The sequence below is a fragment of the Pleurodeles waltl genome, chromosome 12 (assembly GCF_031143425.1).
Source record: "Pleurodeles waltl isolate 20211129_DDA chromosome 12, aPleWal1.hap1.20221129, whole genome shotgun sequence".
NCBI lineage: Eukaryota > Metazoa > Chordata > Amphibia > Caudata > Salamandridae > Pleurodeles > Pleurodeles waltl.
The window spans coordinates 674667804-674780326 of NC_090451.1; the positions used below are offsets into that span (position 1 = coordinate 674667804).

General features: G+C 42.5%; 2 protein-coding genes across 2 annotated transcripts; both read right to left on the minus strand.

The window, feature by feature from the left end:
• Nucleotides 1–12033: 12033 nt before the first annotated feature.
• LOC138267186 (extracellular calcium-sensing receptor-like) lies at nucleotides 12034–69280 on the minus strand. Its single transcript, XM_069216036.1, has 6 exons — nucleotides 69156–69280; nucleotides 52099–52390; nucleotides 41282–42121; nucleotides 40627–40758; nucleotides 17501–17624; nucleotides 12034–12944 (listed from the first exon to the last, which is right to left on the minus strand). Exons 1-6 carry the CDS (start codon nucleotides 69278–69280, stop codon nucleotides 12034–12036), a joined length of 2424 nt encoding a protein of 807 aa, XP_069072137.1.
• An 810-nt stretch (nucleotides 69281–70090) lies between these two features.
• Nucleotides 70091–85520, minus strand: LOC138267187 (vomeronasal type-2 receptor 26-like). Its single transcript, XM_069216037.1, has 4 exons — nucleotides 85446–85520; nucleotides 78356–78583; nucleotides 71412–71535; nucleotides 70091–71255 (listed from the first exon to the last, which is right to left on the minus strand). Exons 1-4 carry the CDS (start codon nucleotides 85518–85520, stop codon nucleotides 70333–70335), a joined length of 1350 nt encoding a protein of 449 aa, XP_069072138.1. The 3' UTR covers nucleotides 70091–70332.
• Nucleotides 85521–112523: the final 27003 nt, after the last annotated feature.

Here is a 112523-nt window from a genome sequence, read left to right on the forward strand (position 1 = left end):
GAGATGTAACACACTGCAATGAGATATCATGCATAGTTTGAGGGAATGCACATGCATACAGGGCTTTTGGCAACATGTATGGGATTATGTGCAACAGACATTACTTACACAACAAAGGTTGACTGCATGAATAATGCTACTACACAACATGACAAAGCTCCCTACTCTCTCCCACTAACTCTCTACCGTGATGGGGTGACACAGAGTTGTATTTTACACTTCTGACACACTGCCACAGCCCTGTCTTTTCAATACTGGGTGAAGGAGATGCATGAGGTTATATCATTTGAGAAGTTAATTTATAAACTGAATGATAGACTGTCACAATTCATGGAGATTTGGAAACACTTCCTTGCATAGCCCTGCAGCCGGGACAGGCAAGCTACCAGTTTCAAAGATCCAAGGCGCCTGATCATCTACCTTCCCCATCAGACCCATACCACACTCAAGCACGTGATGGTATGGGCTTGGGTACTGTAAACTAAATGTATTTCCTAATGACTTTAGCTGTTTTCTCTTGGCGATCCTCAAGGTTCAAAACTATTTCATTTCACTTTCCCTGATTTACATTGTAATTTTATAATTTATCAAGCTATGAGATCATATATCATATAGTGATTGATATGATTATGGTTGCTCACTGAGCATGTTCATGTTTATGTTATTCTTTTTATTGTCTCTTGCTTTTCTTTAACACATTATCCATAGGTTTTTCAATTGTTCTGCTATATTACTCTGCAGCTCCTGCTTGCTGTTTGTTTGTACTCAACTATCAATTTAAATAAATAAATGTGATAAAACATGTAATAAGGTACCCCAGGCCCAAACAATTGAATGAGGTTTCTCTGCCAGGACAAATGAAACTTAAGAACACATGTCCAACTTTTTAAATACAAGCTTCCTGCACCATGAGCCTTTAGCGCCTGCCTAAGGGATGGCATATGTGAATTATAAATTAAGGTTTAGGCCTGGCAATTTGTTTTTGTCAGGTCGAAAGGACATTGTACAGCTTCAGTAGAGGCTGCAGTGGCAGGCATGTGGCATGTTTTAAAGGACTACTTTAGTGGATGTCACCATGAGTGCTGCAGGCTCACTAGTAGTATTTAATTTACAGGCCCTGGGTACATGTAGTACCATTTACTAGGTGCTTACAAGCAAATGACATGTTCCAATTAGGTATAGGCCAATTTCACCATGTTTGAAGGAGAGAGCACAATCCCTTAGCACCGATTAGCAGTGGTAGAGTGCACAGAGTGCTAGGGCCAACAAAAACACATTCAGGAAAACAGTAGGTGTGAAGGGAAAACGAGTTGGGAGAATACCATGCTAAAAATGCCAGGTCTGATAGCCAAAAGTACTAACGTTACTCAAAAGTGTAGGAGTAAATTTACACATGTAGATTTGCTCATGTGTAAGTTTCCCTTTGTGAATACACCTCTCTGTTTTTGACTCATTGAGGAAGAAGAAGTTATAGCCCATCCATTGTTGAGTAAAGCTATAAATGGGGTTCACCCACTTGCTGGCATCATCCTGGCGAGGTAGGTATAGTTAGACCTTTTAACTTTCAGGAAGTGAAGAAGTTCAAAAAAGGCCTCAAAATGTAAAATAAGGCTGAGAAGGTTGTAGAAACGTTACAGAAATCTCCAGGAACAACATAAGAGCTAATGGTCATTAGAATATAATATGGAAGATATTCCTCTGTACATCAACAATGTCATCTCAGTGCCTCCCCCAGGTCTACAGCCAGAGCCTTCAAAGCCCTGTTGTTTCCTCTATTTGATGTATTCTTACCATTTAATGTATTCTGAGAGTTGAAGAATTGCAGCCTTTTCCAGAATTCTTAGGAAAAACTATATATTTGTAATTCATCAGAAACTCACTGGGTCGTCAATGTCTGTAGTAGGCTTTTACAAGCAGTGGGAGTCCAGAGGATCCTTGTAACCCCGCTGCATGTCTCTTTTCTGGAGATACTGATTTGATAAGCTGCACCGTGGTTGGGGCAAAGAGCTCCATGCTTTCCTTTATCTCCTTCAAGGGGCATCAAGGTTAACAAGTTTAATGATGTTGTCCTATGTAACCTCTGTGAAGACAGTTTTACTGGGAAGAGTTTTCCTTTAACTATCCAATATTGCTTATATGCCAATGATTCAACTTTTTAGGCTTTTGGTTATCTTCCAACTGGTCTGTATGCGGTAGTATTCATGTTTTCTCACCTCCCTTTTCATCTCCAGTTATTTTGGGGTACACCAGCCCGTAGCATTAGATCTTTCTATGCTTCGACTGGATTGGATGGGAGAAACTTTAAAACATAACTCATGAAGATTTGAACAAGATCCGACCAAGAAGGTTAATACGATGTGTTGAAGGGTAATCTCTCAAGCTATCAATATTGTGTTTACATAAATTGCAATATTCAAACAAATTGTTGGCATGTCATCATCATCCAATACTTTATTCGGTTCATATAGACCATAAAAGACATCCAATATATACATACTTACAAATTTCTTAAGCATTCAATAAATAACATTATTAATAAAAAATATGAATGCCGAAAGCAGCATAAATATAGGTTAGCACAGCCTGTATTGTCTCTACGTCTCCCAAGTTATGTAAATAAGAGAAGGCAAGATGACTAGTTCTAATGCCTTTAGCTAAAAAAAATAGGACGTAAAAACAATTTTCTTGGCGTATCATAAAGAGTAAAAAAGAGAATAAAGTGCAAGGTGCTTTGAGGTGTTTTTTCATCACAACAGCACAGCAGAAGATTCTTAAACCAAGTTCCGCGGGTAGGAAATGCTACCAAATAGTGTAATATATTCAAACGTAGCCTGGTAAGTAAGAACCTTTTCCGCTCAAGACTGATAGAGACCAAATATAACATTGGATATGGTTGCTGTAACTGCTTCCTCTCCTGATTTCTATCTACAACTGTATTTAACTTTGAATCATGAATTTGATGCCAGTATATTTCCTTCACAAGAGGAAGAAAAAGAGGAGGGAGCGTGAAAGCATGGGGATGTATGATAAATTATACCATAGTATCACATAAAGAAAGAAATCTCATTAACCATTAAAAAAATTGAAAGTTATTATCTTATCATAGTCATTACTCTTAGAACTCAAAGATTGTAGATAAGGAAGAGAAAACATTGTGTAGACATATTAATATTAGAGAGTAAAGTATATTGCACAAGTACAAACATTAATTAGAACAGGCCACTCAGGAAATTCATATGTTCACATGTGGTGCAGACTAGATGTCACATGGGAACTCTTAAGAAAATATATCAGAGACTACACCAATTCCCTTTTGACGGCATGGGAAGTAGGCAATATGTATGCTTTTTCAAGTCTATAGTTATAACAAACTCAATATCACCAGGCTTTCAATGAAACATTTACACCATCCTTCCAAATTGAAGTTATCTGTTGAAAAGCTAATAAAAGATCCATTACTTTACACTAAAAAGAACAGCCTTCCCAATCATCAGAGAGGCTTCCAGAAAGATATTAGTAAACTGAAAAGTGCCTGGATACCCTCATGGGTGTGAAGCAGTGTTCCACAAACCCACCTTGCAAAAGGAATATTAGCTGAAAAAATATATTGTTCCGAACAGCTGCCAAAAGTTGTGTATCTGAGGACATCTAAAGGATGTATGGCTTACATTTCCAATGATAGTTTTGTTTCATGACCTACAATGATTATTTATTATTTAATTCATTCAAAGAAAATAAACTTAGCAACCATCTTGTTGCATGGGTTGCAGCCATTTCAGATTCTGCTTCTTAAAGTTGACATCTCATTTCTCCTTTTTCCCTTCACTGGTAACCTTTGCCGTACTTTAGTACATGAATGTGCTGTATGTGAATCTCTGATAGGCACTGACGGCTTGAAGTCTGAACAGCTAGTTCCAGAGTAACACATTTGAGAACACAATGTCACTTGTTTGCTTTCTTGGTGTGCTCATTAGGAGGCAACTAATTTCAGCCAGACAAAACAAATAAGCTGCCCCGTGTCTCTCTCACGGTGTGATAACATGCTACATAATTATATAAACACCTTCCATGTTATTAGTTGTTGAGAGGAGCACTTCGATGTCATGACTATCAATGAATCTCTACGAGCTGTAACTGAGATGCATCGCTGCTGACTCTGACCTCCATCCTGCCAAGGATGATAATCTATGATTGCTTGCAGACACCTAAAATCAAGATATGAGGTTTAGACCATCTCAACTAATCTGGCAGAGGGTACTCCCACTATGCTCTCTTTAGTATGGTCTTAGATACACATAGGAGTAGACAGACATTAGCATTAGCAACAACTGCCAAGAAGTGTTTTGAAAATGCTTTTCATATCTTTCTTATGTTTACCTAGGGCATGCAAGAGTAACTGATGTAAGGGTTAGATCTGTTTCCATGGATTACTTGAGGATCCGATTGTCATGTTTGAGGTTGTCAACAATATTTTGCCCTGTTCTGTTCGGAAGTTGGACGTGGTACAGCGAGGTAGCTGAGATACAACAACACTTACTGATTGTTTATGTCCACTGAGTCTTTATATTGCGAAGTTTGTGTTGGTCTAATACATACTACTGATATATGTGTAGGCACCGTATAACAATCTGATATAGAGAGAAAAAAACGGTGTGCTCTCAGAAGCACAATGTGATTTATGTATTTTCAAATAAATCTTATTCCATAAGTCAACGGGCCATGATACATTTAAATCCTACTCCCAAAGCAATTCAGTCTGAGCTTTCATTCTAATATCAGTACTACTTCTAAGTAATTTGTAAATTGCAGAAGCTTTTATTCAAGAATAAAGTAACAGTACAAGTCTAGTGTAAGCAAATTTATTGTAAAGATTTGAATGCATTTGTGTCAAATAATATTACTTTTTTCAGATATGCTGTATTTTTGTCTTTTACAAAACACACTACAAGTACCACCATCAGAGTTGGTCACCCCTTACTGTAGTTTACATAGTCGAATGGACGCCAGGTAAGATCCTCCCCTTCCCTACTCCCAAACCCTCTCAATCACAGTGATCATCAAATTCATAGAATATCTAGTTTGTCAGTCAAACACTGTTAGATTGTGTATTTGTTCAGTACTGCTCATTGTAGAGTACTGGGCCCAGGCGAACTTTGCACTATACTGGCATAATTAAACTAATTTTGGAAATTTAGCATTATTCTTGTTAAGTAAAATCCCCAAAATGATGCTATCATGCTACATTACATAATTATGTGCTATTTGTGGTAAAAGTGTACCGTGAATACCCATTTGTGGTAAAAATGTACTGCAAATGCAAGAGAACAATGCAAATGACAGAATGCAAGCGGCTATATTTAGTGGTGCTTTTTTTGTACTATATATTTAGTATGAAATGCATCCTCGCATCCAGAGTGTTTACAAGGACTCATTTCACAATAAAATGCAGCACCAAATGCCAGTTTTGCCCGTCAACAAATTACGTGAATTACAAACAGTATATAGTACATACCATCATTTCTTGTGCAGTTATACATTGTCCAGACTCATGGATGTTAGTGATCTTGGGCATCACTCAGTGAGAGAGCCCTCTTTCAAACAGTACAACTCTGGCATCTCCAATTTCTCCCCTGATCATGCAGATCCCGTGTCAATTTCTCTATGCCACTGCCCATAACTTATTGACCCAGTGCTGACCAGCTGGAACAATTATACATGTTGGTCACTATTATAATCATATTTACTATTAGCCTCCAGTCATTCAATGCCAACACTCGTAATTCTGAAGGTTTCAATTCAGCCTAGCCAAAATGTAAATTGGACTGGCATAATTCTCGTAATTTGGGGGATTTTCCCATTAACCTTGGTACACGAAATTCCCCAAATTACACTATTACATCAAACATGTGATTATGCCCCATTCACTGTAAAAATTTACAGAGATGTGCCATTCGTGCTAAAAATGTAATACAAATGCACGGGAAATACAGAAATAAAGTGGCTGGTATTTGCAGTAATTTAGTTTTTTTTGTACCATTTGTTGCACTAAATGTGTCTCTGCATCACAAGTTGACCCGAGGGCGCATTTCTCACTAAAATATTGCTTTAAATTATGGATTACAAATTTGCATAATTTCTGATAATTTTGCCACAATTTGACCAAAATAACTGAAAGAAAATTACACACATTTTGCACACAACTTGTTTCAAACCTACTATTATCACTGCCAAGTCATGTGGAATTGGGAATCCCATAATGTTCCTAACCTTACTCAAGACCTCTTTCCAGAAAGTTTGTAGTACTGAACAGGACCACCATATATGCATTTCATCCCCCTTTTGACCACACATATTCCAGCATTTCCCACTTGTGTTTTTTAAATAGTTATTTAGTTTTTATTATTGTAACGTGCCACAGAAACATATTCATAGTGACTATTTTGGACACTGATGCATAACTTTGGGATGTCTTTCCATTGTCTTTGCATTTTTTATGAGACCTTTTCTTCATGAAGGTTTATTCCAAAATTCCAAAGGGGTACAGTACATACATTGCAAAGTGCAGATGCAGCAAGTCTCATTTACATGCATCAAATCATTGCCTTGAAGGCTTTCAGCAATAAAACAATGAAGAAGTCGTAGCACAATTGTTTCAAGAACTCTAGCTCCAAATCTGTATACACATAAATTCAAGTGTAGGTTAATTGCTCTGTACACTACTAATAATGCACATTCTGAACAAAATGCATTTGTGCAATGTCACATGTAAGCTTATTATCTGGTTCTAAGGCCCAGTGGTGTAGTACAAACACATGCAGGCTTTCCAACTCGCTAAGATGACACTCGTTTTTAAAGGATTCAAAAGATTTTATTTCCCATCTAGACAAAAAGATCTATCTTTATCCTGCATCTGCCCTAATTCCACTTACAGAATTGATTCTACTCTCCCCTGGTGTAAGTTCTAGATTAAAAAATAGAGGGGTGAAAGAAGGTGAGATGGTTGTGACCTTCTGCTTTAGCGTGTCCTTATCCCAAGCCTCCAAATGTGGACTCAAGAGATCTGACACGTACCCCACTGGGCTGATTAGGTTGGTATCATTTGAAGATCAAGCACCCAGGTCATTCTGTTCAAGGAAGAAAAAACACACCCAAGCCCTTTGTCCACTGTCTGGGAGCAATTCACATCTCACCATAGGGAAGTTATCAGCAGTCATGCGACACTGGACACAGGCAGAAAGGCCCTTTTGGGTTTACACAGGAAAATGCCAACTTTCTAAAAGTGTCATTTCCAACACAGTAATATAAAATCTGACATGACCATTTAGCTAGATTCTAAATTACTATCAAAACGAGCCCTTGAGTTATTTCTCTAGCTGCTACCAATCCAAATTCAGTATTTCATAAATGTAACAATGTAGCTCAGATTTTCCCTGTGAAAGTGACCGGCCTTGCTACAGTGAAAATAGCTTTTGGGTATCATTCACTGTAAGGACATGTTAAACATTAATTTCTACATGTCCTATATTCAAACACATGCACTCTGCCTTCATGGGCAATACGGCCTCTTCAGGGTGCCTTTTATCATTAGAAGGATGGTTTAAGCCTCTCAAATCTTGACAAGTCGAATTTGCAGTTTAAAACTATCACAAGCAGGTCACCCGTGTGCAGCTATGAGGCTGCGCACAACGGTAGTCTCTCAAGCACTGACCGCACAAGTGAGCACATACATCTGCACACATTTTAACATATGACCAGTCTAGTGCACCTCACCGTTTTTAACGTTTTAAGTAGAATAGCACCAAAAAGCATAAAGCATCAGTGATAGTTTTTGGAAGCAGTAGAGCAGGGCTTAGGCGCATTTTAAAGTCAACTGCAAAGGAGCCCTGGTAGGATACACAATGTGGATTGGTCCCGGTGAAAAGTCTGGAAGTCAAACAGTCGGACTTCAGAAAGGGACTGTGTCTCCCACTTTAGAAAGGGACTTTGTACATTTAAAAAAAAATAAAAGTGTTGCCATTTTTTAAAAGACTCAATGCAGGAAGGGACTTTGTTAAGTTTTGAGTAGAAAACTCTTTCCTCAGCAGGCTGCCGCTGTAGTGTAACCATGTTTTAATGTAGTTTTGTGCGCCTTAGCTTAACATATTAGGCCTCTGTGCACTTTGCCCTAGATATGTTTTATTCGACCTCGCACTGTTATTTTACAATAACCAGTTTTATGGTCTTGTTTTTATTTCATTCTATCGCACTGTTTAGCTTAGTTCAGCACTGTGTTCTCAAACAATGCATTCTTGCTCACTCTGTGCTTCAGTCAAGGCTACAGTCTGGTACATTGCCGGTAAACGTGGTAGAGGTTTAGTCTCTAGTGTTCGTAGAAAAACACACATCCTTACGTAGGGACATTTTCTTAGAACATCTGTGTGTTAGTTATAAAAACACTTTCTAGTCTAAGTACACGGAAGAGGGAGATTCCGACCAGGAACCTACACCTAGATGCTGACTGCCCTGTTGCAGATGCTGATCCAGAACACAGGCCTTTGCTCAGGTATGAGGGTTGATGTCCTCCCGGGGAAACCTAAAAGGCAGGCTTAGAGCTTAACATGCTGTGCTCAGACTATAACTTAGAGAGAACCCAATCTAGTTGCACTATGATAGCTTTATTCTTGTGCTTCACTCTCATCGTTACTATTTTAATCCTACTGTGTTGTGTAGTTCTGGTAATTGCAGCTCACGCTTTGCTATCGAAAATGCAGTCATTTTATTAAACCAATCTTTAAAACTTAAACTGCTTTTGTCATTTCTATATGAGATCGTACTGTGTATGAGATAACCGGTTGTGACCTGAGTGACCACGACTTCCCTGGGAAGTATTAAGATGTCATGCGCTCGGCTGCCCAATTGTCTTTTCCTCTTGGGAAAGATGAGGCACTGCTAGTTAGCCGGAGCAAAACCCGGATTTAGAGTGACAAGGGTTCTTCACCGTGGGTCAGACTTAGTCCCCCACACTGCGAACGATCTTGCCGCTCAAAATCCAGTAGTCTCATTAGGATAATGAGAGCCTGCGCGACACCGCTTAGATTGTAGGTGCCGCTGTGGAACCAAAGGCTGGGTACTTGAGGCCAGGTGGTCCTGCTGGAGCTCTTGAGCTTTGGGGATTTCTTGATAAAATGGGACTTAGTTTTTTTTTCTGAGGTGCGAGGAACCTTGAGTGAAACAAAGCTGAGATTCTATACAAAGCCCTAGAACTGTCAGTCGGATACTTTTTCCTGCATGTGCCCCTGGAGCTCTAGAGCTCTGAAGGAAACATGTTGAAAGGTTTTCAAACTTTCTTTTGGTGCCCACACAACCACAAAAGTATAGGTCTAATGACTCCAAGACCTTGGGAGGGCACTCAGAGTCTTTCACAGTGTCAGCAGAGGCCAACAGCAAAGTTCAGTCTAGGTCCAGCTGCCACAAGTCAGCTGGGTACTTTAGGTAAAAGGTCTCTTGCAGTTTGTTGTGTATTGTGTCCCTGTAGCTACACAGGAGGCCCATTATCTCACCCTTGGAGTCTACTTCTTTGTCCTGGATACAAAAGAGAGCAGGGCCAGTCCTTCAGGGCTCCTTTCAGGTCACAGATAGCAGGACCAGTATTTTTCTGATCTTCCCCAGGTCCCATAACTTTTTTGGGGATGGTGCCTTGAGGTACCACATGTATACCTGCTATCCGCTAGTGGCTGGGAGTGACTCCTGGGCACTTCCTTTCCAATGGGGAAAAAAGTTCCCTGGGCAACCTTGCCCATTTGTTTAACAGTTTTGGTTTATTTAGTCTTGTAATTCCAGTGTCCCTCACGCTTAACGTTCAAGATGGTGAAACTCTTCTTCCCCTTGAGCAGAGCTCATGTGCCAACCTGGAGTTGTGGTCAGAGTGAGCAGTCCTCTTCTCTGTGGTAGCTGAAAACGGCTTCTGGAATAGAGTTCCTCCAAGTGGGTTTGGTGCCAGCCTGAAAATGGGGACAAAGGCTTGCGCCTCCATGGGTGTCACCTGACATTGACTTATGATGTGGCAGGCCCCTTTGAAGTAAAATAAGTTATTGGGCCCATCCCAACTGGTATTCCTGTTAGGTGAAGAAAACACCACCCATTCCGAGGCCATTGTCCCTGCTCTGGGAGCAGTTTTCACACCCCTTTCCACCTCAATCAGGCCTCATTCAGGATTCAAGTACAGGAAGTGTAGTGGCTGGAGAACTATTTCAAATTAGCCTCTTACTGCTTAGGCAGAGTACTTCCTAAAAGGTACACTTCCCATATATTTAGTACAAATCCCACTTTACTCGTAGATTACATTTTACTAAATATAAATGTGAGTCTTTGACAAGAGTTTGCAGCTGGTACTGATCAAAAGTTATAGATTAAAGTGTATAACCTTTACTTTGACTATCCTATGCACCAGCTACAGGCCATTTCCTTTTTTTAAATAATTGCTTATAGTATTGTTTAGTACATACAAAATAGTTAACCATATGACATTACCATGTAGCCTGGATTTTGTGCTGTCAGTAGTGATACATAGGTATGTTGACCATAATCTGTAAATCCACAAACCAAAAAATATGTGCAGTGCTTCGTAGACTGTTATTTGCAGAAAATGCCATTTCTAATGTCATACATGTTTTACTCTTAAATGTTATACACTCTACCTAATGGGCAGCAAGGTGCGCTTAGGGGTGACTTATTTAATATTTGAAATCAGGCTTTTCTACCTGTCAAAAGGGTGATTGACAGGTCTGTGCAGCGGTCTTCAAGCTGCAGCTGCCAGGCCCTGAGTACATTTTCTACACAATATACCAGGAACATATAGGCAAGTCAAATATGTCAATTAGGGAGGCACATGCACTTTACTCATGTTTAGCAAGGGCAAAATGCATAGAGTTCTAAGTCCAGCAAAAGTAGGATCCAGTAAAAGGTGAAATATGTGAAAAATCCTGAACCCTAATTGGTATGGGTGTTCGACAAATGTCATGTTGGGTGCTAGCCCATTGGCCAGAACCTTTGCTGAGATTTTACATGAGTTCAATAGGCCTATTTGCCTATAAGAAGCACACATCTGTAAGCTTGCCAGTTTTATGCATCAGAGTTATGATGGCTGACGCCATCAAATGTGTGATTATTTTTGGTAAATAAGTTAAACATCAACTATTCTTAGGTATTAGTTCTGCTTGACATTGTTTATAAAAGATGCTCATAAGACCATCTGGACCTGGGGCTTTATTGGGATATAGGGTTTTTAATGGCATCTACTAATTTTCAGGAGGAGATCAGAGCTTCCATTGCCTCTCAATTTGCTGCTAACAGTTTGAGCAGGTTACGCAGGTCTAACAAAAGGCACTTCATTTTGTTAGGCCCACTGGGTCCTTAAAGACTCCAATGGAATGATGGGTTGGAGTGCTACCCTTAAACATTGCCAGTGGTTAGAAAATGTGTAAACATTCATTCCATCAGATTTTGCTTGTTTGATGTACTGCCCTAAATAGCAAGGGCATGTCCAGACATGGGTCCCGTGCTCACTGTGCCACTGGAACCAAGCTATACCTGACTAATGAGCCCAAATCAGGGCAAAACCAGTTTGGGGTTTCTAGTATTCTGGTTTATTGAGGATCTGGGCTGGCAATTTGGGCTGTACTGTTTCTACTGCAGCATGGTCAAGAATGATTTACATATTCCTCCTGTTACCCTTTGTGTGTTTGATAGGTGAAATTTCGTGCAGGCCTACAAACTACTTTTCCAGGGCATTTTATATTTTGTGATCATTTGCGCTTTGTGCGAATAAAAAATACAAACATATTTTTTTCTTTGCAAGAGTCATTATTAAGCCAAAATGATGCTTGTGATTTTAACATAGTGTATAATTACTCAATAATCAAATAATCATGTGAACAACAGCTGGGTATTGTTTTCTGTTTTGCTGCTTCTGATGGTGAAACATGACAAAGTGTTACTAATGGAGGTGAACCATTGATGAACATATACTTATACTCAGGGTTTGAGGGTGATTCATCAGTTCCTCAATGTTTCTTTTCTCATTAGCTGTTGCCTTGTGTTCAGTTCAGGTTTGGTCATTATGATGTAACATTTTGGGATGAATATACAAACGAATATACCGGCACTAGAGGTGATGATTGCAAAAACCTCCACAGCATCCACATACTTGCCATCAGTGCTCAGATAGCTTGGCACAAAGGTCAACCACACACTGAGGAAGACAAGCATGCTGAATGTGATCCATTTGGCTTCATTGAAGCTGTCGGGCAAATTCCTGACCAGGAAAGCTACCAGGAAACTGGCAAAAGCCAACACCACCATGTATCCCAGCAGGCACCAGAGGACAACCTCAGAGCATTCATTGCACCGTAAAACAATAGTTCCCATCCTTATTGTCATGTTTTTTTCTGGGAATGGTGGACAGAGCAACAACCAGGTGGCAGAGATGAGGACTTGAAGAGATGTGAAAACAGAGACAGTAACCATGGGAACACAGGAGCTGAGCCACTTCCGCATGTTACTGCCAGGCTTTGTAGCATTGAAGGCAATGACTACCAAGATGGTTTTGGACAATATGCATGATATGCACAGGGCAAATACGATGCCAAAGGAAATTTGGCGGAGAAAGCAGGTCATGGTCTGAGGTTCTCCAAAGAAAAGTAAAGAGCAGAGGAAGGTCAGCATAAGGGCTCCCAGGAGAATGTAACTGAGCCCCCTGTTGTTAGCTTTTACTATTGGAGTATGACGGTGTTTGAAAAAGATGCACAAAACAGAAGCTGTGAGGATGGAGGAGGTCATTGCAGTCCCAGCCAACGTAGCCCCCAGCGGCTTCTGAAAAGAAAGGAATTCAATTGTTTTAGGGAAACATGCTGTTCTCTGGCGATTGGGCCATTCCTCACTGGAACACTGCTCGCAAGTTCTTGAATCTGAAACACAAATAAGATGTTTTTGGTATAATTGCATTTGAGAAATTAAATGTGTTCTGAACAGATACGTCAAGTGCCTTTTTAATTTTTGCTGCAGCTTCCTTAGCCTTTAAATGCCTGCCATCACTTTTAGTGGCTATAAAATCAAGGAAAGGATGGTCCACCTAAAAGGTAATGGAGTTGTGAAGCTCAAAGACAACTATCAAAAAAACTATGGCTATGTGAGGGTTCAAATCCAATCCTTAGGAGGAAATGAGACTGAAAGGTCACTTTGAGGTGTAAGAATGGCTGGCGGTAGACAGCTCACTTTTAGAGTTCAGAAACACACAAGACTGTGGACTCACCTTTAACAGTTTGGAGGACATGACAGTGGGGCTTTACCTGTAGTAGCCAGAAAGACAAGAAACCAGAGACGCGCATTTTGTGTTTATGCTTGATTGATGTTTCACATTTAATGGGTATAAAGTCATAAGTCAATAGGATCCACCTTCATGGCAAAGAAGATGTGAGCCTGGCTGCTCACCTCTCATTGCAATACGAGAAGAGGTTCCATTTGATTAATAATACATGAAAGGTGAGCTGGTTCGGCCGCACCAGGCGCTCACCTGGGGAGAGGGCGCTGTATTTAAAATAACTCATTTTTCATAGCACATGCTTCAGAGTTCCTTGCATGTCTAGCAGTTTTCAGGTAACAATGACTGCTGATGAATGTTCCTGCTGGATTGATGGAGATTTATCTACTGGCAGTTTTTTCACATCATAAAGGTTTTGTCACATTAGAAGGTTAATGTGCCTGCTGCAAAGAATGTGTGACATGGAGATCACAGAACTGAGTGTGAGTGAACTATAAGTAGCGCTATAAAAATGAAATGTATGTTATCGAGCGGCTACGGAGATGAGAGGTATTGTTGGAGTGTGACTGTGAGGGAATTTCCGGAGAAGGAGGTTGGGGGCGCCAAAAAACATTGTCGCACCTGGCGCCAACGGCGCTAAAGCCGGCTCTCAAGGTGGTAACGACACACAAAATGTTCTTGGAGGAATCATTGAACACTAATAGATCAGAAGGAATACAGACACTTAGGCCCTTATTAAGAGTCTGGTGGGCGGCGGAGGCCGCCTGCCAAACTCTTGGGGTCGGAAAACTGCCACTCCGGTTTTCTGCCCGCTGGCCCTATTATGAGATTTCCGCTCGGCCAGCGGGCGGAAATGACCCAATGGGGAAACTCACCACAACATTGACGCCGGCCTGTAATGATGCGGTGTATCTGGTGCGACAGCACCCGTCGCGCTTTTCGACTGGGCTGTCCATGGGGGCCCCTGCACTGCCCATGCCATGTGGCACCGCCATGCAAAAGCCGGCGGAGAGGGGAGTCGTAAACCCCAGGGCAGCACTGCTTGCAGCACTGCCCTGGCGGATTAAGACTGCTGGCACCGCCAGGTTGCCGCCAGTTGAAAGCCTGGCGGCAACCTGCCGGTTCCGGCGATCGGACCGTGCCGGCTCCCCCAGGGTCATAATGTGGAGGCCGGACCACTGCTTTGGCGGCGGTCCGACCGCCACCACGAGTCTGGTGCTCACAGGACCACCAGACTCGTAATGAGGGACCTATCAATTTATGTCTAAATAAATCAACATGTAGTGTGTTATTTTTTTTAGAAAGAATTACATGTTTTATATATTCATAAATCTTCTTCAATTAACAAAGCAACAAAAATGATAACACCAGTTTACTAATATTGTTTATATACACAAGTACTAGTAGCCACTCTGGACCCACTTCCTCTACATCGAGGGGACAGTACGAGGGCACCAACCCCCCTGACCCTCCAAAAACAAGAGATTTTTTGTCAGTCCTCTATGATGCAAATAATGCAGCCGAATTCACTCCTAATGGACTCAAGCAGTACATGCAGTTAATTCAGCCATGGGGGGAATATGGTCCTCTGAAGGTGAGGCTCCTATTCCATGGGAAGCTATTACACAACAGTTTCAAGTTTATATTCAGGACAGTGGACACTGGAAGGTTGTTTTTATTAGTTAGGAAGATGAAAGCTTGAGGTTCACCTTTGAAGTTCAAAAAGACCTGAGGCAGGGGGTCAAAAGTAAATATTAGGAAGACATGAGGCTGAACTCTGACCTCCAGGAGGCAGAAAGGGATGAGACTGTGGGCTGCAAGCTCGCCTACAGGGGTCAGAATGAGTGAGGGTGAAGTTGTACATTATAGGTTCAGAAAGACACACGACCTGAGAGATGCGATTGTGTAAATGCACTGATATTCAAACTGCATTCACAATTGTCTATTTTATTCCCCTTTCCTTTCAGCTGATGTAGGCTAGAGGCAGTAGGTCCTTCCGGGTCAGGATTTAAAATAGTAATGTGATGCTTTTCTCCCTGGTACAGTGCTGGGAGAGACTGCAGAGAGAGTGAGATGTGTTTACTGCTGTTTTTCAATCTTCTGTTTACAACAAACACGTGTATTTCATAGACATTTTTAGAGAAGTAGAATGCATTATCTATTATTTGGGTAAACAGTTCTCCAAGGATGTCATTACACGTCATATTTAAGGTAATCAGACGGTGGTCTTGCATTGCCAAATATAATGCTGTTCTGCTTTTCGTCTTTTACATCCCCTAGCTTCAGATTCAAGAACCCGCAGGGGCCACGAAACTGCTTTGATAATAAAATTCTGTGGAAGATGCTGGCAGAGTCGAATTGAAATTGTATTTTCTGAATCACGGAAAAATGTAAGTTGTAAGGTTTGCAATGATTTCTCAAAAGAAAACAGCAGCTTTTTAAAGTATTTTTCTATTTCAGTTCCTAAGGCAGAATCAGGGTTACAAGGTCTAGTAGTGGCGGGAGAACAAGGACTTTTCACTGAAAAATAAATAATTGGACAGCGCTAACATGGCATCACTAAGTTAACAGATATGGCCCGTGGCGCTTAGTGGAAGCACTAGCCTGTAATTGAGTAAATACTCACAAATCAGGGAGAAGGGATTTGATAGTCCCTTTCAGAGATAGCCTCCCATCTTCTAAAGACTGACTCCTCTTCTGTTAAGGGGGCAGAGGGGATGTCAAATACTTGAAAACTCGGTCCGAAGCAAATGGTGTAAGATTCTACTCGAAGACGCATATTCAGATCACTTTTCCAAAATATTCAAAAATGGGAAGAAGAAGTAACATTATTTAAAAAATCAGAATCCTGTAAAAAAAAAAAAAGTGAGTGAATTAAACTTCCTGTCATTCGAGAAGCTAAATGTAAGAAGACCTCTTGTATTCTTCTGTAAGTTTGACAAGGAAATTAAGCCTAATTGCTTCAGATGCTCCACAGACGCCAAGGGAAACTGGTTGCATTTATTATGGCATTGCCTGGACATCATAAAATACTGGGAAGACATTTTCAAGGAGCATAAATTGGATGTGTCCTTTCCCCGCAACCCAATTATTGCATTAGCTGGATATTTTATGAGGGTTTTCCCATTTATGCTAGTGGCAAGATCACTGACTAACTATTATTGGAAAAACACAGCAAGTGCTACCGTTTTCTGAATGATAGTAAAATGGTACGGATTAGGAGGATATATGTGGACCATAGGCACTACTAAGGGATATAAAATATTATGGAGTTAATTCATACAAGAATTTGATCTCCCTTAATTTTATTTTATGTATACAGAATCCATTTATTTATGGATTGTACTTCCAGATATTTTATAAAGGCTGAATATGAATGTGATTCATTGTAATTTATAATCCCCTGATAAATAAAAAAAATACAAATTGACAATAAGTGGTGTGTTTCCTCCTAGGCGGCGGGCAGATAGAAGTGAGTCCATTTCTATGACTCTAGGTCCCTGCACGAGGTGGAGACGAAGCTGCTTTCTAACGCCCTGCGGACCACTATGTTAGTCTTCTTTTCTTTCCATTCATTATCACTTTATCTAAAAGAAGTATAACTGGCTAGAAATTATATTTATTGCACGTTATTTAATTGTTTACTATATCTGGGATTTGTTCAGTACATCACTCTAAATAAGTAAGCCTTGGCTGTTCTACCCTTTGCCCTAGAAAACCATACCCTAAATAGGAGATTCTTGCCTCTTCATTGTACCGTGGAGCAGTATACAGCCACATATATGTATATATATATATATATATATATCTATAGCCGAAGGGCACAAGTTATAGTTACTTGAAATAACTCTAACAGCTGAATTTCCATGGTTTTGTGCATGTAAATTCAGAACTTAGCTAAGCTATACTGTCCCTGAAATCTTTGAATTTTTCAGTAAAAAAATAATTATATATATATATATAAACATATATATATATATATATATATATATATATATATATATATATATTTCCTCCTCGGTATGAAATCAATAAATGTCAAGGGTATTTAAAAAGAGGCTGGCCGCCCCTCCCATCAATGGAAACAGACGAGACATCACTACACCATTATATATATATGTATATATATATATATATAAGTCATCTCAGACCAGCCTCAAATTAGAATGGCCTTCCTAGACAACCATCTCTTTCTGTGCCTACCTGTTTCATTAGAGATCTGCCCTTCTGAACAAGGGACACAGTCAAAGCAGCAAACAGGCCGGTCTGGCTTCACTGCTTTCCAGTAGCCGGGGGTACAGCTCTCACTGCACACAGATTTTGGCACCTAAAGCACAAGGCACAAAAACAAACTTCACAATACTGACCAGATTCCACAAACGGGATGGCCTGTTGAAGTATAATGTTTTACTCTTGATTAATCTGTTTATTACAAGAAATGAGAACATTGTACTGAATTGTCTGTATAATTTGTATACTGAGTAACATACTTAGCTACAAAATATACATTGTACCAGTTTTATTGAGATGTGATCTCCCATTTTGATAACATTTATTAAATTTTCTTTGAGTATGTTTATGTAAACTTAGCTTCACTAGCAGTATGTTGCCAAGTTTGAGTTTCAGTCTCTCCAAAAAAATGGCTTATTGGTGTTCTCTGCAGAAATATTGGACCAGGAAGGGAAGAAAGTTCCAAACACGTCTCCTTAAAAAGATGTATAAGCAATGCTCATGGAGCAGAGTACTTGTAAAGACCATGTGCTTGCAGCTGGCACTTATTAAGCAATAATCACCATGATAGACAGATAGTGTGCAGGTACTAATGCTCCATAAGGTAAATGTTTTTCTGAAATCATTCCACCCAATAGATAATATTAATTACGTTTAATGCCCTACCCTGTAATAATCATGCAACCAACCCACAGGTATCATGGCCAAAACAAGCAGATGTGTATAAGGTCCAAACGAGACCCTTTGTTTTGCTACACATTTGGCTATAGTCTGAGCAAAGAAAGTGCTGTATTTTTCTGTTATTTGAATGTCCTCCTCAGTTTGCACCCCTTACCAGTGCTTAATTTGTGCTTGTTGTTTCCGGTGCAGAGCACCGGCACTTGTTTTTGAGGGCCGGCACTTATTCTTCAGCCTCAAGCATTTGCTGCAAGCAAAAGACACATATGGGAAAGACGGAGGAAGAGAAAACGGAAAAGCGTCACAATGGGAGTAAGCAGAAAGCTGCAAGCGTGAGCTGAAGGGGCAGGGAGTGGCTGTGAATGGATTGAAGAGGCCCGAGATGGCTTCAGGATTACGCTGCCTCAGTATTCCGTGTTCGCACATTTAATTGCAGCAGCCGCATGTTTAAGAGGAGGGCTTTGAGCACCAGCACGTTTTTGTTTACAAATTAAGCACTGCCCTTACACTGACCACCTTCCCCTCCTCTACTCTTTTTTGATGGTCTGGACAGTAGAGGGTCCTTATAGCCCCCTCATCACCCTTTCTCTCTCCATACCCCTAAAAGCCCTCCAGCATCACTCTTCCTTCCTTATTCCTACTCCTGATTCCTCCGTTCTCTCCCTCCTGCCTCATTTCCTTTTCCGTTTGCCTAAATGGGTCGGGGGTGCACCTCTTCCTTTCGTCTCCATTCTCATAAGTCCTTCTTCCTCCCACCTCAATCTTTTCTCACCCCTCGCCTCCCAGCTTTTACCTTGTTGCTCTTCTTTTGTTTCTTTTTATTGCCTTTTCAGGTACCCTTCTCTTTGTGTTCCACACCTATCTCCGCCTTCCCCCTCTTTCCTACTTTTTCCTTCCATCAGCTTTAGCCCTTTCTTGTCTGGGGTTTTGCCAAATAATATTAAAAAGACAGTAATAACACAATAGTTTCTCCATTTAACTGAATCCCTCATTTTTATACAGAAATGTATCTTGTTACAAATTTGCTTGGGATTGCTATGAAATTGTCATATTCCAAAAATCAACTAGGTTTTGTCAAAAAAATACTTTCACAGTTTCGAAGAAACAATAAAATGAAGATTCACTAACCTGAGACTGATTAATGTTCTGAATTTTGTTTTTTCACCAAAACTAGGTACCCCTGTGTAAGTGCTCATAGTGGTTCGCATTTATTTTAATTAATTTAAGTAAGTTTATGCCAGGCTGCATAGGCCTAAAAACATGCTGTAGTGTGAATATTAGTTTCCTGGAGCTTTATTCCGGTAGAATTGTTTTCCCAGTGAGCCAATTTACTTTTTTCCAGGGGGCAAATCTCTTGTTATTTATTGTAGCCCCTTATATGAGTTGAATACCTACATTTTTGTCACATATTTATGTTCTTCATTTACCCGGCTGGGGTTTTAAAATTGTATCATTAATATCAAACACTACATATTAATATTAAAATAACTTTTGGTGGGTCCATAAGTGTTAGGACTGGGTGAATGGGAGATGTGGTAAGATGATGGATTAGTACAAACGTGTCAAATATACAAATCTACAGTGAGGAGCTTACACTAGCAATGGCAGTGGGGTGTGGCTAGTCATCTCTCTGCTTGCAAGGTGTGGCATTCATTGAGAGATGTTTTTAATGAGAAAAGCTCTGGTAATGAGTGCAGAAATCTGGATGACACACTCAGTATACAAATTGTTGAGGGGTAGATTGTGGAGGTACCATTTATAACTGTGCGTACCAAGATTTGTAATTCATAGACGCCTATATTTGTTTGCTGATAGTAATATGATGCTGGGCAGTGTCTGGGAAGATTGTACAAGATGCTCATGGTAAAGCTTAGAACTTTCTCTAGTCTCTAGTGATTTAAAAGATTATTGTGGTTTCTAATCACATTTCCAGTGTTGGTATTGCAACCATGTTTAGAGTGAAATAGAATCTGCAGATGTTATGTCCACGTGAATGGTGAAAAGACCGAGGTAATGGTCATTGGTAACAATCCCTCCCTAAGGGACCAATTTAGTTGGCTGGGTGTATGGGGGAACGCCCCTCCCAAAACAAGGAGGTCAAGAGCTTAGGAGTCCAAGAGAAAGATCTTACTATGGCATCTCAGGCCAGGAAGGTAGCAGGGTCTTTTTTTCGCTTTGTTAAGAGCCCTTAGGAAGATGCTGAGATGACTCCCTGTGGAGACACAGAGAACAGTTATTCAAGGCTTCATTCTGTCCCGGTTGGATTGTGGGAACTCACTCTTCCCGGGTAGCTCAGAGTACAACATCATGAGAATGCAGATAATTCAAAATGCAGCCACTAGAGTGTTGTTACACATCCCTAGATCTCAGTCAGTCCAGTCAGCTCTGACTCCCCTGCATTGGCTACCAGTTTAAAAAGGATTTATTTTAAAAACCTGTGTATAGTTCATAAAAATTCAGTATGCCCCGAAACCACACATCCTTAGACATGTTATTACCCCCTAAGGTGCAACTCGAAATCTAAGGTCTAACAATCAGTCTCTTCCTGCACCCCGAGGATCCATAGAACTAGAAGTGGTGGCAGATCGTTTGCTTTTCTGGCAGCTAAGCTCTGGAATTCCTTCCCCGTTCAAATGATCCATCAACAATTTGCTTAGCTTTGGAAAGCAATTGAAGACTTATCTTTTTACATAAGTAGCTCGTCTGTCTTGCCTATCTTATCATGGTGCCTGTCAGCGCTGGGAAGCCCTTATGGGTAGCTGTGCACTTTATGAACCACTAACATAACATAACATAACATAACATAACATAACATAACATAACTTCATGTGGATGTGAAATAGGTGCTGTTGTACGGACGATGTCACATTTATTTGAGAAGAGTAATCCCACCCAGGTGCACTTAGCTTTCCACTTTTTTTGAAAATCTGTGTGTGAGCATTTGTTCCTTGTTTGTTTGTGTCATGTTACGTGATCTTTACCACGCCATAACATGCATCCAAAACATATATGCATCTTTTCCTCTAGCATTCACTTTCCATTTTCATAGTCCCATTTTTAAATCAAAAAAGTTGTTTTTCTTGTTTGGACTATAGGAAACGAGAATACTGGGGAGTAATTCAACCTTTACTACCACAAAATCATGACATGTCATTAAAGATGACTTCAAACATAACATTCTAAAAAGGCTTTCTGCCTCTCCAGAAGATCTCCGCTCTGCAGAAAACTACTGGATTGAGGCACACTTCAGAGTAGATTGAATATTTTTTATTCAAGGTAGCGGAGCAGCCAACATTGCTGGACTGCATTGAACAAGTTGAGGAAACCCACACAGACTCATATTTATTCTAAATGGCCTCAGCTTTGCACCATGGTTCAGAGCTAAGTGCGCCTAGAAGAGAAAACCCTTCCAGGACAGTGTCTTTAGAAATTCTAATGCATTCCATAAATTAGATGTGCAGCGCAGCGAATACACAATGTGTGAAATGTTTGGAGAAATAACAAAAATTCTCTAAGTTAGAGTCTGCTTTAAGGAGGCATCATTTTTTTATACAAAACCCGATCTTAGTAGTTCAGGCTTTGTGTCAAAAACTATGATTGCTTGCGGAGTTTCGACCTTTTCATACTCATGTGATCAAGTCCCCCTTGATGCAAAGTGGAACAAAGCAGGACAAAACACCATTTGCACTAAGAAAAAATACATTTTGTACTGCAAAGTAAAAACTCTTCCATGACTTTGCTCTACTTTGCGTGACTCTGCACCCTTAATGTAACACAAGCCTTGTCATAAATACATCTTCCCAAACTGTACTTAAATGAAAATCATAGTTTTGTTACTACAATGTAGATGTGAATTGTGTAGATATATTCACTTTTTCTTCCAGGTAAATGTGGCATCAGGGAAAAAGCCAGTCAATCTGAAATACCTCCACCGGAGAGCAATCTCTGTGGAACTGCCATCACAGCTGTGGGTCCTGGAAATGTACTCCCTAAGTTGGAAGTGGGCGTAAAATTCCATTAACTATGTTGTCTGGTATGGTTTGGTAATCATGATTGCAAATGCTGGAGTGAGTGCGAATGGAATACCGATCGCAATAAGTTGTGGTGCATCTGTCTTTAGAGTTACCCTTAGATCACTGTGACATTCTCTTTAGCATGAACAGTGACTGTAAGATGTAGGATAGCTGCAGCCAAATAAAAGTAACAGAAATCCCATCCCTTTCCTCTTCCTTCCTCTGCTTCTTCGTATTCAAGTTCTGACTGAATGGAATCCTGAAGGCATCCCACTAGAGCAGACGCTTGGAGAATATACCTGCCTGGTGTCACATAGGCACCAGATTCCACAGTGCATTTGTTGTGCATGACAAGGCCTGCTCTACTAAGCATCCCTCAGGATGCACTGGCACTGATGGGCAGTGGCCTGATGTTTGACAGTGGTCTGCTGTGAAATGCTTACCTGCCAACCCACACTCGCCCTTACCACTGCCAGCTCTCTCGTTGAGACATTGATGGTGATGGGAGGGTTAGGGAGATGGCTAGTGGGTCAACATACAACACAGACATACTGTTTCCACAAGCAGTGTAGAGAAGGGCAAAAAGGGCATCACTGGCGGCTTTTCAAGTCCTTGGCATTGGGGAAGCTACCATCTAACTTTCCTCTCCATTGAAAGGACAGACATACTTAGTCTATATTTAAAGGGGGCAGGGCTTCTCTCACCACATCTTATAGGAGGAAATAATGACTCCTTAATCTCTTTCTGTTGGAGGGCTGGAGGTTAGGGAGAAGATGTACAGCTAACAGAAGGTGAACCGATGAGTATTCCCATCCTAAGAGTAGCTGATCCACAGGACCAAGAGTAAGCAGGAAAAAGAAAAACTCACTTTCCAAGTTATAAATTGTTTTTCTTCTCATTGCAAGTAACTTACTTTGTTGTATGGACTAATACTAAGGACACTGATTTATTTGTGATTACTCTAAAAATGTCACCTTCATGGCGTAGTGACCTTTTGTACATTAAAACATTAAAGACTCCAAACTATAGGGCCTCAGTTAGAGTTTTGGGGGATGGGACACTCCCTCACATACCAGGTAGATGTCCCATCCACAAAATTACAAGTGTACTAGAGCCTATGGTACTTGTGATATTGTGAATGGATATCCTCCATGTTTTGACAGATTATCCCATTGTCCATACTCTAAGTAAGGCCCAAAGTTCTTGATTGCGGACCTATGCAACCTACCAAAAATCTACAATGAGATGCATCTGATTGTAAAGGTGAATGTTCTAAGACAACTTTCCTTTTTTCTCTCTTTCCATATGTTGACAATACTCTAATGCAAATGATCGAAAATATAGTTACTAAAGTTACATTGGCAAATGCATCTCTGAGTATATTGAATATATAGAAAATTGCTAGCTTATTACCTTTCTTGGGAGTTGTCACAGCTCGTCTAACTCCTCCTTCAGAGGGTACCTCCAAATCTATGGGCTACTTTAGAAAGGGCTCTCCTCTAGGTAACAAGTAACTCTCCCTTTTGTACACATTTAAATCAATACTGCCTTCTCTAGATAAACACACCAACAAGGGAATGTTGATTATCTGGAAAACAGCACAGAATCAGTGGAAGATCGACAACCTAATCTACAAACCCACATATGTCATAATATTGAAATTTTCTTAGTTGGAACCACAGTGTACTGGGTGGATTGGTCCACCAGGGGCAAATTGCCATTGGATCGATCCACTTCATGCTGAAACAAACACGCACATGTTTCCCTGAGCTCTCCACTGTCCAGACAAATAACAAATATGGTGGTGCCAGCAACTGCTGTTCTGTCTACGGACAAAGTGGGGCACCCACCATTTGAACTAGAAGAGTCTCTAAGTTTGTGATACCATATAACCTGGGATACCCCAAAGGATTGGCTTCAGGTCAAGTAAAGAATAAAGAATAAAGATTTCTTATTGACAACCCATTCTCGAAGCCAATTCAGTTAGTCACCAGACACTACTGAAAAAATTGACTACAACAGGAGTTTTCTTGAGAAGAATGGATATCCCTCCTCTTCTCACATAAAAAATATGTTTGGGAGACCCAACTTAAATTTCTGTATTTCAAAATCTTGCACATCTAGTATTGGATACCCCTGAAATAACACAAGGTGCATCACTTTCCTCTCTCATATTGTTGGAGATCCTCTCAAATGAGATTTGACTTGATCCATATCCTGTGTGAATGATTAAATAATATTTGACGGATGTCTAGCAAATGTGATACTACTGATTAGCACTCATCATTGATGGTGTTGCAGGCCTATTGAATCATACCAGCAGGTGAATGTCCAAAGCCCTAGCTGCTGCTAAGGTGGGTGTACTGAGACAATGGTGGTGCTCTCGGCACCCGTATAAGTATGCTGGGGCAATCACCTTAACATTGACTCTCACAAGAGACTCATCTACAGGATAAATGATGAAACGCACCTTTTCAAGTCACATTGGGGAACCTTTCATTTCAACTTAACACGCCAACATAGAAATGATGGAGTAACCTACACAGTTCTACTGTGCTACAGTTGATCAAGTTGTTTTCATTGTATGCTCCTGGTCAAGATGGAGTCCTACCGATGTAAGTCATGGCTGATAGTTTGGAAAAGATGTGTTACTTTATGATGGTCTTGCTGCTTAGATTTGTATTCTCCAGGACTCTGCTGAGTGGTGTTACAATTTACTCAACTTTTACATTGGTGTACAAGATGTGAGTTATGTCCTCGTCATTGCTGCCATAAATTACAGCATTTGGGGCTCCATCCACCATTGTCTCCTCCCCATTTTTCTTCCTCTCTCTTTGGATCCCTCTACATCTCCTTTCATGTTTACTTGCATCTTCCCTCCTGCCTCACCATCACATACATGGGTCTCACCTTTTGATTTATCTAATCTTTATTGACTTTAGGTGACAGTGGCTGCTTGGGAGGCCCCTAATCAATATAGTCCCTCGAAACTGCAGAATGGGTGAACCCTGAGAGGGTATACTTCTAATGGTCTCTCAACCCTAATCCTAAGGAGGAAGCCCACACATTTGACCCCTTGGTAACAACCCTATCTGGTGGCAGCTGATTGACAGATATTGTATGTCTCGGTACACTTGTGTGACCTGCTCTATGCCATCACCATTAAAAGTGAGGTCCAGAGGCTTGGCCTAATGGAGGCACATATGTTTGTATATAATTTTATAATTGTATTAAATATAAAGTTTTCAAACTTCTACCTGATAAACAGGTCCACAAGGGCATAGCTTTTTCAGTGAGATTAGGGCGGTGTGAACCTCAAAGTTTCCAAATAAAAAAGCAGTCGGTTGCAGGGTGGTTGGGTGAGATGACCAAGGTTGGGATTGGACTGTTTCCATGAGGAACAGACTCAGTTCTAAGTTGCATTAAGTGGGTCTCTGTCTAGAATGGCACAGTAGTGAAAAAGATGGGTTGGAATGTTACCTGGAGCGATTGCCACTGGTTGGACTGTGTGCAAGTATTCATCCTATCACATTTTGGTGTTTAATTGTGAGTAGTATGCCTGGAAAGTTAAGAGTGGCACAGTTTTCCAACTCTCCTACTGCCAATGTTTCTGAATTCCAAAGAGTATTAATTTTGACACCATTCAAAGAGTACTTCTACAACTGCAGAATTGCAACTTTTTTGGAAAACTAGTCACCATATATATGTATGATCCCAATCCAAAAAAACATAAATTAGTTTAACCCTCTTAGAGAAATCAGACCCACATACCAAACAAACAATGGATTTGTGGGGTGTCACACACCCTCGCTGAAGGTATGCCTCAGACTGATCCACCTTGGCCTGGTAGCTCTCCTTAGGAACTCATGACTACGGTCAAGTGTCCCTCCCCTGGGATCATTTATTTTAAATGTATTTTTCATACACACACTCTTCTTTGTCTCCGTTACATGAATCCTAGTTGGCAGAATTGTCAAATCAGTGTATGTATTCAGGGTTCCATGTTTGTCGTCCTAGACATTTACAAATCATTTCATAATGTGAGTGACAGTCCCATGTACTAAGCCCAAGTCCCAAATTGAGGAGGGGTCTACAGGCAAATTAATAAGGTGGGCCGAACCAGAACTAAGCCATGGGCGTGGCTTGGCTCCAAAAGTAAGTGCATGAGCCAAACCATGAAAGTACTTGACATGTACATCGTACATCAACCATAATGCAAAAACATGATACAATTTCTTTAAAGTTCAAAAAAGTTATTTTGTTTGCAGAAGTGTTTCACCTAGTACATTAGATTAGATCACTCCATAGATGTGTATTAAAAGTGATAGTTTGTAGAAACATTCATGGCTCTCCCTTCAGCAACAAAGCCATTAGTGAACTAAGAGACAAGTTAGTAGTCATGTAACCCATAAACATGACATAGATTTGTATTAATAATGGAGCAACATTACAGTTTATTACACTAAATATAAAAGGTGCTTGTACAGAACACATCCTGAATTCATGTATTCAAACATGCACTCACGTGGTAATAAAGCAAAAACAAAAGAAGCCTATGTGAACAAAATATTTACCTAGAATCACTCATTCAGGACAAGGAGGGAAACCAGTGTTGATTCAAGGTTATCTGGTTTCACATTTTGAAATTCAGCCACCAGATATGTATCTCTGTTTCTCTTTCTCTCATGTTTATATGTAAGGTCACTGTTTTGTCTTTTATTCTTGGCTCATAACAAGAAAAACCGACACAGAGATAGTACCCGACTCAGAGCCCCTAGGCCTAGACCCTACTGCCAAACTGATTTATTTGGAGGATGTCACACCCTAACCACCCCCTCTGAAGCTAAGCCCCTGGCCCTAAATGTAGCCTGGATTCGTAATATAGATAGAGCAACATTACAGTCTATTAAATCAATTAGAAGAGATGCTTATACAGCGCACACCCTAAACTCATTTTTTTAAACAGGAGGCTCTGTGAAATAAAATATTTGCTTAGGATCACAGATTTTGGACAAGAGGGGAATCCAGTGTTGAGTGATGATTCCAAGTTATCTGGTTATGACATTTTGAAATTGAGTCACCAAATGTTTATCGCTTTTTCTCTCACTCTACTGTTTAAATGAAAGGTCACTGTTTTTGTTTTATCTTTTATTCTTGTCTCACACTGGGAAAAACTGACACAAAGATAGCAGACCCAATTCAGGGCCCCCACACCCAAATACGAAGCCAAAAATGTATTTATTTGGTGGCTGTCAGACCCCAAATACGCCCCTGAAACTACACCCATGGTAGCCTAGCGGAATCTCCCAGCAAAGCATGTAGGGTGTTTGGGTGAAGCTCCTGCAATGTCAGACTCCTCATCACAGAGTGACAGCTGCCCTCAGCCTAATTTCATCAGTCTTTGTATTTGTGGCATGCACTAGACAGTGATTGGGCAATGCCTTTGTTGTGAAAAACTCTGAAATTCATTTTCACTACTGTCAGGTTTACCTTTCGCCATAGGAGAACTTTGGGTTACCTTATTATATTTAATAAGTGATAACTTTTGAATGGAAACAGATAGAAATGTCATGTTTGGTCTCTAATTATTTGTAATTTAAAATCCTCTTTAATGGTAAAGTCAAATTTTAATTCAATATTCTGAAAGTGCCACTTAGGTAAGGTGGCATTTTATTGTCCTACCTATTTGGTACCTTCAGCCTGTATCCTGTGTCACGTAACTAGGTGTAATTGGCAGTTTGCCTTTGTGTGTCCCTCCCAGACAGTGTCACAAAGGGGGCTGGGGGTTGGCAGGGTGGGAGGAGCAGTGCTGTACACAGACCCACTGACAAGATCCAAGGTTCCTCTGGAGCAGAACCTTCCAGATGCCCACCTTCCGGCAGCACCGACTCTGCAATTTTGAATAACCAGAGGTTCGGAGTGGCCAGATGAGGGGAAGGGTTTACGGAGGGTACTGGGGGAAGGAAGATCTGGAAATGAGATGGTATATACTGATGAAAGGATGCTCTTAGGTGTTTTTTTCCTAGTAACAATAACCTGAGACAATTTGTTCTACTTGATAGTTTGCATGCATTATTTACTCTTTACGCTTCCTTGCCTGAGAAAAGAAATCTTACTCATGAGAATGTGTGATCCAAATTATGCAAAGATTTCAGCATTGACAATACTGTAGCCAGGCTTTCACCAAATGTTCAAAAATGTACTTGACAAGGTCCTGTTTCTCTCAGAAGCCTCCCAAGAATAGGGTGCCTCTAGGTATTTATCACAAGCTCAGCAAAATTTAACTTAGAGAAGGATTACTCAATTATCTAGTTTGCTGCAATCAGTCTTGGGAATAATGTGTCACACTCAATTGATAACTAGGAAAGCGTTACAGTGATTCTGAGATTTACACAGAAATCACAAGCCTTAAACACTGTGCACACTGGAGATTCACTACCTGAAGTTCACCGGGTTTTCCTGCACTGCGGCGCTCTCAGATTTGTGCATCCTTAGGAACCTTGTAGCTCTAAACCACGAAGATCACAAGCCTCTGAATATGGAAGCAGCTGCTCTTTTACAGACGTGGAGCTTCTCCAAGATGGTGGCCGTGATTTAGAGCATCTTTGTGAGATCTCACAACCACCATGCTTCCCACAAGATCTCACTTGTAACAAGGGGTGAAAGGACAAAAAAGAATGCTGAGAGCGCAAAGCAAAAGGGAAAATTATATTAACTAACTGCTGCAAGATAAGAAGTTTTAGCACAGTCATCCAAAACAAATATCAGGACCTTTGAAATTTTTGCTAAAACCATTTGGCAGATGGGCTTTTATTCTAATGCCTAGTGGGACAAGTTAAGTGCTTATAATGCAACCTAAGTTTGTAATGAGGAATTGCACCGTTTTATGAATAATATAAAGAAATAAAACAATATGGAATGCTGTTGTAAGCACATTAATGGGCAATGAAATAGTGTGTGATGCTGTTGTAAGCACAGCACAGCATTCCTGGGGCACTGTTGCTGCCAGCACAACATCTGCAGCATCTGAAACTATGGAAGGAATCTCACATGTGTGTAAAGCAACTTAAGGGACGCAAGAAGAGTCATGATTACATGTTATTAGGAATGGAGAATCCAGGCTATCACACCAACATACGCTTTAAAGGAGTTGCCTCAGCACACACACATAGGACTTCACACTAGACATTTGGGACTCCAGACATCCTGGAACTAGGCAGGGAAAGAGGAAATTACAAGAACATCTGCGGGGGAGAACTCGAGAAGTGTCTTCCACTTCAAAGCTGGCATCAGCCATAAAAATAGGACACTCAGGCTGACTCTTCAGTTCTCTCTTGTACCTGCAGAGGACATCCAGAAGGCCTGTCTTGCATTTCAGAGAACTTCCCTGTTGCTTGAGGCCTGCTTTGGAGTTCAGAGCACTACCCTGCTGCTTGAAGCCTGCCTTGAACCCTCAAAGGACTGCTCTGCTGCTAAATGACGGCCTTACTGCTTAAACCCAGGACTACCAGAGTGACTCTAAGTGACTGTTTGCTGACCTTCTGTTCAGAGCTACAGGGACACAAAAAGCTTTTAAAATGCACCTTGACCCAAACATAAGTGAGTCATGACCCTCCAAGTGGTGCAGCCTCAGTCCTGGACCCTTGGAAGTGGTGCTAAACGAGCCCAACCAGTCAAAATCCAAAATGTGGGGCTTAGAAAATTTCTGCCACAAAGTGCCCTGAGTGCAGACTATGGCTTACCTGCTCGCCAATCCACCCAAGGTGCCTAGCCGGTGGGTCTGATTTTGTGGTAGCTCCCACTACATTATTCTCCATAGCAGAAAATCCTATTCAGCGGCTCCCCTCTAGAAGCATATCTGGCCTCCTGGAGCACTCATCAGAAACAGCCTGCAGCTTTGTCCTGCTGGATATTTTCTACTTCTAAAAAAGCGACAAAGTACAAATGTAGAAGTCTTTGCCACAACTTTTTCCACCTGCTCCCTGACAATGTCTCATCCTCAGACATTGACAGCTGCCTTGACCCACTGAACTTTACTTTCTCAGACATTTTTCTTCAAAATTTCTTCTAAGTCCAAAGGTGAGGTGGGACAAGGACCAATCCTCTTCTAGTATCCGAATAGCGCCCCATCACAGTCAACCATACTTTCTGACTTTGCCTCCATCTCACACGACTAGATGTTTGTGGTTCAAGCTTTGATGTTTTAGGCTCTGGATTGCACTAAAAAAAAAACAAATTTGTACCTCTGGTTCTACTGATTGGATTTTTGTTGTTTTGGTGTCTAATAATTTAATAAAATGAAATGTGCTCTTTTTTCTAAATTCATTTGGTATTTTTTTTGTGTTGTGTTTTCACTTTATTCTTGTCTATGTGCTGCAGAAATACTTACCACAGTGCTTCTGAGTTATGTCTGGTTGCTTTTGTTTCAAGTTACAAGAGGGATAAGCACAAGTTATTCTAGTGATTTTTTGTGATACAACCTGACTAGGATTGTGGCTTTTGCTTGAGAAGGGTTCATACCCTCTTCAAAGACAAACCTAATTTCTAAAGAGCACACTATATAGAACCCTGGATCTCCCTCATTGGATTTCAGATACTTAAAAAATAATAGGATGTACTTAACTCGGTAGTGACATTTCTTTTATTTCACCTTTATTCATTTTCACTCTTAAGCTCACACAAACTATTTTACTAAGCTCACACAAACTATTTTACAGTCCATGAGGCTGTGGTTCACAAAATCAAAGCCTTTCAGACCACAAAATGTAATTTTTTAATTTACTAAACCCAATTTGTGATTTAGTAAAATGTTACAGAATCTTACTGATTTGCATTTTGGGTATGGAATAGATACTGAATCAGTATTTGGAAGAGGCGTGTTAAGGGTGCTTCATCCAAAAGCTGATTCCTTGCGAATGTAGTAATGCTTTGTGTCAGGAGATTACCCATTAAATCAAACTTCCACAGGAGCAGATGTCTTTTACCCAACTCCCTCCGACAGATGTGTGCTCAGACTTTAACTAATTATCTGAACCCTGCATCCGCTAGGCGGAAAGGGGAATGGGAATAGAAAAAGAGAGACCGCCTCCAGATCCAGTTCCAACCTGTGTTTCCCACTTGAAGATAGGATATTCAGTGTGTGCTTCTGTAACCTGCACCTGTCTTCTTTTTGGGATTTCTTCAAAGGAAGGACCTGCAGTCGGGTGATAAGAGCATAGATAAGTACATTCCTACTGCACATTCAACTGTTCAGACATTCACATTCACCCAATTCTATCGTTCTCCTAACCTGGATCTTTTGAGAAACTAGCCTCTCTCTAAGAGAACTATGCAAACTTCATATCTTCTTTTCTCCAGGAGTCAGAGGTATCCAAGGTTCTCTGGAGAACAGTTCAAAAGTTCACAAATATACAAACTACTAATGTCTTTTTTACAGGAAACAAAAACTCCTTCTCAAGGTTTAGTTTTATCAATCACAGACTCTAGGAATTAGTCTGAGCACTGAGGTTTGTCTCTAAGACTGACAAGTCTGCAAGGCGAAGAGTTTTTGAATATATATGTACATATATATATATATATATATATATATATATATATATTGGCAAGTCTGGAAATCATACAAAAGGATTCCTTACTGCAGTTGCTTGAAGTTCTGTTAAGCCAAAACGAATTCTCCTCAGAAAGCCGATAGCCAGTTGTTGGAAGAAGGAAGAAATTCAGCTTCTCCAGAAGGGAAAAAGTAGCTGGTGTGCACACCGTAACAAAAAAAAGAATTTATTACTCAGAACAGGAAGAATTCTCTATGAAACGAAGCGCCTCAGGAACACTGCTCATTCTCCTCAGGATGACAGTGAAGTGTGTGGCTACCAGAGAGAAACATCTGAAGGGAGGCTACAGCACAAGACTAAGGTAGAAACACTAGAGCGCTGACCTCACAAAGATTTGCGACCACCATCTTGAGTGGCAGTTAAACCTGAAGAGGCTAGTTCTAAGAACAGCCTCCGCAAGTGCCACCGGGAGTGAGGACGCCGCTGCAACCGACGTGGGTACAAGGAAAAGGGGAATCGCTTTTGCTGAGGGAAGAACTTAACAACGCTGGCAATAGTTTTCCTGACACTTTGCAACTGAAATCCAGTTGCAAAACATTAATCAATCAATCAATCAGGATTTATAAAGCGAGGCAAATCACCCGAGAGGGTCTCAAAGCACTGGGGTTGTTAGCTGCTTCGAGCTGATATGTTAATTCAAACAGCCAGGCCTTGAGTCCTTTCCTGAATTCCTGGGACAATGAGGCAGTCCTGTGGTGCAGGGGAAGATCCTTGCAAGCTTTGGCCACCGGAAACTGAGAAGGAGTGCCCTCCACTGTTGGCCCAGCAGATCCATGGGTGTCTGCCAGGAAGAAGGAGGCAGATTATAGGTTTCTGGTTGGCTGGTGTTCATTTGCTGATGTATGTTGGTCCTTCGTTATTCAGGGCTTTCTATGAGTGGGTCAGCATTTTTAACTCTATTTTCTTCTGGATCGGGATATAGTATAGCTTCTTGAGGTGCAGTGTGATGTGGATCCGTCTGGGGAGGTTGAGGATGAGTCTTGCCACTGAGTTTTGCATTGTCTGTAGTCTCTTCAGGAAGTGTGCGGTGATTCCTATGTACAGTGGGCATAATTACAATCTTTTGGCTCAGGGCAGCAACGCAAACCTTCTTGCTGCACTGCCCTGCTTCAGAAGAAAAGGGCAGGAATGCACCATATCTATAAGATACGGTGCATTCCTGTCCTCTTCCACAGCGCTGGTACACAATTAGCTGCCATGTGCCAATGCAGGCACCCTTACACCATGGCGTCTGCGTTGGAGGTCTGATTGGTTTTGTGCAGGAAGGGACACCTTCCTGTACGAAACTAATCCTTAGAAGTGATTTCCTCTTACTATGTAATTTCCTCTTACTACTGAAGAATGCAGCGCACATGGAAAGAGGGAAAAACAAGGAGAAATAACTGGGGAGGCGTAGGCTTTTGATGCAGTCCCAGGTTTATAGCATGTTGTAAATCTGGGAATGTGTCAAATGCCATGGGTGTTACGTGGGAACACCCATCGTAACATCCATGGCACACCTCTCTATCGCAATGTGAGACAACGTAGCGACTAGCGCTGCGTTGCCTCAATCCATATGTACAAGGCTAGGAAAAGCCATGCAGGCTGGCTTTAGGTGTAGATATGTCTCTGCGGTGTGTGCTGCCGGACCATGATTAAAAGTGACGTTCCGGAAGTGCACGGGGCTTGTAAATAAGCCCTAGTGTGTTCCCATAGTTCAGCATGCTGGTGATGAGGGCCTCTGTCACGGTCTCCCTGTTGTTGACTGGGAGCCACATGAAGATCTTGCAGAGCAAGATCATATCCTCAAAGGAGGTGGTAAGCTACAGGATGCCTTCCCCTTTGTGAATGTTCACAAAAAATCTTTATGACCAGGAAGTGGTTTCACAGTCTGTGAGACCACTGCCTGCTCATAAAAAAGTTTTGTGCATTTTCTTTCTTTAACACACCACCTTTCTGCATTAAAAAAATGGTGGTATGCTGACCTAGCAGGTCCATGACTGCAATTGTAGCCAATCATAGTGGGTCTCAATTTACGACCTACTTCATGCATATTAATGAGACAGGTCAAATTGCGACCTACTACAAATTGGTATTTTGAGAACCAACCTATTAAAATATTAATATATGTAGGTCGGTTCTCAAAATGCCAACAGATTAATTAGATGTTGGTGCACAAATTGCGACCACTTCTAGCACATCAATTTTTGTGCATTCTCTTTAAAGAATCACAAATTGCGAATAGTTATTTTCACAATTTAGGATTCCCTAAATAGAGTGGAAGCTATGCTTATTATTACAACCCTGTTCTCTGCTGGTAGTATGTGATCCTCTGAGGATAAATGTAGAATATGAAGCAAAGAGCATATTTCTCCACATGGGAATCATCTTGCCAAGCTGCCTCTGACTGAATCTCTCAGTGAAGGTAGGAGAGGTCTGTGTCTGAAGATCCTTTCTTCTGATAGAGGTCAGACTCACACTGTGTCCAGCTAGTGGAGGAAATAACACTGCCTGAACTTTACAGCAGCAAACTACTGAAGCACCTAGGACAATGGTTATAATTATCCGTAGTTTGTCTTACTAAGTGATTTTGCCAATAGTTATGGGTTAAGGGGCCCTTGTTCAGTTCATGCACACAAAGAATTTTCCTTGGATCAGCAAAGAATAATAGAATGCAGACACCCTTAAAAAATGGCAAACAAATGACAGCAAATGCGATACTGAGTACAGCGTACAGGAGGAGTACTGTAAATCACAAACTGCAATAGACACTTTCTTAAAAAGCAAAATACAAGAAATGATGTGCTGGAATATAGAATAATATTTTTTACTTATTTATTATTAATTAGGGCAGCTCAATGATAAATACAAGGGCAAAAACAAATATCAGCCATGCATAGTGTAGAATGGATTGTAATATAAACAGGGTAATAGTTTGTAGCAGCTACCTTTCCTTTATTTAGGGCCGGATTTAGAGTTTGGCAGAGGGGTTACTCGTTCACAACGGTGATGGTTATCCCGTTCGCGGAAATATAAATCCCATAGGATATAATGGGATTTATATTTCAGCGGACGGGATATCTGTCACCTCTGTGACTGGTAACCCCTCCGCCAGACTCTAAATCAGGCCGTTAGTTATCATCCGTCAGTAACTAGATTGTCTATATTGAATGTGCCCCCTTTGTATCCAAATGTTCATTTGAAAATTTGTAACATCCTTTTAATGGTGCATGAAATGCCAGAGGGAAATTGGATTGCCAAGAATAATAAAGTTTGATTGCTTAGGTGTCAACCCCCATCATGAAGTTTCTAAAGCAACTGAGTGGTCAACTGTAGCAGAGATCCTGGCCAAGAGTGAGTCCTAATTTGATCTAATTACAATCTGTCTTCCCAACATGTATATAAGGTCTGTGGTCAGTGTACTGAGCAACCCAGCTCCCCTGAGCTGTGCACAAGTCAGCATGGGCAACAGGCATAAATAAATGGGCAAGGGAAGGCTTACAGTTCCAGGCTACACAGTAGCAGTGGGTGGAGTGTGTCTATCAGTGCAGCACAGGGTCTAGGCCAGAAGCGACATACTACACTGGCGAAGAGGACATGGAGCAAGCCGCCCTCACCTTGTGAACCCACTTTGTACAGAGTGCTGGGGAGGCCCTGGTGCTGACTTCACACAGGAGTGGCCGCTGCAGGGAGTAGGCTGTTGTCTTCCCTGCCTGTGTCTGAAGTATCAATGCCCCACCACAGCATCACCTGGTGGCCAACTCATGGCAATTTACTTTAAGAGGCCCCCTACAGTGCCACTTAGTGGCAGAAATATGCCACCACACCTCGAACAGCCCACGGGAAAGACAGTGCAACTCTTCAGATGAACAGGCAACAAGTCAGCCATGCCTGAGTGACCCTACTGCCCTGCACCCTGGATGTAGAGTCCTAACTACAAACACACTGGCTTTGTGGTCACACTGTAGGACTGTGAAAGAGCAGAGTCCTGCCAAGTCCCAGCATGTTTGATGACCATTTTTCCAAAGGATCTGACCCTACTCACCCTAAGGAGGAGCAGCAAACAACCCCGGAACTACGTCAAACCACTTTTTATGGGCACCCTCTGGACCCTTAGCAAGTTGTCTGACTTGCTGACTACTGAACCGAGATGGAAGGCCTGGCTCAGCAGACTCGATAATTGCTTCAGAGCCACAAAAGATACAGTCCCAGTGGCGAAGTGGTCGCTCCTGCTGTACTTCACTGGGGAAGAAATTTACAAACTATTTGAAGACTTGCAAACATTGGAGATGATCATGACTCTGACTCAGCTATTGGGACCTTACTGCACACCTTGACTCCAGCTAAACCCATACTATGAACTTTTCAAATTGTGCAAAGCCAATCACAGAGAGGGCGAGACCATTGATCTCTTCTACACCCTACAGTGTAATTTAACGAGCATACGTACCAATGATGACACGGCAAAGGAAGTGTGAATAAAGATCATCCAAGGGTGCACGTTATCCATAATCAGACACATAATTCTCAGAGAATCTGGCATGAAGCTTGAAAATATGCTGATTGATCCTAGGGTTGTCCCACAACCTGTTGAACAGCAGTGTGGAGCAGATAGAAGTGCTGTTAGCGAAGGTCACGGTCAAGTCGGAAATTAAAATGGTCTTCAGGGTCAAGCTAGGGTTGACGGTTGCCACTCTGAAGAAGAGATTGCCAAAAGGCATGCCATCACCAAAAAAAGACCCTGAGATGTGTGGAACTAAAGCCTGGGATCCCATGGGCAACTAAGTGCTTAGCACTTTGTACGGGTATGCAGAGATGGGGACAGGGAACAACTGATGCGTGAATGTGGGGGATGCAGACCACTGATGCAGCGTATCATGACAACAATTAAATGACCCAAACATTTGGAGATGTTGGTGCCACTGGACAGAGATGTGGATGACGGAGAAATATCTCTTATTTTCAAGAAATGGTTTGTAATCAAGACCACAACTAGTTTGTAAGGCTAGGAATGTAAACACTCTGGTGAAGACCCTCAACTACACCAGCATGTCTGTGAATAAGATGGACTATTTACAATACATGGCATTGTCCCCTACCTGTAGCTGAATTTAACTCACACCAAAATATTTTCATATGGAGGACACAACCCCCTACAACTAGCAGGTGTGTTCAAGGGCACCGTACAACACAGAGAGGCTTCAGTTCAGAGGGACATACTGTTAAGCTGCCACACTGCTGAGGATCTAGGACCTTGATGAAACCAAGTGGAAGACTAATGATGGCATGCCCTGCTAAACCCAGAGGTACTCCCTTTTCCTCCATCCTGGACAAGCTGCCACCTCAAAATAATTGTCAGAACAACCTTAGCCTAATTACCTTTCTCCATGAGCCAGCTGACACCTTTTACTCCCCTGGACACACTGTGGTACAATTTTCTGCCCAAGTTTCTAAGGGATATAGTGATCTACCAGGCTCTCCCGAGCTATACCCACCGCAGCACTCAACCTGGCAGCTTGGCATGGCCAAGGAGAATGAACAAACATGCTGGGGACCACTAGTGGTTCCAGTCTAGACAGTAGCAGTAAAGAATATGAATCTGTCAATGCTGTCCCCAGTCCAGGGTCTGGGTCATCAATGGCATACTACAGCCAGGATTTTACATGTCAGACACTCAGCGGGTGGATAAGAGCTCCATTTATTAATCTTATTCAGGATGATATAAAAATCACACTTATTACTGTAAGGTTGTAATCTGAATTCAGATAGCGAAGTGACTGAGTAGCACATGGACACAGATTGCTTAAACATTACTTGTATTATATAATTTTATAACCACTTTTAGCACTTAGAGGACCACTGTAGCAGTTGGTCAACCACCACACACACGGACACTTGATTAAAAAAATTATGTATTTAGCATCAGCAGAAACCAATAGCAGAGAACAAACATCTGGCAGGGAATCTTGGACTAACTCAAGAAAATTAAGACTTAAATAATTCTCATCGTACAAAACCAAATTCCGAAACAATAATCGAAATTCATTTTATTAATCCTTGAGACTATAGGCCCTTATTTAGAGTGCGGAGTATGGTTTGTACTCCATCAGGGCGATACATTAAAATACTCTGTCCCCTTATCAGAGTACCCGTCCTCCAAATTTGGAGATGCCCACTTGCCCTCATAAAACTTTTAACTCCCAAAACTGCTGTTTGTTCTTGAAAAATCAAACATTAGTTACCCCATATTATGGAGATATTTGCAATGGTGCGGGGGTCTTGAAACATTTTTACTGTGCCTTGCCACCAGGTTTTACCTGGCGGTGACTGATAGAGAAAATTGGCCATTGAACCACTGGCTCTAAATCAAATGGGCTGTCAAACTGCCACAACTCAAATGGACCGTACTCCATTGGGCCATCGGAGAGATGTTTTGGTGATGAGGCCAGAGTAAGCTCAGTCGGAGTCAGGCAGGCGGAGCTAGGATGTGGCGGAGACAGTATTCTGTTGAAGTTACGACTCACAGCCAAACTCTAAATCAGGTCCATAGTTGGTGCAAGATATTTAGATTAGAAAACCTATAGGCATATAGTTTAGGAATTCTTAAGTGCCTTCAAAAAACTCACTAGACATTTGATATTTTTAGATGTTGTGTGGAATTAGAAAATCAATCTGAGTTATGTTTCGAAATATACTTAGCAAACAAGAAGATCGTTGATAGGCTTACAATAATTTGACTAACTCTTTGCTAAAGGGGCCCACCAGCAAAACAGGAAGTTGGAGTGCACCCAACCACACTTTAATATTGTATGCTGTAATAACTGGGTGGCACGTCTTGGTCTTTTATGCTTCCATATGAAAGATCAATTGGTTTTTAAACAAGGTCATGGGGAGGCCATGGAATATGTATGGTAATTTATGTAACAAGATCACTTTGATGAGGCTAGTACATCCTAAGAGGGGAGAAGCAACATCTCCTGTTTATTAAGCAGTCCGTTTGTTTATTTGCCACTAGGTGTACAGCAATTGGGTCTCAAATTTCCATTTGGTGGTTAGCTATACCTCTAGAGAATTCATTTTTGGGCCTGTAATCCATCATACACTGGTAGTTGACAGATGCTCAAAATGTAAGTTTAGCCTTTTTTTAATTTATAACCAGAGACCTTACTGAAAGAAGAAGAAGCGGCTCGGTTGATGGCTTAGCTAGGGTTGTGTTGTGACTAGCACATCATCAGCATAAGGCAGCAGGTTAATTTCAGCTCCAGGAAAGTTTACTGGGGAATATCTTGTCTTTTAGACAAGAGGTGAAAAAGGGTCCATATATAGGACATGAAGTACCAGACAGAGTATATTCTCTCCGGGTGCCACGGGTGATGGTAGATGGTAGTGCTGGGTGGTCGTTGACGGTTAATAATGTTGTGGCCTTGAAGGAACCCATGTTCTAATAACGTCATCATTAGTTTATTTTTGATGATAAAAGACAGGCGTACATTTTATAGCCCAAGTTTAGGAGTGAGATTGAGTGGTTTGAGTTCAGTTGTAGTGGTCGTTTTTAAGGAAACGCATGATTTGAAGAGAGTTCAAAGAGGGATGGATTGATGCACCCAACATGATGTCATCGATTAATTGCAGGAAAAGCAGAGCAATCTCATTGCGGATAGCTTTACGTAGCTAACTCAGATTTATGTCCATGACTACAGCTTTGCCTAACTGGGCGCATTGGTCGGCTTTGGTCGGCTCCTAGGAGTTTCTCTAAAGTGTGCTGGTGCAGTGAGCTTATTTTGTTGAGCAGGGTTTGGGAGCAACACTTCATCCAGAAAATGGCCAAAACAATTTACATTGATACAACCGTCAAATGATGCAATAGTGAGTTGTCTATTAAAATAAGTAAAATCAGCAAGGATCACAGGAGCTGAGGATTAGTGTTTACGCTTATAATTGACAGCTTCTAGGATGGTGTGGTGAGATATGCTATTGTGGATTTGAGCATCAAGAAGTAATCCAGCTTTGAGCCCTTTCTCATACCAGATGCATCTGGAAGATCACATTTTTATGGCCGTGGTTTAGTATGGGGTACTTTATTCTGATTTAGGCTATGAACAAGATCTTCCCAGATTAATTGATGTTCTAAAATTATTGTTTTATTGTAGATAAACTGCGAGTTAAAACATTTACACCGGCCTGGATTTTAGCTAGGCATATCCTGGAATTACTAAGGAAAAAGAGCACATATATTATAAGTCTTAATTATCAATAAAACACAATGTCAAAGAACATGCATTCCTACTGAAAGTATCACTATATTGGTCGAAATTTAGGATGTGATTGTTGCATGGGCCTATGAATTCAATCCTGCTAAATATGAATATGTTGCTCATTAGCAGAGACATAGATAACTCCTGGGTGGACAATATGCCCCAGAACAGGTTTATAAGAAGAGTTGCATGTCAGTGATGGCAATGGGGTCAATTATGTTTTCTATTGATTTATCAGAAAATACACCACTGCTACATCACTGGGGCGATGTCTGCACGCTTATTAGTTCATAGCAGAGTGTTGGCTGTCATCCTTTTCCAGCACTGTGGATGGTACCCAACCTGGATATTGAATGAACTCCCCAGTTCGACAGCTCTAGCCGAGGTCTCCCACTCAAGGACATGCTGTTTAGCCAGCTAAAATAGATCCTCTTAAATGTAGAGGGATAAGACTATCTAGCTTTTCCTTTACTTCCTACCTCTGTTTTGAGCATATTCCAGAATATGATGTTGTGATAAATATGAAATTGCTCCCCCCGGGGTGCCTTTGGATCAAAGGTGCCAACCTTCACACTCTTAGTGGTAATGTTTGGATGTTTTTGCAGGTTGATGATATTGTACAAGTCACTGCTGCCATCAAAGGCGATGTCATCTCCAAACTTGTTCCAGAAGCGTACTTTCTTCATGTAATGGTGGACCTGGTTGAAGGCAAGGGAAGTGAGATTGCAAGCATTAGAATGTGAATTGCTGCTCTACAATCTTTAAATCAATGTAAATAAATCATTTTCATCTCATACCAATATGGACTAAGCCCCTGCAAAAGCACAACTGTCATTTCATAAACAGAAGAAAATGCAGCCGGTACACAAAACTCGCCCAAACAAGAAAACTCTTTGCACATCATCCATTGCACCTTGTGGGCTCCCCTTCCTCAGTATTTCATCTCTCTGCCTTTCTCTTTCTTGTTCTTTCCTTCTCTCTCAGCTGCATTTCTATTTCTATCTCTTCTTCTATCTCCCCCTTGCCTTTTGGTAATGGATTGAAACTTTATACTTTCAAGAACATGACGGTATTATGGATTTCATCTTCATAAATTTCTTCCAATAAGGCACGAGGTTGTGCTTAACAGAAGGTTATCTTTTACACATGATTGGATGAGATAAACAGAGCTATGAGAGCTTTGGCTGTTATAATGCTTTCCCACCCACCACCATTTCTCACCTGCCATGGTGTCATGGTCCACAAATCAGCACATGATTTGTTAATGAAGGGTCCTTGCCCTGGTTTACATAACCTGATGTCTTCAAGTGCATGAGCCACCATGTAAATTGCATTATATACATTATAGTTGATTCTCGAAGTTGGGTTGTCAAATGAAGGGTTCTTAAACATTCTCAGGTCCTCAACACCTGAGCAAAATGCTTCCATCTTTAGATTTCCATCTGACTGGTTCATGCTGGTGTCATGTTGTGGCCATTGGCACCCAAAAGCCTCTTCCCAGAAATAATTAGCAAACATATTGTTTGGCAATGATGAAGGGTGAACTTTAAGAAGAAACTCTTTCAAACCAGGAATCCACCTCTCCTGCATTTCAAACCCAAGGGCACCATTCAGCATGTCTTCTACCTCTTGTGTGTTATGCTTAAGCAAGATGGACCCAATTGAAATGGGGATCCAAACCTTTCCAGTTAGATTCTCTCTTGAAAGTGCAGTTATTACTGGATTTCTATATGGTTCATTAGAGTAGATAATAATGACATTGGCTGAAGACTTCTTGACTACTTCAACAATGGCATTGACTTTAAGAGCTGATGTCACCAATGGGATGCTCTCATGAAAGGCAACACAAACCCCAAGCTTCTGAAACTCTTCCTTCACAATAAATGATCCAATATCACCCAAGTCATTATCTGAAGAAAGCAGGCCCACCCAAGTCCAGCCAAAGTGCACTACTAGCCTAGCAATCCCCATAGCTTGGACATCATCAGAAGGCACAGTACGCAAAAAAGATGGAAACTGCAACTTATCCTTTAGCAGAGGGCTGGATGAAAAGTAACACACCTAGAAAAAAATGAAGAGGTTCAGTTATCATCTGACCAAACATGAGCCTCGATGTAACATTACATGCGCATAAGTACATACACTACCAGTTAATTTTAACACATCTTGTATTCCCTCATGGGGGTTCATGAATCAAAGAAAGCTATTTTGCACATGTCCTTTATTCCATAGCAGTTTGGAAAGACACATAGATAGCAACCAAAATGCAAGGGTTTGTTGCAGGTCCCAATGTAGAATTGGATCCAAGGATAGTCACATATTATCCTGAGACAAAATTATGTGTTAATATGGCATTACTATTAAACTAAAGTCTGTTAATTAAAATGCAGTCATCACTGCTACTCCACAGAGTGCTTTCTGAGATATCTGATTTGGAGACTTTCTGGCATTGTTGACAGCCCCTATAACTGCGACCTCTCTTAAAAGTACTGTATGAAGGACCTCTGATTTTGAACAAATGATGTAATAATCTGCATGGGTACACAGGGGGTTCTGATATAATGTAGAGATCTGACTAGAAGACAGCAAAACTCTCATAAGCAGTGTCACACTCAAGAAATTCATGCTCCTGCCACAATCATTTTCATCTTAGTAAGTAAGTAAGTAAGTAAGATTTTACAGAGCGCGCAAATGCCAAGGGGTCTTAGCACTAACATACTAATGCTGAGTTGAACAAAGGGAAACTACTTAGTGCTGGAGACAAATAGCCATGTCTTCACAGACTTCCTAAAAAAGATGACTGTTCGTTTGAGATCTCAAAGAGAAAGGCATAGAATTCCAAAGCTTACAGACCAAATAGGAGAAGCTTGTTCCATTCCGCTTCACCTGTATAATTTTGGGAATAGGTACTAGCTTGGCAACCGATGATCTTAAAACATGTCTGGGAACTTTCCATAAAAAGGTGTTCTGAAAGTAATAAGGGCCAACTCCATGTAGGACTTTGTGTACCAGATGCAAGGCCTTACATTTTACCCTTTCAGCAACAGGCCACCAGTGAAGATTTTGAATGATTTTTTAAATAGAGCTGAATTTGGGAATTTTTAAAACAGGTGGGCTGTTGCAGTTTGCAAGGACTGTAACTTTGATTGAGGGTGTTTATGAATTCCCAGATAGAGAGTATTGCAATAATCTATCTTGGATAAAACCAAGGCAACTACTACCATTTTTTGAATGTCAAAAGGAATAATTAGAAAACCATTTTGAGTGTTTTTATTAGATAGAAATATAAAGATGACATATAGTTGATCTGTTCAGAAAAACAGAGTTGACAATCAAACACAATCCCAAGGTTTTCCAGTTTCCTTACTGGAGATGGAAGAGCACCTATATTAACTGGCTTCCATGAATCATTTCAAAATAAGATATAATTCCCAAAGAGTACCACCTCAGATTTCTCCAAGCTCAACTTAAGGCAGTTTTCTTGCATCCAAATTGCAATGTTCGCCAAGCAATTACTAAATTCATTGGCAACAGCGTTGATGTCAGCTGCAATTGATACGACAATTTGCTTATCGTCGGCTTAGGATATTACGGAAAAAACATGAGATCAAATAAGTTTTGGCAAGTGGGGTAACGTAGATGATATATAATGTTGGGGATAATGATGATCCCTGAGGTACACCACATGGAAGCGAGAATGAATCAGAGGTGTACCCCCTAGCACCTCAGTCTGGTCTCTGTTTGATAGAAATTAACTAAGGAGGGTCAGATCTGTACCCCTGGTGCCCGCCTTTGCTAGCCTGTTGGTAAGTACTAGATGGTTCACTGTATCAAACATGTTTGAGAGGTCCATCAGGATCAGTGCAGCCCTTCCTCCCTTGTCCATCTGTCTGCAGATCTCCTCAGTAGCAATGAGTAACACTGATTCTGTACAATGCTGTGGCCTGAAGCCATGTTGCATGGATTCCAGAATATTGTTGCCCTCCAAAAAGTCCATCAAGTCTTCATTTATAGCATTTTCCAAGATTTTCACGGGGAATGGTAAATGAGAGATAGGCCGATAGTTTTTAACCTCACTAGAATCCTGGGTAGTTTTTTTTTTAAAAAGACACACCAAAGCCTTTTCCAAATTACTGGAAAAAGTCCTGAGATCAGCACTTTATTTAAATGTTTCACAAGCTGTACCACAATCGTATTAGGAACCAGTTGCCAGATGTATGGCAGACACTGCTCCATGAGAAACCAGATTTAATGGTTTCCATCAGACTTTTTACTCTATCTTCAGTAAATAAGGTAAAATTGTCCTAACTATTTGATATATCATTAAGATTTTCATGCGGTCTCCGAACCGAGGATCAGGAGAGGTCATCTTTGTGATTTGTATTCTGGCCAACAGAGAATGCCTCAAGATCACTATTTACTTTCTTTTGAAAGTTCTCGGCAAGTTGATCTTATTTAGGCATCTTCACCAAGATCACACATCTCCCTGATTTTAAAGATGACATACCTTCACCTGGCACATCCTGTCACCTTTACCCACTCAAAAATGAAATTTTGTTGTGACAGAAAGGTTTTTTGTTCAGTAGACCAGTTGACAAACATACTCTAGATCCTCCTTATTTTGCCTCGGTCCTGAATGATATCTCATTGATATTACAATTTACAGTAATTTTCTTCACAAATCTTTAATGATGATTCATTTTATTTGCTTGGGATATTTAAAACAATTGGTAAACACCAGAGAACATAACAGGCATATTATTTGAAGATAACTTTGAGCTGTGTTTTGGTGGATGTGTTATGCTTTATAATGGGAGGAGGTAATGGAACGCAAAGCAGAAATTCATAAGAGAACTTGTCAGGGAGATCTATCAGTTTTGAAATAGGTGATACTGCTTGAGTAAGTAGGTATTAATGTGCCTTCTAGATTGCTTTAGAAAGGGTCATGGCTGATTTAGAGGAGAATGTGATGCCAATGCATTGATTCATACACCAAGAAGGCTTGTCTCCTTCTCCTCTTATTTTAACAAGACAGGACATAGCACCAAGCCCAGCGCCTTCTCAGTGTCAATCAAGAGTAGAGCCTGTGTCTCAGTGGATTGTTGTTCCAAGGAAAATAATATTGTCCCACTGTTCCATGCTTAGGTAATGCTTCTGTGTCACTCCCCAGCTTCTACAGCGAGGGTGAATGCTGTGTTGTCCACTCACTTTCTGATACATTAGGGAACAAGGCAGGGTATCCCTTCTCCCCTCTCTTGTTTGCTCTAGTGATGGAGGCTTTGGCCGAATGGGAGCGATTTAATACTAAGGTCTGGCGCCTGTGCAGACACCAAGATCATGAGGACCATATGCAGATAATGCCCTGTTGTATGTGCATCACCCCCGCCTTATGCATATATTCAGGATTTATGGGAAGTCTCCATCCTTAAGGTAAAACAGCACAAATCTGTGGTCCTCTCAATAAGTGGCTCCCCAGCTGCTTTGGGTATTGATGCTGGTGGCCCACTGAAGAGTGCTCCTAGCTTTAAATACTTGGAGTTAAGTGTTTCACAGGATCAGATGACCAGCTGGGAGCTTAATATTGTCCCTCTAGTACACCAAGCGAAACCACACCTCAAGGTCTGGGGTAGACTGCTGCTCTAGAAAATGGGCCATGGTGCCCTATTTAAAATGATCATGCTAGTGCAACTTTTATACATTCTCTAAACATACCCACGCTTCCTTCGAGGAGCTTTTTTCATTTCCTTGCAATCCGTAATTATGAACTATACATGGGCAGGGAAGACACCAAGGGCAGGTTTTAATAAACACATATGGGCATCGTATGTTGGGGGGTGATTTTTGCCCATCATAGGCAATACTGTCAAGCTGCCCAACTATTGGGAATAAATTAATGGTTGTTTGCAGCAAGGCAGGGTCTGCAATGTGGCTGAAGGTTGTGGTGGCGGGAGTGTCGCGTCTTCTGTCACAGCTACAGAGTAACCAGGGAGCTGCCATTGACTGCAAGGATTTCTCTTGATCGCTGCCACGTGCACTCAGAGACATGAAATGGCATTGGTGGATCACAAAAGAAATTCTCCTTTGGCACAGCAAATGGCCACTGGAGGTTTCCCGGTTGCATGACTTTTCTGGGTGGGACGCCATGGGGGTAGCCAGGGAGGGGGTGTTAGGTGGCCTCAAGTATCTAAACATTCAGCCAAATGCAGACAGAGCTTGACCTCAACTATACAATTTTTCTGATATCTTCAGTTCAGGCATGAGGCTTCAAAAGACCACTCACAGTATGTACCTAACTTCATTCAACCCTTTGGAGTCTAAAATAGTGCTGGAACTAATGGGGAAAAAGCCAATCTAAACTATGCAGAGCATTAATTGTTAATATGCCTGACCCAACACAGACTTTGAGGGATAGAGGTGAGCTAGATCTGACTCCCCTACATGATGAAGATTGGGCTGAGGCGAAAATGGCTGCTGCACAAAAATAAGAAGCCCTAACGCAGCCTGCACACCATGTGATGATGATGTGGATATCTTTATTCATATGGTATGGGAATGCCGTGTGGTCCATAGGTACTGCTGTAGAATTAATGAAGCATTAGCTCTGGTGATTGGGGTGACCCCGACAGTCGCACCTACAATGGCACCACTAAGGATAATGTTGGGATGGGATGGACATTGGACGGGGATGAGACAGGTTGTACTGGACCTAAGGATTGCTAAAAGGGAACTACTCAATTTGTAGAGTGCAATGGCTGCCCCAACCCCCCGGGATCTGATTGGACTGGGCAGTGGATTTCTGCATCTGGGGAGGGGATGCCCATAAGATTATGCAAAAATATCATACATGTCTCAGTAAATATTCTAAATATTCTAAAACTTTCGATTCTGACCGATTAGTCAGAGTAATTTTGGTAATTCAATATTAGTCTTTAAAGAGGAATTTGCCAATAATTACGCAAGTACACCTGCTCGCATAATTGAGAGTAATTTGGGGGAAAGACCTACCGCAAACACAAATTTAACAAACATGAGTGGCCAATCGTGTTCGCTATTAATGTTCTGCTGCATTTAGCAAAATACATTCTCACGTCCGTTTGATAAGCATGGGTGCAATCTGAGCTACGTAGATAGGGCTGAATGACAGGAGCAAATTTGAGGAAATTGAACCTCAAGAGCACATTTAGCAAGTGCAAGCCGCTGCACATGCTCACTACTCATGTATTATTGCACTTAGCGCTATTTCTTTGGTGCACCAAAATACATTCTTGCATAAATTTTGGCATGAGGGGGTATGTGTACGCTAAGAAATAGCGCTAAACGCAGAATCATTCTCACTTCATAATTAGGCACAATCTTGTAGAATTCTTGGGTAGTTCTGCGTGTTTACACTACACAGAATAAAGCAAGTTACGCCCACCCCTTCTTGAAACCCATGCCTATGTCTAGGGTGGTATGAACTTCTAATCAGTGCTTAATTTGTAAATAAAATCGTGCCGGGGCTCAAAGCCCTCCTCTTAAACACACAGCTGCTGCAATTAAATGTGGGAACATGGAATACTGAGGCAGCGTGATCCTAAAGCCATCTCAAGCCTCTTCAATCCATATAAAGCCACTCCCTGCTCCTTCAGCTCACTCTTGCAGCTTTCTGCTTTCTCCCTTTGTGACGCCTTTTCGTTTTTCCCTTCCTCCGTCTTTCCTATGTGTGTCTTTTGCTCGCAGCAAATGCTTGAGGCAGAAGAATAAGCCCCGGCACTCAAAAATAAGTGCCGGTGCTCAGCACCGGAAACAACAAGCACAAATTAAGCACTACTTCCAAATATCCATTGTCCGAAAGTTTTCTGAGTGGGCGAGAGCATGAGAAGACACGTCTCTTTTGTGCAATATGCAGAGAATGTCAGGATGCATTTTTAAGGGTCTTCAGGGCTAGAGTCTGTAAAGGTTCTGGATTGAATCACCTATTGTGTTCTTTGCCCAGGGGGTCATTTGATTTAGTTTGGATAAAAGTAATCTCTCAGTGTTTAGTTGATTTATTAGCACCATTTTTTTTTACAGAAACACTGATATGTATTTTTGATTATGGTGACTGGAAAGGTGTGATAGATGTCGAATACTGAATTCAAATCTTTGATTAACTATGAATATAGGATGGGCAAGAACTGATGAGAAATTAGGGCAGTTACTTTTTGGTGGGAGCAGAATTGGTGAATAAACTTTTATGTAACATTTGACATTTGGAATTGAAATGAAAAGGACTTTGCATTGACTGAGACTTGCTGGTACATCTTAGGATTTGAACATGTTCTTTAAGCTTGGTGATGGTAGTCTGCTTTTTATGTTGCAGAACGCCTGCTGGAGTGTTAGAGGTTTTAGAGATTTGTTGCGCTTTTTTCAACTTTAAGAACGTTCTTACCTTTGAGAAAATAGTTCATTATAAAATAATAATGTTCTTTGGTTCTAAATGTATTTCTTTTTGTTTTAGTGCAAGTGCTTTTTTTTAAGAAAAGTTAGGTCAGCTTCACTTTATTTGTGGAAGGAAGTGCTGACATCCCTAGGTCCTTGAATTTCGGATGAAGCTGAGTTGGATACCTGTGCCATCTGTGCGTGGCTTATAAGCTGATGGATGTTGATTAGAATGAGGTTGTGGTCTGACCAGTCTACATCTAAAGTCTTAGAACAGTGGTTCTCAACCTGTGGTCCATGGAATCCTGGGGGTCCCCGAAGCCTCCTCACATGGTCCGTGACTGCTTAGAAAATTAAATGATATTAACAGCTTAGGATCCCAGCTTTCGGTAATGACTCAGTGAGGGGGTCTCTGGATTCCAATAATAATTCAGTGGGAAGCCTCCGGGTTCCAGTAATGATAAAGTGGGGGTCCACAGCTGTCAAAAGATTGGGAACGACTACCTTAGGACATTAAATCATTGTCAGATTGGTGATTTACCCTGCTTGGGTAAAAAGTCTGTTTTTTGCGAAAGAGCACCTGTCACATTAGGAGTAATGCTGCCGCACTGTGTGTGCATGGATGTGGGTACGTGTGTCCCAGTGTTCTTTTGTCTAAACAGCCTCTAGTGCAGCATCGGTTTGTTTATTGAATGGTAGTTGCATGGATAAGGTTTTATTTCATTTCTTTGTGTATCAATTGCTATGCTCAATGTCTATGTGCGTGCTATTGTACACATGATTCTGGTGTCATATGTGAGATGGTCTGAGACCAACTGGAAATTATTTCTATCTACAATTTTTTTAAAGAAAGAGGTAAGATTTTTTGGTATTGTTCCCACCGTTTACCTTAAAATCTGTGACATAGGTCCAACAAAGGTAGGACTTCTGTGAGGTGATACATTCGTCAATGATTTTGTTGTTCAGCTCGGTGTGGAAGAGTATTATGTGACACAGACTATATGATTTTGGTATGGAAAGGTATAATTAAACTTTTAGGATTTAAAGTTGCTTAAACAGCAGGGCCTTGTCTGGGATGTTTGTGCGCCTGGATACCTGGAGGAACCACAGTGGATGCTATGGATTTAAACTTGATAGTGACACGGTGATGAGGTCCACCTAAGATGGCCACAAATTTGTCTTCAGTGGGATTGCAGAAAGTGTAAACAATGTAATGTTAAGGTTTATGTTCATGTTTATGTTAATGTAATGCTTTTGTTATGTTTAGTTATGTTAAGTTTAGTCATGTCATGTCATGTTATGTTATGTAATGTCACTTTGTAGAGCCCACAGCACACACGTCACAAGGTTATCCAGGCACTGAACAGCTGGAGTGGTGTGGACTGAGCCATACCTGGGATCAGGTGGTTGCCATGTCTTCAGTCAGTTTCTTGCAAGCTTGTTTGCATTATTATGCATTGAAGAAAACAGAGATCACCTTTGTTGTTGCTGATGCACAGTTTACATGTCAGCTCCTCAAACAGAGGTTTATTTTTCAGGATTTGTTTAATGCCAGTTGTATTCCCCTGAAACAAAACATCAGGACACTGCAACAGCACTTCCAAACCTGCCAGATCAGACTCCCTGCATGTGAACTATCGAGGGAAGGGATGCAGTTGACAACAGGGGAGAGGGGTGCAGCGTTAGGTACTCCCAGTTCCTCTTAAACCTGAACCCAGCCTGAGTCAGCGAGAACCCCCCCTCCGATCTCAATCTGCTGACAACAGTTGTCTCGTTTCAGCATTGCTATTTTTTTTATAATTACACAGAGCCACCAATAAAGGTCAACTGTTTCATTTCCTCTCTGATTAGTTGTTTTGCTTTAAAAAAAAAAGTATTTTGAAATATCTGTTTTCCATCATTTACTAAAAATGTTCCCAAAGTGTCCTAAATTTACATTTTACTCACCACCCTCCTATGTAAACCCTTAGTCTCTCTAACATCTTTTATTCTATTGTAAGAAACCTCGTTGGTGGCTTAAAAGGGGCTGCTTTCAAGCCATTCCAGAAAAATATAGTTCTGCTTGCTGACCTGGGTTTCACACCTTCGGGTTCAGGATGCAGTCCGAGACAAGAGTGTGTAGAGAGGCAGATAACCTGGAAACCGTGGTTCGCCAGTAATAACTGGACTTCAGAACACATTATAACCTCCTAAAACATGGTCCCATTTCTATCACCATTGGCGATAGACTTGCTACTCTTTCTGAATCAACCAGGGACCTTGAGTAGTCTTTCCTCAATATCTCCAGATGTTTCCCAATCAAACATCAGCTTACTACTCTCCTTTGTGATGTGAAAGTCTATATAGCCTGCCCTTCCATTCCAGCAGTAAGGCCTGGGATTCGTGTGACTGGTGAGGCTCTCACAGAAGTCAGTAGGACTGCTAGGCACCCAGACACCAATCCTTCTTCTTCCTGCTCCTATTGACTCATGGCAGAGAAGGAAATCCCCATTTATCTGGAGCTGGTCATAGTCCCAAGACTTCTAGCCATTGCCTTCTCCAAGCGCTAGCAGGAGCAATTATCTCATCGGGTCACTCAGCTTGAGGCACCATAAAATATGCAGAATGCCTTTAATCAATGTTCTTAGAGACTCTGTGCTGTCATAATCAATCTCGGTTAGTCATCATGTGATCACCAGGGTTTTTGCTTGTCATGTGGTGCACACCTCTAGTGAGATAGTTGGAAATTGTACCTCTCGGCAGAGCAGTGACCAGCTCATGAGTGACATATGAGCCCAGCCCTCATGATACTTGAATTCAAATGGAGGGATATGCAAAAATCACTTTACACTTGCACCAAAAGGACACACAGGGCTCTTCAAAGGCTTGGGCTAGCATGTGCAGAGTCGCTTTGAATGAGGAATAATTCTGCACACCAACCAGCGCTTATGTTATGTCATCTTTGGATGTATCGCTGCCTGAAGCTCCCTGGGTCATCTCAGGGTAATGCTTATTCTAGAGGAGATTGTCTGCCTCCTTCCGCAGTCTCCACAGCGCTGTCGTTATGGACACTGTTTCCATAGCATTGTCCTTAAGGTCATGAGTATGCAATGGGACATAATAGCTCAGTGAATAATTCCCCACAGCTACCTTCTTGTCGTTGCCAAACCTTGTTCACCTTTTTCACTGGGGTTCTCCTATCCAGCAACCCTAGCTGACTCCATTTGCTGATGAACGTGAGGGTGGGCAGCCAAGAACTAGTCCTTTATGGTGACGAGGACATATTTTTTCTCTTGTAAGGCTTCCTCCTATTCCACAAGGGCCACCTGAATGTTGTTGCATAATTTACACTGGTTTTTAATAACTTGGCACCAAACTGTTGAAGCCAGAGAGTAGGGTCTTGATACAAGAGTCTGGAGCCACTCAGATAGGATACAGGGTAGCCTGCTTACTTTTATGGACATGCATAAAGTCCCACTGTTGATTTGTCAATTTACGCTTTTCACTTATATGTGTAATTCATTCATCTGACATTAGAAAAAAGAACCATAGAATGTTGTGCTAAATGTTATTTGTTAATGGGCCATCGACAATCAGACCCACTTCACACAATCTTATGGAGATTTACTCAATTACTCAGTCGAGAAATGGTAGCTTACCTGTGGGTATCTGAAGAGCCCCAGGATACGTGCAACGGATATTGACCGAGCCGACGATGAGTCCGCAATAATGGCAGCCAGCGGCTCTTTGTGTTGGCAGCGGTAGTTCACGATGGGTACATCATTTCCTGTCAAGATCATCAAAGTGCCTAGAATAGCGCGCCTCATAGACAGGCATGTGTCGGAAACTAGGAAGCCCAGTGTGATGTTTGGGAGGAAGCTCTGCTCTTGATTGATTTCCTTGATGGCGAAGGCCATTGTTTGAAGCCAAATGTAGTTAGGGATGGAGAACCTGGAATAGTCAAATTATGGGTAAATGAGCTATTGGAACACGTGTTCAGTGCTAGTAGAATATGTTATTGTGTATCAAGTATTTAATTATATACAGCTGTTTAAAAATAAATTATAAAAGGGGATTATTTTTGGCCATTTGGGGTGGAAGTTTTTTTTTTATCCCATCTGCATTGTGCTCTCTAACATAAAATCTCCCACCACAAACTCAACAAATGTTCACAAGCAAGGCACTGAGCCAGGGCTATGCATAGATTCCTAACACAGTGAAGCATTACTAATAGTCGATTGTGCATCAAAATCTCGTAATATCTTTCATCCCACTCCATGATTAGAGACAACCTACCATTAATTTCCTTTTTACTGTATGCCTACCCCTACCCCATTTGATGTAAAGATAATAAAAGTATTACCTCTGACAACCTGGCACTATTGGGCGCTCTGTGAATGTGAACATCTGATTGGTATTGTCTTGGGTGATCGGAAAAGTCCCTCCAATCAAAATATCTCCATCCATAGAGTAGAAAGCTTCATGTTGGCTTGTCAAGTCGCAGCTTTGGGTACTGGCTGAGGACAGAGGGGTGGGCATGGCCAACATCACCAGCAGAGTGGAGAGCTTCATATTCAGCTGTATTTTGATAAAGTGTTTTAAAGGGTAGTTCTCTCTTGGACTCACTAAATAAAAAGGTGACACAGAAACTCTGAAATGAAAGAACAGAAATAATGCTGAGATCACGAAAATATGCTCTACCCAATACTCTACCCAATATTCTAATTCCCATCTTCCTTAAGTTCTCTGCATTCTCTTTCTCTCACTGTATCATGCAATCTCTTGAAATAGAAACAGTCCCTGAATCCAAAGAGGAAAGCTCAGCCATAAGTGAGGTCCATTTATGGTATAGAAGGACTCGAAGAAGTTGAACAGGACGAAGCGGGCAGTAGCACAGGTTAGAGGTAGGAAGTGGGATGAGTACAGACGTGGGTGGCATCAAAATGCAAATGTGGGGACCTTAGCTTAGCTTTCTTTTGGTGGAGTCTGTGAGTGGAGAGAGACACAGTCAGGGTGTTGATGGAGAAGTGCTAGCAAATATGTCTACTGTCCCTTTTTGGTTTCAGTTTGATGGCACCCACCTCACTTTACCCACAATTGCAGTGCTGTATTCGCCACTACGCTGGTTATGCAAATGTGTGGATCCAAATGGGAACACCAGCTTTCTGTTTTCTGGGAGAGAATTAAATCTCACATTTTGGTCTGACCCCATCTCTCCAACATGCATTGGAATAAAGTAAAAAAGAGTCCCTTTGAAATTGTTATGTTTGATGCACCATGCACACTATGCCCTGGCCTGTCTGTGATGTAGGTTAGTGTCTTATGCCTGGGGTGCTGTCTCAGATCTGCCTCCATGGTTCTCTTGCCCTTCCCGTTTTTAGCCATTCGTTCCTGGGCAAATGCTCTTTTTTCAGTCAAAACTCCCACCCTTTAAAAATCTCTGGCTCTCACTCTTTGCTATACCTCAGACCAACTTAAATTGTCACCTTTCCTTTTTCCCCCTTTCCTTAGTTTAGTATCCTCTGCGCACCATCTCCCTCTGACTACAGCCTACACTAAGTCATGTTTGCCTTGATCTGTAATTTTGCATTACTGCAAATGTCCCACACCTCATCTCAATGTTCAGAAATTGTCCTTTTTTGAACCTTTGCAAACTAGCAACTGAGCAATACATCATCTCTGGTAGCTCATCTACTAAACCCACCATCCAGCCTTCCCTCAAACACCCAAGGAAAAACCTTGATGGCCTGGGAACGACTCACCAATGAAGAAACAACCAACTTAATGAGAATCATCAAGTCTAGGGCACCCAAAGACCACTACCCCCACCTTATCTATGACATGGGAGCGGCCCTTATCAGCAAAGTCCTCACCCACAACATGAACACCTCCATCACTTGCACGATGTTTATGAATGCCTGGAAACACACAAGGGTCAAACCGCTGCTAAAGGAACCCTCAGTAGACCCCACACAACTAGCAAACTACTGCCCAGTCCTCCTCCTAACCTATCTGGCCAAATTCATGAACAAACAACTCTCTCGCCACCTCAACTCACAACAGCTCTTAAACACCTTGCAATCAGGTTTCCAGCTGAACCACAGCCTTCAACAAGGTCTCCCACTTCACCCTGATCAGAAGACTACATGAGACAGGCCTACAAGGACTGCACCCAACTGGATGTGCTACTTCGTCACGTGAAGAACACAAACAGTCAACCAGCCACCCTACACATCAAAGGCAAGGAATGTGATATGTGGAGTACCCCAAGGATCATCCCTCAGCCCAACTTTATTCAATATTTACATGGCTCCAGTGGCAGACCTCATCAGACACCGGCTGCAAAAAATACCACTTCACCACATGCATGACCGAACTGCCTCAAACTAAACACTGACAAGACTGAAGTAGTGATCTTCTGAAGGAAAGCGTCTACCTGGGACTCTACCTGGTGGCCAACTAACATCGGACCCTCACCCACCCCCACCACCCACAGCAATAAATCTGGACAACAAGCTCAACATGACAGCCCAGTAAGCACAGTGACCTCCGCCTGCTTTTCCATTCTTAGGATGCTACGAAAGATCTGCAAATGCTATCTGAGGACACCTGGAAAATGGTTATACAGGCCATGATCACCGGTAGACTCGATTACGACAACACACACCATGCAGGAATCCCCAAGGACCTCCTGAACCGGCTCTAGACATTTCAAAACGATGCAGCAAGCCTCGTTCAGTCTACCTTGTTGTACCCACCTCACCCCATACCTCAGAGAAATGCACTGGCTCCCAATCAACAAATGCACCCAATTCAAACTGCTCACACACACATACAAAGCACTACACAACACCAACCCCGCATATTCACAGCCGCATACATGTCTACACAGCTTTCAGGCAGCTTCGCTCAGCCAGACTCGCACTGGCACAGATACCCTGCATCTTCAAAGCCACAGCCAGAGGCTGAGCCTTCTATCTCTCCGTAAATCATGGAATGACCCGCCCGCCACTTCGGAGCCTCCCCATCGCTTCTCAAGTTCTGTAAGAAGCTGAACTAGCTCTTGGATTAACGACACTAGGCGAAAGCTGCCTGTACACCTGTAAAGTGCCTGGATACCCACATGGGTGATCAGCGTGCTATACAAATATGCATAAAATAACATCTGTATTAACTCACCCCATCTCCACTAATGATGGCACTTAACTCCTTCTAATGTAATCCACCACAAAACACTGGGATAGATTCATGGAATGGCCTCTTTGAGAGCACCAGTCTAATGTCAATAGCCAATAATCTGTGGACTTACAACTAGCCTTGACATCCAGAGCAGAGCACTGCCCAGCATAAAGAGCTTCGACACCTCGCCAGGGACAGTGAGCGCTATACGAATGCAATTCCAATACAATGAAATGTGACTCGTCTGCTCTCCATGTCAGTATCTCTGTTCACTTCTATTGAATGAAGTATCCGGACACCCCAAAGCAAAGGTGCGCTTGACAAATTCACCGTTCAATCAATAGATCGATCAATTGTGAGCGTGCCCCGAGCTGCAGTTATAAGGTGTACCGCGACCAAAAGCTGGAGGATGAGAGATTGATAATGAAAACAGTTGCGAGTGAAATCAAACAGTTCCAAAGTACCTGGATCGCAGTCGTGGTTCTGCTATGCAGATGTGTAGGGAGAACATTTTCTTCCCAGGACTTTGGGATCCTGCGTTCCCTGTGGCACAGTCTTTTCACATGAGTACGTCCCAAAAATCCAGTTAGAGGCAGCGCAGATATCAGATGTTACCTCAGTTTCCAACAAATCGAGGTGTTTTTCTTATCTTGAAATGGAGCTCCCCGCATAAACGCCCCCCCAGCACGTCCTCAAAATGTTAATGCACACTGACATTTTTCAGAATTCCGAGGCTGTTGCATTAACTTTCGCTCTGCCTGTCACTTGCATCACATACAATATATGGCCCCCACCTGTACCTTCTTGCCTCTACTAACCAGCACACCCCAGGGTCACGTGGTACACCACATAGGTCCTCTGACACCCACCACTAGACAGAGAGCAGCAGTGAATCTTTGCCCTCCACCCACAAGTGGCTTGTTGTGGTGTGCATTAACGCATCACAATATGACAATATAGCAGCTGGACAGGTGGATGATGACGCAAAGCATCCTGGCAGCCCTCTTACTCTGGTGAGAATGGACATACTATTGTTACCAACTATCTGCAGCCCAAAGCCAAACAATGGACAAATTCTCCTCCCAGCGCACTGTCTATGTTGAGCCCGCAGTGCCATTCCAGGCTACAACGGGCTGAGGAAGTTGGCAGGTTGGGAACTCTAGTAGGCCAGAAGGATGTCACCTCATATAAACTAGAAACAGCAAGGCTCAATGGATCTTTGAAGGGATGCGGACAAAATGGTTAGACAAGTCAAGGCAGTCAACTACCAAGCACTTCGCCTCTCACCCTTGCATGTGTAGGGTGGAAATCTGGCTAGGGCGCCATCCATGACCCAACTAGGGCTCACTCGACTGGTGTTGGTCCATCTTTGGGAGTCTTCGGGGGCATGAGGTGCTACTGAGGGTGAACTCTTTCTTCTTCGGTCTAAGGAGGACATTCTAATGTTTGTTCTTTAAAGATGGGTCAGGGTACCAGCCTTAAATGCTCTTCCATGCTTGCCCCTTTGTCATAATGCCACTCATTCAACAGCATCTCTGCCTTGCGCATGTTGGGCCTCCATGGATTACCTCCATTTATTTGGTACAGATGCACACAGCATCCACAGGCCTGCTGCTACACTGGTGCTGGGTGGAGGCCAATATGCTTCATGCCTCGGTCCTCCTCCATAGCACAGACCACTATGGAGGCCCCCTGCCTCTCATCCTTAGAGAACCCACGATTCATTACATGGGCGTGAGAGTAAAATAAATGTCAATCAGTCAGTCAGGCTATATAAAGTCCAGTGAATCACCCGTGGGGGCCTCAAGGCGCTGGAGCTAGAAGCTAATTACAGTTATACTTTTGTTTGCCTAAAGCTCGCTCCGCCTTCTCTGTACTGTACCACTGCTAGGCGCTGCACCCCACGATAAGAGGAGAGCACATCTACGGTCACACGAGTGACACAAACATACTTCCCACATAGGATCACAACCAATGCAACACTCTGCCAACCACACACTCTCCCACTGTGTTGTGCTCATCACCGGAAAACGTGTGGCACAATGGGGGGGGGGGGGGTGAAGTGCTTTATAAATGCTAGATACAACGCATAACATTCTGAGATGATTTAAGCAACAATTGAAGAGCTCTGCCTGCGTTTTAACACCATGCAATACTGAACCTTTCGCAAAACAGGCACCCAGCCCACCGACCACAAGCACAAGGATGCTGCATGCTGCACAGGCGTTCAGAGGCCCCGGAGAGGCGCAAATCCGAAGGTCGTAGAAGGAACTTCCTGAAGCTCGGCCAGAATAGCTCGGTGGGTTGAGCACGGGGTTGCAGGGGGCTAGGAGTCTTGTACAGATCAGAGGATCGTGCGGCTGCGAGCATATCTCAGCCTTTCATCCTTGGCAGGTCGATGTAAAGTGAACAAAGAAGGGGAATTGTGATAGATTAAATATTAAACCTAACTCCAACAGTCGATTGCGTTTCTGATGTGCGCTGAAACAATCTTCACTATATTTCTATTGACTCTCGACTCCACCTCTCCTTCTTTATTCTCTTTCATAAGTTATTAATTCCACCTCTATTTGGTGCATTCCTGTGGTTCAGGCCTTCTTCTCCGAGCGCCTTGTTTCTATTTTTCTGTTTTCCCTCTCAATATACTTCGCTCTTCTGTATGTTTTCGTCTTTTTGTCTCCCTTCTCTATTGCAGCGCCACTTTTGTTTAGAAAGACGATGATCAGAAAAAAATAACATTTGAAACAGTAACAAGAACGAGAGATATTCGGAAGGAAGCAGAAATTATAGAAAACCAAGAAAGGAAAAGAAAGCAAAAATGTTAGAGAGACATCAAATAATAAAAGGGAACAGAGGAGAAAGAAAACAGGAGCGGTAGAAAATAAACTAAACTAAAAGGACATTGGAGATACCATGCTTGTGAAAAGTAAAATAAGGAATAGTCAAGAGGTATGGTGAAGAAGCGAAACAGGAGGGAGACGGAAAAAATGAGAACAAGAACGAAAAAAAGGAGAGGCAGCGGCACGATCCATTGTAAAAAGAAAGAGCAAATGTGTAGAACAAACTAGAAAATATAGATTAAAACCCACGCAACTGTTTGAGACATAATTTCAACTCATAATGAAAAACCTATTTGAATACCGAGACAAAAGAGAGTTTGGGGCACGAGAAATGAAGAGGAGAAGGGCGGTGGAAGGGTGGGGAGCTGCAAGAACACATTAGTCTAACTTTCTCTTTTTCTGTCTCCGTGGTATTTTTTTTCCTTTTCTCGTCCCTTTCGTTTCCCGTTTTTCCACGTTTTATTTTTTCATTTCTAGTTGTTTTGCTATCCTCCCCTTCCTCCACTCCTACTCTCCAAGAAGCCTTCAATAAATGCACCTGAAGGAGGGCTGTGCGGTGTTCTTCGCCTGCCCCACGCAGTGTGCTGAGCTCCTGAGATGCCTTCACGGTGCGAGCCCGGGATGGAAGAAAGCGCCTCCGCTCTGCCCTCCCTGTGCAGGCAGCATTTGTACTACCTTGGCGGGACCCGCAGCCCCCAGAGACAATTATACACCAATTAGATCAAGCAGCAGATTCCCAAAGCTTCCGGTACTCCAGGGAAGCTCGAGCTCCCACTGGGATGAGACTCATGGCATGCCCCACACATAGGGATACAACTGGACCACGTCCCCAAAATGGCGGCTCATGGAAATAATTAGACAAAGCGCGCGCTGGTTCTACAGATAGGTGGGTCAGGTGTATCAAGACACTAATAGCAAAAATTGATCACAATTTTAGGCCAGTCTTTTTGAGACCAATATCTAATTTTGCGAACTGACCTCTGTACTAAAAGGTCGGTTTGTAAAGTTCTGTTTAGGAGCGGGTGCAGTCCGACCTACCTAAATATTCATCAGGGAACTTGCAAATTGCGAATCATACTGATTGACCACAATCATAGGGATGGTGGCCTGGAAGGGTCATGAGACCACTATCCATGCGCTTCGTTTTGAAAAATGAAAAGTTTTTTTTTCCTTAACTTCAGCCTGATTTCCTTAATTGAGACGGGCTGCTATTTCTTTTTAAAACAAAGTTTTAATTTTCGAAAAGATTCTGTGGGAGTTGCGAATGGCACCCTGGTCAATGGCTTACTCCTTCTGAAACTTGCACCCCAATTCACATAGGGAACACAACAGTGTATATTTCCATTTTTAGAAATATTATCACCAATATTGGAGGTCCCAGCTATATTGCAACTCACTGCCCCTCTTCTGTTTCCAGTGATGTGAACCCCACTATAAACAACTGAATCTTCTTGTCGAAGTGTTCAACTCTTAACACCAATTCTATGCCAATCAAAAAAAAATAAAAAATGGGTTATTGGTCGGGGAGTGTGTTAGCCCTTTTCAAGCAACAATCACAATCACTGTTGGTGTGAACCACAAAAGTCACTAAATTTATCTGTGATTAACTCGGGTAGTTTGGCACAAAAGCAGTCAGTCTTACCTTAGAGGTAATGTGTGAAGTATTTATGTGACACCTCAACAGCAATAAAGGGAAAAGACAACACAAGAAAAATCCCACACCAATTTAGAAAAATAGAGTAAAATTCAATAAATGAGTTGACACCAAAACAACAAACTTCCAATCAGTAGAAGTTGCGACTGGCAACTATCAAAAGTGGCAGGGCAGGGGCGCGGTGAATAAAACAAAAAAAAAAGAAATAATAAAAAAAAAACTTTCCTGAGCCTCACCTCTGCCGTACTCCACCACTATAGCGGAGGAGCCACCTGATCATTAGCACCGGAGTCAGGCAATATCAGAGATTTAGGTAACCACAGCACCCAAAAGCACAAAGCAGTACTCACAGTTATCTGGTTGTGCCTGCCCAGTGAAAAGCCACAATTTCAGGCTGACCACAATTGGGCGCAGGCCGGATAGAGGGACCAGGTTATTACCGCTGAAAACGTTATCTTCTCTAGTTTGCTGTTTTAAAAGGCTACTTTTATGAGTGGCAAAATTAGTGTTGTGTCCCCCTACTAACAATTAATTTACAGGCTCAGGGTACATCTAGTATCATATACTAAGGGCTTACATGTAAATTAAATGTACCAGTCAGGTAAATGGCAATTGTACCATGTTTAGGGAGAGAGTGCAAGCACTTTACCATTGATAAGCAGGGGAAAGGTGCACAGAGTCCTAATGCCAATAGAAATGAGATCAGCAACAGAAGGCAAAAATGAGGGGGGGGATCCTGCAACAATGGCCAGGTCCAACAATTGGGCTTCTGCAAGGTTCAGTGGCATAGTTAATGTCAACATTACTGGAGAATTTCTTGACTACTTTAATGACATCTTATATCATTTTGGGTTAAGAAAGCACTGGGGTGATTTCATGTGAAGCTAGGCAATCTACAGAGTTCAGCAGTTCTCGGTTCACAGCCTGGGAACCAATTTGATCATAATCAGTGTTTGTAGACAGGAGGGCCACCCAGGTCCAGCCGAAGTGCTACACCAGCCGAGCAACTCCCAGTGCGTGGATGTCATCACTGAAACAGTTTGCAAGAAGAACTGGAACTTGTCAATAAGTGCTGGAATGGATGCATAGAAATTAATCTGAAAAAAGTAGGGATGAGTAAAAAGTTTTATGCTGCCCATGCAATTGGTGGAATTTTGGTCACTCAGTGTTCCTCTTTAGTGCAGAATTCTGGCCAAACTCCACCAAATTGCCATGTGATGGAATTTTTCTCCAGCAAGGCTCCAGAAAATGCAAACTAGTGAGCACGAGGAAGATTTGGCATCCTCTAGCATGATTTTCTAATTCGGTCACAAGCTGTTGCGGTCAGAGGGCTGCCATTACAGTAGATTTGCTGCTGCTAGAGCAGCAAAATGAACTTGAATGCTGCAGTTTGTGCTGCATATTTTCTGCCTGTTGGCGGAACTCTGCAAGATCTCACAGAGTTTATATGTAACTGTGAAATCCTGAAGAGTGAAACTCTTCTAGTTCCACCCAACCCTAAAAATAAGCACATTTGCTTTGCTATGTTTGTGTGAGCCATTTCCTAATTTAAGACAAAATAGATGCTGCTCTTCTTGACTAACGAGAAATGACACTGAACAATGTAGCTGATGGGGAAAGGCCAAAGACACTTCTTCATTTTATGTCTCATTGCCATGGGCAGTTTACAGAGGTTACTAAAATGATATGTGGTGGTGATTATCTCCAGTGTGTGAACCGCTGTACAGAAGAGGGGAGGGAAGCCATAACTCTGTTTGTGTGTGCATGCACATGCGTGTCTGTGTGTGAAGCTAAGTAGAGTCAATATATGCTTGCCTATGCATGCTTGCCTTCTCAATGTTTTGGAAGTCAATATTTAGGTCATGACATTTTGTTTAACAATACTTTGTCCATATTGTTCCAGTACTATATCTTAGAAAAATCCAGCAGATACATTCATGTGACATCACTGCAACACTGTCATAGGCAGAGATGTAGCACAAAAAGGACAAACACACTCTGCAAAGCTCTGCAGATAATCCACTATCAAGATGTTGTCTGAGACCCTTCATCTTGTCTAAAAAAACTGCACAAATTGGAGCTACATTGATAATCCAAGAGGCATTTATTATCTCTTAAAGTCCGAGTTTGTTTTGTGGGAAGATAACCTAATTTATACCATATTCATAACTGAGGAGGGAGGGCTGCTGGGGAGTGCAGAGTTAGCGGGATCTAGCATGTCATTAATGGGGAGAGACGAGTTAGGGCTTTGACATCCTCAGTTCACAAACAGTTAACTAGTTCATCTCCTAATTATTAATGGGTTTGGAGCATCTCTCAGTTCTCAGTCATTTGAAGGTTTAAAGCCTGGTTCTTCAGTGTAAAACTGCAGCACCTTTACCTTTTATATTTAAGTATACTTTAGGGAACCTCTGACATGTTTTTGAAAAGGTATTATCCTTCATCCAATGTTTTACTGAATGGTGTGTACAAGAGCATTGCTCACCTCTCTTTAATGATGTGAATGGACTTTTACCAGGACTGTTAATGCACGTTTTCTTCTATATTCTTTCAACCCCTGTTCATTTGCCAAAAAAGTATAGCCATTTTCACTCTCGCAAAATTAATGGTGCACTTCCCAACCATTTCCGACCCAGTGCTGTAACAAAAGAGAATGGGGCCCTTTTAGAAATTGGGTTGTTGGTTGACTGGGGTGTGAGCCCTGGCCCAGCAACAGCCACTATCCCTTCCAGAGTGGACCAAAACAAGTCACTAAATTAACCAGTGCTTCACTTTGGGTACAAAAAGCAGGTTTACCTTAGAGACAATGTGTAAAATATTTATGCAGTACACAAACAGTAACAAAGTAAAAATACAATACAATAAAATCCCAAACCAATTTAGACAAGTAGAGTACATTTTGATACATTATTTGACACTAAGATGACAAAAATCTAATCAGTAGAACCAGAGCTATGAGTTTTTAAAGTTTTTAGTAATAACTAACGACTAAAAGATCAAAGCGCCAACCCCGGATATATATATTCACGAGAGACAGGGTTAAAGTAAAAAAATATGTCTGCCCACGAAGGAGCACGGTTCAGATACAAGAAGTGGATTGTGCCAGGTCAGGTCAGCGCTTACCTTCGGGCATAAAAATATTCTTGAGAAACATTTCTGAGAAGGTAAAGCTCAGTGGGGCAAGGTGGCAAGAGGTGTCCAAGGAGAAGGCGTCATCAGATAGCCTTGGGTCAAAGCGGGGTGTAGATTTCTGTGTTCAGACTTTGCGCCTGATTTAGAGTTAGGTGGATGGGGTTGCTCTGTCACAAACGTGTCTGATATTCCATCTGCCATATTATGTTCCATTATAACTTGTGGAAATTGCAATACGGTGGACGGAATAACTGTCACGTTTGTAACAGAGTAACCCGTCCGCAAATTCTAAATCAGGACCTAAGTCTCTGGAATGGAAGTTGAAAATCTCCAGTAGGACGAGGAAGAGGGATGTAAGCCAAAGACAGTTCCATGAGGCCGGATACAACTTCAGCAAAGGTTTGTTGAAAACTGATTTGCTCCTGTGGAGAAGAATATAGCAGGAGAAGCCACAAAGTCAATCTGACCAGTGATTAATTCAGGCTGCAGTAGAAGGCCTGACGCATGTTTTAAGGTGCCACTTAAATGGATGGCACAACAAGTGCTGCAGGCCCACTAGCAGCAATTAATTTATAGGTCCTGGGTATATGGTATACCCATTACAAGAGACTTATACGTAAATTAAATACCCCAGTCAGGTATAAGCCAATTAAAATGTGCCTGGGGGAGAAAGCAAAAGCACTTTAGCACTGATTAGCATTGGTAAAGTGCACAGAGTCCTAAGGCCAACAAAAGTAAGTGCAGCAAAAATGGAGGGAGTGAGGCAAACGGTTTGGGAGAAGAGCATCCTAAGACTGACAGGTCTAACACCCCCCTGCAGAATGCGCAGAGGACACCCTGAGCCTCCTATATCTCACAGATATTCATTTATTTTGGGCTGAATGAGGGATCATGAAGGGTCGGGGGCTCCCCAGGGCCTCAGGGGCTGCAGGCACCTGTGGTACGCCCCTATTCTGATGCTCACATGCAGGGGAAGCAAGAGGTTGCCATGGTTCCTAGGATTGTAAGTCAGTACAAGGCTGATAGTAATGACCTACAAAACATTTGTATCCACTACACTGCTTACCGCTACATTGTTAAGGTAAGTATATATTTAATATTCTTACCTCCACATGGACTTACCTAGACTTGCCTTGTAAAGTACAAGTTAAGTTGATGTAGCAGTTGCAAAATACTTTTGTCATGTGAAACAGTACGAGCAATTTAGTGACCCTGACACATTTCTAGGATTGTGATATTTACTAGGTGTGTGTAACTTTGCAAATTTCTTCTTCTTTCAAAATTTGTAACAATTTGATGGAAAATTGTAAAAAAAAATCACAAAGTTGTGGAGTTTACCTGTTTGCATGTGTCATTTTATGCTGGAGAATGTAAACTTGCAGCAAACATTTATGAATACATTTGCCACTTTGCTTACAAATATTCTGCAAAATGTGCAGCTGCAGAGAAAAATGATGGATACCATTGAGTCATAGTACTTGTGTATTCAGTGGGTTAAATGTGCTCAAATGCAACCTCCAAAGTTCCAACTGCTAACTAGAGAACTCCTTCTTGGATGAGAGTCAAAAGGAGCTAAACTAATTAAAACTGTAGAAGGACAGGCTCAGCAGAAAAAAAACAGAACAAGCAGAAGCACCCCTTCTCCTTCATCCCAAGACTCATCACAGGCCAGGGCTAGAGCCCACCATCTGCTGTCTTCACCCAGTGGCCAGCAGCCAACATTGGAATGCAGGTAGAATGAGCATGTGCTTCTAGTGCAGGACCTTCCAAAAACCTTTAATTAAAGTTAAAATGTTCATACTATGAGGTGAAAATTGAAGCTAGGAAATTTCCCAAACTTTGTAATTAGCAAAAGGTTTGCAGTTTGCAGAAGTTCACTTATGCCCATATAATATGTGCTTGTCCAAGAATTCCTCCTGTTTTGTTGCTATCATTTGGCTATGGAGACTTCAGAGATCAAGGAGATTAATTTCTATTGCTCTGAGATTCCGAAGCAGTGTTTAACACCACTGGCTCTTCTAGGGAATTTCCCAAACTTTGTAATTTGCAAAATACTTGCATTTTGCAGAAGTTCACTAATGCCCATATAATAAGTGCTTATTCAAAAATTCCTCCTGTTTTGTTGCTGCAATTTGGCTATGGAGGCTACAGAGCACTAGGAGATACATTTTCTATTACCTGAGCTCTGAGACTCTGAGGCAGTGTTCTGCAGCACGGGCTCTTTTCTTGAGTCCCCTTGCTGTTCCCAGAGGGGCCAGCATCTATGGAAGATTGAATCTCACCGAAAAATATGTTTGTTCCCGGGGATCGAGTCTCTTTTTGAGATGTCTTATTGAGGAGCTGAAGTTGTCCCTTGGTTTGCCAAGCCCAGTGTTTGAGGCACCCATCTTGAAATGAGGAAGATTGGCTCTCACCCTATGAATCTCATGGTGTTCTGTGACTTGTACTTGAGACCAAGTAAGATTCCTGAACTTGGACTGCCAATTAAACATGGCTGACGGCATCAGGTAGATGCTTCTATTTTTGTTTTGATGCTACTGTGCTGATTAATGGCTGCATTTTTTTCGATAGAGGGAAATAATTCTGCCAAGCTTGAACAAAATCTTCTTCCTCCAATGTCCCTTCGGTTAATTAGATCACTTTGCTGCTCAGAAGGCAGTGTGCATAATATCTGAGAGTGGAAAAGATGTGGCATTAGAAATGGCATGTTCCCCCTGTGGCTAGGCCAACAACGACATTGTCACTGGTCAGACTAGAAAAGGTACAGAGGGTAAGTATAGATCATATACTTAAATCTATAAGTTTTGAAATGTACCAGCTACAGGCTCCACTCTAAGACTTATTTTTATTTACTGTATCTGACCAGGGCTCCAATGCGGTCAGTCTAAAATTGCACATAGGTCACAATCTACTATTTTCCAAGACTATAATTGGTGGTTTGTGCTTTTTGCAGCTGCTTAAAAAATTATATCTCAATTTAAAAAAAATGTTTTGGGCGTATTTTATTCATAATGTTTCTCTCTATTTTAAAATTGGCACTGGAATTGTATTGTGTTCCTACTATGTATGCATACTTAAAAACTTTACACATTGCATTTAATTCAAGCCTGGCTGCTTTGTCCCACATAACCAGGGATTGAACACAGGTTTATTTAATTTAATTTGTGTGTCATCTACCAGAAGGTGGCCTTATCCTTTGAAGAAGACACGTGTCCACTCCAAATATTGATCCACTTACCTGCACATGCCAATGGGAATTTCAAACCTGTATCTACTGCCCTCTCTTGCAAAATATGCTTTGTTATGAAACTTTCCAATACTGAAACGATTGTAGGAGACCTGGAGCAAAGATGTGATGGAGATTGGAAGAATAGACTCATGTGACAGAAAAGAGACAGAATGGAATAGGACAGTGATAGGAAAGTACAAATGGAGAACATGATGTATTGTAGGAAATACAAAGATGTAAAAAGGACTTTAACCCCTTCGCTGCCTGGCCTTTTCTCCCTCCTGTACCAGGTCTTTTTTGGCTATTTGGGTCAGTTCACGCTTAGGCCCTCATAACGTTTTGTCCACATAAGCTATCCATGGCAAACTTGACTCCTTTTTTTTCCCAACATACTAGGGATTGTAAAGGTACACAGAGTTTGTGGGCTTTCCTTAAGGAGACCAAGAAATTAGCCACAGTAGAGCAAAAATGTGTTTTTTTTTTCTCAGAAAATGGGAAAAAGGGCTGCAGAAGAAAGTGTGTGTTTTTTCCCCTGTAAACGGCATCAACAAAGGGTTTCCAATGCTAAAATCACCATCTTCCCAGCTTTCAAGAACAGGCAGACTTGAATCAGAAAAACACTTTTTTCAACACAATTTTGGCATTTTACTGGGACATACTCCATCTTTACTATTTTTGTGTTTTCAGCCTCCTTCCAGTTAGTGACAAAAAATGGGTGTGAAACCAATGCTAGATCCTGGACAGCTAAACAGTTCTGAAAAGTAGACAAAACTTTGAATTCAGCAAGGGGTCAGTTAGGTAGATCCTGTAAGGTTTTCCTACAGAAAACAACAGCTGAAATAAAAATAAATATAGAAATTGAGCTGAAAAATACAGCCATTTCTGTCCACGCTTTCTTCTGTAACTTTTTCCAGCTATGGAAGACGTTTTAAAGCAATATACTGTTATGTCTGCTGGACTCTCCTGGTTGTGAGGGTATGTAGGGCTGGTAAGTTCATCAAGAACCCCTAGGTACCCAGAGCCAATAAATGAGCTGCAACTTGCAATGGGTTTTAATTATATACTGGGTATACAGCAATTCAGTTGGTAAAATATTAAGAGTGAAAATAGGTTTCAAGGAAACCTTTGCATTTCCAAGATAAGGTATTGAGAAGCAGTGGTTATTTGTACATCTCAGAATTCAGGGGTCCCTATACTAGCATGTGAATTACAGGGCATTTCTCAAATACACTTCTTTATTACACACTACCTTACATTTGAAAGGCAAAAATGTAGATAAAGACAAGGGGCAATAACACTTATTCTTCTATTTTGTGTTACCCCAAGTCTCCCAATAAAAATGGTACCTCACTTGTATGGGTGAGCATAGTGCCCACGACAGGAAACGCCCCCCCAACAAAAACATGGACACGTCACATTTTTTACATTGAAACCTGACAGTTTTTTTGGAAAGTGCAGAGCTGTGGATTGTGGCCTCTATCTCAGTCAGCACCAAGGGAAACCTAGCATATCTGGGAATTTCTGAAAACAAGACACCTAGGAAAACCTCGGGTGGGGTAACTTGTGGCACTCTCACCAGGTTCTCTTACCCAGAATCCTTTGCAAACCTCAAAATGCTGCAAAAAAACCACTTTTTCCTCATATTTCGGTGCTGCAAGTTATAGAATCTGACGGGAGCCACAAACTTCCTTCTTACCAGCATTCCCCCAAGTCTCCCGATAAAAATGGTACCTCACTTGTGTGGGCAGGCCTAGAGCCCGCCACAGGAAACGCCCCAAAACACAATGTGGACACATCAAAATTATCTATTACAAAACTACCTGTTTTTGCAAGGGGGGCACCTGTGTTTTTGGTTCATGGCTCAGCAGGCTTCTAGGGAAACCTAATAAATCCAGAAGTTTCTCAAACCTAGACACCCGAGGTTGTCCAGTGAGGTGTGACTTGCATGGATCCTCCAGTGGTTTCTTACCCAGAACCCACAGCAAACCTCAAATTTAGATAAAAATCACATTTTCCTCACATTTATGTGTGAAATCACCGCACTGGCACAAATTTCCTACTACCCAATGTACCCCTCCGTCTCCCAATAAAAATGATACCTCACTTGTGTAGGTGGCTGTACCAGAAAAGGTCCAAACACATGTCGAAATTGAGAGGGAACCAAAGCTGGTCCTAAAGGGCAGTTTGAAAAAAAGCATTTTTAGGCTAACAAGTGGGGCAGATTTTTAATCGGTATAGATGCGACTATGCTGGAGGGTAGGAATTTTGTGGATTCCTGCGGATTCCGGAAGGTTCCATCACAAAAATGTAGGGAAAATGCATGATTTCAAGCAAAGTTGGAAGTTTGCACATAGTAATCCAGTAATGATTCTGTGTGGTTTCCCAGGCTCCAAGTGGGGTCCTCAGAGGTTAAAAGGTTAAGAACCACAGCCCTACAATGTCACTGGATTGCAGGGTCAGCTTTGTTCCCAGCACAGTGTCCGATGAGCTCATGTGGCAGGCTAGTGTGTGGGCATGTTTTATGATATTTTGGGCCAGTTTTAAGTGTTGATTGATATTAAAACAAACATTTCCTGTAACAAGCTCAAATTCACAGTCTGCCATACCATGCAAAACACTTACACATCGTGTCTTTAAAAGTTAAAAATTGCTCAAATGTGTGAACAGGGGACACATTTTTACCTTTGTAATTCTCTATTGGGATTCCATGCCCGCCTGGCCAGATGCCTGAGACCGACTTTGCCTTCTTCCCTGAGGCTCTCATGACTCTTGCTCTTCTTGAAAGCCTTGTTGTCATCTGGGGACATATTAAGTTTTAGGCATGCATTTGCATTTTCCAGTCTACCCAGTTGCTGTGTGTGTTCTATTTGCTTTCTATTAAATGTCATTTTAAATCAAAGTTCTCTGAGGATATCAAGGGTGGTTAATAGTGTTTTACTAACCTCACAATAACATTTAAAAAAATAACCTAATTAATGTCCACTAAACATACAACATGTCCCCATCCAAGACACCGTGAAACCCCCCACAGCTTCAGCAGATGTGAATGCAGGACCATGCTTTGCTCATCACAACTGCTGTAGTCTTTGTCATTGAAAGTGCTCACTCTCAGTTCAGTGGCCGCCATGTGCCTCTACTCACAGACAAACAGGGCACCAAACAGCAAATGGATCCAGGAAAGCGATGCTGACCTGCCCTCACGCCTTCTGCAACTGACTTCTCAGGTTATGGCTGCACTCGGGCAACATCGCTCCCCCTTGCCCATGTCCTGTAGTGCAGAAGTTGCCCCATCCCCAGTCTTGACCACAGAGGGTAAAACCCTGACCACACGAACAACATGGGTAGCTGTTCTATGAAACTATTGTCGCATCTATGTACTGTTTCATGGAAGGATATGATTTCTATATTATGTGTAAGTAGCAGGAACATAAAGTATTGAATATGAACCTCTTATATAGCTATACATTCAAATTTCATCCAAATTCAGACCATTTTGCTTATTGTGCGCGCCTACAGCTAACCTTGCTACTCTATCTTACAAAGATGGAATCCATTCCTACACTGTGGTAATTACAGATAACACATCACACATTAGCATCAGGGCTTCAACACCAGGTTTATTTTGCTACTTTTATTTGACAAATGCAAACCAGACAGCCAGGTGTGTCATTTTTACAAATCCTGATTTATAAGGCAGAGAGGCTCCAGACAGGCCTATGTCGTGTCATGGTACATGCAACAGTATTTTGCTGGCGTCTACGTAATTACATATCAGAGCTGCTGAGAATTTAAAGACACTTTAATGAGAGAAAAATGAATCAAACCACAATCTAGTCAATTCCTCTCTATGCTTGTGAACTCAAGTGTCCTTCTTAATGTGCCCTGTTGTCTTTCCCATTAAATATTCCTTAGTGTTCATTTCAGGCCTCAACAGGATGATGTAACATTTAGGAATAAAGATGCATGAGACCAAAGCAGAGCTGGAAGTCAGTATGGCAAAGACCTCCATGGCCACCATGTACTTGCCCTTGGTGCTGAGATAGGCTGGAATAAACGAGAGCCAGACACTGAGGAAGGCCAGCATGCTGAAGGTGATAAATTTGGCCTCGTTGAAGCTGTCAGGCAGTTTTCTGGCAAGAAAGGCGACTATGAAACTGTTGGTGGCCAGAAGCCCAAGATATCCCAGCATGCACCAGAAGGCGATCTGAGATCCCTCGTTACATTCAATTATTATCTTTCCAGGCAGAACGTGGATGTTGTTTTCAGAGAAAGGAGGTGAGAGAATTAACCAAGACAAACACAGGAGAACCTGAATAAGAGTACAGACACAGATGACCAGATAGGACAACTTGGGTCCCACCCATCGCTTCAAATCACTGTTGGGTTTGGTAGCGTTGAAGGCGATGACCACCATGATAGTTTTGGATAAGATGCAAGAGACGCAAAGAGCAAAAATGATTCCAAAGGCAGCTTGACGAAGGAGACATTTCTCTGATGTTGGATATCCAATGAAAGCCAATGAACACAGAAAGCAAAGAGAAAGGGAAAGGAGTAAGAGGTAGCTGAGGGAGCGGTTGTTGGCTTTGACGATGGGGGTGTTCCTATACAGAACAAATAGCTGCAGAATACCAACTGGGATCAAAGAGCAGAAAATGCAGATGGCTGTCAAGCAGCTTCCTAAAGGCTCATTATACGATAAGAACTCTATTGTCTTTAGGATGCATTCGTCCTGTCTGGCATTGGGCCACTGATCCCAGGGACATCTGAAGCATTCAGTAGATCCTGCAAGAGATTTATCACACATATACTCATTGTTAAAGTAATAATTTGATATTAATAATATATTCGTGCTCATCGAGCATGTGATACCAGAACGACTCCTAACTATATCTGATGTTTGATTCCGATCACCAATTGTTAGTGGTAATGATAATTTACCTGTCTGATTGGAGATTTCTCCTAGAGGACATGAGATACACAGGAAGCAGCAAACAGGTTCCCCTTCCTTAGCTGCTTTTCTGAATCCAGGCATACAGTTTTTACTGCATACAGAAACAGGGATCTGTTATCGAAAAAACAGTAACTTATTCCACAGCTAGATAACCAACTTTGTCAAAGTCTAGCTAGCATATTTTCTCCTCAAACAATGCCGTGTCTCAGCCCAGTATCAGAAGCTTCATGTTGATCCAAAGATGAGTGCACCTCAATCATGCAACTGCTGTAGCAACAGAGGCAATTGTTTCTGACCAGATATTGTAGCATCCACATGGAGGGACTCAATAATGTTCTCCTCTTAAAGTCCCAACATAGCCTCCCAATCACTAATTCCAATGTTCCAATGTCGTCACTCAGAGTGTGGGATCCCAACTCTTTCATCACCAGCAGTCTACCCAACAGTCACCATGTAAGATTGGAGTGGTGATGGTAAGCCCCATTTGGATCTGACACTGTGAGGCGGTCAGGAGGATGACAGCAAGGTGGTGGTGTACCTTGTACAGCCACACTAGCAACCATCTGTGCTACCCACCATGCGGGTGTGGATGATGCTAGGGATACCCCATGTATCCCACATGCACACCCTGATATTATGAAGGAAAGGATGCTCCCATCACTCTGGAACCCGTGAACCATGGACATCCTTAAATTTACCTTCAGTGGTGCTCATAACAAAACACAGCAAAAGGTGAATCTCTTGGATTCCCTTCAACATTACCAATAATCTGTGCTGTATCAGCAAGAAAATGTCTAGGAATGTATTTTGCTAATTGGGTGTTGGTCTACTTCAGGGAAAAGTATTGTAATTATGATTGTTATGACCCTTGCTTGGCAAGCCTCAGAGCCCACTTGAAATGCATGGTATGCTCAATACTGCATCTATAAATAACAGGGATTCCCCTTTGCTGGGGCATCTGCCAGTGACGGGCTCTGACAGGAGATCAAGCAGGGTCAGCAGGTGGAATAAGGCTATTAGCTCTACAGTCCTCTTGTACACATCAACCCTGCCATTTTACCCTCCAGGGTCTGGTTCCCCTGTAACTGAGAGGGAAAACAATTGACATTTGTGATAGAAGCCTGTTGAGAACATGGAAGTGTTTAAATAATATTTTGTGAGTTTCAATGCCAAAGCAGCACAGAGGGCTACACCCTTCATCCACCTCTTTTTTAACCAATTTCTTAAAGTTTTATATTAGTATCACCTAGGGATATGACAAACGTATGACTGTATTTTACACATCCATGTTGGATGTCTCCACCATGGTCCCTGCACATACAATGCAATGCATTATGTCCAACAGGAGAGATTGATTCAAAACATTAACAATGAAAACATGGTTAACATCATGATAGTTTCAGTTTCGAATATAGGAAATTAAAGACAAAGCAACCACCACCCTCTCGAGTGCCCTCCCTCCGCACTTTCACAGCTTTTTTCTGGGAGACAATTACATATACATACGATATGGCACCCTCCTTCAGTATCCCAGCATGGTACAGCCCCCCACTTTTTCCATTCAAGCTCGGGCAAAGGGAAGGGGAAAGCACTAGGCTGTCGGAGTCTGGTGTCGGTCAGCAACTTGGATACTATCCCTTCTCACCCATGGAGATTCTCTTGAAGCACTTGTAGCTTGTGCAGTAAACTGTCCCATTCTGCAGCAATGGGAACTCAGCACAGTCCTCTGGTCTCCTCTCACCTAAGCTCAACGGATTCAGCCCTACCCTATTTAAATGTGACTGCATTCCAGTGTCCCAACCCAGGCAACGTGTTGACTTTCCAGTGCATGGCAATGGACCTGCTGACTATATGCAATGCTAGGTTATGAAACGACTTGTGGTGCCTCTACCTCCCAGCACTGAAACAGTCCCAAGACTCCACTCGCCATGGTGTTAAGGTCTTTGTGCCCTGTGATGCCAGTCAGTGCGTCCATGACCTTGCACCAAAAATCCGCTGCCGCTGGGCAATTCCAAAACATATGCGCCATATCGGCATCTGGTATCTGACTCCGGGGGCAATTTGATGCAGACCCAAATATTTTGTGTAACCTGGCAGGGGAGAGGAAGGCTCTGTGTAAGATGTTCTGTTGTACGTACTGAAACTTGGCATTTGGGGACAGTTTGAGCGGGTATAGCAATACCCTGTCCCATTCCTTCTGTGTTAAGTCCTGGCCTACATCTCATTCCCAGCACCTATGGGTTGGTAGCAAGGGGTCTTGTGTTGTATGCGCTAGGGCTCGTGTGAGCAAAGTCATAAGCCAGCAGCACCCACCTATAGTATGCAAGGTATGCTCCATTGAGTGGTTTTCCGGCTCCGTGTTAACAGTGTGTGCCTATCTCAGCCAGCAATTGCATAGGCCAAGAAATGGCCCACCGGCAGTCCGTAGTTGGTCTGTAGCTGCTTGCATGGGGTGTGTAAGCCGTTCCGAAACAGAGTGCCCAGGGTACCCACTCCAGCCACTTCCCATGTCGTCAGCCCTTCCCTTCCGACCAGGTCCTTGAAGGGCCTGATGGAACCAATGTGGATCTTGGGGAGTATTGTGACGTAGTCGGTATGAGTTTTTCTGAAGAACAAGGGAAACCCATGAGTATCAAGGGACCAGGGTTATAACTAACTCTAAAGGTTACCGTGTACATGTAACCAAAAGGGCCTGAAATCCTATTCCAGTGCCAATTCCTGGAGGCGGCGCAATATTATAGAAACTCAAGCAGGAATGATCCAGTCATACATTACTGAAAGTAGGCTATGTCAGTCAGGTTGAATAAATGGAGAATATTCAGCCGCAAGGGAATTTAGACCAGTTAGGGGATGAAGCCAATGTAACCAGGAATCAGCAGAAACCCCAAATGTGTGCACTTCTGCATGTCGGAGCGTCAATGTGCCTGGCAAAGTCGCATGAGGAGCAGGCTTTTGCAAAAGCTTTTATAAGCTACACATAACAGATTGTTGACCTCCAGGGGAATCTCTTCATGTGGCAGAAAGCCCTTCTGCAGCGCCCACTGTGTGCGGTCCGTAGACGGCAGCCTCAGTTCATCTGCAAGCCGTCCCATCAGCCAGGGGGCCAGCCATTGTAGCTGTGCTGCTAAATAATAATGTTCGAAGATAGGGGTCCCAAGGCTCCCCTTCTCATCTGGTAGCTGCAACTTGTGCAGAACAACTCGGTCCCTGTCTTTATTCAAGAGGAAGGCCCCAGCTTGGTGTGTGATGCGCAAAATATGCTCTGGGGTATGCTCACTGGGAGGTTGTGGCAGAAATACAGCAGATGTGGGAGCATCCCTATTTTAGACAATTATACTGTATCCTATACAGTGAGTGGGAGTGTGCTTATGACTGCCATTTGTGGAGAGAGGGAGGCAACAGATCTAGTGAGGTTCCATCAATGAGATCTTGTGTGGTATGCAAAATATTGATACCAAATACCGGATGATGTGTGGCTCCCGGTGGAGGAGGTGCGTGACCACCAATAAGTGCTGCAATGGGCAATCCGGAAGAATTGGGAAAAGATAGGACTTTGACCAATTCACTTCCAGGCCTGAGGTGACGCAGAACTCTGTCAGGATGTTTGTGATCTTGGATATGCCATCTTGAATATCACAGACGTTTAATAGTACATTGTCAGTGTATAGGGAGACCTTGTGCGTCACACCCTCTAGAGATATGCCCCACACCTGGCCTTTTTGTCTGAGCCTCTGTGCCTCCATCGCTAAGGCATTAAGGAGCAGGGGCAAATAGCACCCCTGGTGTGTTCCTCTGTTCACCAGGAATGTGGTCAAAATACACTGCCCAATCTTCACCCGAGCAGGGTGCTCCAAGTAGATGAGTCTAATAAGTCTTTGTAGCCTGCCAGTTATACCCATTACCGTTAGTGTCAAGAACATAAACCCCCAGTCAACAGTATTGAAAGCCTTCTCCAAATTCAGTACTATGCATGCCGCCTAAGGCCAATGGGAAGGAGCAAACTCCATCACTTAGTGGAGTCTGCAGACATTAGGAGTAGTGGATCAGCGTGGAGTATGCCATTTTGATCCAGATGTAAAAGGTGGGGAAGGCATTCTATCAGTTGCACTGCAATGATTTTACTTAGTATTTTGTAATGTGTTCCGAGCCTAGACAGTGGGCGATAGGACGTCACCTCCAGTAGGTCCCTGCCAGGCTTAGGGAGGAATAAGAGTAGCGCCTCACGGAGCGTCGACAGGAGCTGACCCTCCATTAGCTCAACTTTTTTAAATTCCAGCAGCTTGAGAACCAAGAGGCCGTCATATGCCTTACAGAACTCGACTGGCAGACCGCCCAACTCTGAAGGTTTACTCGTAGAAGCGCCCCTCATGGCTCCCCGGATTTCTTGCACTGTGATAGGGGCACTGAGCTCCTCCCTGTCAGCTGGATCAATGACAGGCAGTGTAACCTTTCCAAGAAATTCTCAAATGTGGGCTTGGCAGTCTATGGGAAGGGATCATTGAAAGTTGGTAATGGGCCGTGAACACACCATGTATGTCTGACTGGCTGGTAACCAGGCTGGCCAGAGTCTCTCTACTTGTGGCAATGGGGGTGACATGTACAGCACTTCTCAGTAACCAGACTCTTCACCCACTGCATGCATTTTGGCCTGAGAAGTTGTAAAGTCTAGGCATCGCAGTTGCTCAATCAGTATAGCATGGAGCTCCTTCGCTGCTGCTAGTGCCAGTCTCTTAGAGGGAGCTGTACCCGCCACAACTTCCAAGGCCCCTCGGGATGCTCTAATTCAGGTGCCGGTGAAGGTCAGACGTTGCTCCCACAACCAAGTGAATGCAGTGGCCTCAGACCACCACCTTCAATGCTTCCAATTCCATTAATATGGAGGTAGCAGTGCCCCAGATATCTGTCAAGTAATTGATAGAGCTGCATGAGTTGCATCCCTAAATACTAGGACTTCCATCATGGTTGGCTGTAGCCACCATGTAGGGACCGGTGGGCATGGCACCCACCCAATCAAGATGTAATTGGAGCGGGTTATGATATTAGAATATCTTCCTTAAATATCCAGCGTTGTTAGACTGCAGCTGAGTTGCAACTTGACAAAGTATATGATCCTGACGCACGTGGATGTTGTGTGGTGGTGAATAATAGGAGTAATCTCTGGCATCTAGGTTTAGAGCGCCTCAGATACCTAACAGTGATTAATGTGTAAGCCATTGAGAAAGACAAGGGGTGGCAGTAACGGCAAGGGAGGCTGGCATAGGAGGATGCGAGCGATATAGCTGCGGGTTTAAGACACAATTGAATTCTTCCCCAATGATCCAGGGGATATGTGCCCTTTTGTGTAAGGATAATGGAGTAGTGCACCAGAAAGTCCTTTTGTGCTACACTGGGGATGTATATGCTACCCAGCAAGAGGGACCTGCCTCCACTAGCACCTAGCGCCCCACAGGATCTATTTCTGTGGCTATGCACATAAAAGGCACCACTTTTCTAACCCAAATAAGGCCCCCTGAGCAAGCCCAGAATATGTAGAACAATAGCATTGACCACACCATCATTTTTGTAGGCAGGTGTCTTCTTCTCCAGATATGAAGGTTTCCTGGAGAAATGCAATCCAGGCATCTCACCTTGTAATATATTGCTGTACGGCATGCTGTATGCGCACTGTCCCCAAGCCCTGGACATTCGACTTTAAGATGCGTAATCTAGCCATAACGCTCTATACGAGATGGGAGAGGGAACCAGAGGGGTCTCAACAACACCTTTCAAGGGTGCTTGCATGAAGGGTAAGCAACACAATGGACTAGCTGAATTCTCACTGCATGACCTTACAAAGAACTAAAGCAGAACTCCCAGCCCAGGGCGGCTGAACAACCTCCAACTATCCAAACAACAGGGGTTGGTTTGTTTCCTGCAGCCGAGTGCAGCACAGTTATAAAGTGTGTTGGCCACAAACCAGAAGGTAAAACCCAGGGGAGGGCTGTTTGACCCTTTTTGCCTGTGCTAAAGACAAGAGTAAGAGAAACCCAAGAGGGTCCCGCTCAAGTCGGGCACCAGTTCTAGCTTGTACGGATGCTCGTCGGGTATGGGAAAGAAAGGGTGACTGATTCTGCAGTACCCTCTACAAGGAGGCAGACATGCTCTTACTCCCATCATTCGCAGGGCCGGTTGGGCATTCTTGATCACTGCCAGAGAGTCTTCTCTGCAGGCTCCTCAAACCAGATTATGTGCAGTCTGCAGAGTCAAGTCTTGCAGGATTAGTGATATGGTGCTACCCATTGAGGCACCGGAGCCCGCTTCCGAGAGCGTGCCGCTGGAAGCCTGGGGTGGTGGGGAGTGCCACTCTGCCCACATAGTGGTGGCAGCTGACAGAGCCACCATCACCTTTCAATACTCTCCCTCTATATTGTTACATATCTGCAAATATTTCCCACATATTCATCATCTATTTCAGGTTGCCTGTCACATTCTCATAACCATGAAGAGGTCCCCAAGAGTCAGTCTTGGCTTATTAGTCAAAACGCTTTGCATGCTGGGATTTCTCAGCTTATTGATAGATGAATGCAAGAAGAACAGCCAGTAGTTATGGCAATTGCCATTATGAATCTGGAGAGGTTCACATACACTGATATATAGACCTATTCCTGGCCCGCTATTGTAATTTGTCTCCACCACAAGATGCTCCCTAGAGCCTTTGCAGCTTTATGAAAGCAATGGGTTTCCATGCTTGCAATGCTAAAGGCAAAACTACAAGTCCCCAAAAGCAAATGGCTCATGGCTTAAAAAAACAACATAACAACCAGAAGGTGTTAAACATGACTTAGCACTGGCAGCACTTGATATCTGTGATTATTGCACCCCACAGACCAAAGCACCCTTACGAGTTCCTGCCCCCCATAACATTTCCACTGCACGTTAATTAATACTATACCTGAGAGTACCCGGAAGGCCACTGGATGGCGCTAGTGTTGATGATGAGTCTTTGGCCTTGAGGAACAGTCGAGTCGTAGGTTCCTATTCTCGTGCTTTGGAGACCTCCATTCGGAGTCCTGTGCCAGTTCACAACGTCATACTGGGCGGGGACTTCACCGGTCTGGCTGAAAAACAGCGCCGCTCCTGCTCTATTTTTGAATCGCACATTCTTAACATAGTGCAAGAGCTGAAAGAGAGAAGCAAGTAGAGAGCTCTTAAGCCAATGCATTTCCATGATTTATAGTTGCTGTACTACCTAAATACTTGATGGCTTCCCCCAATGAGGAGAAGATGAGCTCTTTGACATTCTCCTACATTACATGAAATCCCAGCTAAATGACTTCTCTGTGACACAGCCAACTGGTGGTAAGGCGAGAGCTGCACAAATAATGATGGACAGCGGTGCAGATGCTGTGAACCCTGACCAGGACAGGAGCCAAGCTGCAAATGGCAGCTCTTTGAATGACTGGGATGGGTCTCAGGTAGGTTCACAAAGACTCATGCCTTAAGGAACAACCTAGCAGCTTTGAAAGCTAATTTGTTTGACTAATTGTGAACCCTTCAGTAATGATGAAAATTCAGCACAATGATTAGTTTAACAAAAGATGTGTTACATTTGAATGTGTCCTAGATAATGTTTTTTGCATCAGTGATAATTGGAAGGGATTAGCTCCCCAGCCAGGATGCAGCCGTGATGCTCTTTTGTAGCCTCTGCCTTTTCAGTTATGAAGGTGAAGAAATTCTCCTCAGGTCTTGTTGTAAGTTGGTAGATTTGACAATATTTTAGATTTAGAGTACAAAGTTCATGTCTCTGCTTGTGTCAAGCCGCAAAGCCTTGTGACTTTGGCCAGATAGTCTTCATTGTTATGCCCTTAAAATAGTCGTATGCATTTTTAATTTTGACCAGTGACACAAACCTGACAACATTAAAAAAAAAGAAGCAGGTGAAAAATCTGATGAAAAAGTAGGTTTTACTAACAAAAAACAACAAACACAATTTTTGTGGGACAATTCTCCTGCATTCATTCTTACAAATTGTTTAGTGTGACACTTTGCCTGCAGAAGTTGATCAGATCTGGCAAACTCATTTGTCTTTAGTACCGTTAATACAAAAGCATTTTCTATTGTCGGATAGCCCATTGCTTGGCGATATATATATATATAAAGATATATATCTATATCTACATATCTCTCTCTCTCTCAATATATATATATATATATATATATACACATAAAAATAACTTGAAAGTTTCAGGGTATTCTGTCAGGCGGGGCTGAGAACAGTAGGGGTCCCAAAATGACTTTTCCTCATGCATTTTCCCGAGGGGATTTTGAACACGACTATAGTCCGAACCACTGGACGGAATTACACCAAATTTGGCATAAAACTAGCTTGTGATCCAGAAAGCACACCTTTTGTGGTTTGGTTCCAAATTTAGTGTGATTTGGTGTAAATCCAGTTTTAGCGATATTAAGGAAAAATAAATATATAGATATCTAGGGAAGCAGAGGGTCAATGGATTCTCTGTGGCGGATTTGCGAATCTGCCTGCTAAAGAAAGGCCATGATTGGCTGGTCACAATCTGAAAGAAAAGTAGCGGCCACCGTTTTGTTTATCTGCACGGTGCGGTGGGTAAAAATAACAGTGAAAAGTGAGATAAGGAGTCGGGATAAAGGTATCCTGACCTCATAGAACAGATGGAGGGGTCCTGGCCTATTCGCAGCTACGCAGATCAGCTGCGTAGCTGAGCGCAACCCGTTTGTAAATCCACGACGGAATCGGGTAGCGGATCCATGAATCCAGAGCCCGAGGAGAAAAAAAAATAGCACACAACCAACCAACCACAGAAATTCACTGAAAAAAACAAAGGCTACAGGGACATTATAGTTAGGAATCAGCATTTATTTAAAATCCCATAGAAATTCACCAAAAAAAGTAAAGGTTACAAGGACATTCAAGTTAGGATCTGAATTTACTTGCACAAAACCATAGAAATTCAGCTGTTATAGTTAGAGTTATGTCAGGTAACTATAAATCAAGCCAAAGGTAACTATAACGGGGGGATGGAGACCCAGCCCCGTGGGACCACCACCGCCCCAAGGTAAATTTCAAATGTTGGAGGGGGGCCAAATAGCCCCCTTGAGGAGCCAATAATGGACCTGGGGACCGCATCCCCAGAGCCGGCTCCTGCTATCCCCCTGGGTGCCCATCCCTGGGACACAGCTGTTTTCTCTGACTTGGCAGGAGCTTTGACAGCTCCAGCCAAGTCAGAGCACACACTCTGGTTCCAGCCAATGAGAGCTGTCACACAACTCTTGCTTAATGAAAGCAGAGGTTTCATCTTTTTCTCTGCTCGCAGGCAAACAGAGGAAACTATTGCTTTTGCAGACAGGGAGCCTCATCTTTAGCAGTGGCGGAGGTTGGTCACAAGGCCTGGCCTTGCAATCAGGCCTTGCAGCCAGGCTGTTATAACCACCCAATCCCACACCACGCATGGCCTTTGGCCATGCACAGCGCAGGTTGGCCACAGGTCCTGTCTCTGTCAGTGGATGTGTGAGTGGGTGCGTGAGTGTCTGAGTGGTTCTACAAGTGGGAGTGGGTGTCTATGAGTGGCTCTGAGTGTGTGCATGAGTGTCCGAGTGGGTATGTGACTGGGTGCCTGAGCCTCTGAGTGCATCTACAAGTGAATGAATTAGTGTATGAATGAGTCTGTGGTTTTTCTTTGTTTGAATTATTTCATGCATAACATGTATATAGGTCACTGCATAGTTTTCATATAGGTTATGTGATTACCTGCTTATGGGTCTCTAATTTATTTATCTATCACAAAATATTAAATATTAACATAGCTATTTTATCTACAAATGTTTCATTATTGAACTATTGAGGAACAAATAGTATAAAAAATACAAAAACATTAGCTTAAAGTACAGCAGCGCTTGAAAGTGCGAGGTTTTAAAATACATCTTCAAATCTCGAAATGTTATCTTCCTTATACAGGGAGTGCAGAATTATTAGGCAAATGAGTATTTTGACCACATCATCCTCTTTATGCATGTTGTCTTACTCCAAGCTGTATAGGCTCGAAAGCCTACTACCAATTAAGCATATTAGGTGATGTGCATCTCTGTAATGAGAAGGGGTGTGGTCTAATGACATCAACACCCTATATCAGGTGTGCATAATTATTAGGCAACTTCCTTTCCTTTGGCAAAATGGGTCAAAAGAAGGACTTGACAGGCTCAGAAAAGTCAAAAATAGTGAGATATCTTGCAGAGGGATGCAGCACTCATAAAATTGCAAAGCTTCTGAAGCGTGATCATCGAACAATCAAGCGTTTCATTCAAAATAGTCAACAGGGTCGCAAGAAGCGTGTGGAAAAACCAAGGCGCAAAATAACTGCCCATGAACTGAGAAAAGTCAAGCGTGCAGCTGCCACGATGCCACTTGCCACCAGTTTGGCCATATTTCAGAGCTGCAACATCACTGGAGTGCCCAAAAGCACAAGGTGTGCAATACTCAGAGACATGGCCAAGGTAAGAAAGGCTGAAAGACGACCACCACTGAACAAGACACACAAGCTGAAACGTCAAGACTGGGCCAAGAAATATCTCAAGACTGATTTTTCTAAGGTTTTATGGACTAATGAAATGAGAGTGAGTCTTGATGGGCCAGATGGATGGGCCCGTGGCTGGATTGGTAAAGGGCAGAGAGCTCCAGTCCGACTCAGACGCCAGCAAGGTGGAGGTGGAGTACTGGTTTGGGCTGGTATCATCAAAGATGAGCTTGTGGGGCCTTTTCGGGTTGAGGATGGAGTCAAGCTCAACTCCCAGTCCTACTGCCAGTTCCTGGAAGACACCTTCTTCAAGCAGTGGTACAGGAAGAAGTCTGCATCCTTCAAGAAAAACATGATTTTCATGTAGGACAATGCTCCATCACACGCGTCCAAGTACTCCACAGCGTGGCTGGCAAGAAAGGGTATAAAAGAAGGAAATCTAATGACATGGCCTCCTTGTTCACCTGATCTGAACCCCATTGAGAACCTGTGGTCCATCATCAAATGTGAGATTTACAAGGAGGGAAAACAGTACACCTCTCTGAACAGTGTCTGGGAGGCTGTGGTTGCTGCTGCACGCAATGTTGATGGTGAACAGATCAAAACACTGACAGAATCCATGGATGGCAGGCTTTTGAGTGTCCTTGCAAAGAAAGGTGGCTATATTGGTCACTGATTTGTTTTTGTTTTGTTTTTATATGTCAGAAATGTATATTTGTGAATGTTGAGATGTTATATTGGTTTCACTGGTAATAATAAATAATTGAAATGGGTATATATTTTTTTTTGTTAAGTTGCCTAATAATTATGCACAGTAATAGTCACCTGCACACACAGATATCCCCCTAACATAGCTAAAACTAAAAACAAATTGAAAACTACTTCCAAAAATATTCAGCTTTGATATTAATGAGTTTTTTGGGTTCATTGAGAACATGGTTGTTGTTCAATAATAAAATTAATCCTCAAAAATACAACTTGCCTAATAATTCTGCACTCCCTGTACATGTATAACCTCTCTATGCACTTATCTATCTATACATATTTATTACTTTACTTCTAGGGTACAAAAAAGTACCTTTGAGACTCTTCAATGCAATACTCTATGTCACACTATATACTTCTCTCAATATACCCTCTATCTCCACTCACTGACTTACCCCAAACCTCATTCTACTACAATGATCTCCCAAACATCCCTTTCTAAATTCTTCCCTCATTCTAATTTATCCCTCCTTTGACTCATCCTAAAGGTAATTTTACTACTATGATCTCTCTAATCCATTTCTAGAGACCCTTCCCTCCCTATCGCCCTTTTCCTCAACCAAAAAACCTCATCTTACTTCTATGATCTCCCAAATCACACTTTCCAGGCTCGTCCCTCTTCTTTCCTACCATTATACTAGCCAAACCAACTAACAGACCTGCATATCCACCACTCAAATTAACTCATATTTCCCTATGCTAATCCATCACTAATCCTCTTTTGGTTCCGGAGTACCATGCAACTCACCAAAAAGCACTCTGATGCCTCGTCAGGGGTAGTAAGAGCCATATAAATACAATTACAGTTACAAAATCATTAGGAGCTGCCATCAGATCCAGGACTATCATATCATGTAACTGCTTAACTGATTAATATCGGGCCTTGTAGTTTCTTGACAAGTAGCTGCTTCTTCACTCACCTGTTTCCAAGATTGGCCAAGAATGTCTGGTTTTTCATTGAACTCTTATTTCTTTCTTTTTGGGTGACCATCTTAGCCGTCCCGCAGTCTGGAGTATTTCATGCATGTGTTAGTAGGCTTGCGAGACATGCGATCTGAGCTCTCTGTTCTACCACTGTGCTAAAAGAAAGTTGGGCGGTAAGCACTAAGCAGGGGTCACTTCATGAAGGTGGAGGTGCAGCTCCCAGCTCAGCTTTGATGATATTTTGCTGGCTGAATTCAAACGAGGTTTCCAAAAAGCTGCTGTGTTTTTTTTCCTGTAGGTAACATGTTCACATCTGGTAGTTTGTGTAAGTGATTAGATACAATACGGCAGAAGGTAAGGTAAGAGAGTTTCCAAAAGTTGAGGTAGTTCGTACAAACCTCCAAAAATCATTTGCCGATATTTTTTTAAAGTTTACTGCAGATTTGAACGCATTTTAAAGCTGCATTTCAAGAAAAACCAATGGCAATTGTTAACGAATTGATAATGAAATATTTGTGCCCGCTATAATTAATTACACCAGTAGGTAGACCGCTAATGAAACTTCTTTCTGAACAAAAAGAAGAGATTATCCTTATTTTTTGGAAATGTCCTAACTGAATCTCTTTATCGATTCAAGAAAACTGTCCAAATAGAAGCTGAAGAACATGAGTCTGGACTGTAGCCTTATGGCCTGTCGTAGCAGGCAATACCGGCCATTAAAGGCCCGCTTCAGCGTATAAGGCCCGAGCCAAAAGTGAGGGCCTTTAACAAGGGAGCAGGACTTTTAGGCTGGTATAGCCCAGCTTCGGAGGGCTGTAAGGCTATTAGAACATTCTGCCACCACAGTGCATATTTGCTTCTGCATAGAACACCCAGTCGCCCGATGCCAGCATCATACTCTTTCAATTTTCTGAATAAAATATCACCAACATCTTTACTCATACAACATGGCTGTCATTGCAAGTGTTGAAGTATTGGTGGGTTGCACGCTTACTTTATTCCGACATCTGTATGTCCTTGTATTTACCAGGCCTTTTTCACCTGGTAAAATTCAGAGGGAGTATCCGACTGCTGATGTTAACCACGTATAGTTTATCGGTATTTAATGAAGCACCGGAAATAGAGTACTGCATCTCATGAAAGTGCTCCAAGGTGGCATACTGGCATTTAAATCTCCTGTTCTACATAGAACAGGAAGTACTGGTGGAGAAAATGAAGCAGGAACAGGGTTTCGCATCACTCCATGTTGGAAGGATAGCATGAGTCCGGTCCTGGACCGAATCTACTGAAATGGACACAAACATTCCGACAGAAGTGCTTGACATCACAGTGATATGGTCACAGGACATACATGTACACATGATAATGAACGATGTATATCACAACTACCATATCTGATTTGTATGTAGTTCTAGCTAAAAGCACAACAGGAGTTTAGTGAATGATGTCATCTGACACTGTTGTTATGATAAGGTAAGGGGGAGGTAAACAAAAATAATCTGAAAAGGGGAAATGAGTAACAAATGGATGATAGGTGTTCTCATTTGAGTGAAGAGATAACACAGGTTTTTCAAGTCATAAACTGTGCTAATACATGGGATTAAGTACGCCCATTACCATTTTATGAGCATATGCCACACAACTGAGAGTTGCATGACCAGGGGAGCTCTTTTACAAGATCATAACTTGATCCTCCTGAGAGCAATCTAATTGTTTGGCATTGCTGAGGACATTTTATCACTGGCAATACATGGCCATGTTCCCTCACCTGCTGTTCTTCCCCCGCCCCGTTTATTCCATTACCACTATCCAGCATGCAGCAGCCAGGCTGGTTTTGAAGCTTTCGGCTCGCGCATCTGCCACGTCATCATTGCGCATGTTGCACTTCCTGCCCATCAGTCGCATTCAATTTAAAGCCCTTACTTTTGCCTACAGGGCCTGTGCCTCAATAAGTCCTGGTTAACCGAGGGAAAGACTTTTGCCCGACCGGCATGGTCCAGTGGACGAAACTTGTTTCTGGTGCCGAGGATCATTAGGGCGAGGAGAGGAGGTTGTTTATTTTCTTATTTGACCTCCAAACTTTGGAATGCTCTTCATGCATATCTCCATTTGGCACCTTCTGAATATGTTTTTTGGAAACTTTTAAATATCCTTTTATTTGATCCATAGTTTCACCCAAGCAGATGGTGCCTGCTGCCCTTGCATCTTGATGCCGCAAGAGCCAGGACACCTTTTCGGAGGTAGCCGTGTGCATTGGATTTGTTTTGGTATTGTATCATAGTGTATGCGGGTACTGTCTGTCTGTTTGACATTCTTCAGTCAGTCCTGGGTTTTTAGACTACAGCACTTTGCATGCTCGGCCAGTTTAGACAACATTTCCAATTTGAGAATCTCCGCTACATGTTTCAGATGCAAGATGCTGGCTGAAAGGCAGGTTTGGCTGAAGGCGTGATATCTTGACATGGTGAGCACGCTTATCAATACTAAAATATCAGTGACACAGAATATAAAATTCAAAACACTGACTGGTAAGTAAGAATAGATTTTCTAGACCTAACTCCACATACGTGTACCTATGCAGCACATTTATCTTCAAGGTAATTAGATGTGGAGCAAGGAATATTAAATCTGCACTCCCCTATGAGCATTTCCCTTTCAATGTTTTGTCCCTCAGTATTCTTCCCTTGATATTCTTGCAAGTGGATATCCTGGGGGATGATATTTAGTGATGTAACCATTTGATATGGGTCCCTTGGCAAAATTGAGGGCCACAGCTCAGCCTGTGTTACGCCTTCTCACTCTTTACGCAAGCAAGGATGAGTGGCTGGTCCAATCCTCTCTATGAGGAGAAAAGGTGCCCATATTGACAGGCAGTTACTGCCATGGAGCCAAGACAGGAAATAGCTGCTTCAGCTTTCCTAAGAATTTGTGAGGGATAATGTGTGCAAACACCAAAGCACAGCATCTGTGCTAGGAAGAAATAGGAGTTTGTATGTTAATTCTTCTCTCCGAAAGGCAATGAGATTGCTGGAGAGGTGCACACCGCCATTGGATTGCTGAGGCAAATGGCGTCTACTTTGTTCTGGGGATCTTACTCATCTGTATGTTATGTAATGTTCTAATTGGGATGTTTGGACATCGAAATAAGGTTGAAGTTGTAATAAGAAAATAAACCACAGGAGATTATGCTGGGATAAAGCACTCTCTACTGCGCATTAGAAAGAGATTGCAAGTCACCATCAATTCCGTCCTCATATGGAGGAAAAAGTTCAAAAGCGTCTATGAAGTCACGAAAACATTACCATACTTACAATATCATTTAAACGTATGGTAGAAGGTATTTTAATCCGTATTTTAATCTAATATTTATCCAATTCTTAGAATTTGGATGATTTTGAATTTCCCAAATTTTTAACACATTTTCTAAATATGCTTTTAATTATGTTTTTATGTGTTTTGTGCTTGTCTTTGTTATAAAGAAATAAAGAGATTTACATGGTCAGATAATTTACATTCCTCAAAGGTTAAATCATTGATCTCTGTGGTGGGTGATACGCTGAAAAAATGTTGAAACTGTAGTGTGGATATAAAACTAATATGTATCTCGTCATCTTTTTTTCAAAATCAGTTTATGCAGTTTCAAGTAAGTTTCATGTCACTTTAAAATGAACATCTGTGGTTCAGAATACTTGGTAACATGGAGGCAGATTCCTGCCTAAACATGGTGTTGTGTATGTCTCCTCCCCTAATTGTTGTTCTGTTTCAGAGACATAGGCCCTCTGAACTCATCCCGCCGGAAGACTGCTAGTCATGACCCCACCAAACCTATTATGCGTTCACTGCAGGGCCTTTACATTGACGCTGGCTCATAATGGAGCTGATGGCAATGTGGCGGTGTGGCGGGTGCACCAGCACCCGTCGCGCATTCCACTACCTGTAATCAGGGCAATGGAATGTGTGACGGGGCTGTGCATGGGGGACCACGAGTTACCCATTCTGCCAGCCTTTCCCTAGCGGTGTAAACCGTCATGAAAAGGCTGGGCTGAGGGGGATTTATAATCCCCAGGGTGGCACTTCTGGAGGATTACAAACGCGGAGACCGCCAGGCTGCTGGCTGGCGATGGCAGCGTTTCGATCGTCGCAGCTCCCCCAAGTTCACAATATGGCGGGCGGACGGCCACGACCGTGGCTGTCCGCCTGCCACCATGAATCTGGCAGTCCCAGGACCACCAGACTCATAATGAGGGCCATAATCTTAAAAGAACAGAAACCATAGTTTTAGTGTTCCTTGTTTAAATACCAGTTGTAACTCTGTTCAATGACCTACCTTTCAGGCTGTTAGCTGGTTGTGGCAGTAAAAATTGCAAATTAACTTCTCTGTTGTAATATGTTATTACAGTTGAGTAACTACAACATACCTTTATTACAAGTGACTAATAACGTCACCACTAAACTGTAACAGAAAATCAGAGACATGTTTTCATACATATATTGAAGGATTACATACTTTATGAACAAATAACCCTCATGCATTGATCGTATATCGGAGACATCATATGCATCTACATTGGAGAAGGTAAGATGAGGCTAGTAATGGGCAATAAATCAAGGGTCCTCCGCACAGAGGTGGGGTTTTAGAGCAGTTTTCAATGCAGAGTGAATTCCACAGCTTGCTTCCTATTTATTTCTGGAGAATGAGAAGCCACTCTAGCCTTTGATGAACTCATTACCTGTAAGTACAGTAGGGTCACACAGTAACTTAGCATGAATGAAACGCATGACACAAGCAGGGATGTGCATAATGAAAATTGCAGCTCTGGAATTAAGCAGTTAACAAACCTTACAAATTCTTTAATTTTCGAAGTGTGCCTCTTTCGGAATATTTTGGTTGCCGACAAAATTATGCATAATAAAACAGTTTAAGAGGCGGTTGCTTAATAGGTTTTGCATTAATTATTTTTCACACCATGTTTTTAGAGTTACCTACCCCATATAAATTGGTGATTTTTGTAAAAGTCTCCCAGGCTTCGACAAAATTCGCCTTCACACTCTCCATGTATTAACCTATTTATTTTGCTCGCAGATTATGGTTACGGTTAGGCATACGGGGCATGCCTACTCTTTATAATGACTTTCAGTTACGTTCTGTTTGCATCAAAAGTGGGTCAATAGCATCTCACAGCGACACACAGGCTGTGGAGTTAGGCGCATGCCTTTTAGTTAGCCTGAGAGATCACAGAAAGGTTTTGCAGTTGACAATGGGGCAGCCAGGTTCAGTGAGAAGGCATCGGGCTACGAAAGAGCAGGTTAGGCGGAGTGGAAGGCATCATCATACCAGTGTGTGGCAAATCAATGTATCTCACTGCAGTCTCTTAGAAGGGAGTGTTTTCTACGTTTAGCCACAAAACATAAATATATTTGTTGAACCAGTAGGGGTGTTCGCAGTAGTTTAGCATGCATGGTTTGCAAAACCTGAAAAAAAAATTAGACAGTACCTGCCATGGCTTAAAGTCCAATATGTCTTCTTGGAATCCATTGAGTAATCTGATCTTGCTGGAAATCAAACTGTGCAAGGCCCAAGCGTTTGCATAGACTGCAATGTAGACATTGTAGGGACCTCTGAAACGGGTTCCATCGTTGTAGCCGATGAATGGGAGTTCGAGGTTCTCCTTGCCCGTGCACACTTTTGACCTGTTATCCAGCACATCCATGACCTGCTTCTGATCCATCCACCGGCATCCAAAAACTTCTTCCCACAACTTTTGAGCAAATATATCAGGTGCATATCTTGAAGGATGCACTCGGTTGAGATGCTCTACGAAGCCTGGTATCTCTTCACTGCGGGTTGCAAACCCAATTGTGCCAGTGAGTATATTGGAAAACCTCTCAATCGATAAAGTGGTAGAAATGGACCACCCTTCACTGGCAATCCAGACCTTCCCAGTCACTTTGTGTTTTGTTATCTCCTCTATCAGGGGACTGAGTCCTGCATCACTACAGATGACAACAATGACATTGGCCGTTGAGCTCTGGATCACTCTGATGATATGTAGGGCATTTCTATCAGATCGGCTGAGAATAATATTCTCAGAGAACGCAATGCAGGCCCCTGCCTTTTCAAGTTCTTTCTTCAGTAATGTGGCCCCAAGATGCCCATAGTCATTGTCTTCAGCTAGGAGACCAACCCATGTCCAGCCAAAGTGTATCAGTATCTCAGCCAGTCCCTGAGACTGGAAAATGTCGCTGGGGATGGTCCGGAAGAAGGAAGGGAACTGGTTCCGGTCACTTAGGATGGGACTTGATGACACATAACTGATCTACAATAAAGCATAGTTATTTCTTCTGAATCATTACTTAACTCCCTTATTACTATGACAAACTATGTTCAGTGGATGACAATACAAACAAGGGTGACAAAGGCTACTATAGGAGATGAATACAACAAGGCATTTCAGTGGGAGACAACATAGCGCATGTTACATGGACACCGGACACGATTTTAAACATGAAAGGCCATTGACATTGCTCTCTTCCAAGAAGGTGACTTAGTCCCGTAGAACTCATGGCATACGCATACATTTCAGGAGTAAAGGAGGAGTACAGCTGGTTCACATCTGGCTTACTCCTGGAATTTAGGAGTACTACAAGAGAAAGTCAGATCTAAATCTTTGTAAATAACCTCGAGGTAGTTTGCTCTTTACTTATCAAATTTGGGAGGTAACGTTATTCTTAGAGAGCAAAAGGTCCTTCACTTTCCAGATGAGAATGTTTTTTTTTATTTTCCTGCCTATATGGGGGACTTAGCTCACTTTTTTCTTGACTTGTCTCTCTTTCCCTTATTTTACTAATCTTTCCGCCTGTCCCTGGGTATTTCTATTACAGTTCCTGTGTTAGTGGCACATCCCTTCTAACCTTACTTTCTGCCTTTGTCTATCTTTTTGTTTTATAAATCCGTCTTCTTTATGTCTTGCTGTCAATATGCCCATATCACTCCGGAACAGGATTTAATCTTTTTTGTACTTTCTTGGCATCTCAGGATCTCCACTTCTGTCACTAGTTACTAATATTGCATTGTATAATAAGGCACAGTGCATATCTTCTCTTTTATTAATAATAGACTACACACCATGCATTAGAACCTAAACTCTCTTTAAATGGACTGCCCGTAAAGATGTGCATTCATTATTCTCAAATTCTTACCTGAGGGAGTCTGTACAGCCCAAGTACCCGTGCCATGACGACGGAGCCCGATGACCCAGCATCACCAATGACGCCCGTGAGATGGAGCTTCTTCTGACAGCAGAAATTTGGAATAGGCTCATTTGTACCTGCCAGGATCCACAGTGTACCCTCAAGGGATCTCTGCATTATCCTACATGAGTCATAGATTTGGAAGCCAATGGTAATATTGGGTAAAATATTGGGGTTTGCATTAATCTCCTCAATTGCAAACACCATGGCTTGAAGTGCTCGGTAATTTGGTGACCGGAACCTGAAATATACACAGTAAATGTAAAATTCTGCATTTTTTTTTCATTACATTTTTGAAGGATAATTCTCAAAATCCTAATCATCGATCAAAGCTATGATGGAGCACTTAGGTGCTGCATGATTGATATAAAGGCGCCACACTCACATTGCAACCATCAGCACTCATTTATTACAATCAATGCCTGTAAATGTAGCTCTGCCAACGTGTCTCATTACTTAAACCATTCAATTCACAAAATCTAGTCCTTTTATTGATTTGATTGTGATGTGCAGTACAATCTGCAAAATATACTACTGAGACCCCCCGCACTGATCATCCAAAGTATCTCAGTCCTGACCTGCATCACACTCTAGTGTTGCTTTACGGAGCTCCAAGTGCAGGTGGGAGAGGAGCATTCTAATATAAAAACTATGGTTTAGTAATGTTGCAAGTCATCTGTGTGCTGTACAATGTAGAGCACCTGGAAAGTTTGAAAAGTCTGAAGAAATTAAAATGTTCTCCTCCATTGTGGTTCTCCTGTGTTGCACCACCCTTGAGGAGTCATAAGAACTTGTCACAAATACCTGTCTACGATTGTTAGTAGATAAGGATTTGCATCAAAACCAATGCCCATGTACCACCCCTCTTGACACAAATTAGAGTACAGCACTACTTTGTGTTAGCTTGCCCGGACTTCCAAAGCAAATCCTGATTTACATTTGAAATTACCCCCACAATGCATTGCACAGGGTTTGAGTGACAAAAGTGGCACAAATCCGGCACAAAGTGTTAGTATATCCTGGACGCAGTGGTGCCCCTGTGCCAGTGCATGTTCTACAGATTGTTCATGTGCCAAGACCCTCGCATATTCTGCCAAAGTGTCTCAGAATTAACCGATACATCTTCGACAAATGCACTTTTTAGTGACTGTTTACCACTGCATGCTTTTTTCAGTGGGACACCAGCGCAGTTTACACAAATGACTCGTTAAGTTCTGTACAAAATATCTAAAGTTGACTTGTATCTAATCTTATTCATGAGTGCCCTGCAAACCTCTGGTAGCGTGCCTGTCTGCAGACCTCCGGAATCACCTTCTGTTCTTTTGAGTACGGAGCCCAGCATTTTGACAATGCACCTCTCTGTTACCCTCTTTCACCTCGCAATGTTCCTTCCTTGAGACCACCTTCACAACTATACAACAGCATCCTTTGATCTGCTTCTCCTCTGGAATCCCAGCTGTGGGGTACATGTGACAACCCTGACCATGCACCCCTCTCATGATCTGCAGCTGTGCTCCTGCCCCCGTCATCAGACTCAATGCACAGCTGTGACAATGCACCTCTGTGAAGACCTGCAGCTGCCCTCATTACCCATAAACGTTTAACAATGCACCCCCAATATAAGTGTTTCTTCATTCCTATGTCCAAAACATGCCCCTGCCAATTGCCTTCTACTTGTATCCACATCTCCCTTCCTAGCCCGATGCTGGGCCCCGGACATGTTTATGAGCAGACACTCATATATTGTGCCACATCAGCCCTTCTACTCTGGTACTGGGCAATGTAATTTTAAGAATTTTGGGGACCCTGTGCAAGACATACTTTAGAGGCCCCTGTCCAAAACAATTTTTTCATTTTATTACCCATTTTCTGATAATTAAAGACAAATGATGCCAAACAATGTTTGATTCATTGGATGAGTTGGGATGGAGAAATAGATGTGAAGTGCAAACATCACTTTCCTAGGGAGCCCTTAGCAGGTGCGGGTCCTGGGAAAATTGCCAACTTTATCCCTGCCTTACAACATCCCTGGTACTTGGACTCACTGAACCTCTCTGGCAATGGCCTCTGTGATGAACAGCAGCTCCCACCCTTCCCAATCCTGAGGCCAGGCTCTCGATGCACCCCTATGACAACAGCTACTCTCCTTACCCGTGGTGCTAAATGTACAGCTTTGAAACCGCGCCCCATAATCATCTGCATGTTGCCTCCTAGAGCTCTCTGTCAATGCACCCCTAAGGTGTACTGCACCTCTGTTCTAGTCTACTCCTGATACCCAACACTACAACTCTGACAATCCACCCCATGATGATATCCGTCTGTGCCCTTAACTCAACCCTGACCATGTACTTCTACAAATTTATGCACAATAACAGCTCAGAGAAGCAAACCTTCCATCTGACCAGCAGCCCCTACTCCTCACATCACCATCGGTGTTCACAGTGTTGCCCCATATAACTCCCTACACATTGCGTCACGGTTGCAAAGGAGGCAAGCCCCACCAGCACCCAGAGAGCTTTAGCTAAATTGAAATAACATAGGATAAATGACAGTACCTTTGGCAACTTATGGGTGCAGGTTGCACCGTGAAGGTGATCTTCTGGATGTCTACATCATCGTGGAGTGGAAATATCCCACCTAAGATGACATCTCCGTCCCTGGACAGCCCGGCTACCTCGTGGCTGTGGAGCTGGCACCCGTGCTCTGTCCTCTGGGCGACTGACTCCGGCAGCACACAGTGCACCAGCAGACAGAGCAGGACCTTCTGAGGGTGGAGGGCTTGGTGCACCGTCCTTGCAAGGTCTTCTCGTTGGCCGGATCTAAGCATTGCGTCCTCTGAAGGGATCACCCTATGTAGCAGTGAGTAGGGTTGAAATGGCCTTCAGTTTTCTGAAGTGGATTCCATGAGCCCCACTGAGTTTGGTAATAATTTCTGATTTGTTGTAGAACCAGGTGACAATTTAGTTTGAGATAATTACTGAGCACATGCTCATGCCAGAACTGCCAACATAGTACAGTCCTCGCCTCCTGTAATGTTGCTGCGACCCCTGCAAGATGTGAGGAAAGAGTCTGTCCCCTCCCTTCAACACCTGACAAAGCACTTAAGGACTATTTATAACAAACTTTAAAAAAATCACATTCAGCATCTAAAACGGCAAGGAGGCCCCCCTGGCCCCGCTTTCAATGCTCGCATCTCCACAGCAGCAATCGAACATAATGACAGACCCTCGGCACTCTAAGCTGACACCGCTCAGGGCTCACATAAAAACAGGACTGTGCTTTGAATAAATGCAACACTATAAGTTTCTTAAATCTCATATAAGGCCCTTCACTGAGCAAGATGCATTTCTAAAAGTCAAACGCAGCACAATAGATGTGACTGGAGAATATGTTTGGATCCTCATAGCTCTGCACTTGCTGGCAGGGGGGTCTTAACTTCCATCCGCAGAAGGGGCTGCAGGGAAGGGGTTCAGAGCCCGCAGGTCATGTCTGGAAAGCTCTCCCCCTGCGGCAAGCCTCCCACCCCTGCTCTGCCTGAGTCTAAGGTTGTGAAGGGCAGGTTAAAAAACTTCCCTTTATAGAGCGCTGAGGGTGTGTTTGTGCGCGAGAGAGCCGTGCAGGGAGGGGGCAAGGTATTCGCCTGTGACCTCCGACATAATTGACTTAATTTATTGTGAATATGTGTATTCCTTTTCATAACCCGGAGGGAAAAAACAGTAAAACACTGAACAAACGTGCATTTTTCATTTATAATTTTCATGCACCTCTCGGGATGTGATGTAAACAGTTATCTGGGCAGTGAGGGCTGGTGACATTTCAAAGTGGTCACTAGCAAAGCAAAGAGACTGACATCATAAAAGGAGGTTCGTAGAGAAGGGGGACCCCCCCAAACCTCCCCCCCCCAGAAAAGTTGGAAAAAACAGAGAAGACAAATAGTGCATTTTAAAGCAAAAGCATGAAGGCTTATAAAGCAATTGTGAATGTGTAGCCTTGAAATATTTAAACACATTTAAACCTGCCTATATGTTACTGCATTATAGCACCATGTCATATTTCAACTTATCATAGAGGTGAGGTGATCTGTGAGTTAAGTTTAGGAAAAAGGATATCTTGTCTCTACTAAATCAATATCTCCTCTTGCAGCTCTCTCCACGACCAAACTAAACACAGTATTCATGGCCTCACTGATTCTCAGCTCCTCAATGCTAAAAACAAAAATCGGAGTTTAAATATTGTAACATATACACACGGCATAAACACTGCTATTCATTTCTGTGCAACTACAATAATTAATGTTTTATTTTTAGTAGGCGTTCTATAGTTGAGTTAAAAAAAAAAAAATCACTATCTACAGTTTACAGCCGGTCCCGAGGCCATATATTATGATTACCACCACTTCCAACCCCATCACCTCAGTGAGCCATGCATCACCAGCCCCCGTGTTTATATCCTGCCAAACGGTTTGTATTTATTGCTCACATTTTAAAGGGGCAGAAGTGCCAGTTTTTGGCAAACCATAGTTTTAGGCTGCGAGCCATTTGCCAGGACATAAAACAGGGGCATGAGCTGTAAACTTTGGAGAAGGAAATCCCAGTCTTGCCTTTGATGGACAGAGGTCACAAAAGCATCGTGCAACTTACTTGGAGCATCCCTTAGAGTAGACTTTTGTGCGTCAAATAAAGCACCTTCTGTGAGCCTTTCCATAACGCAGCTGACCATCCTCAGTTCTGCATGTGGTATTTTGACGTGTTGGATTCTGTCTGGTTGAACTGCTCATGCAGGCCTGTGCACACTGACATTTTTAATGTAAAAGTGAGGGCAGATAAAAGCCACACACATCTAAGAATCATTAGCACAAAAGTTTGAATGTTGTGAATCCTCAGAACTTCCAGATGTCCTCTCAGACAATGTCCACTTATCAGCCTACACTCACCACTTGCCCATTAGGTGTGCCCTGTTCCTGAGGGTGCCATTTAGTTTGCCCATCATACATGGCACTGCAGCAAAGGATGGAGGTTTCTCATCTTCACAAGGCAATGCTAGGCACAGAACGATGCAGCCTGGGGTTTGAGAAAAGCTGTGACTCTCCTCTACTGCATCAGGGGCTGCCAATTTAGAAGACATACAAGCTTGGCCTACCGATCAACATCAATTTCTTGAAATCAAAGAGCCACGGTTTGCGTGTCCTCTCATCATGGCTCCCTTGAGGCACCACTGGTTGTTGTGCGATGACAATGTCTACAAACCACCCTCTATTGCCCGTGGAGCCATGGGACTTCACTTGTAACCCTAAACCCCACATTTGATTAACCTTTTGATCCCCAGAAAACCACACCATGCTCCTGTTTCCTGAATATAAGAAAGGAAAGCACCTAGAAGTTGGGTAAGCACTACATAACAGCAGCACATTGCCATGTGATGCAGCTTCTTCTCACTAGCTATTAAAGATGGCGGAGGTACAATCCTACTACCCCTCATTCTGACAAATGAACATTTCTGCTAAGCCAATTTTCATTCTGTAAATTCGGAGGCTATGAACATCTGCATGTGAATTGTAAAAGGGACACAACAGCGATGTTATGCAGTTAATACCTATTTTCTTTGTAGATGAGGTGCAGGTGGTAGGCAAACCAAATCTTTTTCACATACAGTAACAAGAAGATATAGTTAGCAACAGCAAGAAATATGTTATTATAATTCCTCCCCTGAGCTATATTCCCGAAGCAGCGTGGCAAATGTGATGTGGTTGAAAAGAGGCTAGTCCTTTTGGAACATTCCTGTTTGAAAGAAGGAAAACCTCTGATATTCTACACAATTTTGCTGTATGGTAGCAAAGTCATAACAATTGAAGGTCCAGTACCCATATGGTGATGCATGTTGGTACTATTTAAATGAAAGCAATACATAATTCAGAAAGTAAAACTTTACTTTGCACATCAAAAACACTATGGCCTTCATTAGGAGTCTGGAAGTCCGACTGCCACATTACGACCGTGGCGGAGTCGCCACGGTCCGACCGCTGACACCACCAGGTTGCCACCAGTCGACAGCTTGATGGTCTCGGCAGTTATAATCTACCATGGTGGTGCTCCATGCAGCGCCACCCAAGGGATTATGACTCCTCAATCCGCTAGCCTTTTCATGGCTGTTCGAAATGGGGTCTTTGGTTGGCAGTCAGGTTACCCCCTGTCCAATCAAGGACCCTCACTCTAGTCAGGGTAAAAGAGAATCACCCTCAGCTAACCCCTGCTTACCCCCTTGGTAGCTTGACACGAGCAGTAGGCTTAACTTCAGAGTGCTAGGTGTAAAGTATTTGTACCAACACACACAGTAACTTAATGAAAACACTACAAAATGACATAGCACAGGTTTAGAAAAATAGAGAACACTTATCTAAACAAAACAAGACCAAAACGACAAAAATAAACAATACACAAGTCAAGTTATCAATAAAAAAGCAAAAAGAGTCTTCATGTAGTTTTAAACACGCACTAACACTGTTAACGTGAAAATGTACCTTGGGTGCGTCAAAAATAACCCCGCATGGGCAAGTGTGCGTCAAAAAGGGCTTGCGATGCGTCGATTTCACTCATGAGTGAGACCTTGCATTGTTTCCCCTTTCGTCGGGTCGGGCGCGTCATTTCTTCTCTCTGCAGGAGAGTGATGCGTCGATTCGGTCAGCACTCTCGGGTCCGGGCAGGCCTTGTGTTGTTTTTACACTCCCAGCAGTGTTTGTGTCAGAAATCCAGTGCCATGATGATCCGAAAACCACGCAGTGCGGGTGGCAATCTCACCAGCCTCCATCAGCGATGCTGTGCATCATTTCTCCAGCCCCGGGCATTGATCTTCGGGTCGCGTTGCAGGCGAGCGTAGAATTTCAGCCACGAAGCTGGCGGCAAGTCGATTTTTCATCCGCAAATCGGAGTTGCGTCGATCTTTTCCCTGCACGGCGTTCTGTGCGTGGATTTCTCACTCTTGCCAGCTTCTCCCTTCAGGGTCCAAGGAACTGGATGGGCACCAGTTGGCAGAGTAGGAGTCTCTCCAGAGACTCCAGATGCTGGCAGAGAGAAGTCTTTGCTGTTCCTGAGACTTCAAACAACAGGAGGCAAGCTCTAAATCAAGCCCTTGGAGAGTTCTTCAGAAGATGGAAGGCACACAAAGTCCAGTCTTTCTCCTCTTACTCTGGCAGAAGCAGGTCAGCTCTTCTTCCTCAGTTCCACAGCTCTTCTCCAGGCAGAGGTTCCTCTTGGTTTCCAGAAGTGTTCTAAAGTCTGTGGGTTTGGGTGCCCTTCTTATTCCTAATTTCTCCTTTAAAGTAGGCTTGCTTCAAAGCAAAGTCTCTCTTGAATGTGAAATCCTGCCTTGCCCAGGCCTGGCCCCAGACACTCTCCAGGCGGTTAGAGTCTACATTGTGTGAGGGCAGGCACGGCCCTTTTAGGTGTGAGTGACCACTCCTCCCCTCCCTCCTAGCTAGATGGCTCATCAGGAAATGCACACTACACCCCAGCTCCCTTTGTGTCACTGTCTAATGTCAGGTGCAACCAGCCCAACTGTCAAACTGACCTAGACAGGGAAGCCACAAGCATGCAGAGTCACAGAAATTGTATAAGCAAGAAAATGCACACTTTCTAAAAGTGGCATTTTCAAACACACAATCTTAAAATCAACTTTACTAAAAGATGTATTTTTAAATTGTGAGTTCAGAGACCCCAAACTCCACATGTCCATCCACTCCAAAGGGAATCTACACTTTAATCAGATTTAAAGGTGGCCCCCATGTTAACCTATGAGAGGGACAGGCCTTGCAACTGTGAAAAATGAATGTAGCAGTATTTCACTTTCAGGACATATAAAACACATTACTATATGTCCTACCTTAACCACACACTGCACCCTGCCCTTAGGGCTTCTGGGCCTACATTAAGGGTGCCTTACATGTAAGAAAAGGGAAGGTTTAGGCCTGGCAAGTGGGTACATTTGCCAAGTCGAATTTACAGGTAAAACTGCACACACAGACACTGCAGTGGCAGGTCTGAGACATGATTACAGAGCTACTTATGCGGGTGGCACAACCAGTGCTGCAGGCCCACTAGCCGTATTTGAGTTACAGGCCCTGGGCACGTCTAGTGCACTGAACTAGGGACTTACTAATAAATAAAATGTGCCAATCATGGATAAACCAATTACATACACCTTTGTAAAGGAGCACTTCTCGCACTTTAGCACTGGTTAGCAGTGGTAAAGTGCCCAGAGTAACAAAAACCGCAAAATCAGAGTCCAGCACACATCAACAACCTGGGAAACAGAGGCAAAAAGTTAAGGGAGACCACGCCAAGAAAGAAAAGTCTAACAATGCCGGTTGGGCCACCATGGAAAGGCTGCGCAATAGGGGTGTCGGGGACCCCCATGGACAGTCCTGTCGTGCTTTCCACTGCCTGAATTACAGTGGTTCTGGAAATACAACGGTGTTCACAGAGGCCTGAACTCATCTATTGAATGGACTACATTATCGGTCCTAAGATAGGTGTGTACTTATTTTGGTCCCTATCTGTTTGACATACATTAGCACTGTGCAAGCCTCTGTGTCTACTGTTGTGGGGGACCTGTCATTTTGCTTTGTCTAACTGGTATGACACACTTCAGTACATGTACTTCACACTATCACTGCTAATTGGTGTACTTGTTATTCTAGCTTGTTTAACTGTTATGACATGTTACAGTACATGTATTATTATATACAACCATTGCTAATTCATTTTATTGTATATTGTGATGGGTGCTCTGTGATGTTTTGTTATCTAAAGATTTTGACATATTTCTATGCATGTGTTACACTCAAGCTCTAATATCTTTCTTAGAAGTATTTATCCTATATTTTATATTTCTGTTGGGTATCTATATTCAACTGATTGGTTTTCAGCAAAATGAATTGCAATAAGGTATGCAATCAACAGTTTTAAAAAACAGCATTATATTAATTGTCTGTGTTATCATACTTCTGTGGTGCCAGAGTGTGGTTATGGATTAATTGTATCCATTTTCTACCCTTAAACTGTTCACTATGGTGATGACCTCTTTCTATGTCTTTTTTTCTTGAAGTTAGATCTCCTTGTAAGGATTATGCTCAGCGTACTGATGGCGTGTTAGTCTTCTTTTTATGTTTATCTAAGTTGAGGTGAGTTCCCTCTCAAATTATGGTGCTTGGCTTTTCTGCTGTCTTTTTTTTAGCCTGCTGCATTTGAATAAAGTCGCATTGGCCTTCCATTTTTTCCAGTATCAGATCTGAGGTGCCTTTATTGTGATGTAATTCATGAGGGCGGTGTAGTTTCAGTCTCTCCTAGTTTGATAGCGCCTGTTATGGTACAGTCCCCCCTTTTACCTAATTGATGGCGTCTGTAGCAACGCTTTCATTCAGCATTCCATCTGGAGAATTCGGCTCTACACGTCAGAGACGGTCTGATCCTTGTTTTTCACTGCCCTTATTGATTGTGGCTTGAGGCATTTCAGAACTTCTCAAGGTATGGTTAAATTGTACACATGTATGATGTCTCTGGGCAAGCATTGGGATTTGTATAACCGCTCAGTTTTACTATACAACAGATACTGCGTTATGGTCACAATTGTGAACTCTGAGTAACTTGTTTCTCTGTTGTTTACTGGCCTCTTTCATCGCAACTAGAACACTCCCAAGGGTTTGTTAAAGTGTTCACAGGTATGAAGGCTCTGGTCCAACATGGGAATTGTCCAAGTGTCCACTTTTGATACTGGACAGATATTACTGCGTTATGGTCACAATCATGAATTTTGAGTAACACGGCTTTCTGCATATTTTCATATTAGTTTATGATTCAATTGTTGATTTAAATTCCATCAGGATATTTTTTCCCTTACTTTTTGATTTCTCTTTCCCAGAATATTTACTCATTGTCAAATGTCTTGATACCTTTATGATTTTGGTTTTCAGTAAGGTATGGAATAGGTTTGACTTGAGGTGTTATTGCATTTTTTGATTTTAGGATAATGATCACTATTACACCTATCATGTTTGTGCATTTACATGTATTTTAGTACAAGGTTTGGTGTCTGTTTTAATCGGTGGGATTCCATCACATACATTTCTTGCTTCACTAGATCCTCTATGGCTAGGGCTGGTCTTTCCTTCATTCTCTCATATTTTTGCAGGTGTATATTGTTTTCATTTTTTTTTTTTTTTTATTTATTTATTTGGAAAGGAATCATACAACAAATATATTCTTAGATCACTTTACACTGAAAACATGAAATTCTGAACAGAGAGTGGAAAAAAGAAAAACAAACAGGAGAAGAGCATCGCCTAGCTAAATAATGCGAGGCATGACCACCCGACTAATCCAGACGGGAAGGAATAACCAATTAGATTGAAGGAGGATGATCTAGTTTTAAATTTAAACACTAATCATTATGGGCCAGAATCCAGACCTGAAATGGCCCCCAAATTGCCTTCCCTTTCCTCCTAGCATGTTTCCCCTTGCATTCATATAATGCCATCTCCAAATGGTATACAGACAGCAACCTAGCCAACCATTGCTGCCAAGACGGGGGTCGTGCATTCAACCATGCGGATGATATACATATTCAATACACTGCCATAGCCACAAAGATAAATGCTCTATGTGGACCACCCTCTTCTCCAGCAACCCCGAAAACCATGATCTCAGGTGTGAGAGCAAAATCATATCCCAAAACCTCCTTCAAAACAGATTGGATACCTTCCCTCGAGGCCTTTAATTCCCCACATGTTGCTATCATGTGTACGATGTCTGTTCCATACATCCCACATCTTGGACAGTTTGTTCCTGACAAGCACCCCCATTTGGCGAGATGAGCTGGAGTATGATACAGGTCGAACATGGTCTTATAATGTTGCGCTTGCAAGGAAGAGGATTATAGAATGGTACATCCCAGCTCCAGTGACCTCATAAAGTTATTACTCCCATCCACCAGCTTCTTGCTCCACCTCTCCTTATTCTTCTCTAAATCATCAAGCTGATCCGCCAGTAGTAAAGGGTAGACCGACCTGATTGCTATATTGGGGTTAGCCAGGATGTCGTTCAACAGTTGATTACTTCTAAATCCCTGCACACCCCCTGTTTTCTTTACTAGAAAATCCTGTATCTGTAAATATTTAAAGAAGTCCCTTCACTCTAGACCATACTGCTCCTGTAGATCTCCGAACGCCTTAACCCCAAAATTATCAAAAAAAATCCCTAGCCTCACTATGCCTAAAGAGGCCCAGTTTGCCATATATTTGTCCTGAAAAATTTCAGGGAGCAATGGATTCTTCTCAATCATGGTATAATGATTATATCTACCAAATCCTTTCTTCTTATACCATAATCGCCAACACTTATAGGCCGCTCCCAGTACCTTATATCGAGTTTTTTTTATAATATCCAGGCTCATGATATGTTACCAGACACCCATTGGCTACTGATCCTATCTGCAGCTCGTATATATTGGGGCAATCCACTTCCGCGGTCCCTTCTTTCTTGGGACCCCATAGTGGGCGCATGTACTGAAAAGCTGCTGCCATTTGATATAATTTTATATTCAGTAAAGACCACCCCCCCTTTCTCCAGGGAGAGACATAAATTTGCTTGCTCTTCTACACTTACCATACGCCCAGATAAATCTCATAATCACTCTATCTATCTCTTTAAATCTAAGGTTAGTAAAGCTCAGCGGTACGGCACGAAACAGATACAGCAGCTTAGGGAGGAGAATCATTTTCACCATATTACACCTCCCCATAATAGTCAGGTGTAGATTATTCCATCTGCACATATCTTTTCTGGCTTTCGCAAGTATAGGATCTATATTCAAGTTAACAATTACGCCTACTGTTGGTGTAATATTAATACCTAAATATACTGCGTGGTCCACCCTCCGAGTGTCCTTGGTGTTTGTATATTGATTAGCCAACAACTGCGTTTTAGCTCTGTTTAACAGGTATCCAGAAAACCTTCCAAATTTTGTCGTCACCTCTTCAACCTCTCTCAGTGCCGAATCGGGGGAGGGCGTTAATATGGCTATGTCGTCTGCGTATGCTAAGACTTTTGTATCCCATCCCTGCCTGTGTATCGGTGGAATCTTGCTATTTTCCTCCAACTGTCTAAGCAGAGGGTCTATCTATAAAGCAAACAGGAGGGGGGAACATGGGCATCCCTGCCTAGTACCTCTCCTGACCAGGATACTCTCAGATTGTCCTCCCATTAATTGTATTTTCACTGCCGGTAATCTATATAGAGCCCTTACTGCTACAATAAATTTCTTCCCTAACCCATAATACTCCATAACATACCACAGATAGTTCCAGTTCACCCGGTCAAACGCCTTCTCTGCATCTAATAATGCGACCGCCATAGGTTCCTCTGCTACTTCCGTAGCATCAAAGAGTGCTAGAACTCTCTGGATATGATTGGTAGTATCCCTTCCTGGGACAAACCCATACTGCCTAGGGGAGACAAGCTTCCTAATCATCAGAGATAATCGAGCGTCCAATATCTTTGAATATATTTTAACATTGCTGTTTAATAATGTGATCGGGCGGTATGAGGCCAGGTTTGACGGGGTTTCCCCTTCTTCAAGAACATAACTATATTAGCCAAATCCCATGATGGGGGGGTTTCCCCTCCATTCTGTACCTGAATAAATAACTCTGCCATTACCGGGAGTAATAATACTTTAAAAGCTTTATAGAATTCTAAGGGGATCGAGTCAGGACCCGTAGCTTTTCCGGTGGGAAGATCACTCATTGCCATATCGGTTTCCGAAATATCTGTCTGCTCTCCCATGCGTAAACTATCACTCTTAGCTAGTTTCTCAACCTTAATGGGGTATAAAAACTCCAGCATTTCTTCCTCCGGATATACAGATGTGTCATTATATAGTTCTGTATAATACCTATGAAACACCTTTCTAATTCCATCCACTTCTGATACTGTCTGTCCTTGCCAGTCTTTAATCTCCCTAATAACCCCGGATGCTGTTTTCTGGCTTGCCCGTATCGCTAGCAAGCGCCCGTTTTTTTCTCCATACTCATACTCTTGTGCACGCTGTGCTAGATATTTCTCCGCTATTCTTTTGGCCATAGCCTCGTTCATTGCTGCTTTTACTATAGCGACTTCCTCCTGAGCCCTCTTTATATCGACTCCAGTTTCTATAGCTATGACCAATTGTCTTTCTGCCACCCTCAGCTTCGTTTGGGATTCTTTTGTTCTACCTTGGGCATCTTTCTGCCTTTTAATACTGAAACTCAATGTTTCACCACGGATTCCTGCTTTCAAGGTATCCCAAACTATCTCTACTGAAGCTGACCCCTGGTTAAACCCCAAGAATTCAGCTATCCACTTTCTCATATGCTCACAATATTCCGGGTCCTTGAGGAGTCCTCTTTCAAATGTCCATCTACTAACCTTTGGTTCTAGCCCATCCAATTCTAAATCAAAAACTAAGGGGTTATAATCTGATACAGTCCGTGAGTATGACTCAATCCTACCCTGCTTTAGAAATACAGGAGAGATTAAAAAATAATCAAGCCGTGCTAGTTTCGCATGAGGATCCGAATAATAAGTATATCCAGGGTCTGGCTTACGCAGTTTCACCCAAGCTTCCACTAATCCTAATTATTTCTGAATGGCAACCATTGCCTTATATACCAGAGGTTTACGCCCCTGATACTTCTTAGTTGCGGGTGCTAATAAATCCTGTAGTCCCTCCCAAGATCCATTAAAGTTGAAGTCACCACATAGAATATAGGGAGGGGCCCATCCTCTTAGCTCGATGGCAAGGGTATCTAAGACTATTGGGTCGTCCGTGACTACCCCATATAGAGAGCATAGTGTAAAGCTACTATGCCCATAGCTATACTCTACTATTACCCATCTTCCGCCCCTATCCGCCTTCTGCCGAGTAACGTTTAGTTTATTGGTCCGATCTAATATTGCCACTCCTTTAGTTCTAGCCTCTTGTTCTGACCGAACGATCACTTTCATACCAAGCGAACCAAGGATTTCAGAATTTTTATATTCCACATGTGTCTCTTGTAGGCAAAAAATATCTGCCTTAAAGGTTTTTAATTCTTCAGCCACTCTCCTTCTTTTACGAGGGTCATTTAGTCCACATATATTGATTGAGGCAATTCTAAGTCTAGCCATTTACTATTTTTGTTTCATTTCTTTTCTCTTTCTGCCCCCCCAGGTCTTCATATCTAACTGCACCTTCTCTTGAGTTCTCTTTTCTCCTTGTTCCACTCTTCTTATTTTTCCACTCCATTTCTCTCACTTCCCTTAGTCCTTTCCTTTCCATTTTACTCCCTCGTTTTTCCCCATCTCTCCCCCCCATCCCTCTCCTCTTCCCCATTCCCCTCCCCATCCCCCCTTCCACCTCCCCGGACCAGTCTCCTCCCTCCCCCTCCCCAGCTCCTTCCCTCCCTCCCCAGGACTGGCCCCCCATCCTGTTGAGCAATCAGACCACCAATGGCCTGAATATTGGTGTCGTGTATGCGTGGGCCCACCCACCCACCAGTCTCCTAAACGCCTTTGCCTTCCCTGTATTTCTGCGCTCTATTGCTTGACCCCCATCAGATATTCTTTTGCCTTAATTTCTGAGGTAAATACTTTTACTTTTCCATTCATTACTGTTTTAAGTCTAGCAGGGGCCAACAGATATGCCTCCCCTCCTTTGTCAAAAAATGGCTTAATGAGCTGTCGGAGCCGCCATCTCCGCTCCACAGTGGCATGGCAGAAGTCGGGGCGAGTGAAGAAAGTAACCCCATCCAGAGAGCGTGGGCTATTAGGATGAGCTTTATCAGATATCTCCTGTCGTAGTAAATAGTTCCCAAAATAAACTAAGATCACTCTTGGGTATTTAGAATCTGCCCGTTGGCCCCCCTCCCGTCGAGTTGTCGGAAATCTATGGACCCGCTGCAGCTCGTTCTCCCAATCCCAATTCCCCAGTTCCGGAAAGGCCCCACGCAAAAGATTGACCATATACGCCTGTATATTACTTCCTTCTAGCCCTTCTGGTATACCCAGAAATCGAAGATTGTTCCTTCTCTGTCTATTCTCCAAATCTTCCATTTTCCACATTACGTCCGTCAATTGTCAATCTCTCGCAGCGCTCTGCTCTTTAAGAGTATCCACATCCTCCTCAACTGCCACTATCCTTTCTTTCATTGAGCATAGCTTAGCTTCGATTTCTGTACATGATTTTGCAACCTTACGGACCGTCCCCTGCAGTCTCTTTGTAGCAATCCTTGCACGCCGGCTTTCGATCCTAGTCTCTGTTTGAAGCTCTTTAATTGAACTATATATTGACTGCAGGATCCCTGCCTTGGTGCCCGTCGCATACGCATTACCAGCAGGAGCGCCCGTGTCTGTTTCCATTTTACCATTAACAGGGCCCTGGTTGCTCATGGTAGGAGTATCTGCTAGGCCAATACCAGAATAGTCCCACTTTAAGGTCCTACCACCCATAGATGTCGCGTTTTCGAAACCCTCCTGAGAACCAGGGCGTATTTTAACAGGTTTCCGTTGTCGGTGCTGCCGCACTGTAAGTTCGTTGCTTGGAGATTTATTGCCAGCCTCGGATGTCTCGCTCTCTTCAGATTCACTAAAGCTGCGATCGACGCTGCTGAGATCGGACTCTTCTGTCAAGGAATAAAATTGATCACTACTGTCTTTACCCCAATCCATGAGTTGGGGGTCTTTTCCAGTTATTTTATCCCATCTTTTTGGGCTTCCTAGAGGATTATGTAGGTTGTCCTTTTCTACTGTAGGTCCTGACGTACTTGCAGTTCCTTCCTTACTTTGACACTCCAGCTGCTCGATTTGATCCAATCGTTGTGTTTGGGGCTGCCTGCTCCCAGGGAGGCCAAGCGCCTTCTCACTTGTCTCCCTGTTACTATCTTCGATCTCTGACAAGTTCTCTGTATCTTGTGTGGTTTTAATGAAGAATTTCTTATTTTCAATACATAACTTTTTGTCACTGGTACTTAGAAGAGTAGGTTCTTTCCCTAGCACATTGCTTTCTGAGGAGGGGGTTATATGTACAGAGAGACTGTCTTGCGCCCCGCCTGCGAGAAAAGTTGTAATAGTAGATTGGCTTTTGCCTTTCGACTTAATTTCCGATGGGGGGGTAGTGCTGTCGCTCATCTTGGCATCTTTCCCAGCGTATTCTTCCCAGCTACTTTACCTGTTTTTGACGTCAGGTGTTTATTTACCCCTGCTGTCTCTCCTTTATCCCTTCCGACACGTGTCATCTTGACTCCCTCACTCTTGTCTCCAAGATTCCGAATAGTTTTGGGTGCAATATTTGTTTTTACTGCATGAGATAACAGCCTAATAAGTCTTGTTATTCCCGCCGCTGCCGTTAACACATCCGATATTGTTCATTCGACCACACTCCTCAGAGGCCGTGAGGGAGTAAACAGATGCCAAGATGCGTTGAATTGCACGCCCGACAGCATTAAAGCCTCCCAAGACTTTCAGTTCTTCTTTTATACCCCCATTATATATTTATTTTTTTAAGTGTTAGCCCCCCTCCTCTATTTCCCAGCCGTGAGAGAGAAGAGCAGTATCAGATGGGAGTACCAGATGCTATTAGCTGTTATCGTTCTCCTGTGTTTAGAATGCTTTGATTGATGGTAAAACAAAAAAACAAAAAAGAAAAGAACCAATCCCTCAGTGTCTGTATCAATGTTGGAGAGATTTATAAAACATTCCACAACTATTTGATACGTCTCTTTTTTTTTTCCTTTCTAGAGTAAGAAGCTAGTTGATTACTGTCCACATTATCGGAGAGCTATCATTTACCCTCCTCCCAGTACCTGGTTGCTGTAGCTCCACGAGTAATCAGTTTTGGGAGCCCTCTTCTCTTCTTGGATGAAGGAAAGGCCAAAATGCGCCCCTTTCCATGGGTCCCGACACCTCTATCCCAGCCTCCCGGCACAACAACAAAGTCCTGGGTCTCCTGGGGCACCAGCGCGCTCACAAGCTCAAGGTATTTCCGTGTACTTCGACAGTTTTCTGCCGCGCAGCGTTCGACGTCCTCGCTCCGAACGCCACCTCTGCAATCATCTCGTCTCTCCCGCTGTAGGTGTCGACGACCGGGCGCCCCCTCGTTCCCTTCCTTGGAAGGTGCGGGGCGATCCTCGTTGCGGCTGCGGCAGCGGCTGGGTACCTGGTTTCCTGGTGGGGGCGATCCTCGTTACGATCGTGCAACGACGGAGGCAGCGGCGGCGGCTGTGTGCTTGGTTCCGGTGGGCGGGGCTTACGAGCCTCTCTGCTACGCCGACACCATGTTGCTCACACTGCTCCAAGTCCCGCAGGTGTATATTGTATACACTACCATTTAAATTCCCTTAGAGCAACCATATATCTTCACATAATTTATCAGTCCTGAGGATGGGCCTATCAACATTTACAACTTGGACAGAAACCTCAACGCCAACCCATCTCAATATTCTGTCTTGTGGAACAGTGGAATACTCCTGCTTTGAAAACTGTGGACTTAATAACATCTGAGTGGGTTATTATTGCATGGACATTTGGATGGAATAGATTTGACTTGTAAGTACCATATAAGACTGTCTGCCTTGTCTATGTATCGATGGAGATTTTTTCATGTACCCCAATGAATGTAAATCTGGATTTATTCATTAAATACACTAATTCATGTGTTGATACACCTGCGCTCTCAATTTATTTGAGGAATTGTTGGTTTGAGATATGTCATTTATTGATTTGATGTTATGCCCTAACATTGCATATTTCATCTAAACATGTTCAGTGATAATAGTTGTTTTCCACATAAGTCCATTATTGGCACATTTCTACTTTTTAAAGTGATACATGTGGTTCAAACAGACCTATTAGTCAGGATTTGGCAGTCTGGTGTCAAACAGATGTTCACGGTCCCTCCCACCCTGCATATTCAGCTGAGCTCAAAGGAGTCATCTATGGCAATTCAAGGTCAATCTATTGGGTAGTTTCATGGAGGAATTTCACACCTGTATCACATCTCATTCAAACCAAGTATTGGGCTGGATCATTGCTGTAAAGGTAATGAAAATTATCATCCAGCAAGATCTGGCAGGATGAAGGTAACTTTCTAAAGGTTACATTTAATATATATTTAATAGAAAACAGACTTTACTTATAAACTATACATTTATTACCCAAAAAGGTCGGCCTCAAAATGGAGACTATACCTGCTACAGTTCAAACTTTATAGATGAATTTGTATAATTTATACTTTGACATTTCATATGGGCCAGATGCAGCCTGACCAGTGACAATTTTGTTTTGGGCCTAGTACCAGGGAAACATGCCATTTCTAATGCCAAACATGTTCCAATCCAAAATATTATGTGCCCTACCTTGTGGGCTGTAAGAGGTGCTTAGGGGTGACATATAATTTAAATCAGGTTTTCCTATCAGTCAAAAGCTGTTTTTGACAGCTCTGTGCAGCTTGGTTAAAGCTACAACTTTCAAGCTACATGGGGTAGGACTGAAGACATTTGAGGGATGGTACACTAGCTTCTGCAGTCCACATGTGGGACTTAGCTTTCCATGGCATGTGCTTCTATCCACACCATATGTCATGGCCTTATAGGAAAATTAAATGTGCCAATCAGGTTTTATGCCAATTTTGGCATGTTTCAGAGGACAGATCATATACACTGGGCATTGGATTTGCAGTGACCCAATGAGTTCAAGATTATCAACAGGTGAGACCCAAAGAATTGAAAAACTGAAGGGGGACCATCCAGAAAGGGGTCACTTTGCTTTAGTGTTTTTTCAGCTCCTTTATAGTGTCCTCTTATTTATATCAATCATATTAACTCCATGCTTAACCTAGATATCTTTGTACCTCACCTAAACTTACAGTGCTTTCACCTCTCTTGATTTTGCGGTATTCTCACTTTTTCCTACATTAACGCGTGTCTAATGGGCAATGCCTCTTTTACTATTCTTTTCCAACTCCCTTGTCTTATTGGCTTCCCATGCCCCCTGCTCCATATTCCATTTCAATGGTTTATTGCCTTTTTTCCCTTGGCTCACCAGATTCTGACTGCTGGTGTACTGACAACTCCTAACCAGGCCCTTATCTGCATGGTACAGTTAGGAATTCCAACGACTTTCCCATCTGGATTCTCTCCTCTATTTTAATTCTCACCCATCTGGTTGCTAGTCTGTTTTTTAATTCTTCTTGTGCTGATGTCTCCCCTGCTTCTTCTTCACCCTCTCCCATTAAAAAACATGGGTAGCACCCTTTTTATAGTAGTTCTATTTGTCAACTAAAAAATACTTTTTTCACTCTTTTATTTGGTAAAAATGTTAATGTATTGTTGGACCATGTTGCTAAGATATTATTAATGTTTTTATGTATCTATTAGTGGATAACTGAAGGAGTTTTGTAAAGATGGTTTATGCATTAGCATGGGGTTAGTTTAGTCATTTCCAGGAACGGCAAATAACACCATGTGGGGCCACATGTACGAACGCATTTTCCCATAGACACAGAATGGGTAAAACCCTTTGATACATCTGGCCTGTTGTTCCCAATGAAAACATGGACTAAAAAACATCTGCAAAAACAGTTTCCACAACAATATAGCCTGTCAAAATGTATGTAACCATGTTCCAACAGAAATCTGAAATGGTTTTAATCCTGAAAACAGCATAACCCATTCTCTCATTTATTACAGCTGGAATAAATTTATTCGAACTTTCAATCTAGAATATTTTGGAGTAAGTGCTTGATAGTGGGATTTAGGTGCAAGTAGAAATTTTGTCAGGGAGCTAGTCTTGTCAGATCGAAAATTTGCTAGACTGTTTCTATATTTTTGAAAGTTCTTCTTTTGCAATCTTGATTTTCACATGCAACTATTCCTTCTAATTATTTTAAGCTTAGAAACTTGCTGCATAGCTCTGAATTTCCTAGGAAGTAAGATTTCAATTTTTTTCTCCAAATAGATAGATTGAGTTGGCTCTATTAGTGGCAGTAGCAGTGTGTCAGTGATCACCACTACCACCAAGGAGAGCACAGGGGCCTTGAAAATAGAAGACAGAATGATAGATGCAGAAAAAAAATGGGCAAAGTTGGAAGTTAAGCTCAACTGCAATGAAGTGCAGTTTGGATACAAGAAGTAGATTGGGCCTGGTCAAAGCTTACCTTCGGACTTGATTTTAGAAACAAACAGTATAGCCGGTAAAGTTCAGTGGAGCAAGGCAGCAAGAGATGTTCCAAGAGGTAGCATCATTATCTGGTGGCCATGAGTCAAAGCTGTGGTGAAGATTTCCATATTCAGACTTGGGGCCTGATTACGATCTTGGCAGACGGGTTTACTCCATCCCAAACATAAGGGATATCCACTCTGTGGTATTATGATCCCATTATATTCTATGGAGATTGTGAAATGGTGGATGGATTATCTGTCGCGTTTGTGACTGAGTATTCATCTGCCAAGATCGTAATCAGACCCTTAGTTAATCTTAATGGATGTTGAAAAACTCCAGCAGTATGAAGCAGGGGGCTGTAGCCGAAGCCAGTTCCCCAAGGTTAGATATCCCTTTGGTAAAGAACCACTGAAATGGATTTGCTGCTGTCGATAAAAATGTAGCGGGAGAAGCTGTGAAGTCAATGCAACCGGCGATGCACTTCAGGCGGATAGATGAAAAGGTTGGTTCCACTCTCCTCCTGGTTCTCAAAGAAATTTTTGGCCAATTTGTAAGTCCTAGTTTTGGAAAATGGCCATCTGGGCACACTTAGCACAACAGCCAATGGCCTAGGACTGGTGGAACTCCTCTTGAGGGATTCAGGACTCACTCAGGCTGGGTCCAAACACAGGTTCAAGATGGTGGGAGACAGTTATGCCTCAGTGGCTCCGAACAGGAATCCAGAAAACTAGCCCTTGGAGTCACTTGTGGTAGTCCTGGGTGCAGGTGTAGATGCAGGGCTGGTCTGTGAGGGTTCAAGGCAGGCTCTAGGCAGCAAAGCAGTTCTTCCAAGTACAGCAGGCGTCAGGCAGAGTGCACTGCAGGTCACAGCAGCAGGCAGTTATCTGTGAGTCCTTCCACAAGCCCAGTAGTTAACTGAAGGGTGGCTCTGAAGCTCTTTTTTATACCCTTGTGTCCTCTTCTGGAAGGTGGGATACGTTTCTAGAAATGTTCTTTAAAGTGCTTGGAATTTCCTGGCTCCCCTGTCCCAGATACAAGCCAGTTGCAATAACAATACAGAGTTGTTTAGCCCTTTGTGGTAAGACAAAATACATGTTATATAAGTGTAAGTGGGACTGTGCTCAGATCTGCACCCCACCATGCCAGCAGATGGCCCATTTAGGCACACCTAATCCCTCTGAATGGTTGGGAGGGATTCACAAAGGCAGGTACATCCAGTCATGTGACCCAAGAAAGACTGCAGGCACAAAGGGCTAAGGCCAGAAAAAATGCCAGCTTTCTAAAAGTGGGATTTTCAAAATTGTAATGAAAAATCCGACTTTGCCATTAAAGAGGATTTATCTGTTTATCATTACAATTTCATAGGTACCAATAATGACATATCTACCTCCTCTCAATTAGGAATTAC

What these genes read in the sequence shown, in the direction of transcription:
- LOC138267186 (XM_069216036.1), bottom strand. Translation starts at nt 69,280, where the DNA reads ATGTCCCCAGATGACAACAAGGCTTTCAAGAAGAGCAAGAGTCATGAG. An exon ending in GGCTCTTCAGATACCCACAG is followed by an intron (nt 42,122 to 52,098) that starts GTAAGCTACCAT and finishes ATTTTTTTCTAG; the next exon opens with GTGTGTTACTTTTCATCCAG. An exon ending in TTACCACTAAGAGTGTGAAG is followed by an intron (nt 17,625 to 40,626) that starts GTTGGCACCTTT and finishes CTTGTGCTTTAG; the next exon opens with GTGCCAAAATCTGTGTGCAG.
- LOC138267187 (XM_069216037.1), bottom strand. Translation starts at nt 85,520, where the DNA reads ATGCGCAATGATGACGTGGCAGATGCGCGAGCCGAAAGCTTCAAAACC. An exon ending in GGCCTTCCGGGTACTCTCAG is followed by an intron (nt 71,536 to 78,355) that starts GTATAGTATTAA and finishes TTTCGATAACAG; the next exon opens with ATCCCTGTTTCTGTATGCAG. An exon ending in AGAAATCTCCAATCAGACAG is followed by an intron (nt 71,256 to 71,411) that starts GTAAATTATCAT and finishes AATCTCTTGCAG; the next exon opens with GATCTACTGAATGCTTCAGA.